This window comes from Oncorhynchus mykiss, chromosome 24 (genome assembly GCF_057628025.1).
Source record: "Oncorhynchus mykiss isolate SJ-2025 chromosome 24, ASM5762802v1, whole genome shotgun sequence".
Lineage (NCBI taxonomy): Eukaryota > Metazoa > Chordata > Actinopteri > Salmoniformes > Salmonidae > Oncorhynchus > Oncorhynchus mykiss.
Window position 1 is genome coordinate 22,271,633 of NC_143045.1, and position 106,394 is coordinate 22,378,026.

The 106,394-nt window shown below is 43.0% G+C and overlaps 7 protein-coding genes across 19 annotated transcripts; 2 read left to right on the forward strand and 5 right to left on the reverse strand.

The window, feature by feature from the left end:
* Positions 1–319: 319 nt before the first annotated feature.
* LOC110504013 (gamma-sarcoglycan) lies at positions 320–18,059 on the reverse strand. Of its 2 annotated transcripts, none has more exons than XM_036962181.2 (8): positions 17,735–18,059; positions 14,038–14,232; positions 8,461–8,565; positions 7,603–7,690; positions 6,683–6,799; positions 5,108–5,180; positions 4,842–4,965; positions 320–3,109 (listed from the first exon to the last, which is right to left on the reverse strand). In XM_036962181.2, exons 2-8 carry the CDS (start codon positions 14,230–14,232, stop codon positions 2,942–2,944), a joined length of 870 nt encoding a protein of 289 aa, XP_036818076.1. In that variant the 5' UTR covers positions 17,735–18,059; the 3' UTR covers positions 320–2,941. The 2 variants fall into 2 exon arrangements, with proteins under 2 accessions (XP_036818076.1, XP_036818077.1); XM_036962182.2 differs by having other exon boundaries at positions 14,038–14,235; positions 17,735–18,032.
* A 4,639-nt stretch (positions 18,060–22,698) lies between these two features.
* LOC110504015 (small ribosomal subunit protein eS25) lies at positions 22,699–25,163 on the reverse strand. Its single transcript, XM_021582789.3, has 5 exons — positions 25,029–25,163; positions 24,290–24,385; positions 23,990–24,173; positions 22,948–23,118; positions 22,699–22,763 (listed from the first exon to the last, which is right to left on the reverse strand). The coding sequence occupies exons 1-4, from the start codon at positions 25,029–25,031 to the stop codon at positions 22,952–22,954; spliced, it is 450 nt and encodes a 149-aa protein (XP_021438464.1). The 5' UTR covers positions 25,032–25,163; the 3' UTR covers positions 22,699–22,763; positions 22,948–22,951.
* trappc4 (trafficking protein particle complex subunit 4) lies at positions 25,087–26,762 on the forward strand. The gene is made up of 5 exons (XM_021582788.3): positions 25,087–25,509; positions 25,665–25,839; positions 25,961–26,064; positions 26,172–26,298; positions 26,401–26,762. The coding sequence occupies exons 1-5, from the start codon at positions 25,335–25,337 to the stop codon at positions 26,477–26,479; spliced, it is 660 nt and encodes a 219-aa protein (XP_021438463.1). The 5' UTR covers positions 25,087–25,334; the 3' UTR covers positions 26,480–26,762.
* Positions 26,763–26,827: 65 nt separating this feature from the next.
* Positions 26,828–42,171, reverse strand: slc37a4a (solute carrier family 37 member 4a). 4 transcript variants are annotated; one of them, XM_036962179.2, is made up of 10 exons: positions 41,916–42,171; positions 34,570–34,615; positions 34,150–34,436; positions 33,693–33,925; positions 33,249–33,495; positions 32,831–32,989; positions 29,534–29,619; positions 29,332–29,445; positions 29,092–29,230; positions 26,828–27,396 (listed from the first exon to the last, which is right to left on the reverse strand). In XM_036962179.2, the coding sequence occupies exons 3-10, from the start codon at positions 34,295–34,297 to the stop codon at positions 27,230–27,232; spliced, it is 1,293 nt and encodes a 430-aa protein (XP_036818074.1). In that variant the 5' UTR covers positions 34,298–34,436; positions 34,570–34,615; positions 41,916–42,171; the 3' UTR covers positions 26,828–27,229. The 4 variants fall into 4 exon arrangements, with proteins under 4 accessions (XP_036818074.1, XP_036818075.1, XP_036818073.1 ...); XM_036962180.2 differs by lacking the exon at positions 34,570–34,615 and having other exon boundaries at positions 42,053–42,169; XM_036962178.2 differs by lacking the exon at positions 34,570–34,615 and having other exon boundaries at positions 41,916–42,168.
* A 279-nt stretch (positions 42,172–42,450) lies between these two features.
* cfap45 (cilia and flagella associated protein 45) lies at positions 42,451–46,772 on the forward strand. Its single transcript, XM_021582794.3, has 12 exons — positions 42,451–42,678; positions 42,820–42,933; positions 43,108–43,250; positions 43,491–43,635; positions 43,786–43,956; positions 44,145–44,323; positions 44,432–44,561; positions 44,782–44,928; positions 45,171–45,284; positions 45,402–45,595; positions 45,890–46,114; positions 46,402–46,772. The coding sequence occupies exons 1-12, from the start codon at positions 42,676–42,678 to the stop codon at positions 46,475–46,477; spliced, it is 1,641 nt and encodes a 546-aa protein (XP_021438469.1). The 5' UTR covers positions 42,451–42,675; the 3' UTR covers positions 46,478–46,772.
* Positions 46,773–47,005: 233 nt separating this feature from the next.
* LOC110504016 (clathrin heavy chain 1) lies at positions 47,006–67,571 on the reverse strand. Of its 2 annotated transcripts, XM_021582791.3 has the most exons (32): positions 66,986–67,571; positions 65,937–66,144; positions 61,900–62,168; positions 61,466–61,627; positions 61,238–61,351; positions 60,934–61,107; positions 60,006–60,203; positions 59,678–59,878; positions 59,291–59,443; positions 59,029–59,151; positions 58,693–58,830; positions 58,430–58,594; positions 58,056–58,236; positions 57,730–57,893; positions 57,462–57,587; positions 57,193–57,335; positions 56,723–56,957; positions 56,487–56,609; positions 55,738–55,883; positions 55,400–55,583; positions 55,063–55,255; positions 54,229–54,386; positions 53,838–54,110; positions 53,517–53,684; positions 53,199–53,348; positions 52,879–53,010; positions 52,646–52,756; positions 51,961–52,131; positions 51,520–51,741; positions 50,822–50,842; positions 48,482–48,557; positions 47,006–48,309 (listed from the first exon to the last, which is right to left on the reverse strand). In XM_021582791.3, exons 1-32 carry the CDS (start codon positions 67,025–67,027, stop codon positions 48,173–48,175), a joined length of 5,061 nt encoding a protein of 1,686 aa, XP_021438466.1. In that variant the 5' UTR covers positions 67,028–67,571; the 3' UTR covers positions 47,006–48,172. The 2 variants fall into 2 exon arrangements, with proteins under 2 accessions (XP_021438466.1, XP_021438468.1); XM_021582793.3 differs by lacking the exon at positions 50,822–50,842.
* Positions 67,572–68,314: 743 nt separating this feature from the next.
* Positions 68,315–100,139, reverse strand: vaspb (vasodilator stimulated phosphoprotein b). Of its 8 annotated transcripts, none has more exons than XM_021582795.3 (14): positions 99,860–100,139; positions 80,408–80,579; positions 78,059–78,239; positions 77,816–77,882; positions 72,110–72,180; positions 71,769–72,013; positions 71,392–71,534; positions 71,186–71,237; positions 71,044–71,071; positions 70,889–70,934; positions 70,658–70,714; positions 70,080–70,149; positions 69,913–69,970; positions 68,315–69,740 (listed from the first exon to the last, which is right to left on the reverse strand). In XM_021582795.3, the coding sequence occupies exons 1-14, from the start codon at positions 99,862–99,864 to the stop codon at positions 69,703–69,705; spliced, it is 1,233 nt and encodes a 410-aa protein (XP_021438470.1). In that variant the 5' UTR covers positions 99,865–100,139; the 3' UTR covers positions 68,315–69,702. The 8 variants fall into 8 exon arrangements, with proteins under 8 accessions (XP_021438470.1, XP_090074851.1, XP_021438472.1 ...); XM_090218725.1 differs by having other exon boundaries at positions 71,035–71,071; XM_021582797.3 differs by lacking the exon at positions 99,860–100,139 and adding an exon at positions 89,614–89,946.
* Between the last annotated feature and the right edge of the window lie 6,255 nt (positions 100,140–106,394).

The window sequence follows — 106,394 nt, forward strand, 5'->3', positions numbered from 1 at the left end:
TGGTCAAGAACTACAGGAAACGTATGATCTCTGTAATTGCAAACAAAGGTTTCTTTACCAAATATTAAGGTCTGCTTTTCTAATGTATCAAATACTTATGTCATGCAATAAAATGCAAATTAATTACTTAAAAATCATACAATGTGATTTTCTGGATTTTGTTTTAGATTCCGTCTCTCACAGTTGAAGTGTACCTATGATAAAAAATTACAGACCTCTACATGCTTTGTAAATCGGAAAACACTGCCGATTTTGCAGGTTGTCAAATACTTGTTCTCCCCACTGTATATACATGTTATTCTGTTAAAAAGACATGAGCTTTTTTACAAGAATAGCACAAATGTTTTATTCAAACATACAAAACCTGGCAAACATGTTCCACAATTTTATCAAAACATCAACTTCACTGACAATTCTAGAATATTTACTGTATAAGGACAACAAGCAAACATGTATACAACATGGGTGAACAGTAACGCATTAGAATCTATATTACAGTCAAGGTCATGACAAGATAACTAAGAAGCTACCATTTTTTTTTCTAAAATCAAAATGTACAATAAATATTCCCTAAAATAGAACACACAGGCTACAGGGGCATATGCACAAAAAATACTCTGAACCTTGCGAGCGCTAGTTTTCCTGCAAAGACTGGTATTTATCAATTGTGAACATGACAGGAAAGTGCCTATCTCCACGCAAATCTCAAACCATATGTGTACACAACTTTTAGAAGGTTGATCAACTGCATTGCAACAAATAGGTTTATTGCTTGTTTGGGGAAAATGGGAGGAGTTTGATGTACGAGATATATAATGATGGTAGACGAATAAAAACATTAAAACGTAGGCCTAGTGATAAAACAGATGCATTTGCCATTGGTAAAGAGATTGCATACCAGCATGTCATCTAATGTGTTTATTTTACTTTTATATAGGCCTATATCATAATCACATTGCAGGACGTGTTTCCTTTTCTGACATAACTGGTTTAAATTATTCCCGCCACACAACAAATAGTAGGCTACCATTTATCAATTGCTAATTCAATAGCCAAGCATGCGCAAAAGTAAATAGACTGTTAACCTTGACAGTATGTGACAGTTGGCTATGGGTAGGCTACAGTATTGCAGTGCAATAGGATTAGAAGTGCGACATCATAGCATATTTAATGTCGTGGCCTATACCAAGGAAGGAGATGGAAACACAACCATGTATTAAAAAGAAAATATAGCAAATTTGAGAGATTGATGAAAATGCATGCTAGCAGTTCCTGTACACTTCCAGTCACCACACTAGTTAGCAATGGTTCCAGAAAGTACCTTCAACTTCCTTCATACTGCACGCAGAGACATACAAATGGTATCCATGAGTTCATCTGACTCTGGGTAAGTAGAACGAGGGGCTTAGTTGCCAAAATGTCACACTATCCATTTAATTTCCTATTCTTGCAAAGTTATTACTTACAGTATACTGATTAGTTTGACTGACTAATCTAAACTGGGTGATTCGAGCCCAGAATGCTGATTGGCTGACAGCCGTGGTATATTAGACCGTATACCACGGGTATGACAAAACATGTATTTGTACTTCTCTAATTATGTTGTTAACCAGTTTATAATAGCAATAAGGCACCTTGGGGGTTTGTGATATATGGCCATATACCACACATAAAAAAACATACAAATAAATACATTTTACACAATAAATGCATACATTTAAAAAACAACAGAAACACAGTGGCAGCTGGTGAACTGGGAGATGGAATTAAGTACTTGGGAAAACAGTCCCTTTTTAAAATCTCTAGCAACAGATGTATCAGATTGCTTAACGTTGCATAATGAATGTGTAACACAAACACACTCAACTGTACCTCTATTTTATATTATCTTTCTTAGACCATAACTAGGTTGCATTTGTATACAAAACATTAAGAACACCTGCTCTTTCCATGACATAGGCTGACCAGGTGAATCCAGGTGAAAGCTATGATCCCTTATTGATGTCACTTGCTAAATCCACCTCAATTAGTGTAGATGAAGAGGAGGAAACAGGTTAAATAAGAATTTTTAAGCCTCGAAACAAGTGAGACATGGATTGTGTGTGTGCCATTCAGATGGTGAATGGGCAAGACACAAGGTGTAAATGCCTTTGAACTGAGTATGGTAGTAGGTGCCAGGTGCACTGCAATGATGCTGGGTTTTTCATGCTCAACAGTTTCCCATGTCTATCAAGAATGACCCACCCAAAGGACATTCAGCCAATTTGACACAACTGTGGGAAACATGGAGTAATCATGGGCCAGCATCCCTGTGGAACAATTGACACCATGAGGCTGTTCTCAATATTAGGATGGTGTTCCCAATGTTTGGTATACTCAGTGTATCTACAGACTAGATCATATCATCCTTTTCTCTCCATTTGCCCAACATTAATACACTATGGGCCGGTTTCCCGGACCCAGATGAAGCCTACACTAAAAATCACTTTCATTGGGAGATTCTCCATTGTGGACTAAGCTTCACCTGGGTCCAGGAAACCGGGCCCACATAAAACATATTGCATAGGATATAATCTGTTAACCAGCTCCTCATTGCCCAGCCATAATACGGTAATTATAAAATAAACAATCATCTCAACTCAGTGTAAACATAAAATGGCATCAATAACTATTCTGCAGAAGTAAGCCACTTATTAATGTGGTATAAATTTGTCATGTCACTGTTTCAGTTACATAGTAAAATAGTCTCAAATGTAACTTCCATCAATAAAATGCACCATAGATAAATTACTTAGGAGGATATGTCTGCAGTTCAACTGGCAGTTTTGTTCAGAATTGAAAAGTTGTGATCGTTTTTTTGCTTTATATGAAAGTGTGTCCGAGTACCCAATTTAAAGGCATTTTCATTCAATATGGTATAATCTGATGGCAGAGACACTCGCTAGCACTCTTGGCTTTCGCTGCACATGGAGGTGACCCCAGCCTTGGACAGGAACAGCTTTCCGCTAGGACAGACACACACTTCGTAGAGTCCCTGAGCGTTTCCAGACACCCCTCCATGTCCCAGGGGGAGACTCGGCAGACGCAAAGACTCGGCATCCAGAATCACCTACACAGACAACAAAGGGCGGGGTCAGACGCAGAACATACCATTGCTGAAACACATACATTTACACGCCACTGCAGAAACACATACATTACACGCCACTGCAGAAACACATACATTACACGCCACTGCAGAAACACATACATTTACACGCCACTGCAGAAACACATACATTACACGCCACTGCAGAAACACATACATTACACGCCACTGCAAAAACACATACATTACACGCCACTGCAAAAACACATACATTTACACGCCACTGCAGAAACACATACATTACAAGCCACTGCAGAAACACATACATTTACACGCCACTGCAGAAACACATACATTACAAGCCACTGCAGAAACACATACATTACAAGCCACTGCAGAAACACATACATTTACATGCCACTGCAGAAACACATACATTTACACGCCACTGCAGAAACACGTACATTTACACGCCACTGCAGAAACACATACATTACAAGCCACTGCAGAAACACATACATTTATATGCCACTGCAGAAACACATACATTACACGCCACTGCAGAAACACATACATTTACACGCCACTGCAGAAACACATACATTACACGCCACTGCAGAAACACATACATTACACGCCACTGCAGAAACACATACATTACAAGCCACTGCAGAAACACATACATTACACGCCACTGCAGAAACACATACGTTACACGCCACTACAGAAACACATACATTACACGCCACTGCAGAAACACATACATTTACACGCCACTGCAGAAACACATACATTACAAGCCACTGCAGAAACACATACATTACACGCCACTGCAGAAACACATACATTACAAGCCACTGCAGAAACACATACATTACAAGCCACTGCAGAAACACATACATTTACACGCCACTGCAGAAACACATACATTTACACGCCACTGCAGAAACACATACATTACACGCCACTGCAGAAACACATACATTACACGCCACTGCAGAAACACATACATTACAAGCCACTGCAGAAACACATACATTTACACGCCACTGCAGAAACACATACATTTACACGCCACTGCAGAAACACATACATTACACGCCACTGCAGAAACACATACATTTACACGCCACTGCAGAAACACATACATTGCACGCCACTGCAGAAACACATACATTACAAGCCACTGCAGAAACACATACATTACACGCCACTGCTGAAACACATACATTACACACCACTGCTGAAACACATACATTACACGCCACTGCAGAAACAAATACATTACACGCCACTGCAGAAACACATACATTACACGCCACTGCAGAAACACATACATTTACACGCCACTGCAGAAACACATACATTTACACGCCACTGCAGAAACACATACATTTACACGCCACTGCAGAAACACATACATTTACACGCCACTGCAGAAACACATACATTACACGCCACTGCAGAAACACATACATTACAAGCCACTGCAGAAAAAACATACATTACACGCCACTGCAGAAACACATACATTACACGCCACTGCTGAAACACATACATTACACGCCACTGCTGAAACACATACATTTACACAACACTACTGAAATACATTTACATGCCACTAGGGGACAGCATCACTGCTATTTATAAATATCAAGGCCAGTGAGTAAATGTACATGTCTCTGCCACATGTAGTGTAAAATGTAAGTACAGTACTGTCAGTGAATAGCAAGTAAATCACACATTGCCTCACCAGTCCTTCACTGGAGTGCAATAGAATATCCATGTTAGATGCAGCCTCGATGTTCCCGGCCAGTGCTTTGACAAAGACTCCCTTTGGTGCATCCATGCTGAGAGAGCGGGTTGGAGACTCCAGCCTGGAACACACAGGAGAACATCAGTTTGATCAGTTCCACGTGTGACTGTGATGAAAGAATCAACAAATTGCATGGAATTAAGAGTTCATATTTCATATCGGCCTCTTCCAAGAGGTCAGTGATTATTAGATCCAACATCTACCTCAAGTCTTTGAAGGGCTCAGCTCTGAGCAGGGGCGTCTCTACAGAGTGTTCAAACAGAGCACCTTCTGGACCTAAATAAAAACAAACACAGTAAGTGGATAGTTAATTACAATGAAACATCATTGGAGATACATGTTACATATTGTAATATAATATCATATATAATAATAATAAATAATAGAAATAATAAATGCCATTTAGCAGACACTTTTTTCCAAAGCCACTTACAGTCATTAAATAGTGTTCTATTTAATTCTACTATGTAGTGTGAGTGGTTCTACAGTTTTTGACTGTCAATTGTTTCCCTAGGTGCTTGTCATCTGGTGTTAGCGAGAGGATGACATGTGCACTGGCTCAGTCACCTCCAACCCCCTGGATTGAAGGAGAGAGAATATGTTTGCAGTGCTTTAATCACTGTGGGTGACAGCTCCCTTGCCTAGCTAATTACATCTTTATCACCATCAGCCTTTGCCAATCGTATGTCACCATAGCATGCAAAGCTGCTTACTTGACATTACACTATAGAGCCTCACTAGGTCTTAGAGTGCCATTGCGACAGTATACACAACTTTAGCTTTGTTCTGTTTGTGCATGGTTTTCTGGCGAAGGTTGTATTAACTTCTGCTCTGTATTTCTGCTGTTGCATTATAGCATTCAGTGTCTTGCTAAAGTGAAATGAACGTCACCCTTCAGCAGTCAGTCCAGATGACTGAGATATAATGAAGGTATCAACGGGCACGCTCCTCAGCTAATTACCCCACACAGCAGGAGGGCACTGACCTCCCACCAATTCTAAAACTGGACACAACAAAGATATTTAAGGAATATAGGCAACTTGAGCATGTAGCATTAGTTAGCTTCGATTTACGTTATATTATAAAGATACTTTACTATAAATCATCTTCAATTAAAAAGCAGTGTTTCTGTCACCTTTTCTCTAATTTTAGATGAATGAGCTTCTGACTTTCAATACCTTTTCAAGGACAACTTGGCTGCTCCAGTCCAGTCATTATCAAAGTCATTACTTTTTATTTGACATGGTGTGTAAGAAAAATACTGAGTGATTCAGTACATTGCTCTCATTCCTTTAAATTACAAGAAAATGAATGAAAACCATGTTCGTAGGTCCTATCTGGAATGCTGTATACACATGTATGGGCTAAGTGGTGTGACACTGTCACGCCCTGACCATAGAGAGCCTTTTTATTCTCTATTTTGGTTAGGTCGGGTGTGACTAGCGGGGGGGGCAACCTATCTAGCGGGGGGGGCAACCTATCTAGGTTGTTTTATTTCTATGTTGGCCTGGTATGATTCCCAATCAGAGGCAGCTGTTTATCATTGTCTCTGATTGGGGTCATATTTAAGCAGCCATTTCCCCACTGTGTTTTGTGGGATCTTGTTTTTGTGTTGTTGACAGTGAGCACTCCAAAATGTCACGTTTTGTTTATTCTTTGTTGTTTTGTTGTGCGGTTCACTTATAATAAAAAGGGTGGAACCCATATCGCGCTACGCTTTGGTCTGACTATGCTTACAATGATCGTGACAGACACTGACACTGCAGACATGATTGTACCTGTAACACGAAGTGTGTCTGTTCCAACAACCACCTCTTTGTCATCTGCAGAAAACAGCGTCTTGGTGTTGGAGCTGATGACAAAATTCAGTGCATTTCCCTGGGCCACATCTGGACCTGAAATGACACCAGGGAGAATTATTAGAGACCAGAATCAGTCAAAGCTGTGGGAACGGGAGACACAGGCTTAAAATAATTGAGATACTATATGCTGTATCACTAAAACATCTAAATTATGCACGCAGCTTTAACATTTGAATGAATTTTTCCACTTTGTCACCTCTCTCATAGAAAAAAAAGCAACGGTTGCAGGTATACCTACTGTACAACTGCCTCTGGGCAGTGAGATATTTAAAACACTTCAATACCATCTTCTATAGAAGAACAGAGCAAGATGTTCTTTCCAAACTACTTAAGTCTGAGGGGGAATAGACCAAATAACTGGTCTTCAACGGTCTTAAACTTCCTTCACAGAGAGTCACAGATGGGTCAATGCCTTTTATGGCATAACAACCAAGAATACATAACAGCCTCGTGAAATACTATAATTAGTTAAGTCGTTTGTTACCCCTCTAATTATGGTACACTCGTCAACGAACCCCTCTGGCCAGCCATAAAAGGTGCGCAAATAATAGTCTCTGTAGGCCTGAGGGCCTTGGTGTAACAGATAGGCCATTCTGGTGCTGATGATAGAAAGCTGTGTTTTTGATTAAATGGGGTTTTAATGGCAATCTGATGGAATATGAAAGGGGATATGCGTTTTTGTCATTGCTAATGTTGTATTACATACAGTAGAGCTGCAGGACAAGTCCATTAATGACATTGCTGAATTCTCCACATATCAGTTGAATAGTTGAATCTATATGAACATCGCCAGCATGATTTATGTGAGTAGGTATGTGTGTTTTCTGTCCTCTTACCTACGGAGAGACTTCCTGTGACATCATTATTTTCATTGCGGGCATTGAGAGTGACGTTTTCAGATGAGTGCACCAGGAGAGAGGAGTCCTGGAAGAAAATAACTATTCGGTCATCAATGAGCATCCTGTCCACGTCATTATCAGATATCACTGGACAGGACTGTAATTGAACATTTTGAACGCTACAAAAAAATATATCGTTCTGCTCACAGGTTCAAGTACCTGGTCATCCCTCTTACCTTCCAGAAAACACTATTTAGTTACAATGGGCTAAACAGATGTAACCTATTTGGGGAGGTTGTGAAAATCAGGTTGTATATAATGAACTCTGAATCTCGTTAGAAACTGTAGACTTCATTGATGAATGTGTCAGTCCATAAATGGTGAATACATTTCCTTTTTAATGAAGCTCATAAAGATAGAGTGAGGAAAAACCATAACATGTAAACAACTGCTGCAAAGTGTTGCCATCTGCTGCACACCAACTGTTTTCCACCACAAATATTCAGGAGGTTAATAGGGAACTCGCTGCATTGTGCATCCACAGGGACTGCCAAAGCTCATTGAGTAAGACACATTTCCCAACTACGCAAGAGATTGATATAAAAATACGCTGAATTTAATGACTATGCCTCAGAAAAGTTGTTTTGATGTAATTGCCCAGCGTTCTTAACAGGAACCGCTCAACAAACAAACAACTTTGATCTCTATGGTTTCCTGACAGTGAGTCAGAGCTTGGCCAGCCATACCACTTTATTCCACACAAACCTATTGGACTGGGTGTGGGTGTTTGAGGAGGAGGATCAGGAGAAGGACGAAGAGAAGAAGGAAGAGGAGTGTAGGAGCCTGTTTGCTTACCACTCTGGAGTGGATCTCTTGGGCGTAGAGAGGAAAGAGGAACTCTGACTTGCCGTCCTCAAGCCTCACTCCCTCCGCTGTTACTTTTAGATGTCCCATCCCTTCCTCAAATGACAAGCAGAAAGAATGAACTCAACAATACATCAGAGAAAATACATTGTACAGGGTATAATGCAACAAATGAACTCACTAACCATGACCATAGTGTCCCCAAATGAACTCACTAACCATGACCATAGTGTCCCCAAGGATTTTTGTGACACCATGTGTTGTTTTTAATTCTGGATGGTGAGTGAATCTATTTCAGGTGACGGTCTCTGCTGGTTTAGTGTTGGGAGTTAACCATACTGCAGGGAATATATGATTCATAGCACCCCAGGCAATAGTGACTTTGATAATGATCCAATAGTGTGAAACAAAAGCAGAATCTGATTTCAATTCCATCTAATAACTACTTCTCTCAGGCTATATTCCAAAAGGACGGAGAAATCATGAAATGTGTATAAAACTAAGCTTACCCGACTAGAGGGGAAATATTGAATTTGATTCATCCCATCAGGCAGCAATTGGATGCCAAGGATAAGAGACATGTGTCTATACCCTCCAGGGCTGAGGCTAAACTCAAACTAAAGCAGCAGAGATGTGTTTGCTCTGCCAATGCAGTCACTATATTCCCAGGGTGTGTTGTGTTGTTTCAGTTACCCCAAAGCCCCCCTTATACCTGGTGCTAACATTAGTCCTTTGTTCTGATCTTGTCTACTTTCTGGTTATGCCCACATTTCCAGAAATGTGTCTACACATGATATTAAAATGTGTCTGTTATCTGTCTACTGGCTGGCCATGCTTTAAACCTGGCTACCCCTACCCTGGTCAACAGCTCTGCACCCCTCACAGAAACTTGTCCAAGCCTCCACATTTCTCCTTCACCCAAATCCACATAGCTGATGTTCTGAAAGAGCTGCAAAATCTGGACCCCTACAAATCAGCCAGGCTAGACAATCTGGACCATCTCTTTCTAAAATTATCTGCCGCAATTGTAGCAACCCCTACTACTAGCCTGTTCAACCTCTCTTTCTGAGATCCCTAAAGATTGGAAAGCTGCCGCGGTCATCCCCCTCTTCAAAGGAGGAAACACTCTAGACCCAAACTGTTACAGACTTATATCTATCCTACCCTGCCTTTCTAAAATCTTCGAAAGCCAAGTTAACAAAACAGATCACCGAACATTTCGAATCCCACCGTACCTTCTCCGCTATACAATCTGGTTTCCGAGCTGGTCATGGGTGCACCTCAACCACGCTCAAGGTCCTAAATGATATAATAACCGCAGTCGATAAAAGACAATACTGTGCAGCCGTCTTCATCGACCTGGCCAAGGCTTTCGACTAGAGGTTGACCGATTAATCGGAATGGCCGATTTCAAGTTTTCATAACAATTGGCCGATTACATTGCACTCCACGAGACTGACTACCTGTTATGCGAGTGCAGCAAGGAGACGAGGTAAGGTGCTAGCTAGCATTAAACTTATCTTATAAAAAACAATCTTAACATAATCACTAGTTAACTACACATGGTTGATGATATTACTAGTTTATCTCGCTTGTCCTGCGTTGCATATAATCGATGCAGTGCCAACAAGCGCATTCGCAAAAAAAGCACTGTCATTGCACCAATGTGTACCTAGCCATAAACATCAACGCCTTTCTTAAAATCAAAACACAAGTATATATTTTTAAACGTGCATGTTTAGTTAATATTGCCTGCTAACATGAATTTCTTTTAACTAGGGAAATTGTGTCACTTCTCTTGCGTTCTGTGCAACGGGGTCAGGGTATCAGCAGCAGTTTGGGCCGCCTGGCTTGTTGCGAACTGTGTGAAGACCATTTCTTCCTAACAAAGACAGTCAACTTCACCAAACGGACGATGATTTAACAAAAGCGCCTTTGCAAAAAAAAGCTACAATCCTTGCACGAATGTACCTAACCATAAACATCAACGACTTTCTTAAAATCACAACACAGAAGGATATTTTCTTAAACCTGCATATTTAGCTAAAATAAAATCATGTTAGCAGGCAATATTAACTAGGCAAATTGTGTCACTTCTCTTGCGTTCATTGCACGCAGAGTCAGGGTATATGCAACAGTTTGGGCCGCCTGGTTCTTTGCGAACTAATTTGCCAGAATTTTACATAATTATAACATAACATTGAAGGTTGTGCAATGTAACAGTAATATTTAGACTTATGGATGCCCCCCGTTAGATAAAATACGTAACGGTTCCGTATTTCACTGAAAGAAAAAACGTTTTGTTTTCAAAATTATAGTTTCCGGATTTGACCATTTAAATGACCTAAGGATCATATTTCTGTATGTTATTATATTAGAATTAAGTCTATGATTTGATAGAGCAGTCTGACTGAGCGGTGGAAGGAAGCAGCAGGCTCGTAAGCATTCATTCAAACAGAACTTTCCTGTGTTTGCCAGCAGCTCTTCGCCAAAGCTTCAAGGATTGCGCTGTTCATGACTTCAAGCCTATTATCTCCCGAGATTAGGCTGGCAATACTAAAGTACGTATTAGAACATCCAATAGTCAAAGGTATATGAAATACAAATCGTATAAAGAGAAATAGTCCTATAATAACTACAACCTAAAACTTCTTACCTGGGAATATTGAAGACTCATATTAAAAGGAACCACCAGCTTTCACATGTTCTGAGCAAGGAACTTAAACGTTAGCTTTTTTACATGGCACATATTGCACTTTTACTTTCTTCTCCAACACTTTGTTTTTGCATTATTTAAACCAAATTGAACATGTTTCATTATTTATTTGAGACTAAATTGATTTTATTGATGTATTATATTAAGTTAAAATAAAAGTGTTCATTGTTCATTCAGTATTGTTGTAATTGTCATTATTACAAATATATATATAAAAATTGGCTTAAAATTGGTCCTCCAATAATCAGTATCGATGTTGAAAAATGATAATCGGTTGACCTCTACTTTCGATTCCGTCAATCACCGCATTCTTATCGGTAGACTCAATGGCCTTGGTTTATCAAATGACTGCCTCGCCTGGTTCACCAACTACTTCTCAGACAGAGTTCAGTGTGTCAAATCAGAGGGCCTGTTGTCCGGACCTCTGGCAGTCTCTATGGGGATGCCCAAGCCTCCCCATTTCTCCTTCACCCAAATCCAGATAGCTGATGTTCTTAAAGGACTGCAAAACCTGGACCCCTACAAATCAGCCAGGCTAGACAATCTGGACCCCCTTTTTCTAAAATTATCTGATGAAATTTTTGCAACCCCTAATACTAGCCTATTCAACCTCTCGTATCGTCTGAGATTCCCAAAGATCGGAAAGCTGCCGCGGTCATCCCCCTCTTCAAAGGGGGAGACATTCTAGACCTAAATTGCTACAGACCTATATCTATCCTACCCTGCCTTTCTAAGGTCTTCGAAAGCCAAGTTAACAAACAGATTACCGACCACTTCGAATTCCACCGTACCTTCTCCGCTATGCAATCTGGTTTCAAAGCTGGTCATGGGCGCACCTCAGCCACACTCAGGGTCCTAAACGATATCATAACCGCCATCGATAAGAGACATTACTGTGCAGCTATATTCATCGACCTGGACAAGGCTTTCGACTCTGTCAATCACAACATTCTTAATGGCAGACTCAACATCCTTGGTTTCTCAAATGATTGACTTGCCTGGTTCACCAACTACTTCTCAGACAGAGTTCAGTGTGTCAAATCGGAGGGCCTGTTCTCCGGACCTCTTGCAGTCTCTATGGGGGTGCCACAGGGTTCAATTCTCAGGCCAACTCTCTTCTCTGTATACATCAATGATGTCGCTCTCGCTGCTGGTGATTCTCTGATCCACCTCTAAGCAGACGACACCATTCTGTATTCTTCTGGCCCTTCTTTGGACACTGTGTTAACTAACCTCCAGACGAGCTTCAATGCCATACAACTCTCCTTCCATGGCCTCAAACTGCTCTTAAATGCAAGTAAAACTAAGTGCATGCTCTTCAACCGATCTGCCCGCACCTGCCCACCCGTCCAGCATCACTACTCTGGACGGTTCTGACTTAGAATATGTGGACAACTACAAATACCTAGGTGTCTGGCTAGACTGTAAACTCTCCTTCCAGACTCACATTAAGCATCTCGAATCCAAAATAAAATATCAAATCGTCTTCGCAAAACATAGCATCCTTCACTCATACAGCCTAACATACCCTCGTAAAACTGACTATCCTACCGATCCTTCGGCGATGTCATCTATAAAATAGCCTCCAATACTCTACTCAACAAATTGGATGCAGTTCATCACAATACCATCCGTTTTGTCACCAAAGCCCCATATATTACCCACCACTGCGACCTGTACACTCTCATTGGCTGGCCCTCGCTTCATATTCGTCACCAAACCCACTGGCTCCAGGTCATCTATAAGTCTCTGCTAGGTAAAGCCCCGCCATATCTCAGCTCACTGGTCACCATAGCAGCACCCACCCGTACCACCGCTCCAGCAGGTATATTTCACTGGTCATCTCCAAAGCCAACTCCCTCCTTTGGCCACCTTTCCTTCCAGTTCTCTGCTGCCAATGACTGGAACTAATTGCAAAAATCACTGAAGCTGGAGTCTTATATCTCCCTCACTAACTTTAAGCATCAGCTGTCAGAGCAGCTTACCAATCATTGAACCTGTACACAGCCCATCTGTAAATAGCCCACCCAACTACCTCATCCCCATATTATTTATTTTTTGCTCCTTTGCACCCCAGTATCTCTACTTGCATATTTATCTTCTGCACATCCATCACTCCAGTGTTTAATTGCAAATGTTTTATTATTTCTCTACTATGGCCTATTTATTGCCTTACCTCCATAATCTTACTACATTTGCACACACTGTAAAAATACTTTTCTATTGTGTTATTGACTGTACGTGTGTTTATCCCATGTGTAACACTGTGTTGTTTGTGTCACCCTGCTTTGCTTTAACGTGGCTAAGTCGCAGTTGTAAATGAAAACTTGTTCTCAACTGGCCTACCTGGTTAGATAAAGGTGAAATAAAAAAAATAAAAAACTGTCTGCCTTGCGACCAGATTTCCTGGTCTCTTCCTTTACGCAAATGATTTCACAGCTATTCTTTTAAAATAATATGAATTTATTGTAAGACACATATTGAAGTAATCAGTTAATGGTGCCACCTGTCAAGGATTTTTGAAGGCAGAACAATGATGATTTAAATGGTTTCTGTCCAGATCTGTCTACACTTGTAAGATATCCAGACACAATGTGTCTCTGACTACTGAAGGAGGTGGGCAGGATGATCTGATCACAATGTGTCTTTTGATTGTCTACAACTGTCTAAAAATGTGGGCAGAATCAGAATGTAGACAAGGTCTCAATAACAAACATCTCACATTTTCATTGATACAGGAAAGATTATATGCCGTTTTGTCCATAAAAGCGCCAAACAATCTGTGTGTAGTCTACTGTAAAGGTCAGGCAGCATGTGTTATGAATGAATTAGAGCTAAGTGACCCCACATACTGTGTTCAACCACATGACCCGGAGGATCCATATGGTGAGGGCAAAGTTCACGGTGAGGATGATGATGAGCAGCAGGACAAACAGGTAGAGGCAGCGCTTCCTCCAACCGTAGATCCCGATCTTATAGATGGAGTCAGGGACCGGGGCAGGGACACTGCTGTCCTGGGTGGTGGTGACATACTGCTCCCTCACCATCTGCTGGGGAAAACACAGGGACATGAAAAGAGGTAGTTTAAATCAATGGACATGTTTGACATCAACTATACATCACCCTGAAGTGGCAGCTCTTTATAAATATCATCATCATCATCATCATGCTTCATCTTATGGAAATTGCCTCATAGCATAAGCAACCATGTACAGTACAAAACCTGTTCTTATTATTCTAAACACCTACGCTACTACTGATCAGCTGAATATCTGTCCAGAACAATGATGAAAAACTTGAGTATATTTCCAACATTTATTAAAGATGGCTAACAGCAAGAGAGCGAAAACTCCTCCTCATTCCACTGGCTTTCGTTTTAAGTCCAGACTAAATAGAACTGAACCGAGCGTGATTCTTGGGTTCTGTCGGAATGCATGCTAATATAAATCAACAATACCAGAGATCTAAATGGCAAAGGCATTGCTGCTTCTTCACATTCATGTCATATAAGAGCAGAGAAAACATGAGTAATATATTTCACAAGGATGCGCTGAGAATATAGGCTGTGACAGCTGAATGCATAGCCATAGCTTTTTTGCCCTACAGGAATGGAGCCAGGGCTGGTGTCACATTAAATGTATTAATCAACATTCATACTTTCATTCAAGGCAATGCCAGAAGAAAATGTATTGAGTTGCAGACAATAGCTAAATAAAATGCCTTTTACGATCAATGACAATGAAACAACCCCATTCACCAAATAATCTCCACACTGAATCCTAGAATCATGTTTAACTCTCTTTGAGTGTGTGTAAAGTATACACAGACACAATGATGAAATGTGACCGATAAAGGTGATACAAATGAATGAATCTGTTAAATTAATTTAATCTCTGTCGGCACCAGTGGAGGCTATTGAGGGGAGGGCGGCTCATAGTAATGGCTGGAACTGAGTAGATGGAATGGAACATCTACTCCATTCCAGCCATTACTATGAGCCGTCCTCCCCTCACCAGCCTCTAGTGGTCGACACCAATACTGCAAAATGCACACGTTTAATTAACAAACCATTCCAAACAACTTTGTTTCTGTATCAGCCAAGTTTCCCCAAGATCTGCTGTTTACTTCATACTAACATCTCAACTTGTTGACAAAAACGAAATAGTTGATTTGTTTCATGCAGGTCAAGAATGGAGACATAGCAGCTTGGGTGATTTACATTTGTACAGATGCTCCGCCTCATTGCAAAAGTAAACATGGTTTCCATCATGTTTAAAGATCAACTTTTCATTGTGGACTATAATTCTATCCCGACATGAGCCAGAACAGCACCTCAGTGTAATTTGGCTGGCTCCCAACCAATAATGATAAGGTTAGGCCTATCTGGAGAGGCTGGGGGAGTTAACTGGTAATGTGTGGCGCTATTATAGCTCTTTGTTTTATTATTGTAACTCATCATTTTTGTTTGTTAAGACAACATTTTGGTACACAATAAAGTTGTAATGCTTTTTGTGGAAAAGAAAACTCCAAATTTGTAACCTTCAATTCCATAAAACTTGCCAAAGGCTTTTCAGATAAATACATGATTAATGAATCAGCGGTATATCTTAGTGTCTATTTCAAAGGTAAATGGATGAATAGTATACATGCTCCCTGCTCGGGTCCGTCCTCTAGGAAGAGATATTTCAGAGAAGATGATAACGCCTAGTCATTGTGTATATAAACAGCTCGTTTCCTGCTGTTACCATAAACATGCAAACTGGCAAAGGCAGCAAGCGTGTTGGCATAAAGGATACAGAGTATCTCTCCCCACCAGGATCCACCTCTCCCTAGGACCTGTCACACTGGCTCCAGAGCCCAACAGTGATAAATAGCCCTTATTTCACTACAACACAAATGTAGCAAAAAAACCTAACCCAAGGATTACCTCCACAAGGGAATTGTAGAAGTAATCCTTGTTGTGTGAAATACCTATTTTTCATACCAATGCCCATTTGTATTATTAATTTGACTGAGTCATCAGGATGAATCATAATGACAAATTGGATTTCAACAGTTCCCAAAATGAGTTTCCTCTTGACCCGTCTTATAGTGAATACAAACTACAAACTACTCTGACTAAAAAGAACATGCACACAGGGCTTATACCCTTGCTTTAAAAAACGGCCTCATAGTATATAAATGAGAGACGTCCATGTAGTGTGTTGGCAGTAGGAATTTAAGAAAGTGCATACATGTGTTAAAACAATTACACTGTCAAAATATTCTGTGGAGTGCCTAAATGAATAATACAGGTTGAATAACTTTGAAATATTAATTGAGGTGTAACATTTATTTTCTCTGCCCAATTAATTTAAAGAGAAGCATTAGGATGTGGTTTACTGCTAAAACAGAGGGGAGCATCCTGGTGATTTTCAGACTCCAGTTTCAGAGTGCCAGCCCAGTCACATAGCAACCCAAATAAACATTCCTTAAACAACCACGCCACTGTACTGCCATGGAAAGAATCCTCCTCAGCTAATGTGCTTTAGGAAGCAAAATGCTAGTCATGTCCCTTTCACAGAACACAAGCCTAGCAGTTGAACAGTTCTTTATGAGGCCCGATCACATGAAAGGGTTTTAAAAGTAATTTCAAAATCCCAATAGTCCCATAAGATTTCACTGTCCTCCTGTGATGAAGAGTATTGAGTTCACCTCATAGACTTTTCCCGTTGCTTTTTTATCTTGGGGCCCTTGTCCATTAACCTCAAACCAGTGATGCTACTTTTACTGCCCTGTTCTGTCTTCACTCATGTGAAGCTAAAGGGCTGTAGCAGTATTGTGTATACTGCTGCCTGCCTGTCTAAATCACTAGGGTCTGACTCTAATTGAGATTCCAGGCTTCTCTTAGCACCTCACTTTGACCTGATTAGGCACCAGCAGGGGAGGGAGTTAAAAATTACTTTCTCAAATTGTTAGCTGGAGGATGTTCACTTATAAAGACTGCAGGGGAACAAACAATAATCAGAGGAGCTCAGATGTGAGCTGTCAGAAAGAAGGCAATCGAAAGCCAAGCCCTCTCCGTTCTCTGCTAAGTGTTTTGTCTGTCTAAGCTGCTGTGTCCATATCTCCCATCTGCTGTAATGCTTCCACTTCTAAACATAGGGCATAGCATTGGGTTCTACATTTTAAAAGAGCCACAGGACATAACATGAGCAAAACTAATGAACAGAATGATACAGTAACAAGGGAAATTAACATAAATTATAACTGAGTTACACTGACAACATTTTTCTGTCTTCCAATATTCTTGACCATGTATGGTGAAATTATTACCAGCACATGAAACAGGGAAAATAAATCCACTTACATTTAAATTCAATATTCTCTTTCTATAAAAATGTAAACAAAAAAGCAAAAAGGGACACCGATGTCACTAGCAGACAGGTCAAAGGTTAGACTGTAAAGACTTGAGTTGAAACACTAGAGCATTCAAAAGATGAAGATATTCACAGAGCACTACAGTAGCAACGACATTAAGTAGTTAAGAAAGCAGAGCATGTTGCCTACCTTTGTGTGCTGAGACAGAGCTTCCTCTCCGGTAGCAAACAGAGCTCCTCTGAAGCAGCAGCAGCAGTAAAAGGGGTAGCAGCGGTGGAGCCCTTGCCTCCGATGTCTGTCAGGCGTTCAACAACTGCGTGCCATAAATCTAGCCATGGAACTGCCCCAACTAATCACCACGGGACGGCGCTCCCACTTCCTGCATATCCAATGTACCTCTCTCTACCTTGGGCTTCCCTTCTTTTGATTACCCTCTCAAATCATGTCTCTCTGAGAAGCCACTGCTCATAGATACAGAAGGGTGTCTGGGATCCTTTCAAAAGTGTCAAGGAGGGAAATCACAGTTGTCTAAAATCTGATTTGAGCCCTTAGCTTCCATGAATACCAGTGTCTGGAAAAGCATGAGCTTGTCTAAATTAAGAAGCTTCACTTATAGCTTTCACTAGTGAGTTTGGCGGTGATCTTCTTGACAGCTTCAATATGACAGGTAGACATAGTTCGTCTTATGGGGGTCTGTCAGTGACAGAAGAAACAGGCAGACTACATTACAGCATGTATTAAGTACTTATGCTAAAATGCTTATTCTATTCTACCACCATTTACATTATGTTCCACAGGTGGCTGGCACCTAAATTGGGGAGGACAGGGTTGTGGTAGTGGCTGGAGCAGTATAAGTGTAATGGCATCAAATACAGTTTATATGTGTTTGATGTAATTCTATTAGCTCCGTCCTCCCCTCAACAGCCTCCACTGTGTTCGTATTCATAATTTTTATTATTGGTGTTGCAATGCCGAGAAGGAACCTGCTAGTAAGCATTTCGTTGGACAATACAGTGCATTCGGAAAGTATTCAGATCCCCTGACTTTTTCCACATTTTGTTAGTTATGGCCTTATTCTAAAATATATATATATATATATATATAACCAAAAAGACTCTTCCAAAAGTTGGCTGCCTGGCCAAACTGAGCAATCTGGGGAGAAGGGCCTTGGTCAAGGAGGTGACCAAGAACCTGATGGTCACTCTGACAGAACTCGAGTTCCTCTGTGGAGACGGGAGAACCTTCCAGATGGACAACCCCCTCTACAGCTCTCCACCCATCAGGCCTTTATGGTGGAGTGGCCAGACAGAAGCCACTCCTCAGTAAAAGGCACCTAAAGGACTCTCTGACCATGAAAAACAAGATTCTCTGGTCTGATGAAACCAAGATTGAATTCTTTGGCCTGAATGCCAAGCGTCACATCTGGAGGAAACCTGGCAGCATCATGCTGTGGGAATGTTTCAGTGGCAGGGACTGCGAGAATAATCAGGATCGAGGGAAAGATGGACAGAGCAAAGTACATAGATCTTTGACGAAAAACTGCTAGAGCGCCCAGGACCTCAAACTGGGGTGTAGGTTCACCTTCCAAAAGGACAACAACCCTAAGCACACAGCCAAGACAATGCAGGAATGGCTTCAGGAAAAGCCTCTGAATGTCGTTGAGTGGCCTAGCCAGAGCCCAGACTTGAACCTGATTGAACATCTCTGGAGAAACCTGAAAATAGCTGTGCAGCGACATTCCCCATCCAACCTGACAGAGCTTGAGAGGATCTGCAGATAATGGGAGAAACTCCAAACAGGTGTACCAAGCTTGTCGCATCATACCCAAGACTCAAGGCTGTAATCGCTGCCAAAGGTGATTCAACAAAGTACTGAGTAAAGGGTCTGAATACTTATGTAAATGTGATATAATTAATTTGATACATTTGCTTTATCATTAAGGGGTAAGTGTGTAGATTGAGGGGGGGAAAAAACGATTTAATCAATTTTAGAATAAGGCTGTAACTTAAATGTGGAAAAAGTCAAGGGGTCTGAAGTTCCCGAATGCACTGTGTATTCAAATATATTTTCACTTTAAACACTTGTCTTGTAATTTGATGCGTTTATTTTATTTGCTCCAGTCCAGAGCTGATGGAGAACAGTTTTACCCTACTCAAAACAAGTCCCATCTTATCTGGTTTATTGTTTCATAATGAACACATCTGGACAAACTAAGAAGTTAATCCGGAGTTGAGATAAAATTTTATGCAAATATTAATGTGACATTTGGCCATACGTAGTTATATAAATCAATAAGTTCTGAAAGGGAATATACAGTGCCTTGCGAAAGTATTCGGCCCCCTTGAACTTTGCGACCTTTTGCCACATTTCAGGCTTCAAACATAAAGATATAAAACTGTATTTTTTTGTGAAGAATCAACAAGTGGGACACAATCATGAAGTGGAACGACATTTATTGGATATTTCAAACTTTTTTAACAAATCAAAACTGAAAAATTGGGCGTGCAAAATTATTCAGCCCCTTTACTTTCAGTGCAGCAAACTCTCTCCAGAAGTTCAGTGAGGATCTCTGAATGATCCAATGTTGACCTAAATGACTAATGATGATAAATACAATCCACCTGTGTGTAATCAAGTCTCCGTATAAATGCACCTGCACTGTGATAGTCTCAGAGGTCCGTTAAAAGCGCAGAGAGCATCATGAAGAACAAGGAACACACCTGGCAGGTCCGAGATACTGTTGTGAAGAAGTTTAAAGCCGGATTTGGATACAAAAAGATTTCCCAAGCTTTAAACATCCCAAGGAGCACTGTGCAAGCGATAATATTGAAATGGAAGGAGTATCAGACCACTGCAAATCTACCAAGACCTGGCCGTCCCTCTAAACTTTCAGCTCATACAAGGAGAAGACTGATCAGAGATGCAGCCAAGAGGCCCATGATCACTCTGGATGAACTGCAGAGATCTACAGCTGAGGTGGGAGACTCTGTCCATAGGACAACAATCAGTCGTATTTTGCACAAATCTGGCCTTTACGGAAGAGTGGCAAGAAGAAAGCCATTTCTTAAAGACATCCATAAAAAGTGTCATTTAAAGTTTGCCACAAGCCACCTGGGAGACACACCAAACATGTGGAAAAAGGTGCTCTGGTCAGATGAAACCAAAATTGAACTTTCTGGCAACAATGCAAAACGTTATGTTTGGCGTAAAAGCAACAGCTCATCACCCTGAACACACCATCCCCACTGTCAAACATGGTGGTGGCAGCATCATGGTTTGGGCCTGCTTTTCTTCAGCAGGGACAGGGAAGATGGTTAAAATTGATGGGAAGATGGATGGAGCCAAATACAGGACCATTCTGGAAGAAACCCTAATGGAGTCTGCAAAAGACCTGAGACTGGGACGGAGATTTGTCTTCCAACAAGACAATGATCCAAAACATAAAGCAAAATCTACAATGGAATGGTTCAAAAATAAACATATCCAGGTGTTACAATGGCCAAGTCAAAGTCCAGACCTGAATCCAATCGAGAATCTGTGGAAAGAACTGAAAACTGCTGTTCACAAATGCTCTCCATCCAACCTCACTGAGCTCGAGCTGTTTTGCAAGGAGGAATGGGAAAAAATTTCAGTCTCTCGATGTGCAAAACTGATAGACATACCCCAAGCGACTTACAGCTGTAATCGCAGCAAAAGGTGGCGCTACAAAGTATTAACTTAAGGGGGCTGAATAATTTTGCACGCCCAATTTTTCAGTTTTTGATTTGTTAAAAAAAGTTTGAAATATCCAATAAATGTCGTTCCACTTCATGATTGTGTCCCACTTGTTGATTCTTCACAAAAAAATACAGTTTTATATCTTTATGTTTGAAGCCTGAAATGTGGCAAAAGGTCGCAAAGTTCAAGGGGGCCGAATACTTTCGCAAGGCACTGTATATATATTTTTTGAAGTCACTCTCTCCGAGGCAGGATGCCAGAGGAATTCATGGTGGCAGATGAGGTTGTGAATCTATCAGTGTGCATCCTGCTTTTTTCCCCATGTCACACTGCTCAATGACAAGCTACAGCATCAATCAGTAGGCTACCCTGCATCTCACACATCCCTAACTCAAGAGTTGTTTTAGTTCATGCCATTTGTCAATAAATAACTCATACCCTTCAGTTGCCTGTGGCAGCACTATACAGACATCCGTTGTAGACTCCAACATGGACGGAAGCAGAAAGTATTGGTCCCTCATTATATTGGATCCTTGGGACACCACCACCACCCCCACACTGAAGTAGACTTTTTTTGGTTGAACGGTTACAGTAGGGTTGCAAGGACCCCAGATAGCCCTACGAGAAATGTATTGGAAACAATCCACCTTATATGGAATGCAGTAACACGATCATTGCATGAACCTGGATGTCCTACTGAATTTAAAATGGGTGACAAAATTAACAAATGCCGCTCGAGTGAAAGCACAAATGTAGGGTTGGGCGAGTCCCATTGGAAAGGGAAGCATTGATACTAATTGAACACAACACATTAAATTAGGTGTAAACATGCTTGGCAGGTTGCCTCTAAGGGGACTCCTCAGCCTGCTTGTCTTCTGTCCCCAAAGCACCATTTTGACAGCGTAATACCTCAACACTTCACACCAGTTTCATGTTGCACTCCACAGCCCTGTCCTCTCCCACCAGGATTACATTTTCAAACTGATTTGATGTGAGGGGCAAGACTAAAAAAAAAAATCTGTTATTTGCAGGTCAGAAGTCCTGGATTTGATTTGCCAATGACAGTTCATAATGAAGTTCAAGTGTTTATGCAGAGGCAACATTGTTGCATGTGATATTGTAACCCCAATTTGCTCAAAGTCAAGGTTTGTAGTCCTGTGGAGATTGAATGGCATTTCCGTCTGGATTTTGCTAGATCAATTGCCGTGTACGTTACAATATATCAATTGGAGTTATCATACTGAAACTAGATGCACAGATCTCCAGCCAAATGTAACTGAATGACTCATTGCCCTATATCTGGAGTTATAAAGTCTCTTCAAAATGACGAGTCCACAGACGACAGCCATCCACTGTAGACTCCAACATGGACGGAAGCAGAAATGTATTGGTCCCTCAGAGAATATAAAAAGGAATACAAAAAAATGTAATGCAAATGTATTTTCAGAATTTTATTCACCTTACATCACACATCTGAACGCAGGAATCACAAGAGCACAACCTGAAAACAAACATGGTTTTAGATGGGATTCTTAGCAGTAGTCCTCCAACATGCCATGTTAACATGTTGTGTTTACATTTATGCTAAAACATAAAAAATCAACAGTGAATTGTAGTGAGCAATCTTCAGTGATTTTTAATAGAATGTAGGCTAGTTCCAACAGGAGTACTAGCATAACGCATACCAGTTTATGCTTTCTCTTCCTTCTCTCCCTTCTCTGCCTTCGATGCCTTCGCTGCCTTCTCAGGCTTCTCTGGCTTGTCTGGAACCACAACGCCACCCTCCTCCTCGGGACCCTTGGTGTTACGTGTGTAGATCACCTGCGATCTGTGTTTTGACACCAACTTGATCATGCCTAGAGGGGGGGGCAGAATGGAACGTGTCAGTTATTTTGTACAGATATTGAAGTTCTATGGTCCCACATTACCAACTGACCCATTCACTGCCCTGACATGTTAAGGCAATATCCACAAGACATGATCCTGAAAGAGCAGACATCAAGTTGCAGTGCCAGTCTTCGTAGTCACTGATCAGAGCCAATGTTTACCAAAACGACAGTATCTTCAAAATCAAATGTTATTGATCACATATTTAGCAGGCATTATAGTGGGTGAAGCAAAATGCTGGTATCTTCTTCCCTTGAAGGAAGACTACTGCCAACCGGGGTTAAAAGTTATTTTTTAAAGGGAACTAAAGTTTTCGCTTTGTAGTAACGCCAAAATATTTAGTGTTTCATTTGGAAGGCAAGTGAGAAGAGTTAAACATGGGTATATGTACATGAGGCTTAACAGATTTTTACATTTATTTTTTACATTGGCTCTGTGGCATACCCATATAGTCTGTGCCTTGTAGACTTACTGGGTTTCACTGTAGCAAAGCTCAAAATTTAACCAGATATACATCCTCTCAGGAGACTGCCACAGAATGTAGCCTCCCAAAAAACTACACTATTGTAGAGATATGAAGTTAAGTGAACCAGGAAGGAATCCAGTGAACCAGGAAGGAATCCATGCAAAATGGTGCCTGCCTATTCTGACAAGCAATACTATCTGCACTTCTGATATTATGGCTCCAAAATAAAGCTAAATGTTGAAATGCGAGTTCAGTAACTGCTATACATACTTTTCTTACATTAAAGTCAGATCTAGCTACCCAACTACTTCCCAATTTCACCAAATTCCCTGAGGAACACTGGTTGGGAATCAGAGTAGGGATCAGGGTTTTACCTTTGCTGAGCAGTTCCTGGAGGGCAGCCCTGGCCAGAGAGCCTCTGATCTTTAGCCTCTCGGACACGACTGCTGGTGTGATGAGCTTGTAGTTGGGCACTTCCTTGTTCAACTTTTCGTAGGTGGCCTTGTCGAAGAGGACCAGGTTGTTGAGCTTATCCCTCACCTTTCCCTTGGACCACTTCTGCTCAGGGGAAATGGAGAAGTTGATGATGTTGCGCACACTCCTGACAGTTAAACCATTAAGACCCCCAAAGGAATATCTAAACTCCCACAAAAAAAATTGATACCAGGACATACCTTCTTTTTGGCTTTGCCTCCAGATTTGTTGGCTGGATCCTTGTCCTTTTTGGACTTCCCAGAATCCTTCCCCTTCCCCTTGGCGTCCTTAGGAGGCTGGAATAATACAGATCGCAGTACCATTATCCAACTGATGCTGAATTAACCACCACACATTTCCCAAAACTAGTTAACGTTAGCTGGAAATGTTTCAGTGCACTAACAGACAACAGTAATAAGATGGTTAGCTAATAAAAAGGTAACCACGAGTCCCTCAATTGGAATTGAACCAAATATGTTAATCTTTGAACATTTTAGTGTAACAAATGTAAAACGTTAGATAAGCCTAAGCCAAATAACTAGGGCCTAGCTAACGTTACAGGTTAAAAGCTAGCCTGTTAACGTCAGTTAACAACCGGCTTCAGTTAGGCCAATAGTGGTCTGCAGAGAATTGGCGTGCAGTTTGCATAAACTCATCAATTGATACATTTTGGTGGGAAATGTCGGCTTGAGATATCTACACATGTGGCCATGGTCGTCTGATCATACAGTGCACAATCAGCACTGCCAGCCGCATGTATAACGTTAGCTAGCTACCAAGCATATCCAACTAGTATAACTGAGCCATTCCATTCACAACCACGGTCAGGACGAAGTATATTTTCCAACTACGCATCCTGATCTATTCAGACAGACATTTTCAGAGTCAAATGTTTTGTTCGCCATCGAATTTAATGAAAAACCACGCTAAAGACCTTACCATGATGTCCCACCGTCAAGATGTCGGAATGAAAGGACGTTCAACCCGTGCACCAGCCACTAAGAGAACCCGTACATGCGGATGTTGAAGTACGGTACTGGGAAATGTAGTTACTTTTTTAATATTTCTTGGTTTTAGAATTAATAATTAAAAGATCTGCGAAATAAATATAGATGCGATCTTAAACAAAAAACAATACGAATGAACACGCAGATAAAGTTACCTATGTTGAAGATTGTATTTTATTTTGTCTGAAATATTTCCTGTCACCTGACAATTTCGTCAGCTGTGCAGAAAAAGGCAAAGATGGCGATATTCAGTGTGTATGTTGTAAATAAGGCTGGGGGATTAATTTACCAGTATGACAATTATGTACCGAGAGCAGAAGCAGAGAAAACATTCAGCTATCCTTTAGATTTGGTGTTAAAGATCCACGATGAGAAAGTTGTTGTATCATTTGGTCAACGCGATGGAATCCGAGGTACAGTAAGTTGTCAGCAACAGTCAACTGATCACGTCAAGGCTTACATGTATATAGTGATAACTGGTAATATGTCATGGTTGGAACTCAAATGTTGCATTGTGCATGTTTATATTTATTGTTAACATTGTGCACTTATACTTCTATTAATTTAGTGGGCCATGCTTTACTGTCCATCAACGGAGTGGATGTCAACGGCAAGTTCACGGCGGATGGGAAGGAGATCATCGAATACTTGAAAGACTCAACAAACTATCCGGTGTCCATACGTTTCGGAAGGGCTCGCTTGAGTTCAAATGAAAAACTGATGTTGGCTTCAATGTTTCATTCGTAAGTAGTTGCAGTTCTCAAGTTATTACACCTGTCTGCTCTAACATGAATAAATAATTTATCTATGGTGACATAGGCTTTTCCATGATCTTGCTGCATGTTGTATTGTACTCTTTCCTAGGTTGTTTGCTATTGGTTCACAGCTGTCCCCTGAAGTTGGCAGTTCAGGAATTGAGATGCTGGAGACAGATATGTTTAAACTGCACTGCTTTCAGACACTCACTGGTAAAGCCATACATTCAAACACTGCTATCAGTCACTGTATGTGAGGTCTACATGCAATGCTCTTGTTTTGAAAAACGAAATCTGCCAACATCTTTTTTTTAAATCAGGTATAAAGTTCATTGTGCTGGCAGACCCCCGGCAGTCTGGCATTGACGCACTCCTCAGGAAGATTTACGAGATCTATTCAGACTTCGCCCTCAAGAACCCCTTCTACTCTCTGGAGATGCCTATCAGGTAACTGTCACATGTCAAATATCTGCCCTCTGTCTCTCACATGAGTTAGCCAAGTCATTGATGAGCAACCCTGGTGAGATATATTTTGCCCTCTTGTTACAGGTGTGAACTCTTTGATCAGAATTTGAAGGGTGCATTGGAGATAGCAGAGAAAGCTGCTAACTTTGGACCTGGATCTTGAGCAGAAACAAACCTGAAAAATGTGTACGAAGGCAAATCCAGAGTATCCATTGCTCCAGTTTCTTTTATTTTTCTGCCAATCCATTGAATTATGTTTGTTGTGACTGGGAGGCTATAGTACACTGCATATGGGTCAACATGTCTCCAAGCAGTGCTGATATTTCAGAACTAATGTTGAATAACTTGTTGTATGAGAATGTTATGCTATACTGGGATACAATGTAAATACTGAATGTTTTGTTTTTGTATATACTTTAAGAATAAACACCACTATGTAACATTTATCATCTCTAGTCTTTCTTTCCTATGTAATTATTTTTAGAATGACCTAAAACCACAACATAAGGTATTTTATTCAAGTCTTATATAGTCAAACACATTTCACCCATATGAGTACAGTGCCAATTTAAAAAGTGAGCAGTACATTTGACCATAAAGTGTCTTGGTTTCAAATGATCATATTGACACATTTTCAATACTTGAATCTTGGATCTGTTTTATGCCATGAGCATTGAAAAGAGTTAACACAACATGTATTCAGATGCAAATACATCAACCATCTTCAGTGAAAAATAAATATTCCTTCGCTAAACTCCATGTCTCACCAACTCTTAAAATAAGAATATACAGGACCATGTCTCCCGTCAATTCAATTGAGCCTTTTTCAAATCAAAAACACTTAATAAATAAGAATGTACATTCTTATCCTAAATTTCCTACATTGACAGCAGAGAGTTGGTGTAGTGATCAGTCAGTCAGTCTTCTTGGGGATGTGACCCATCTTGGTTCTGATGTTCCGCAGCAGGAAAAAGCAGATGGTAGTGATGAGACAAGTTATCTCTGCTACCCAGAAGGCCATTTCCCAGCTGTGGTGCTTGGCGATGGTGCTGAACGGCAGTCCAGAGCAGAAGCCACCAACTGAACGATACAGGAATGTCAATTAGGCTGGTTCTCATAAATAGGATATACAGATTTAGTTGTTGAACTACACTACCGGTCAAAAGTTTTAGAACACCTAATTCAAGGGTTTTATTTTCTACAATAATAAATACATCTATAATAGTGCACATTAAAACTATGAAATAACACATATGGAATCATGCAGTAACCCAAAAAGAGTTAAACAAATCCAAATATATTTTATATTTGAGATTCTTCAAATAGCCACCCTTTGCCTTGACAGCTTTGCACACTCTTGGCATTCTCTCAACCAGCTTCACCTGGAATACTTTTCCAACAGGAGTTCCCACATATGCTGAGCACTTGTTGGCTGCTTTTCCTTCAGTCTGCGGTCCGTCTCATCACAAACCCTCTCAATTTGGTTGAGGTCGGGGGATTATGGAGGCCAGGTCATCTGATGCAGCACTCCATTACTCTCCTTCTTGGTAAAATAGCCCTTACACAGCCTGGAGGTGTGTTGGGTCATTGTCCTGTTGAAAAACAAATGAAAGTCCCACTAAGTGCAAACCAGATGGGATGGCGTTTCGATGCATAATGCTGCCGTAGCCATGCTGGTTAAGTGTACCTTGAATTCGAAATAAATCACTGACCATGTCACCAGGAAAGCACCCCCACACCATCACACCTCCTCCTCCATGCTTCACGGTGGGAACTACACATCCTTTCACCTACTCTGTGTCTCACAAAGACACGGTGGTTGGAAACAAAACTCTCCAATTTGGACTCCAGACCAAAGGACAAATTTCCACCGGTCTAATGTCCATTACTTGTGTTTCTTGGCCCAAGCAAGTCTCTTCTTCTTATTGGTGTCCTTTAGTGGTTTCTTTGCAGCAATTTGACCATGAAGGCCTGATTCACAATGTCTCCTCTGAACAGTTGATGTTGAGATGTGTCTGTTACTTTAACTCTGTGAAGCATTTATTTGGGCTTGGAACTCAAACTTATCTTCTGCAGCAGAGGTAACTGGGTCTTCCATTCCTGTGGCGGTCCTCATGAGAGCCAGTTTCATCATAGCACTTGATGGTTTTAGCGACTGCACTTGAAGAAACTTTCAAAGTTCTTGAAATTTTCCAGATTGACTGAGGTTCATGTCTTATTATGGACTGTCGTTTCTCTTTGCTTACTTGAGCTGTTGCCAAAATATGAACTTGGTATTTTATCAAATAGGGCTATCTTCTGTATACCCCCTACCTTGTCCCAACACAACTGATTGGCTCAAACGCATTAAAGAGGAAAGAAATTCCACAAATTAACTTTTAACAAGGCACATCTGTTAATTGAAATGCATTCCAGGTGACTAACTCATGAAGCTGGTTGAGAGAATGCCAAGTGTGTGCAAAGCTGTCATCAAGGCAAAGGTTGGCTATTTGAAGAATCTCAAATATAATATATATTTTGATATGTTTAACACTTTTTTGGTTACTATATGATTCCATATGTGTTATTTCATAGTTTTGATGTCTATTATTGCACAATGTAGAAAATAGTAAAAAATAAAGAAAAACCCTTGAATGAGTAGGTGTTCTAAAACTTTTGACCGGTAGTGTACCTGTCTGGTAATGCTAGTAAAGCCAAGACACCAGAATACAATACAACAAAATGTGAGAAAAGCATTCATTAGAATTTGAGACAATTTGGTTGAGATAAACTTACTGTTGGCCATTAAGGCAACAATAGCATGTGACGTTCCACAATAGTTTGAAGGAGCACTCTCATTGGCTATCACGCCAAACAAGGCTATTGGTCCGTAAGATGAGAAGCCAAATGTAGCCCCCAAGAAAAGGATCCACATCTGAATTTATAACATAAAAAACAAAACATGAACTAACAAACAGACTAATAGTGTATTGGCTCTGAAAGGAGTTTTGATGGAACATGATGTGTTTACTATACCTTTGGGCTGTCTGGCGTGACAGTGATCCGGAATAGATACATGGAACCAAACATCCCAGCCATCATTGAGATCAAGAGAAAATGACGGGGGTTTCCATGGCTTTTCATGCCTTGCTGTACAAAAAGAAATACAGTACCTTACAAACACTGGCGTGATTTGAATAGAGCTCTGAATTAGTGTATGATGCCACTATAAACCCACTTGTGCCACAGCCTTGTCAGAGAAGTATCCTGCAGCTAAACTGCCCAACAGGCCTCCCACCTCTAGGGCACTCATGTAGGAACTGCCTGTGAAAAAGAGATGCATTCAAGTCAAACTTAACAAGAGGCAGTTATTATTGAGTTATCAACCGCAGTCTACTGCATACTGGTAAAACAGGCAGGTTAGCGTTTTTAGTCATGAATCTGCAGTGGTCACTAGCTGGCACTAGAGGTCGACCGATTAATTCGGAATGGCCGATTAATTAGGGCTGATTTCAAGTTTTCACAACAATCGATAATCGGTACTTTTGGACACCGATTTGCAAAAACATTTTTTTTACACCTTTATTTAACTTGGCAAGTCAGTTAAGAACACATTCTTATTTTCAATGACGGCCGAGGAACGGTGGGTTACTGCCTTGTTCAGGGGCAGAACAACATATTTTTACCTTGTCAGCTCTGGGATTCATTTTTGCAACCCTCCGGTTACTAGTCCGAAGCTCTAACCACCTGCCTTACATTGCACTCCACGAGGAGCCTGCGTGGCAGGCTGACTACCTGTTACGCGAGGGCAGCAATAAGCCAAGGTAAGTTGCTAGCTATCATTAAACTTATCTTATAAAAAACAATCCATCTAAACATAATCACTAGCTAGCTACACATATTTGATGATATTACTAGTTTCTAGCGTGTCCTGCATTGCATAAAATCGATGCGGTGCCTGTTAATTTCTCATCGAATCACAGCCTACTTCGACAAACGGGTGATTTAACAAGCGCATTTGCAAAAAAAGCACTGTCGTTGCACCAATGTGTACCTAACCATAAACATGCATTTCTTTAAAATCAATACACAAGTATATATTTTTACATCTGCATATTTAGTTAATTTTGCCTGCTAACATGAATTTATTTTAACTAGGGAAATTATGTCACTTCTCTTGCAGCAGTTTGGGCCGCCTGGCTCATTGCGAACTGTGTGAAGTCCATTTATTCCTAACAAAGGCCGTAATTCATTTGCCAGAATTGTACATAATTATGACATAATGTTGTGCAATGTGTCATGACGTTGGCCTGGGGGGTAGGTTTATGACAGTCATAAATACCTCTTCCCCCCTTTTTCCTCTCTCTACCCTACTGATGTTACATTTGCAAAGCCCTTGGTTAACATAGAGATACTGAGAACATCAGAAGGTGGGGGGAAATTAACTATATTCTGGTAATCCGACCAATTGAACATGCATGCGGTGGTACTTAATGAATATGATGCCAGTTCGGTTGTCATCTGAGACATTCTCATCAATGATAAGATGACAAACTCTCCAGTGAAAGTCTATACAGAGTTATCGGATTCACATGGAATTGTTGTTCCATTTAAATGTTTGAATACGAAATTATTCGTGATGGGATGAAATGTGATTTTAGCTTCTAAAATGTGAGATTTGGGTTTTCATGAGTGAATTAGGCCCGACTCAGTGGCCCGCCCACGTGAAGAGATATAGGTTGTAAACTATGAAACACACCCCTTTTCTCCCTTCCTATATAAAGCCTTGACGACAATATAACCTCCTGTTCCGAGGACGTGAAGACGACGGTCCTATGTCAGAATGGTTCAGATAATAACTACAGAACGAAGCCAACATCAGCGTAAGCTTTGGTTGCGAATGGTATGAACTTTGAACTCTTATTCACTATAGAAGTGATACCTCCTAGCCGTTGAGTTAGCAACAGCCACTGCAAACGAGGGTAGGAAGAAACAGACAGAGTATCCCGTCTACCACACAACGACATTACTACAACGTATTCAATTTACCAGCAGAGACATTCTTCAAAGGACAAAGGACTCGGTTGGGCAACACTGCCTTCCATCTACCAACAACCTACCGAAGCGCAGCTCAGAGTAAATATTTATTGCATTTTACTTTTCCAAATGGGCGGTAATTTAGAATGCATTAGATACTGTATTTACGATAGCACAGCTTCGCCCTTTGTTCCTCAGTCTTCCCGCTCTTTCACTTCCCACTGAAAGAATAAAAGTTTTGTTTTCAAAATGACAAGTTTCTGGATTCGACCACATTAATGACCAAAGGTTCGTATTTCTGTGTGTTATTATGTTATAATTAAGTCAATTATTTAATATTTGATAGAGCAGTCTGAGCGATGGTAGGCAGCAGCAGGCTCGTAAGCATTCATTCAGACAGCACCTTTGTGCGTTTGCCTGCAATTCTTCAAGCATTGCGCTGTTTATGACTTCAAGCCTATCAACTCCCGAGATTAGGCTGGTGTAACCGATGTGAAATGGCTAGCTAGTTAGCGGGGTGTGCGCTAATAGAGTTTCAAACGTCACTCGCTCTGAGACTTGGAGTTCCCCTTGCTCTGCATGAGTAACTCTGCTTCGAGGGTGGCTGTTGTCGATGTGTTCCAGGTTTGAGCCCAAGTAGGAGCGAGGAGTGCCTATAAGAACATCCAATAGTCAAAGGCAAGTCAGTTAAGAACAAATTCTTATTTTCAATGACGGCCTAGGAACAGTGGGCAGAACGACAGATTTGTCCTTGTCAGCTCGGGGGTTTAAATTTGCAACCTTCCGGTTACTAGTCCAACGCTCTAACCACTAGGCTAACCTGCCGCCCCATATACAAATCGTATAGAGAGAAATAGTCCTATAATAACTACAACCTAAAACTTCTTAGTTGGGAATATTGAAGACTCATGTTAAAAGGAACCACCAGCTTTCATATGTTCTCATGTTCTGAGCAAGGAAATTAAATGTTAGCTTTTTTTTTACATGGCACATATTGCACTTTTACTTTCTTCTCCAACACTTTGTTTTTGCATTACCTAAACCAAATTGAACATGTTTCATTATTTATTTGAGGCTAAATTGATATTATTGATGTATTATATTAAGTTAAAATAAGTGTTAATTCGGTATTGTTGTAATTGTCATTATTACAAATAAAAAATAAAAAAAATTGTCTGATTAATCGGTATCGGCTTTTTTTGGTCCTCCAATAATCGTTATCGGCATTGAAAAATCATAATCGGCCGACCTCTAGCTGGCACAGTCCATAAAATCTGATTTTAAACCCAACCTTAACGACACTGCTAACCCTAATGCCTAACCCTAACCTTAAATGAATAACAAAAATCATATTTTTGTTTCAATACATTTTTACCATATAGCCAATTTTTACATTGCAGCTGGCCTATCTAAGAGCAAATCACTGTTCTGCCTCCAGGATAAGACTCATGAAAAAACAGAGGGAAAACGCAGGTCTTAATGTATCAGACTTCCATACCCATGAGTGTTGACTGGCCCTTGTCCTGGATGAGGAAGAGTTGGCCCCAGTCAGTGCAGGCTGTCTTCACCCCAAACACCACCAGGTAGCCCACAGACAGCAGCCACAGGTAGGGGGACAGGATGAACTCTTTGAAGGTGGTCTCATCACTGGATGAGCCTAGTAAGGGAGAGGGGTTTCAGTCACACTAGCACATCACTTAGAGTGTGCATGATCTTGAACTTGTTCACGCTAGCGTGTGAGGGAACACTGGGTGCAGAGTCCATTAACACAGAGTTGTACTGACCTTACACACAATTGCACATGCAGACAATACACAAAAAGGCATGCGTTCAAAATAAAACCTGTGCATGTCAGTCACACATATTTTGCAATGTTTCAACCACAGGACAAGAAGAGGTTAGCTCCCAGCTCTGACCTGCTTTGCCCTTCTTGGCCCCCCCAGTGTCTATGTTGGGCAAGCCCACGTCTTTGGGCTCATTCCTGATCAACAGCAGGCAGACGAAGGAGACCACACAACAGGAGAGGCCTGAGATGGACAGGGTCGTCCTCCAGCTGTAGCTCTGGGCCATCAACGTTGCAATAATGGGGCCTAAACTCCCAGCCAGGTTCATACTGCAGGACAGAATCGCCCACCACGTCCCAAACTGAGAGGGCTCGAACCACTGAGAAGCAGAAGGGAATGACATTTCATAATATCAGACTAGTGATGTGCTTCATGGCTTGACACGACTAGTATTGAATGGACAGGGATATACAAAATGGTACTGACTGACCAGTATTTTAACAGTGCAGGCAATTGATTTATATGTGTCTGACAGCTTCATATCCCGTGGACTACAGTGTTACTTCCTGGTCCTACCTTGCGCAGCACCCTGCCACATGGGGGCCACCCCAGGCCCTGACCCAGGCCGTTGAGGAACCAGAGGCCAGAGAAAATGGCCACAGTAGAGGACCAGGAGAAGACCACATTGATGGCCCCCACCATGAACAGGCCAATGGAGAAGAGCCAGCGGGCACTGATCTGATCCGACAACACACCGCTGATGAACTTGCTTATAGCATAGGCCAGAGACTGGCTACTAGTGATCATGCCTGAGGGATAGTGCACACAATACAGAGGCAGAACACAATGTTTAATTGATTTTGGTATTAATATAAACACACACAAAGCATTAACTGATGTATCCCCATATGATCGTTCAATTAAACCAATCAGTCAGACCACTATCAACAGTATCTAAACTTTAGTTGTTAATTGTTGTTAGGGACATGCAAGACAGAAAGAGAGGAAAAGACAACAGTGAGGCCTCTCTTACCCAGGTCATCTTTGTCCAGCTTGATCTCTTGCATGAGAGAGGGCATCACAAAGGAAAAGGTCTTCCTGTTGAAGTAGTACAGCGTATAGCCCACAAACATGGCCAGGAAAATGGTGGTGCGGTAATATCCATACCCTGCGGTTGCCATGGTTTTTGCAGTGCAGAAAAAAGTGCTAAATAATAGAGGATTATAAAACAAAACTACAGAGGAGTAGTTGTTCGAGTGTGAAATACTTCTGCCACCAGTGACTGAACTTTGGTGTCAGGATCCACGGTGCAGAGCAGAGCTGGTTAGAAGAGGGAGAGAGAGCTGTAATCAATAGTTGGGGTTAATGGTCAACTTCTTTACTCTAAGACTGATTTCCCCTGCCTTATCCGAGTTCTACAAGGGCCAAAGGGAAGATAATGGAATTGACCTACTCCGATGCTGTTATCTTCTGTAATGCTGCTTGTATTGTCCAACAGTCTGTAAAAAAAAAATGAAAGACACTCCTGATTCCTATTATATACCTTTCACCCCCCTCTTGCTGATCCTGACTGTTCCTCCCTGCTGGTGTGCCTGGATGTTATTGAATGTTCTTAGTTAATGATTCATTGGAGAGTCCAATGTTGACTGCAAGCCCAGAGGGTGGATCCTCCTCAGCCCAGGGAGTGTGTGAAGAGAGATGACCATCAGCACAAAACACAACCCCATTATCACGGTGGGTTGGTTTGTGTGAAAATGCATCATTAGCTAGGTTTCCATCCAATTGGCAACATATTTTCATGCAAATAACACAAAGGAAATATGCGAATTTCCCCAACAGTGGTGTTTCCAAACTGACTTGTTGCAGATACAAATCTGTGCGCGATGACGTTGTGCACACAACATACACTTCTTCCCAACATTTGTTATGTACCTAATAAAAATCTAAAGTTCTGTGTGTTTCCATCACATTTTCGATAGCAAAATGTACCTACTCTGGTCTTGGCACGTGCGCTCTAGCCAACAGCTCGCAGATACAGTGCTGGTAAACTAGTCTACATTATGAGATTCTAGCGAGAATATTTGTATTTGTCGAACGGTAGTCAAGCATCGATCATCTGCGGGAATAGGCTACTGAGAATGTGGCCGTAACTCCAATCACTGAATTCAATATTAATTATATGTATATGAACTGAATATGCTTGTCAACAGCCAGTGATCATTAGTTATTTTTTTTTACCTGTAGCCTAATCTGATTGACTGTTACCGTCAATCTAATGATTTATAGCAATTGATCGTCAGTTGCGATAGAGCTTTGATAACTTCTAATTTAATTAATTTAACATGGCCATTAATAATTGCATAATAACAAGGCCACAACAATTTACCCAAAAGTTGTAGGCTATTTATTAAATTGGTCTGCCAGCTGCAAGTACGCTAAACAAGTGGAACAAATTGATTTGCAATGACTCCAGCGATATAGTTATTTCAACATATTTATTTTATCAAATGGTAGACTACAATGGCATAATAGAAGTTACGGAACTCCCTGGCATGCTTCTGTTATGAGGAAAAGAATGACACATTTGCATCTTTTGACCATCAAGTAGCCTACTAATTAAAAACATTTAATAAAGTTGCCAATATTGTGTTTCAATTTTGTAGTTCAGTAATTTTTGGGGTTGTCCCGCTTTACCAACCATAGCTACAGTTGAAGTCGATAGTTTACATACACTTAGGTTGGAGTCATTAAAACTCATTTTTCAACCACTCCACAAATTTCTTGTTAACAAACTATAATTTTGGCAAGTTGGTTAGAACATCTACTTTGTGCATGACACAAGTAATTTTCCCAACAATTGTTTACAGACAGATTATTTCATTTATATTTCACTGTATCACAATTCTAGTGGGTCAGAAGTTTACTACACTAAATTGACTGTGCCTTTAAACAGTTTGGAAAATCCCAGAAAATTATGTAATGGCTTTAGAAGCTTCTGATAGGCTAGTTGACGTCACTTGAGTCAGCAACAGAACAACAGCAAAGGACCTTGTGAAGATGCTGGAGGAAACAGGTACAAAAGTATATACAGTGTATATCCACAGTAAAACAAGTCCTATATCGACATAACCTGAAAGGCCGCTCAGCAAGGAAGAAGCCACTGCTCCAAAACCGCCATAAAAAAGCCAGACTATGGTTTGCAACTGCACATGGGGACAAAGATCGTACTTTTTGGAGAAATGTCCTCTGGTTTGATGAAACAAAATAGAACTCTTTGGCCATAATGACCATCATTATGTTTGGAGGAAAAAGGGGGAGGCTTGCAAGCCGAAGAACATCATCCCAACTGTGAAGCACGGGGTGGCAACATCATGTTGTGGGAGTGCTTTGCTGCAGGAGGAACTGGTGCACTTCACAAAATAGATGGCATCATGAGGTAGGACAAATGTGGATATATTGAAGCAACATCAGTCATGAAGTTAAAGCTTGGTCGCACATGAGTCTTCCAAACGGACAATGACCCAAGCATACTTCCAACGTTGTGGAAAAATGGCTTAAGGACAACAAAGTCAAGGTATTGAAGTGGCCATCATAAAGCCCTGACCTCAATCCCATAGAACATTTGTGAGCAGAACTGAAAAAGCATGTGCGAGCAAGGAGGCCTACAAACCTGACTCAGTTACACTAGCTCTGTCAGGAGGAGCAAAACCAAGCCACGAGGTCAAAGGAATTGTTCGTAGAGCTCCGAGACAGGATTGTGTTGAGGCACAGATCTGGGGAAGGGTACCAAAAAAATTCTGCAGCATTGAAGGTCCCATAAAGTACAGTGGCCTCCATCATTCTTACATGGAAGAAGTTTGGAACCACCAAGACTCTTCCTAGAGCTGGCCACCCGGCCAAAGAAGGGCCTTGGTGAGGGAGGTGACCAAGAACCCAATGGTCACTCTGACTGACCTCCAGAGTTCCTCTGTGGAGATGGGAGAACCTTCCAGAAGGACAACCATCTCTGCAACACTCCACCAATCAGGCCTTTATGGTAGAGTGGCCAGATGGAAGCCACTCCTCAGATTAAGGCAAATGACAGCACACTTGGAGTGTGCAAAAAAGGCACCTAAAGGACTCAAGTTTCTCTAGTCTGATGAAACCAAGATTGAACTCTTTGGCCTGAATGCAAAGCGTCAAGTCTGGAGGAAATCTGGCACCATCTCTACGGTGAAGCATGGTGGTGGCAGCATCATGCTGTGGGGATGTTTTTCAGCGGCAGGGATTGGGAGACTAGTCAGGATCGAGGGAAAGATGAACGGAGCAAAGTACAGAGAGATCCTTGATGAAAACCTGCTCCAGAGTGCTCAGGACCTGACTGGGGGGCGAAGGTTCACCTTCCAACAGTACAACGACCCTAAGCATACAGCCAAGAGAATGCAGGAATGGTTTTGGGACAAGTCTCTGAATGTCCTTGAGTGGCCCAGCCAGAGCCCGGACTTGAACCCGATCGAACATCTCTGGCGAGACCTGAAAATAGCTGTGCAGCGATGAGTTTGAGAGGATCTGCAGAGAATAATGGGAGAAACTCCCTAGATACAGGTGTGCCAAGCTTGTAGCGTCATACCCAAGAAGACTCAAGGCTGTAATTGCTGCCAAAGGTGCTACAACAAAGTACTAGGTAAAGGGTCTGAATACTTATTCTAAAAAGTATTAAATTGTTTTTTCCCCTTATCAACCTACACACAAAAAAAAAGAATGAAAAATGAAATATCACATTTATATAAGGCTGTAACTTAACAAAATGTGGAAAAAGTCAAGGGGTCTGAATACTTTCCGAATGCACTGTATATCTATGAGCAAAATATTTTGATATCGGTGTGTGTGCATGCATTTTGCAAAATTCTATATAAAAGTTTTACTGTGCCTTCAGAAAGTATTCATACACTTTGACTTGTTCCACATTTTGTGTACAGCCTGAATTCAACATGAATTAAATATATATTTTTGGCACCCATCTACACACAATTCCCATAATGACAAAGTGAAAACATGTTAACTTTTTGGCAAATTTATTTAAAATCAAATACATGAATATTTAATTTACCTAAGTATTCAAAATGAGTCACATGTTAGAATCACCTTTGGTAGCTATTACAGCTGTGAGTCTTTTTCAGTCATCATGTTATGGGTATGCTTGTCATCGGCAAGGACAAGGGAGTTTGTTAGGATAAAAGAAACGGAGCAGAGCTAAGCACAGGCAAAATCCTAGAGGAAAACCTTGGAGACAAATTCACCTTTCAGCAGGACAATAACCTAAAACACAATGCCAAATATACACTGGAGTTGCTTACCAAGACTACATAAATCTTCCTGAGTGGCCTAGTTACAGTTAACTTAAATAGGCTTGAAAATCTATGGCAAGACTTGAAAATGGCTGTCTAGCAATGATGATCAACAACCAAATTGACAAGAGTTTGAAGAATTTCAAAAGAAAAATGTGCAAATATTGTACAATCTAGGTGTACAACGCTTTTAGAGACTTACTAGCCACCATCATACTAGAAAGTTTGAAGAGTGGTACTCAGTGATGTGTTGTGTTGGATTTGCCAGAAACATAACACTTTTTATTCAGGACATAAAGTTAATATCTTTGCCACATTTTTTAACAGTTTTACTTTAGTGCCTTGTTGGAAACAGGATGCATGTTTTGGAATATTTGTATTCTGTACAGGCACCCTTATTTTCACTTTGTCATTTAGGTTAGTATTGTGGAGTAACTACAATGTTGTTGATTCATCCTCAGTTTTCTCCTATCACAGGCATTCAGCTCTATAACTGTTTTAACTGAGTTAGGAAGGATGCCCAGTATTGACTGGGTGTACTGATACACCATAATTAATAACTTCACCATGCTCAAAGGGATATTCAATGTCTGTTTGTTTTTTTACCCATCTACCAATAGGTGCCGTTCTTTGTGAAGCATTGGAAAACCTCCCTGGTCTTTGTGGTTGAATCTGTGTTTGAAATTCACTGCTCGACTGAAGCACCTTACAGATAATTGCATGTGTTGGGTACAGAGATGAGGTAGTCATTCAACAATTATGTTAAACACTATTATTGCACAGAGTCATTTTTAGCAACTTATTATGTGACTTGTTAAGCACATTTTTACACCTGACCTGAATTTATTTAGGCTTGACATAACAAAGGGGTTGAGTACTTGTTGAATCAAGATTTATAGTTCTTATAGCCTTTAGCTGTACCTTTATCCTACTCCTCCTCTGTTCCTCTGGTGATGTAACTATAACATTTTCCGACAAGATAGAACTGCCAAAGGGGACGGAGTTGCAATCTACTGCAGAGACAGCCTGCAGAGTTCTGTCATACTATCCAGGTCTGTGCCCAAACAATTCGAGCTTCTACTTCTAAAAATCCACCTTTCCAGAAACAAGTCTCTTACCGTTGCCGCTTGTTATAAGACCACCTTCTGCCCCTAGCTGTGCCCTGGACACCATATGTGAATTGATTGCCCCCTATCTATCTTCACCTACGCTAGATGCCCTCAATCTCACACAAATTATCAATGAACCAACCAGGTACAACCCCAAATCTGTAAACACGGGCACCCTCATAGATATCATTCTGACCAACCTGCCCTCTAAATACACCTCTGCTGTCTTCTGTAATGAATCTGCGGTCAAACAACCACCCCTCATCACTGTCAAACGCTCCCTAAAACACTTCAGCGGGCAGGCCTTTCTAATCGACCTCGCCAAGGTATCCTGGAAGGATATTGACCTAATTCCGTCAGTAGAGGTTGCCTGGTTATTCTTTAAAAGTGCTTTCCTCACCATCTTAAATAAGCATGCCCCATATTTTTTTTTAACCAGGAACAGATATAGCCGTTGGTTCACTCCAGACCTGACTGCCCTTGACCAGCACAAAAACATCCTGTGGCGTACTGCATTAGAATCGAATAGCTGCCGCAATATGCAACTTTTCAGGGAAGTTAGGAACCAATATACACAGGCAGTTAGGAAAGCAAAGGCTAGCTTTTTCAAACAGAAATGTGCATCCCGTAGCACAAAATCCAAAAGGTTCTGGGACACTGTAAAGTCCATGGAGAATAAGAGCACCTCCTCCCAGCTGCCCACTGCACTGGGGCTAGGAAACATTGTCACCACCGATAAATCCACGATAATTGAGAATTTCAACAAGCATTTTTCTATGGCTGGCCATGCTTTCCACCTGACTTCTCAGACAGAGTTCAGTGTGTCAAATCGGAGGACCTGTTGTCCGAACCTCTGGCAGTCTCTATGGGGGTGCCACAGGGTTCAATTCTCAGACTTTTTTCTCTGTATACATCAATGATGTCGCTCTTGCTGCTGGTGATTCTCTGAACCACCTCTACGCAGACGACACCATTCTGTATACTTCTGGCCCTTCTTTGGACATTGTGTTAACTAACCTCCAGACGAGCTTCAATGCCATACAACTCTTCATCTGTGGCCTCCAACTGCTCTTAAATGCAAGTAAAACTAAATGCATGCTCTTCAACCGATCGCTGCCCCACCTGCACGCCCGACTAGCATCACTACTCTGGACGGTTCTGACTTAGAATATGTGGACAACTACAAATACCTAGGTGTCTGGCTAGACTGTAAACTCTCCTTCCAGACTCACATTAAGCATCTCCAATATTAAATCTAGAATTGGGCTTCCTATTTCGCAAACAAAGCATCCTTCACTCATGCTGCCAAACATACCCTCGTAAAACTGACTATCCTACCAATCCTAGACTTCGGCGATGTCCTTTACGAAATAACCTGCAATACTCTACTCAGCAAACTGGATGTAGTCTATTACAGTGCCATCCGTTTTGTCACCAAATCCCCATATACTACCCACCACTGCGACCTGTATGCTCTCGTTGGCTGGCCATCGCTTCATATTCGTCGCCAAACCCACTGGCTCCAGGTCATCTATAAGTCTTTGCTAGGTAAAGCCCTGTCTTATCTCAGCTCACTGGTCACCATAGCAGCACTCACCCGTAGCACCCGCTCCAGTAGGTATATTTCCCTGGTCACCCCCAAAGCCTATTCCTCCTTTGGCCGCCTTTCCTTCCAGTTCTCTGCTGCCAATGACTGGACCGAATTGTAAAAATCACTGAAGCTGGAGACTCATATCTCCCTCACTAACTTTAAGCACCAGCTGTCAGAGCAGCTCACAGATCACTGCACCTGTACATTGCCCATCTGTAAATAGCCCATCCAACTACCTCATACCCATATTGTCATCTAAAATGTTTTTTTTTACTCCTTTGCACCCCAGTATCTCTACTTGCACATTCATCTTCTGCACATCCATCACTCCAGTGTTTAATTGCTAAATTGTTACTTCGCCACTACTGCCAATCTATTGCCTTACCGCCCTAATCTTCTCATTTGCACACATATAGATTTTTTTTCTATTGTGTTATTGACTGTACGTTTGTTTATTCCATGTGTAACTCTTTGTTGTTGTTTGTGTGGCACTGCTTTGCTTTATCTTGGCCAGGTCTCAGTTGTAAATGAGAACTTGTTCTCAACTGGCCTACCTGGTTAAATAAAGGTGAAATAAAATACATTTCAGCTTTTCATTTTTAAATAGTTTGTAAAACATATATATTTTTTAAATGTATCCCACTTTGACATCATGTGGTATTGTGTGTATGCCAGTGACACAAAATCTAAATGTAATCGATTTTAAATTCAGGCTGTAGCACAACAAAATGTGGAAAAAGGCAAAGGGTGTGAATACTTTTCTGCTCTTTACCTGTCTCGTTAGTCCACGTTTCTTGTTAACATAAACTGCCTTCCACTGGGCGCACACTGGTTGAATCAACGTTGTTTGCACGTCATTGCAATGACATTACTTGAAGAAACATAGGAATAGACGTTGAATCGACTTACGTCTGTGCCCAGTGGGCTATTTCTTTCCATTTCTGTACACCAAGCCTGATATTCAAGTCAATGACCATGCTACCACAAACATGAACTTTCGAAAATGCCATGAACTATGATGTGTCATCATGACGGTGTGTTACATAGTTGCTGGGTTGTCTCGTTTGCAGAGATTAGGTACTTTGGCGCCACTTAGTGAGCACAAAGTGTGATGTACCACCTCCACCATACAGCAACATGCATTGCACATTTTGTATATTATATCGAACATGCTGCATGCATGCACTGAAACCAAACATTGTATCACATTGTATCAAGGCACCTCTGATTCACCTTAATAGAAAGTATACAAGACAATAGATGACTCATCTGGCTGTGTCAAGAGGGCGGGTACAGAGGCCACGTGGACTCTTCCGTTTTAAGATCAGGGTTTCCATGGATACACAACAACAGAACATCTCATTTTCAGGGATATGCCAAGCACTTCTCCCATAATTAAGAACGAAAAATAGCTAACTAGGTGCTTCCTAACCTTGGATATTCGTTGTGTTATTATAATGGTGACTTTCCTGTCATTATTTTAGCTGTTATTTATTTTGGTTGATGATAGTGGACTATTTTTGACGATCATCATGGTAAGTAGAATCAGAGACAGGCCCACAATCTTGCTTGACATAAAAATGACATTCATGAAAGTCATAATTATTTGCTGGTCTGTACACACGTTCAATTACTGTATAACTCTACCAGTACCAACACTGTTGACTTTGTCGCAGCCGCAGAGTATAGGGTCTTCATCTAGGCTCTCTGGTAGCTCCGGTTCACGTCGCTATCGCACCCGTGCACTCACCTCTCATGTGGATGAGAGCCTCTTTGGAACCCCAAAACAGGTGGGCCATATGTCAGCCATTTCTTTGATCTGCATTGGATAAACACATAGCAATAAGACGTGACAATTGAACTGTGCAAGGTCTGTGTATGTATGTATGTATGTATGTATGTATGTGTGTGTGTGTGTGAGATAGAGAATTGGTGTAAATATATGTTGAATTTTCTTACTCAAGGCTCTGTCAGCCTGCAATGTCAAGGACACTGAGAGGGGTGGCCGGTTCGGACCCAGGGGCCAGTCCAGGTCTGCTCCAAGTCAGAAGACTCAGAACCTAGAGACAGTTCGCATCATCACGAAGGACCTCATCCGAGACCTGAAGCAAGTATCAGTCAATACCTCAACTTCTCATTCGTTTACTTGATGTGATCATCAAGTCTAATGCTTTGTGAACATAACAGTACTACACTTGGCAGTGTTTATTACTGTTTACTCATTATAAAAGAGAATGCCATCCAGTTCCATAAACCTACATTGCACCAATAAACATATCCCACAATCACATTTTACAAGTGGTGGTGAATTACAAAATAAAAACAAATCATGCTGTCATTTTGCCAGGATCCCATGTAAGGATCCGTCTGGGTTGTCTGTCATCCTCCGCCCAACTGATATTGAGCGGATCGCAACAGCTTCTCTGGTTTCAACCAAGGAGGAGCGGGAGTTCACGTTGGAATCCCAGAGGAGGGAGAGAGAAGCAGCTATGGTGAGAAAGGACAAATGTACCTGATGAATTTGTAAGCAACCTTTACCACATGAAAGCTGGGTGACTAACTGGCAGTACAGGGTCCCAGCTACAGCATTACACCCAAACTAACCTTTGCACTGTTCCAATGTTGCTGTTTTTCTTGACCAGGATGCTGCTGAGGATAGGAAGGCCCATATCCGCCAGGCTGACCTGTCTCGTCAGAAGAACCAGGCCCTAAGTGAACTGGAGGCCGAGGCCAAGGAAAGAGCTCAGTATCTGCTGGAGAGGGCTAACGCCATGAGGATGGAGCAGGAGGACGAGGTCAAGAAACTCAATGAGGTACAGCAAGAGAATCAACCGTTCACTCTCTCTTCGCTACTCTTTGTTATTTGTTTTATCTCAACTTCAGTCCCAACATCACTGCAATATCACACTTTTCCCCAGTTTTTTTACCCATGCCCTATCCAGACTCTTCCATCTTCGTGTCCTTGTGTGTGTCGTGTATGGTACCCTTTTGTTGTGGCCAGTTGATCCTGGGTGCCCGGTGCCACGCGGTGAGGGATGCCCAGATCCTGGAGAGGCAGCAGATCCTGGCTGAGCTACAGGAGGAGGAGAGGCGTCTGGATGCCATGATGGAGGTGGACCGCAGGAGAGCCCTGGAGGCCCAGGAGCAGATCGACGAGCTGCGCAAACACCAGAGGATCCAGTGAGGACACACACACACACACACACACAATGGCCCATTTAAAAGCAAATACACTACATCTCTTCCAAACTGTAATGCCTCAGCTGTCTTCCCTGTGTGTGTCTATAGGGGAAAGCAGCTGATTATAAACCAGATTGAGGAGCGTCTGGAGGACAGGATGCTGCAGAATGAGATGAAGGAGCAGGAGGGCCAGCAGATGCTGGAGAACCTGGAGAAGATGCAGATGGAGGAGCTGGAGGTATTATTAGTTAGAGACAAGTCTCCTTGTGCAGTACAACAGTTTTATCGCCAGGGTAATGTATTACCACTTTGAATTTCAGTTAGAAATTCCTCATGAATTAGCCTGGTCCCAGATCTGTTTGTACTCTTGCAACTAATGATTATCATTGATGAATGGATCGCAATGCAGTTAGGCATAAGGAATAATAAACAACAGAATGGTGTGGTGTGTCTCCCAGGCTCTGGAGAGGAAGAAGGAGGAGCAGCAGCGTCTGCAGCAGGAGATCCTCCGTATCAACGAGGACAGCCTGCTGGCCAAGGAGCGCAACAAAGAGGAGGAGAGACTGGCCGACCTCCGGGCTATGGAGTACACCCACAAGAAAATGGTAAGAGTTACTCCATTATGGACTTTATTATAGGTTTGGCCTTCTTGTTTTGGGTCAGAAAGCAAAAGGACAAAAAAGGTGTCTAAGGCTACGTTTACACTGGCAGCCTAAGTGTAATATTTTTCCACAAATTGGTATTTTGAGCAATCAGATCAGTTCTTTTACCAATAATTAGAGAAAAAAATCTGAATTAGAATGCCCGTGTTAACGCAGCCAAATATACTTTTGTGTGACCCCTACAGGAGCGGGAGGCTGAGTACGAGGCTGAACAGAGACGCATCAAGAGAGAGAAGGAGAAGGACGTGGCCAGACTGCGAGCCCTACAGGAGAGAGAAAAAGACCACAAGGCAGAGCAGGTGAGCAGCACCAAAGTTCCATTTGTTTTACAGTGGCTCACACTGACCTGTTGTTGTCGTAATTGATCATAAAAGGTATGGAGGAATGGTTACAGTGGTTTTGTGTATGACTGTAAGGATGAGCTTCGAGCCAGGAGGAACCAGGAGGGAGCAGAGAGAGATTGGAGGAGAAAAGAGAAGGAGCAGCTCAAGAAGAAGGTGGATGTTGAGGAGAGGTTGAAGGCAGCTCGCTTGGAGCAGGTCACACATAAGGAGCACCTCCTATCCATCGAGGCTGGGCGAGAGAGGGCTGAGTTTGACAGGGTTTTGAGGTACACCATGACACCAAGTAGATGTACCCACTGAGCATACACTGCTCAGTGACGTTGTTTCCACGTCATATCAATGCAATTACGTTGTACCAACATGGAATAGATGTTGAATTGATCTGTGCCCAGTGGGTAGTTACTACTGTACTAACCCGATAACTGTACTTGTATTATAGGCGGTTTCATAAATCAGAGCATAACACTATGCTATGCCTTGGACAACCACACTTTAAAATGTTAGTAAAGGTCTCTGTATTAGCAGTTGCGTTTTACAGCCAGTTTTTTTTCTCACCCCAGGGCCCAGCAGGTATCCATCTGTAAGGAGAAGGACAAGGAGGAGAAACACAGGATCAAGGTGTTGCGTCACGCTGACGGGGTGCGCCAGCAGGTGAGGGAGCGGGAGATGCAGGCCATCGCCCTGCGCAGGGAGGTCTACAAAGAGGGAGACCGGCTGGACGAGGAGGCCCGCCATCGCCGCATCCGCCTTGATGAGATCAAGGAGAAGAAGCTCAGGGAGCTCAAGTAAGTACAGGGACTGGGTAGGGACTAACTATGTACAGGGACTGGGTAGGGACTAACTATGTACAGAGTCTGGGTGGGTACTAACTATGTACAGGGACTGGGTGGGGACTAACTCAATGTACAGGGACTGGGTGGGGACTAACTATGTAAAGGGACAAAGTGGTATGTAGAATTGAGGGGAACTGAGAGGATATGTGAAAGCAACAGCACTGTGTGTAAACCAAGTGTTTTTGGGGGGGATGGTCAGGTTTAGTTTTGTAATTCATGTTTGTTCATTTTACTTGTAGGGCTGCTGGACTTCCAGAGAAGTATTGCAATGAAGTGGAGAGAAGGGTGCATGCTCTCCCTGCTCTGGCTCACTAGCATGACTGACAGACTGCAACACAAACCCTGATCTTTATCAAAGATTTCACAATAGAGATAAATTGGCACTGCCATCACACTTTGACAGGGTAGAGAGAAAATAATTAGTACAGGGTATACATCTAGTGCAGCACCTTTGTGTTAGTGATCAATAGATCATTTCTGAATAAAGATGACTATTACAAACTATGAATATTTATAATTGTACTGTAGGCGTGACCTTAAGTAGTGCACATTAACTATTCAACTGATCAAAGCAAAAATAAAATATATTGACTTAAATGTGATTTTAAAATGTATACTGTTTTGTTAGATCAATTAATTGGACTGTGCCTAACAGATTCCAGTCATACAGGACCCAATATTATTTTATCTACAGGATATCATTTTTATTTAGTCTTTTAAATGTCCCTTTCAGCATGGCTTTTATGACAATGTTTATTGTTAATATGCATGATAATAGAAAGGTATGTTCAGAGATTAGGATGACACTTTACACACACAGCTCAAAAGCACTTTGGGAATACATCAAGGTAAATACAGGCTTTTATTTCAGACCATTCTCAACAAATCACTATGCTGTAGTACTGAGATCTAATTCTTCATAATAACCATTGAAATACATAACCTACAGGAGTGTTACTGATCTAAACAAGTTGACATTAGGACACCAAAAGGAGCCTGTCCTCCCATTCCTCTATTTGTTCTCAGAGCCAATCGCACTGACCGAACCAAACGGGACAGCGCTGTGGAGGACGACGAGTAGGATCGCCACTTTTTTTTAAATGATCCTTCTTATGTACACACAAAAATATGGTGACCTAGAACACCACAACACCTGGCATACACAGACCTCAGCACAAGGAGGGTGATGAGTAAATACACATGTACGGGTCTGCAGTCAGCCTTCGATCGCCCCTGCATATACACAGACACAGTCTCACACACAAGCACTGTACACAGCAAAACAGGTCACCTAGATTAAAAACACACTGAGTCAACAAAGGAGGACTAACATCTACTGGGGTTGACTGAAGAGCCAGTATAGGCCGAGGGGGATTCAAATTCTTATTTAGATCATTAGAACACACACACACACACACACTCAGATACATACGTCTATGCATTTAAAACTCCATAAAGCTACACGCCTGTGCAGAATATACTATTGTTACTTAGTGTTGCTAGCTATAGTCATTGAAGTGGCAATATATGTTCAAATATTATGTAACCTTTTTTCAGAATATACAATAATGAAATGCATTATACAGACAATAGACAATGTAAACTGTTCACACGTTCAGTACATCAAAATTAAGAGTTTCTATTAGTTTCTTCTCACGACAGTGCAAATCAGATGTTCCAACTACTTCAAAAAGGCTAACTGCTTCTTTCTAAGGTCCACTTAAATACATAACATAAACCGGTTTTAAAAAATCATTAAAGGAAGTGTTCAGTAGTCATAAATATGGAATGTGGAAAACCAAGAAAAAAAGTTGTCCAATTTCTGTTCAAAAACAATACAAATAAAAAAAGTCATTCATTGCAGTTAAGGGAGAACAGAATCAAAATAATTGAATGAGCACAGGTTTGCTTGATGTTTGTCTATTCTGTGAGTAGAAGAGCATGGTAGGCTGGTGAGGAACATAAGGAGAGAAACAGATGACTTAGGGGTTGGGGTGGTGGGGTGGGCATTCACATGCCGTAGCCAAAGCCAGGCTGGGGAGGCTGGCCGTAACCAGCGGGTGCTGCTGGGTAGCCGTAACCTCCGTAGCCAGGCTGGGGGGGCACAGCCTGACCAGGGCCTGAAGTGAGCATGAGCTGGGGCGTGCCTGCAACACAAATAGAGGGCACTAGCATGAGATCATGCCAAAACTGATAACACAAACACACTCTAAAGGGTTAACACTGGCTAGGTGCTAAAACTACAAAGCAAAGCATAATAGTTCCCCGTTTAACATATTCAACCAATAGAGGGGCAGGGTTATGTAGAGGTCGTCGTACCATAAACAATGGGCTGGGACTCGGTGTTCTGCTCCTCCTGTTTCCTTAGTGACTCTGAGGCGTCAAGCTTGTCGACCTGAGAGGCAAGCAGAGAAGTGAGCATGTTAACCAGCAAGGGGAGCTCTAATGAGACGCCCTTATAACTGACCTCTGGGTTATTTCACTGGCTAGCCGATGGGACCATTCCTGACAGGCAGAGACGAATAAAGTCAAGATTAAAACAGGCTGCAAGAGGCAGGCCATGCTACGGGTGTGGGAGTTTGTTGTTATCAGGCATTGTCACTAGTGGCTACTGGTGTTATTAGCTACCAATCTTGACAAGCATTAGGGTTGTAAATAAGTCTAACGTCAGATTAGACACACAGCTAGGCCTAAACAAAAACAATGGTCCCACCATCCAGCCACCAGATGAATCTATTTCCATGTGTTTGGACTGTATGTAGAGAACCAAACCCATTTCAACAGCTCTAATATGGTCCAACGTCACAGAAACTGAACTACCAGGGATTACAAGCACTACCACAAATGCTAACAAGAAAACTTTCCCTACCATGAAGTAGAACAGATCCAACGAATCAACTGGAAACCACAATAATAATAAAAAAAAGCTCTAAATGGTAAGATTATATTTACATTAAATTGTCGACCAGCAAATATGGCAAATCTTTATCCTGTCGGTCCTCTTGATAAGTTGTTAAGCAGCTCAGAGCAGGAATTGAAAGACATGATAAGACAATTCACAAGAAAAAGCGAGCAGCGTCTTGAATGTAAGTGAAACAACCTATTCCTCCTGAAAATCCACAATATCACTTCTGGAAAACCATGATAAGGCAACTTGAGACAGTTACTTCTCTCCTGTCAGATCACAACGTAGGGTTCAGTTCTCTACATACTTGCTATCTGGCAAAACAAAGTCGTTGTTTTAAGATACAGGTAAACAGGCTGTAGGCTCATTGAAGGGGAACGAGACATGCTGAAGCGACAGTTAGGTTAATTTGTCTGTTTAGAAGAGTGCATGAGAGGCAGAGAGCCACAGTGGGGGGAGTGAGAGGATGGAGGGATGGTTTGTACGGCCAGTCAAGGCGTCGCGAAGCAGGCACAGCCAACAACGATGTCTCCTAGCCGGTCCAAAGTGCTGCAAATGCTATGGAGGGTGAAATGCATGCTTGCCCTGAACACACTACAAGTTTGTAACACGCGTTCCACACCCTAAGCACACACACAGTACCCCACACTTAAGTTCTGGAATAGCAAAGACACTACAATGCAACTAATAACAAATCAAAGGAACAAAATTATAATAACATACAAAAAACATCTACATACATGTTCCAATTTTGATTTGATTTAACATTTATTTAACTAGGCAAGTCAGTTAAGAACAATTTATTTACAATGACGGCCTACCCCGGACGACGCTGGGCCAATTGTGCGCCGCCCCGTTGGGGCTCCCAATCACAGCCGGATGTGATTCAGCCTGGATCCGAACCAGGGACTGTAGTGACGCCTCTTGCACTGAGATGCAGTGCCTTAGACCATTGTGCCACTCAGAAGCAGGATATTTAACATTAAAAAGTTCAATTTCTTTACGAGTTAATTCCGTAAACAGTTATATAAGAAGGAACTCTGAAAGAATGGTCACTTCATCAATTTCCATACAGAGTATGTTCTACACTCCCACTTTACAGCAGTCTACAGCTGTGCATAGCCAAATGTGAGGCTACATAACTTCACTATAAGGACAACATTGAACAATTCAAATGTGGTCCCAGGGCTGTCTTAACATACATTTCAGTACAAATCAAACCTCATTACCCTACCAAGGTTGATCACTAAATGGCAAGTGGTACAGACTCAAGCCAACAGCAGCTCAGTGATATTACAGACAGTGGTAGTTTTTCATTAGTATCTACAGGTCTAAGGGAGAGGATTGTCTGACTACAGTAGGTTATACTTTCCTATTCCTGGACAGTTACTGAGTTTGCTGGTTTATGTGGACAGCCTCAAAGGAATGGAACTAAACATCCCTCTGTTTGGGTGTTGCTGGGGTGAATGAGTTCCTGAATCCTGATTGGTCAGTCACTGATTCAACCCTGGAACAAAGAGCAATAGCTAACAGAGCCATTCCAAACCCCAGCATGCCCAGCAGCTCACCAAAGGCAGGGTGGGAGAGCCCCACTCCAGACGACTCTGGGTGGGTTGTCTAGTCAAGGTGTGGAGTCAGAAGCAGCAGTGACATGGGGAGGGGACAGACTCATGCAGTTTCCTCTAGTTTTACTCCTCCAAACTACAGACTACAGAGGGTCAAAAAGAATGACTGGAAATGGACTGGACTTTCACCTTTTCCTTAATCGCATCAACCTGAAAGGGAATTCAGAGAGGCAACTTAAGGAGAAAAACAAACACTGAAACTCTCCCCCAACAGAGAGAACAACTGTGGAATCATCAGATCAACAAAGAAAACAGAAGAAAAATCACAGCGAGAGATGGAAATGAGCCCCTTTTGATACAAATGCAAGCTCTAGTACAATTGTTGATGTGGTACTTTTAAGTTAGAATTACAATATTTACCAGATATATTTTATAAATCAGCAGACTTGTTTCTAAAATATCATTATATTAAGCTTAACATAACATGCATAATTTTTTACAAGAGCCCACCCAGTAGACTCTACTACCATTTTGTTCCATCACAAGAACTGAGTGTTCTGGTATTTCTTGCCATATGACAAATATGTGGCATGGAGAATACTAAGCAGTATGAATCTCCTGAACTTTTGTATGGAAAAGTAGCAGAGATAAAATCAAAAAGAAACATGATTACCGGTATCATGATCGAGATAAACAGAACAGGATGAGATCGGCTGAAGTTGTGGTTGTTTAAAATCTCCTAAAAGAAGGTGAACTCAAATTGCATCACCATGTTAACAGTACCTACTTTTCACTGGAGACACTGGTAGTCTGGTAAGGGTTTAAGGTCATGTATAAAATACCGTATGGGGTGAACTGCCACCCGAGGAGTGGCCAACCTAACCCACCTTGGAGAGGTACTCCCTCATGACCTGGATGAAGTAGGGCATGGAGAAGTCCATGATGTTGTGCCTCCAGGCCGTCTCCAGCACCACGTCAGGCCTCAGCAGGTCGTAGCAGGTGAAGAGGCAGGCGGCAAAGCACTCCTTCTTATCCTCCTCCAGGAACCAGGCCAACAACTCCTCAGCCAGCTCTACGTCTTTTGACTCAGACGCATACTGCATGGCATCCTACACATCAAAACACCACAGACAGGCACATCAAAACAGGGGAGGCACATCAAAACAGGGGAGACACAAGGGGAGAGAATTCAGACAGTGACATATCTAAAAGCAATGATATGACCCACACATTTTACAAAAACAACAGCATCATGGGTATCTGTGTGAGCTGATGGTCACTGGTCTGTAGACAACATATGAGTTAATATAAATTTGGAGAAGCTGGACCTTGTAGAGTTTGTCCTTCTTGCAGAGTTCCACGCTCTGCTTCCAGCGGTTGTTGCCTTTGAAGAGGTAGGCAGCGATCCTCCTGAACTCAATCAGCTCGTGCTTCTCCAGGCCCTGGGCCAGGGTGATGTTGTCAAAATTGTCATAGGCATCGATGGAGGCACGCAGGGCCTGGACAGGACAGAGTAGTAACAAGAGAGAAAGTCATTTGCATTTCGCACCAAAGAACGTTCATCTCTAGGAGACAGAACGAGTCTCCTTCTCGAGCGGTATGATGGGCCTTAAAATAAATTCACAGGTACACCTCTAATTGACTCAAATAATGTCAATTAGCTCATCAGAAGCTTTTAAATCCATGACATAATTTTCTGGAATTTTCCAAGCTGTTCAAAGGCAGTCAACTTAAGTGTATGTAAACTTATGAACCACAGGAATTGTGATAGTGAATTAGAAGTGAAATAATCTGTCTGAAAACAATTGTTGGAAAAATTACTTGTGTCATGCACAAAGTAGATGTCCTAACCGACTTGCCAAAACTATAGTTTGTTAATAAGAAATGTGTGGAGTGGTTGAAAAACGTGTTTTTGGAAAACGAGTGGTTGAAAAACAACTCCAACCTAAGTGTGTAAACTTCCAACTTCAACTGTACTTTTTCTTGCCACTGTATGTTAAAAGATCTTAGTACCGCATAGTCTTCCTCTGTGATGAAGAGGTTGTTAAGTGCTTCGTTGACACCCTTGTTGTTGTGGTTCTGCACTGACCGCAGGTATGGCTTGACCAGTGACAGCTGCTTGGTCTGGAGGTGGACAGAGAAAAGTTCAGTCAGTGGACAGTCAAGCAGGTCGTTCTGAATGCCAAATATTGACATACAAGATAGCTTTCAATCTATCAAGTATGGACACAGTAGCGTCCCAGTACCTTCATGAAGAAGTTGACAGCGCGGGTGTGGTCGAGTCGTGGTGATAACACTATGAGCAGGTCGTTCAGTAACAATGGTTTGAACTCCAGGTAGAACTGGATAGCCTTGTAGTATAACTCCACATTGGCCACCTAGTACGACAAAGCAACATACGTTCAGCTGCGGGATGTGGATTTCTATTCAGTGACAAATACTTGGTCTAATACAATGACCATGGAATACATCTTAACCTTGAGTGACGAACATGAAATGTTTGCAAATCTAAAACATGAGATCCAGTCAATGCTGAGATTGGCTGTTGTTGCAGTCAGTCAGTTACCTTGGTGACGATGTCTTTGAACTGTCCTTCCTTCCAGGCATCGGATGGGTGGCTCATCATGGTGATGATGGCATTGTCAAACTCCTCATACTTGTCATAGAGGAAGACCAGCTCCGCCCACAGGTGGGCCTGCTCTGCAGCCCTCAGGACCTGCAGACACGCATTAACATTATCTTCACCCAGCCCAAAACAGCACACTGAGATAGTCACTGAATCTCTCACACACAAATAACATATGAACAAATAAAATAGGAAGACTATGCAGATCATTTGAATCCCTTTGCATATAGACATCTGGCAGTGTTCTTCCTCTCCCACCTTTGGAATGTTGACTCTGGACCAGAAGAGCTCCAGGTGCTCCCTCATCTTCTGGGGTTTGAACTTGGAGTAGAGGATGGCCAGCTCGGTGAACATGCCCATGTGAGCCCGTTCCAGGCCCAGGGCTGCCTCCAGCATGGTGATCAGCTCCTCAAAGTAAGCACGGTCCTAGAGACAAACACAACCATGGCATCTTCAATCAACCCAGGACCATTAAAAACACATTTATCACATGCTAAAACTCTTAAACTCTTGCCTGGATAAGGCAATTGCTTTGAGAGTGACTATTGGTAGTAATTGAACCAAATGGTAGTACCTTACCTGGTAGTAATTGATGAGCTCCTCCAGTTCATCAGCATGGACAACGATGTGCAGGCCACACATCTGGGCCAGGCGGAACTCTTTCCCATCCACACAGGCAAAGCACACCTCTTTCCAGGTGCGGGTGCTGTTGGCCTTGCGGGCTCCGTCCACGGCGGCCTGATACTCTCCCAGGTGGACCAGGGTGGACGCTAGCCGCCCGAAGTTGGACACATTGTTGTAGAGCAGCTTAGCCGCATCATACATCCTCTCATCATAACACCTGTCACCCACCTGGTATAGAGAAAGACAATAAGAAAACATATGATACTGGTCAGCAGTGATGGAGAGGGATGTGTCAGGTAAACCTGTGTGTGTGTGGCAGTGTGTGTATATCGTGTTTGGAGAGTACCTGTTGGATGTGGGCGTTGTTGGGTCCATTGATGAACTCCTCCAGTTCAGCCAGGCGGTTGGTCTTGGCCAGGGCGAAGATGAGCTCGGTCTCCACGTAGGACTCACGGGACTTCTTACGGGCCATCTGAAGGAACTTCACTAGGTCCTCCCAGTTACCTGAGGATAGTAGGGGAACACTAAGCCCATTTCCCCCTCGCCTGGTTGCCATCTCTGTTCAGCTATTACATTCTACTCCTTGTACTCTGTCATTTGCCAGATACTGGTCTTTCTTCAATTCTGAACATTCTATAATTTGAATCATGATTTGATCGTGATTCGATAACCCTCACAGCTATCCTTACGCAAATATTGAAACTAACACCTTTTTTCTCTCTCAGATTGTGTTGGTGTCTGGTTGCTCGGCAACCATTTTGTTTCTCCAGACTAAACCAGTTGGTCAAAAGTTTAGCTCACACCAAAATTCTCAACCTAAAAACATACTGCAATTCCAGCCACAAGACATCTTAGCTTTGATTTTATGCCTCAAAATAAAACTTTCCTAGCTAACAGCTAAATGTTTGTTTCGAGGCTACATATGTTGTCATGGGAAATATTAATTGATTTCCTACAACCAATTCGCCAGAAATTCAGCTGCATACTGAACGTTGAGATTGGAGAAAGGCCAGTCTCTTTGGCATATGACACAAAGAGTGGAACCAGAGACTGGTACCCAGACTACGTTACCCCCATTTAGATACAGCATGTGAATACCTTCACCTCAAATGGTAAGCCTACATTGAAAAATGTTGTTGCTCGTATGCTGGACATTACGTGGAGCAATAATGTCTCTTACCGCTCTGGGCTGCAGCTTGGCCCACCTCCATGTAGGCAGAGGGGTCATCAGCCTTGATGTAGGAGTCGATGGCCTCCTTCACCAGACCCTTCTGGAGCTGAGCCTTGGCCAGCTGGCTCCACACTGGAGGCTCATTGCAGCGCTCAGCAAACTCATAGGCCCGGTCCAGGTTCCCAATGTGCTCAATCAGAACCTAAAAACATAGAGAAAAATTGTCAAGTTCACCTCTTGATCTGTAGAATTCAAGCAGAACAGTAGCATTGTCCACAATGTGAATTGAACCGGCAACTGTTCGGTCAATGGTCCATTTCCCAGAGCGAAAGACTTGATCACTGACCTGCACGGCAGAGGTGTTGACGTCAAACTTCCTGAAGATGGCGAATGCCTCCTCAAAGAGCTCGTTGCTGATGGCGATGTTTGCGATGTCAGGGGCGTCGTAGTTGTCCAGGCGGTTGATGTACTCCATCACACGAGTACGGTCTGCCTTGATGGCTGTTAGAATCAGCAGGTTCTGAAGGTTTCTGAATAAAAACACAGATGAATTCTGCTCAGCATTGACAAAGTAAAACAAAAGTTTAACATTCCAAAGCTTCAAAGTATTGAAAGAGCAGACACACAATGGACAGCTCAGTCTGCCAGTGAGCACAGATAGTAGAGCCTCAGTAGCCCTAGTACCTGTGTTCACTGAAGACTGAGTTATCCAGAACGATCTTCTCCAGCAGCTCAATGAGTTCGTTAGGGAGGTCTGCAGTCATGAAGGCCTTGACTGTGACTGAAACCTCCTCTGGGTCCTGGGTCTCAGACAGGGCAGTCTGAACAACCTGATAAAAGATAGAGACATAATCAACATCAATCATTACTCCAGAATGGAGGAAATATAGCCACTTAGAGAGCCAAAATGGGTCACAAATAACAATTTAACCATCATGAGAAATATGAGGAAAGTGTGGGTGGGGCATCGCAGTAGAGGTTGGGACAATGGTTTTCGTGAGGATGATGTTCTCGCCCCAATTTGGTGGTATCCAATTGGTAGTTACAGTCTTGTCTCATCACTGCAACTCCCGTACGGACTTGGGAGAGGCGAAGGTCGAGAGTCGTGATTCCTCCGAAACACAACCCAACCCGGAAGCCAGCCGCACCAATGGGTAGGAGGAAACATTGTACACCTGGCAACTGTGTCAGCATGCACTGTGCACGGCCCGCCACTGGAGTCGCTAGTGTGCGATGGGACAAGGACATCCCAGCACCATCCCAGGCCAAACCTTCCCCTAACCCGGACGAAGCTGGGCCAAATTGTGCGCCGCCCCATGGATCTCCCAGTCGCAGCCGACTGAGCCTGGACTCGAACCCAGAATCTCTAGTGGCACTGCGCCATTCGGGAGCCCCGATGTTTGCATTTCTAACATGCAGGAACAGGTCCATACCTGGTCGATGAGGGGTCTTCTGAATGGGTTAGTCTCCAGCAGCACACTGGCCCACAGCTCAGGGTCTTTACGGCGAACCAGGTAGCGAGACAGACTCTTGAACAGGGAGTTCTCATTGCACACCTTTACAGGAAATGTAAGATGATCAGTATGAGGCCAAACATATGCAAACACTGCTAAATTACCATTTCAATGTACTAGTCAAGTTAATAAATACGTTTTATTTCCCCACTCACATTAATGAGCTCCTGATCACACTGTCCTCTCTCGTAGGCCACGCAAGCCAGGTGGGGGTCCCTCTTCTCACAGTACTTGCCCACCACGCGGCTGTCGTAGAAGGTGTTCTCACGCAGGAAGCGCTCTGGGTTGTTGTTGCTGTCGATGTAGATCTTGGCCAGGGCATTGTGTGTAGCTGGCTCCTCACAGCCATCGTGGATACGGGCCTCCAGCCAGGGTAGGAGCAGTTTCAGTCTGGAGACAACACACAGATACATTTTCCAAGTTTCAGGCGCTCATAAACTAGACATATTTCCACTTTTAACTGGGTCAAACAGCACCACTTCATCCTACTTTCTCTTTCAGAAGTAATGTCACAATTAAATGCACTACAGCTGCAGTTGGTGACAAAAACAAGCCCTCGCAAGACAGGTCCCTTTAATATAAAGCCAGTCTGGGCTGAGACAAATCATGTCCCCATGCTCCTTACCTGTTCCTCTTCTCCACCTCAGCCACCAGTTCATCAGTGGAGAACTGTCCTTTCACCACCAGGATCAGGTTCTTAATCACATCCTCAGCACAGTCCACATCCAGCAGCCCTCCAATCACCACCGGCAGACGGCTGGGGTTCACCTGACATACACAAATATATATTTTAGTTACAGAACATTTATAAATCATACAATGGTAGTGACCCTTTAATTCCGTGTGAATAAAGAAGCTGTAAAGTCCTACACAGGTTAATAGGAGGTTGTATACCTTCTGCACATAGATCTCAATGTATTTCTGCAGGGTGTTGCGGTACAAGTAGAGGACCAGGTCGTGGACAAAGTCGAAGCGGTCACACACGATGATCAGGGGGAGCTGATCAGTCAGCTTAGCTTCCTGTGAAGAGAGGCAAGATTCATATCAGCTCACAGAATCAAACTAACATCCAGACCTGGCTTTCAGGGTAATTAACCAAATAAAGATCAAAGTATGCGGAGCTGTGATGTCATGTTGCAGAATGCCTCCTTTTCTCCCTTACCTTGAGGAAGTTCTTGACTCGTTCGGGGTCGTAGCAGTTGCTCTCTCTGCAGATCCTCTCCACCTCTTTGATCTGTCCCGTCTTACAGGCGGCCTGGATGTACTTGAAGTGGACCTCTGGGTCCTGGCTGAAGTTAACGATGGAACCCAGGAAGTAGAACAGACCTGGAATGAACAGAGACAGAACTTAGTCCCTATACAGATAGAGCGAAAGGAAGAACAACTGTGGTTGTTGAGACACTCATGACCATGTTCCATGCAGGTGAGGACAAGACTAGGTGGTTTGCGTCAGGTAGGTGGTTTGCGTCAGGTGTATGGTCTGCTTACCTTCGAAGCTCTTGAAGGACTCAAAGAGCTCGGTGAGGGAGTTGGTGGAGAGCTGCTCGTGGTACTTAGAGGCCACCTGGACACAGATCTGCAGGTTCTGACGGATGTTGGCCGACAGCATGGCCCGAAGACACTCCAGAGAGTCCTCCACTGATAGGGAGCCAAAAAAGTTCACCAGCCACTGTAGGACAGAGTCAATATATATACACAGAGTCAGTGCACAGACAGAAGATGCACACATTAGTCAAGGTCACATTTCTTAAGAGCAAAAAACAACAAGCGCACACACACCGCTCTCCAAGACTATGAACATTCTGGTCAAGGACATTCTATTCCATGCAGTGTGTGATTGTGTGTTAGATAGAGTCCTATACCTCAGGGTTGAGCAGGTGTGTGTGCACCACAGCCCGTTTGATGTCGTACAGGTCGGTGTAATGCTCCAGAGCCCTCTGCAGCAGGCCAGCCTTCTCACACAGCTGGGCAACGTGGGCACGGTCGTAGTGGGTGAACATCTGGTTGCCCAGGATGGCATCAGCCACCTGAAGTGGGGAAAAAAACAGCATTCATTTAAAATTGAGTCTACGAGTCAGTGGAACAAAAAACATTAAATTGCTGTGGGTGTGGTATGCATGTGTACCTGTGGGGCGTGGACCAGATTCATCTCCAGCAGGCGTGTCTGCAGAGGCCCCTCAGCAGGCCTGTTGTTCTTCAGGGCATCCAGGAGGAAGGAGGTACACTGCTGGATCAGGTTATACTCCATAAACACGTCAACGATCTGAACAGGGAGACAGACAATACATCAGCTACCACACATCATTCATGTTACTGTATACAGCCATCATTTGATACAGCCACCTCACAAAAAAGCAATGAACCAGGTTTTTTTCCATTCATCAAATTTAAATATAAAAAGAAATAGGACGATAAATGAATTCTTGAGGTGGGGAAGACGTTTGGCCCTTTGCCCTCTGACCTGTGTGATGTCAGCCAGCGGCTCCTCGTCCTGCACCAGCATCTGGGAGAACTGCAGGCCTTGTTCTGGACTGATTCTCATCACGTTCCTCAGCAGGAACATCCAGTCTGGGGTGTAGCCCACCTAGAGTGAAAATACGGAAAACATATTGTATAGTTAAATTTAACACAATCTAATTTGACCATATTACAGAAATCCATTGTGTCAAGTCAAAATGTTATATTGGACAGGTCTAGTAGATAAAAATAGAAACACCACTAACCTTTTTGGCATAGAGGACAATTTTCTGGAACTGTCCGGTCTCAGCGAAGCACTGGATGACCTTGTTGGGCACGTTGGCCCTGAGGTAGACGCTGAGGGCCAGAGTGGGATCCACTGACTTCACCAGGTCCCCCAGCTCCTCAGAACACTCCAGCTGTAGAAGAATACATGCAATGTTCATTCATTGAGACAACTCACAACAAGCTGTGAATTCCTAACCGAGTCCTAGCCAGCCCAATAGTTACAGGCATATTTGAACAGACCAGTGCTAAATGTTGAGCAACACATAATTGGATCATAAAACTGTAAAGCTCAATGTTGAACATCCGCACTTACCAGTGAACAAAGCTATAGTATCAGTTTATTATGATAACTATGGTTTCCTTGCCTTGTCCTCTTTCAGCCATTTCTCCAGCAGCTGCTTGCGTCCCTGCTGTAAGACGGGCCTGCACAGCTCCAGGGACTCAAACTTGTTGAGCTGGCCCTGGTCCAGCAGGATGCCAAAGTACTGCAGCAGGGGAGAGGTCTGGCCCGGCTGGGCCGGCACACTCTGGAATTTACGGATGGTGTCTGGGGTACGCAGGATACCCTGGGGAGGAGGAAAGGTGCGAAAAATACAAGATGACATTTTAAAAAGTGTGATAACGATAAAAGACAGAACGAGTATCAGATAGCGATTATGTCATTGTTCGGGTGTTCTGGTGCATTGGCAGTACCTTGGGAGCATTGGCGGCCACCTTGGCAGCCTCAGAGTAGTTCCCTGCAGCGAACAGGGTGTTGAACTTGCGGGCGAACAGCTCCTCGGCCCCAGCCAGGTTGTTGCGCACAGCCATACGAAGGGCCAGGTCTGGGTTCTGGAGCACGTTGGTGATGTAGGGGATGATGTTCTCCTCCTCCACACACACGGACAACACCTGGACAAACACATTAACACACAGACAGGGTTAGAGTCCACTCCTATACAGACATGAAGATATGTGTACTATTACATTAGTTTATAAGTGGAGACAATTGTAACAAAATTGGTATATCATTCCTTTGTTAAACTCATATTTATTCCAAATTGAATTGACTGTGTAAAAAAAAAACATTTGCTGCTGGAATAGAGAATGGTATTTGTGAATTAGGCTTGGTAGATTCATGAAGTACACAGATGGCCATCCCCATGGAGCAGTGTGTGTGTGTGTGTATGTATGTGTTTGATACATAAAGATGTAAAGGAGCAGCAGACTTGGAGGGTTAGCGAGCCAGGAGCTTTAAGGAGATTAGGACGCCTGAGGGGACTTCCAACTGTGTTTCACATGGTGCTCACTGCTGAGGCTTCCCTCAGCCAAGGTCACCAAGTGACACACACATCAATCATACTCTTAAGAGACAAAAGCACACTGCCACACAATTTCTAACACACACAGTTTAATAAATGGGACTCTCAAGCCATCACACAGGTATAGTATTTGTGATTTCTGAGGAGAGCTGGAGCAGTGGGCTCTACAGACTTGAATCAGCTTTCCATCCTCCTGAATATTTAATGGTTGTGTGTGTTTTGGATAGGAAACTCATTGATCAGCTCACTGGTATTTGGTTACTCCTGATAAAAGGACTAACACACTCCCCTTCACTCCTGGCTACCCAGTGGAGACTTACCTGTCCTTTCCTGTTGACTCCAATGATGCCAGCGGTTGGTTCATGTGGGGCTGTAACAAAGATGGTCTCCCCGCTGATCCTGTTCATGTAAATACAGGTGCCAGTCTCCAGGTCATACAGGTGGATGTAGCCATATTTGGTGATGAGAAAGACAACATCCTGCTTAGAGCTGATCTAGAGGAGAGAGAGCAGGGACACACGGCTTCAGTAGCTGTATCATAGCGGGTATTAATGCTGAGGCCCTGCATGTCTGTATGGAATAGGTATGAGTGCTTGTCAGTCTACCGTGAAGTGGTTCCAGTACCTGCATAGCTACAGGGAAGTCATTCTGGGCCTCAGGAGGGAAGAACACATCCACTGCCTTCTTTGGAAACGGCTGATTGCCTGTTGGTGGGGTCCCCACTTCAATTATGTGTAACTAGAAAAGCAAAAACATATTCAGAAGAAAAACAACATCTCCCTTTCTTCTCTCCTACCCCCCATTAAATTACAGCACTTGCTGACTACTCCATGTCCATGCTGAGAGTCCTACCTTTCCTCCAGCTTGCCCTCGGACAGCGAAGCAGAACAGTGTGGATTCCTCTGTGTTGCCCTCCATTTTGAACTGGGCAAAGCCTGCGGCGTGGCCCTCAATGGGCTGGGACACCTTCCTGTCCACAGAGTACAGCTGCATGGCTCCCACCACACGGTTTTGCTAAAATCAGGGAAAACACAGAGCTTGTCTTACAGCAGTCTGTTCCAGTGGTAAATAAGCCTTCAGGGCAGAACATTTCATGACGACGTTCAAGCTTCAATACAGTTAAAAAGCAAGAGATTAGCCTCTATCAGGTCAGTGTATTGCTGTACAGAAGAGTGGACACTCACACGGGTTAACTGATTAATAAAAAAAAAAAATGCAAGTCACTTTACAGTAGATTACAGCTAGTGTCAACCAGAAATACAATATAATTCCTTCTATTTCAGTACCTGTGCTGAAATCCCAATGAGAAGCAGCCATTTCTGTTTGGCGTCGGTGCGGTAGTTGATGATTTGACAGCCTGCAAGGCTGGAGTGTCGGTCAAAGACTTTGGCTGGCTGGGAGTCTCCCTCCATGCTCCAATGGTAGACGGCATTGTCTGTGACAAGTGCTACAGTGTTGAGGGAGATCCACTTCCAGAAAGTGACATCATCAGTCATGGTGTGAGCCTTCATCTTGCTCTTCATCTCAATGTTGAAAATCTGGAGGGTTTTTGCAGCTGAAAATTCATACAGAAAAAGGTATGATGATATAGCACTTGCCTAGTTAAATAAAGGTTAAATAAAATAAATAAAACACCATCACCACTAACTAATGTCAACTACTAATCCCCACACAAACATTAGACTATAGGGAAAATTTAAATATTGTAATAGCAAATTCGGCTTGATTTAGAAATATTGGTAGTCATGGTTCGGTGCGAGCACCACTAAATGACCATACAAAACAGCACTTGCAATGTAGAAAGCAAGACCACAGCGGACAACCAATAACATGGTCAGATCTGCATTCAGTTATGAAAACACTCAATACAAAAAGGCAGAAGACACTGACCAATCCAGATGAGGCTTATAAGCAACAACCTCTTGGGAGTGGGTGAATTGACAACTTACAAACAAGTGCCTTCAGAAAGTTCATACCCCATGACTTATTCCAACATTTTGTTGTGATACAATCTGAATAATTCAAAATGGGTTAAATAGATTTATCAACCATCTACGCACAAAACCACATAATAACGAAGTGAAAACATGGGTTATTGAAATGTTGCAAATTTACTGAAAATGAAATACAGAAATGTCTCTTTTACATAAGCATTCACACTCCTGAGTCCATACTTTGTAGAAGTGCCTTTGGCAGCAATTACAGCTTTGAGTAGTCTTGGGTATGTCTATCAGCTTTGGACATCTGGATTTGGGGATTTTCTCCCATTCTTCCTTGCAGATTTTCTCAAGCTGTTAAGTTAGATGGGGATCAGTGGTGAAGTCAAGTCTTTCCACAGAGTTTCAATGGGATTCAAGTCTGGGCATTGGCTGGGCCACTCAAGACCTTTTACATTCGTGTTCTGAAGCCATTCCAGCGTTGCTTTGGTTGTATGCTTGGGGTCATTGTCCTGTTGGAACATAAATCCTGTCACAAGTCATTTTTACTCTGAAGCAGGTTCTCATCAAGGACTTGCCTGTATTTTGCTTCATTCATTGTTCCCCCTTTACCAGTCTCCCAGTCCACTGAAAAGCATCCCCATAGCATGATGCTGCCACCACCATGCTTCAGGTAGGGATGGTGTTAGACAGGTGATGAGCTGTGCCTGGTTTTCTCCAGACATAGCGCTCTGCATTCAGGCCAGAGTATCTCATTAGACCACAGAATCTTTTTCCTTATGCTCTGTCTTTCACGTGCCTTTTTGCAAACTCCAAGTGTGAGGTCATGTGCATTTTTCTCAGGAGTGGCTTCTGTCCGGTCACACTCCCTTAAAGCCTAGATTGGTGAAGTGCTGTAGACTTGTCCGCCTAGATTGGTGAAGTGCTGTAGACTTGTCCTTCTGGCAGCTTCTCCCATCTCAGCCAAGGAACTATGTAGTTCTGTCAGTGGTCATTGGGTTCTTAGTCACCTCCCCGACCAAGGTCCTTCTTTCCCGGTTGCTCAGTTTGGTCAGACGGCCAGCTCTAGGCAGTGTGGGTAGTTCCATATTTTTTTCCATTTCCCAATGATGGAGACCACTGTGCTCTTGGAAACTTTAAACATTCTAGAAATGGTTTTATACCTTTCCCCAGATATATTCCTCATCACAATTCTCTCAGACTTCATGATATAGTTTCTGCTCTGACATGCACAGTCAACTGTGGGACCTTACATAGACAGGTGTGTTTCTTTCTAAATCATGCCAAAACAATTGAATTTGCCAAAAGTGGACTCCAATCAAGTTGTAGTGACATCAAAGATGATCAAAATAAGTTGGATGCACCCGAGCTCAATTTCGAGTGTCACAGCAAAGGGGTGTGAATACTTATGTAAATTAGATGAGTATTTTATTTTCAATCAATTTGTAAGCATTTCTAAAAAACATGTTTTCACTTTGTAATTATGGGGTATCAACACATTTTTTAAATCAATTTTGAATTCAGGCTTTAATAACAAAAGCCAGAGGCTGTATAAGGCCCTTCTACTCAAGTTCTAACGTATCTGCTTAGTCATAAGTCAACTTCAGGGGTGTGAATCTGAAGTTCAAGCAGCTCTACAGGATTCCTAACCCACTATTAATCCTGAGATGAATGAAGGAGTTTGGGTTGGGTCTGAATGCAGATTAACGCAAGACCACAAAGCACAAACAGATGTGATGAGGTACGAGAAGTGTCTTGGGATGCACCGACTGACACCAATTTAATTTCAGGCTTTCCAATCACTGGCTTATTATTGGAGCAACGAAAGAGTTTCCTAGTCATTCATTTCTTGTGGCTGTAGCCTGTGATGAACCTGCTATAGTTCTCACATTTTACCATCGAAAAGCACAGCCCACAGTACAGTCAAAGGTTTGTGCAAAGCTGTCGTCAAAGCAAAGGGTGGCTACTTTGAAGAATCTCAAATATATTTTGATTTGTTTAACACTTTTGGTTACTACATGATTCCATGTGTGTCATTTCATAGTTTTGATGTCTTCACTATAATTTTACAATGTAGAAAATAGTCAAAATAAATTAAAACCCTTGAATGAGTAGCTGGTACTGTTGACTGGTACTGTACGTCTATAGGCCTACATTTCCTGTTGTAGTCCAGGTGTTTTAAGATTACACAAGTCACAGAGATTAAAAAATATATAAAAACAACAGGTTAGCCTATCTAATGCAGAGATATGACACATTTGATCACTTATCTTGCCTGACAAGTAAAATATAATACATTATAGGCTACATAAAGACCAATATACAGGGGTGGGGTGTCAAATCAACATTAATCAATCAACACAAAAATACAAATGAATTTGGCTACCATAGTCTAGCATTGAAATAAATATTGCATTGCATATCTGATTTTCCTGTAGTCTAATAATATGCAGGATCTGCAATACATTTGGTCTCTGAATGCAAGTCTCTCTCTTACACTGCAGTCAAGGACACACTGACAAAATCATGCAAACCATGACTACTTCGGCCTATAGGCCAAGACCAGCTCTCAAACTGGATATAGTTATAATAGGTGCATGAATAACAAATTATCCCAATGATCTTGCTTCAGAGGAATATTTCACCATCTCAGCCTGTGCAAGCCTTGATCTTTAGGCCATTGAGACAGTAGTGTGCAATGTGCCATAATGGGGACTTGTCGATATAAAAAGGTGGCACACTCACAGACGTTTTTACTTCAGGGATTTTTTTCCTCTACCCTAGAGGTCTTGATGAACTTCCTTGTATTTCCATATTCTGTTTGTCATTTATCCTATATTCTCCCGCTCTTTAAATCATCCCCCTTGTGCTTCCATTCTACTTTCTAACACTCCTTCTTATGTAAAAAGTACATACACAGTACTGGACAGACATTCCAACACAGTGCAAACATGATTACAACTTCCACAACTCATGATATATAAAATCCAACTCACCGTCTGCAAACATATAAGAAAGCATTAAGAAACGAAAAGAGCAAAAACAAGCAAAAATAGACAAGCATTCATGATTGTATGACAATTTTATCAGTGTACAATAGAGTTACTTTATTTCAAATTAGACTATAAATTGCAAATTACAAGCAGTTTTACTACAGGCCTGTATATGGTCATTAAAACGCAAAGCAGAATGTGACAGGTCTAGATCAATAACTTGCTGGCAAACATTAAGACAGCAACACACAGGGAAATTATGGTCAACAGCAATCAAAGTCGTAGTTAACCACTTAGTTTGGGTGAATTCAATTGTTAAAAACACAGCCTCTGTACATATTAGTTGAGTCAAAGGAAACAGTTCAGGGGGTTGGGGTAAGTGGAAGTACTTACCTTTGAGGGCAATAACTTTGCTAGCAGGGTTCATGATGGCGCTATCTGCAGAGATGGGTCTACGGATGGGAGTGTTGGGGTCGGCCATATCAATGATGACCACCTGTGCCTGCTCGCCCACCTTCTCTCTTATACAGATGAACTTATCAGACTCCATAGTCAGGGTGCTGAATCCAATGTTAGCTGGGTTGATCCCCAGGTTCTGGAGCTAAAGGAAATATAATGACATTTTTTGAATGGTTTATTGAAAAAACAATTGCTAGCATGACTGTGTTGCAGAGGTGGCTCTGTGAACAATGCTTGCATGATGAGTGAGTAATCTTGTCTGAGACCTGAACGTGTTGGCTCCTGTCCTGGAACTAATGCCTTAGCTTTAGTTCAGTGGGCTAACAGGCCTCAAGGCCCATGCACAGGCTCATTGATTAAGATGTTATGTTGATGATTCGTGATGTAGTTAGCCATTTGTAAAGACTCAAACACATTACCCTTTTATCATCCTATAGCCATATAATTAGCTACAGCCAAATAAATAATAATAGTACTAACTAGTTAGCTGTGCTGTTTTGACCAGCATAGAACTACTGTCTGTTGATTAAGCCAATTTAACTCAACACCTGCCTTACCTGAATGAAGGTCCAAGGTAATCTAAGATCAGTGTCAGACTAGCAGACATAGATAAATACATCTAGCGGTTATTGAATGGACTTTCACGCAGAAACATCGTTCTAGTTAAGTAGCTAGCCATTAAATATATTTGAGTTAAATAGTAGCGGTCATACGAAAGCAGTTTGTTAACGTTACGTTTGATGGCAACCCTAAAGTTAACTAGCTAGCTGACACACTGTGGTAGTCTTTTCGCTAGCAGGTTAACATTGCATGGAAACGGGGGAAGAGAGGTCATTCATTTCGCTGCAGGTGTTGGACAGCTAGCTACAGTTAGCTAGCTTGTTAGCGAAAATCATTAAGCAGTCGAGAAAAATCTGGAGGTGTGTAGCGCGATGGCTACGCTACCTGGTCACGACTAGTATTTAACTATATTGTTTTCATACCTGCAAGTGCTCCTGGAATCGGATAGGTAGTATTTGTGCCATTGCGGGTTTTTCTTTGCTTTTACGGTGTCCTGAAATTCTAGCTAAGCAGCTACGGTAGCTGGCTAGGTTAGCACTGTGCTAGCTACGACCTCCTCACTCACTGATTCTTAAATCGTAGTCAGACAGTGAATCTTTACGTCCAATCAATGTGTTATTTTGTATATTTTCTTAGTCGTGATTCCAAAATCGTATGTCAAGTGTAGCCGCCGGATGTTTGTGCGTTTTCTCCACTGCCTGAATGGATGGCAGTGGCTTTAGCACTGATCTCAGTCCAAACCTGCAATGGCGGCGGAAACGACTCAGAATCAGAGATGGAAGAGGAAGCGAGATATCCCACTCCAAGTGTTTTGTTTATACAGTCAATGAACTAAACCGACAAGACCAAGCTGCTGTCGCATTGAGAACCACCCCTTAAGTAAACCGGAATTGTGAAACATATTCAGAGTTAAACGGCCTGAGTAAAACATCTTAATTTGCCACCAGCTTTGTCAGAATGTTTTCAATCCGGAAGCAGCTGGGGATATCTCGGGAAGGACATCCCAACATGATCGTTCCATCTGTGATTTCATCTTTGCTTTCGACATGGAACGGTCAAAAACACACTTTAATGTGTATAATTGGCCAAACACTTATTGACTCTTATTTTACAATGAGTTCCAATTTTTGTCACGTCATTCGATCTTTTACATCAGTTCCGGATTAATCACGCTTCAGACAGGCAGCTGATTTTGAACGTTGATATGTTTCAATATCGTGTCTGTCACAGGGTCTCAGCTCTAGAATGACTGATTTGTCATTAAATAAATTCGAAAAATAGAACAGCACCTGTCATGCATGCTACTGTCCATAATGTCCTGTAGTACTGTCCCATGCAGATCCTTTCTGAATTATTGTATAATTTTGTGGATAGCCTACCATTTGATCCCAGTAAATGCAAAGTGGGATCCTACCCTAACCATAGATCTAACCCTGACCAACGTTTTAGTTGGGTTGTCCCAAGCATCCCACTTTAATAGCAAAAACAGTTTGATCCAGCACTCTAGAATGAACATCAACCAGAAAAACGTTCTTAAACCCCCAAGCCCTATCCTGTTGAGTCATATTGAAATACAGTTTCAAAATTAATACATACTTTGTTAATTATTCAAAATGTTCATAAATGCATTTGAGCAATTTTTTTTACTAAATAATCCCATTCAATGCCTTGACAGCCAGAATATCCTAAAAAATATTTAAGGTTTAAAAAGAGCAATGGAAAAACCAAAAAAAGGAGACTCAAGAAGCTGATGCATTACAAGAAGCGGCTGTATTTGACTATAAAAGGCATCTCTAATCCAGTGTCTCTACGCTGTTTTATTTATATTTCAGTGTAAAAAGCCTATTCTCTATTAGAAAAACAAAACAAAAACAGTAACCCAATTACATCTCTTAAAAAGAAAGCAATCCAAAAATGTCCCATTCACCTCAATTAAAATAGAAACATCATTTCAATTTTGCTAGCCACCCCCCAATTCTTTTTTTAATATATATTCTCCAAGACAGTTGGTCATGGCCAATTAATTGACTTAGTCATGGCCGAATTCTTATATTTCAATGTTGTTAAAAAAAACATTTTTCAAACAAAACAAACAGTACAGTTTAGGACCACTGCACTGGCTAATTATTAGTGTCTCATTTTGAGCAGAAGGGAAAGATGAGTGTTTTGTCGATTCTGAGTGGCACACAAAATACACACTTTCTCCAGGCCAAGTGCAATGCAGAAAGAACTAGGATTCCCTCCATAGCACAGAACCACAGTACTCTCCTCTCTCAGTACTCCGGGAGGTCGTCCATCACAATCCCTTTGCATGTCTCCTCTGACTTCTCCTCAAAGTCTGTAGAACTGAAGTTTGTGTAGGGTCTCTTTTTTGGCCATTGACAGAGCAGTACACTTGGGAGCAGTAGCGCTGACTTCAAGGCAGTGGTGCAGTACAAGCTCTTGTGCACCAGGCCTGAAGGGAGCAGTGTGTGCTGTGGATGAAAGCCCTCCACCATGGGGTCCCTGTACAATCTGTTAGTTTCCTCCCATCACCACACATTCTCAAGATAGGCCTATGTCGTCTTGGCCCATATAAAATGTTTTTATTTGAAGGCCGTGTTTGAAGTCGAAGCTGTGCCAAGTTAAAGAGGATTCTTACAAAAGCCAACCAACCACTCTGCCATTACAGTAACAAGAATTAATGATATGATCTTCCCTGAATACTGAAGACCCCAGTAAAAACACTGGTCTGTCTGACAAAGAGAGTGAATAGGAGCAGGATTTCTATGGGGCAGATACATGGGGGGAGAGAAACAATTGTACATGACAAGGAGTAAGAGTAACAGCAGCCGTGATTATGTGCTCTACAGTGGTTCTCATGAAATGAAGGAAGAGTTGGATACAAGAAGGGATGAGTGAGGAGAGGTTGTGTCATCACAGATGGGGTGGTAGTAGGTGATCTAGTCCTGTATTTGTGAATCGGTTCCCTGGGTTAACGTGTACATGTCGTGTGCAAGTATGTAGGTGTGTGTGAATGTGAGAATGTGTGAAGGGGAGAAAGAAAAATCCCTGGGCTACACTGGAGGGGGTGATATGGGAGAGGTCCACAAAGGGCCATAACCTCCATCCATCGCATCCCCCTGTTCCTCTAGTAGAACTATGTGGAACCCCTCTTCTGTAGCTCCTCAATAAAGGCTGTGGAACAGGAGAGAGACAAGAAACAATCAATACAACACCTGACAAAGAAAAGTACTGCCTTTGGCCCCCCCCCCCCCCCACTTAATTTGGACTTTTATACAAATGTCATTGAAGCGGTTTCCGTGTGAAAAATAGTTGTGGCCCAAAACAAATATCTGTATAGTCTCACCTCCGATTATCTCCTCCTTGACTTTTTGTAACTCCTTCCGCATCTCGTCAAGAATCTCCTACAGGAAGCAACCAAAACATTCTATAAATTTGCAGTCTTAGTATTGCATATGATTATATGTCTATACTAGTCTTGGCATTAGAGGTGCTTCAGAAAATAATATTTACCTGTTTAATCCTCTCCATATCCGTCTCTTCACCACCTCCAGCATCATTACTACCACCTGCATGCTTCACCCTGGATACGGTGTGGAAAGAAAGCGAGTGGGTAGGGGAGGCAGAGAGAAAGGGAGAGACTGATTAAGATCGAACATAGTCCCATCACTGACAACCCACGCTGCTAATCCAACCCATCACCATAGCACCCCCAAAGAGGGCTCAGGAAGCACCACACATACACCAGACAACCCAAGGCTAGCTTTCAAAGTTTCAATGACATTTGACTGTTGACCACAGAACCAAATGTCCAGAAATGCCAGACAAAACACACAAAATTCCATTCTATACTACATCAAGGGATATCAATTCACATATCAGAATGGAATGATGCAGATGAGAAAGGCTGTCACAGTAGTCATAGCTTTCTGAAGTCCACTAGGTGGTGCTGTCAACAGTACAATAGCCCAGCACCACGATCTGAAGCTGTGCCCCTGTTGACCTGACAGAGAGAAGGGAGATGGGACGGTATGCTAGAGAGAACAGGAAAGCATTAGTCCTGTTGTCTTGTCAGGGGAGGGACTTTGTACCTGGGACCCTGGGGCAAGGGAGAGGTGGAGTCCATGCTCTTGGAGATGGAGTTATTCCTGTTTGTGAGAGACACACACTCTGCTCTTACAATGTGAAGCAACCAATTCATCAACACACACACCCCTCTTTGAATTCTGAGACTGACATACGTCCACACAGGCTGCTCTTACTACAGACAGAGAGAGAGAGAGAGAGAGAGAGAGAGAGAGCATAGGAAGCTGAAAACTTACCTGGGCATAGTGGCTGATTTCTCCCATGGTCTTCTTCCAAGAGTGTCTAAAAAGGAGAGAGGGATATTTTACATCAAAATTGTATAAAAGTCTAATATTAAGCACATTTGTCTTCCTAGGTACAAACAAAACAGACTGACACACACAGTTCTCACCACTTTGGCCTTGAGACTCTGAGTCATCCTGTAGGGAGAAAGGAAACAGAGACCAGACAAACGTGAGTGTTTTTTGACTACATGAGAATTGCTCAGTTATGTACTCACGACATAGTTGGCCAATAAATGAACAAATACTTACATTATCTGCTGTCTTAGCAGGTGGCTTAGCCCCACCGTCTGCCATTTTTTTCCTGAACAAGATAGACAAAAGGAGAGTAATAGTGTGGTACAACACTTAAAGATTCACTAAGCCGGATCAGATCCATAGAGGTGCATACACAGCGCTCTTGACTGGGGTGTATGAATCTGTTCATTTATAGCAGTGCTCTCTTCAGTACCACCTACCTCCGTGCCAGGATGGATGCCATCTCACCCATCAGGCCTCCTCCACCACCACCACCACCGATGGACCCACTGGTGCGGCTTTGATCAGGCTTGGCAGCCGGTGCTGCAGCAGAAGAAGCAGCAGCAACACTACCACTATCGTCCTACAGAGAGCAGTAGAAGACACAGGAGCGGTTAGAGTATCAATACAACACCACCTTTAGCTCTAGTTAGCACTGCAAAACAGAGAGGCTCGGCATTCAAAATGATTTGCATTGAAGTCCAAATCAAAAATAATTGGTGGTTGCATAAAATGTGGAGATCGATACAACAGATACAAAACAACTGTTACGCTAATTCTTATCCTGAGGCCACTATTTCTCCTTTCTGTCTCTCACCTTGGCCACTCTGCGGAGCTTGGCCGCAGCTAAGGCTGTCGCCAGGCCCCCTGCACCTCCCCCTAGGCCCCCATCTCCTCCTGGGGAGGGCAGCGGTGGGGCGGGTGGGGGTCCTGATCCTGCGGCCGGGGGTCCTGGGGGAGGAGGTCCAGGGGGAGGAGGGGGCCCAGACGGAGGAGGTCCTGGGGGTGGAGGAGGCCCCGGAGGTGCTGGGGGGGCCAACGGTGGGACTGGAGGAGTGGGCACTAAAAATAAAAAAGGTAAGAGACTGTCACAGTGTTGAAAAAGGCAAACTGTATTGCTGTCAGTGTGGCTGTTTGACACAAGATGGTGCCTCTGACCTGCTGCAGCTTGTTGTCTCTCTCTCTCCAGTCTCTCCCACTCCTGCCGCTCTCTCTCTTGCTGCTCCAGCCTACAGGGACAAAACTCATGGGGATTAACACAGAGACAAACAAACATACACTAATACACCCAAACAGATTTAGAAAGGCACAAATAATATAACAATGTTGTATATGGTGAAGGGATGAATGGGAAGGCACCACATCCTCCATGAAAATAAGGTATCTAGCCAGAGGTGGCATAGCAGAGAAATTACATTTTGTTTTTCATCTTTCGACAATAATAACATGGCAAGTGAACTGTACCAGCAATCCTTTCATTAAAGCAACAACCATGTTCAAACAATCACAGTGGGCACTGTCTAATTGTGACAGATGGCTCTGGAGCAGTGTTAGACTGAAGAGCATATTCGTGAATAAATTGTGCTGACTATGCGGCCATGCTGGGTCTGTGAAGGGGCATTTCACAGCTTCTGATTAGCCCAGCACTGAAATTAAACTCCACATCTGGCCAGAAGCCCTAATCCGGGTCGCTCCAGGTCCCCTACCCCAACACATCTGTCACCCATAGGAGCTGCTGTCGCCACACACACTTTAAAGCACTGTTGGTTGACTGAGGGCTGGTGTAGACTTTGCCATGATAATTACTTACGAGCGCATCCCAATGATGCAGAGTTTAAAATAAAACACACAAAGAATGGAGATATACTGTATATAGGGAGTAACAGTACCAGATCAATGTGCAGAGGTACAAGGTATTTGAGGTAGATACACTACATGACCAAAAGTATATGGACACCTACTTGTCGAACATCTCATTCCAAAATCATGGGCATTAATATGGTGTTGGTCCCCCCTTTGCTGCTATAACAGCCTCCAATCTTCTGGGAAGGCTTTCCACTAGATGTTAGAACATTGCTGCGGGGGCTCGCTTCCATTCAGCCACAAGAGCATTAGTGAGGTTGGGCGGTTAGGCCTGGCTCGCAGTCGCCCTTCCAATTCATGCCAAAGGTGTTCGATGGGGTTGTCAGGGCTCTGTACAGGCCAATCAAGTTCTTTCACACTGATCTTGACAAACAATTTCTGTATGGGCCTCGCTTTGTGCATGGGGAATTATGCTGAAACAGGAAAGAACCTTCCCCAAACTGTTGGAAGCATGGAATTGTCTAGAATGTCATTGTATGCTGTAGCATTAATATTTCCCTTCACTGGAACTAAGGGACCCCGCCTGAACCATGAAAAACAGCCCCAGACCATTATTCATTCTCCACCAAACTTTACAGTTGCCACTATGCATTGGGGCAGATAACGTTCTCCTGGCATCCGCCAAACCCAGATTAGTCTGTCCTCATTCTTCACCCCAGAGAACCTGAAGCTTGTTGGTCCGAGACCGATGCTCCGGTACCGTTTGCTGTACGGTAGCAGAGTGAACAGTCTATGGCTAGGGTGGCTGGAGTGTTTTTTCAGGCCTTCCTCTAACACCTCCTGATATAGAGGTTCTGGATGGCAGGGAGCTCGACCCCAGTGATGTATTGGGCTGTCCGCACCCCCCTTTGTAGTGCTTTGCGGTCAAGGACGGTGCAATTTCCATATCAAGCGGAGATGCAACCAGTCAAGATGCACTCGATGGTGCAGCTGTAGAACTTTTTGAGTATCCAAGGGCCCATGCCAAATCTGTTCAGCCTCCTGAGGGGGAAGAGGTGCTGCTGTGCCCACTTCATGACTGTGCGGGTGGACAATCTTAGGTCCTTAGTGGATGTTGGCGCAAAGGAACTTGAAGCTCTCAACCCGCTCCACAACAGCCCTGTCGATGTGGATGGCGGGGCGTGCTCTCCCCGCAGTCCACAATCAGCTCCTTTGTCTTGCTGACATTGAGGGAATAGGTTGTCCTGGCACCACACTGCTATGTCTCTGGCCACCTCTCTGTAAGCAGACTCATCGCCGTTGGTGATCAGGGTTACCGCTGTCGTATATTCAGCAAACTTGATAAGCAGTCGTGGGTGGAAAGGGAGTACAGGAGGGGACTAAGTACACACCCCTGTGTTGAGGGTCAGTGTGGCGGAGGTGTTGTTGCCTACCCTCACCACCTAGGGCTGGCCAGTCAGGAAGTCCAGGATCCAGTTGCAAAGGGAGGGGTTCAGTCTCAGGGTCTCTAGCTTGGTGATGAGCTTGGAGGGGACTATCATGTTGAAGGCTGCGCTGTAGTATATATATATATATATATATATATATATATATATATAGTATAGTATATATATACACACAGTGCCTTGCGAAAGTATTCGGCCCCCTTGAACTTTGCGACCTTTTGCCACATTCCAGGCTTCAAACATAAATATATAAAACTGTATTTTTTTGTGAAGAATCAACAACAAGTGGGACACAATCATAAAGTGGAACGACATTTCTTGGATATTTCAAACTTTTTTAACAAATCAAAAACTGAAAAATTGGGCGTGCAAAATGAATCAGCCCCTTTACTTTCAGTGCAGCAAACTCTCTCCAGAAGTTCAGTGAGGATCTCTGAATGATCCAATGTTGACCTAAATGACTAATGATGATAAATACAATCCACCTGTGTGTAATCAAGTCTCCGTATAAATGCACCTTCACTGTGATAGTCTCAGAGGTCCGTTAAAAGCGCTGAGAGCATCATGAAGAACAAGGAACACACCAGGCAGGTCCGAGATACTGTTGTGAAGAAGTTTAAAGCCGGATTTGGATACAAAAAGATTTCCCAAGCTTTAAACATCCCAAGGAGCACTGTGCAAGCGATAATGTTGAAATAGAAGGAGTATCAGACCACTGCAAATCTAACAAGACCTGGCCGTCCCTCTAAACTTTCAGCTCATACAAGGAGAAGACTGATCAGAGATGCAGCCAAGAGGCCCATGATCACTCTGGATGAACTGCAGAGATCTACAGCTGAGGTGGGAGACTCTGTCCATAGGACAACAATCAGTCAGTATATTGCACAAATCTGGCCTTTATGGAAGAGTGGCAAGAAGAAAGCCATTTCTTAAAGATATCCATAAAAAGTGTTGTTTAAAGTTTGCCACAAGCCACCTGGGAGACACACCAAACATGTGGAAGAAGGTGCTCTGGTCAGATGAAACCAAAATTGAACTTTTTGGCAACAATGCAAAACGTTATGTTTGGCGTAAAAGCAACACAGCTCATCACCATGAACACACCATCCCCACTGTCAAACATGGTGTTGGCAGGATCATGGTTTGGGCCTGCTTTTCTTCAGCAGGGACAAGGAAGATGGTTAAAATTGATGGGAAGATGGATGGAGCCAAATACAGGACCATTCTGGAAGAAAACCTGATGGAGTCTGCAAAAGACCTGAGACTGGGACGGAGATTTGTCTTCCAACAAGACAATGATCCAAAACATAAAGCAAAATCTACAATGGAATGGTTCAAAAATAAACATATCCAGGTGTTAGAATGGCCAAGTCAAAGTCCAGACCTGAATCCAATCGAGAATCTGTGGAAAGAACTGAAAACTGCTGTTCACAAATGCTCTCCATCCAACCTCACTGAGCTCGAGCTGTTTTGCAAGGAGGAATGGGAAAAAATTTCAGTCTCTCGATGTGCAAAACTGATAGAGACATACCCCAAGCGACTTACAGCTGTAATCGCAGCAAAAGGTGGCGCTACAAAGTATTAACTTAAGGGGGCTGAATCATTTTGCACACCCAATTTTTCAGTTTTTGATTTGTTAAAAAAGTTTGAAATATCCAATAAATGTCGTTCCACTTCATGATTGCGTCCCACTTGTTGTTGATTCTTCACAAAAAAATACAGTTTTATATCTTTATGTTTGAAGCCTGAAATGTGGCAAAAGGTCGCAAAGTTCAAGGGGGCCGAATACTTTCGCAAGGCACTGTATATATATATATTTTTTTTACAGAATGTATTTAACCAGGCAAGTCAGTTAAGAACAAATTCGTATTTAAAATGGGTTAACTGTCTCTCTCAGGGGCAGAACGACAGATTTTGACCTTGTCAGCTCAGGGATTCGATCTAGCAACCTTTCGGTTATAGTTCCAACGCTCTTGTTATTTCCCCTCTTGTCCAGATGGGAGAGGGCAGTGTGAAGTGCAATTGAGATCGTCAATGCTATCGAATGAATCCCAGAACACATCCCAGTCTGTACTAGCAAAACAGTCTTGTATCCTCGCGTCTGCTTCATCCGACTACTTCCGTATTGAGTGAATCACTGGTACTTCCTGTTTGAGTTTGCTTGTAAACAGGAAGCAGGAGAATGGAGTCATGCTAAGATTTTCCCGAAGGGAGGACGGGGGAGGGCCTTGTAAGCACTTATGTGGGTAGAATAAAAGTAGTCTAGAGTTCTAGCACTCCTACTGGAGCAGCAGACGTGTTGGTAGAAGTCAGGTAGGACGGTTTTATGTCCCCCTGTGTTGAAGCCCCATACAGTTCAGTGTTAGCTTGTGGAGGGATGTAGACTGCCATGATAATTACAGATAAACTCTTGTTAGATAAAAGGGTCTGCAATTTACCATGAGGTATTCTATACTGAACAAAAATATAAAAACACAGCATGCATCAATTTAAAAGATTTTACTGAGTTACTGTTCATATATTGGACGTACTGCCAAAATCTCTAAAACAATGTTGGGAGGCAGCTTATGGTAGAGAAATGAATATTAAATTCTCTGGCAACAGCTCTGGTGGGAGTTGCAGAGATAGGACAAGACTGTAACTACCAATTGGGGAGAAAAATAAAAATTGCTTGAGATTTCATCACACTTGAAGCAGTACAGTTGTTATTTATGAAGAAAAAAAACACTCCATTTCCTTTCGACTTCCCCGAAGCCACCGGCCGATCCTGCCGCTGCATGGAGAATCCACCGAGTACTACGTGCATAGTGTTTCAGTAAGACATAATATTGCAGCTTTCAAGCTTTCAAGCTTTTTCTCAAGTGACTGAACATTTGCTAATAGAATCGACTCCACCTCGTCTCCACTTCGTCTCGCATCTAGGCCTGCAGATTCTTGGTAGCCCATGGAACATAGGTAATAGGGTTCGGTATGAACAGTGGAACAGCTGAGTTGGAGTTGAAGTCAAAATCGAGGTTAGTAACTGTCAATCTGGTTTCCAGAAGTGCATATGTGATAATACTATGAACTTTCTGTACAAGAAAAGTAAAGAAATACAATAAGAGTCACTATATAGCAAACGACTTGGAACTTGTAAGATGTCGCCCTTCTCTGTCGGCGCCATCGTGACAATCATATCTGTGACCATTACTACCACCATTTGACGGACAACCTTGCCAGCCTATCCCAGAGTCTCCACAGTGTGTCATATTGCCCATTAGACTAAATGAGATTAGGGGTAAAGCTGAACATATCCTTGGTGAGTGTGGGGTCCACAGGAAGAGGTAGGAAAGGATGGATTTTGATGTCAAAGAGGAGTTGACCTTCTTTAGCTTTTCAACCTCCGACCTCAAGAGGCTGGCTGAGGGCTAAGCGGCGTAAGGCTAATGCTGACAAATCCTCTGAGTCAGTGTGGTTATGTCAAATCGTGTCAGTGGGACTGGTCATATGAAACTGTCTTGTCTTGATACCTGTACTGACCCTTAATTACAACTCAATGTGGAACTAAAAGTGAGTGTATTGTACTCTTCCCCCCCCCCCCCCCCCCCCCCCCCCCCGGATATCCCACACTTGGTACCTCCGCTGCTGTTCCAGCTCCTCTGGGGAAGGTCCATTTGACACTGGGCGGGGGAGGGTAGCGTAACCTGGAGATAAAGCGATTTTCTTAGTATAACTTTAAAAAGCTGTGAGATGCAAGTCATGCTCATGTTTCCACACATGCATCTCTCAATTATTTCTCAGACTGTGCTGTGCCTTTAGGTATTGTAAAGCATGTTGTCATGTATGTTGAGGCTACATGTAAAATCCATTCTAATAGTACCTGCGTCTGCCAGGGAGTTGAGCACCTCCAGTGCATGGGCCATTCCGCTGGCGAAGAGGGCGGCATCCTCCTTACTGCCGAAGTTGAGCCCCCACACCTGCCGCGCGTCTCGCCACTGGTGGAAGTTGGGCGTGGCCTCATTGTACTTCAGGCCCTTCACAATCGGACAGTTAATCACCACCTTAGAGAGAAAGGGGTCGGAGTCAAGACACGAGTCATGACACTCCCAACATTGGCATATCATGGATAAGGGAAAGGGGACACCTAGTCAGTTGTACAACTGAATGCATTCAACTCAAATGTGTCTTCTGCATTTATCCCAACCCCTCTGAATCAGAGAGGTGCGGGGGGCTGTCTTAAATCGACATCCACGTCATATCCCACTTCTTTATCAAGAAACAAGGTGATGCTCTGTATAGTTCAAATGGACAAACTGCAGATTTTAGAGAAGTGAACGGTCCTTACTCAGGTTGTATGGAAGGAACTACATGTGTAATGGCAATATTAGACCTTAATACAAACACTGTGATAAAAATCCATACCGGTATGTGGATCCGTACCAGTAATCATGATATATCACCCAACCCTAAGTGTTAGTGTTTAGGGTGCATCTCAGTCTAATGTGGCATGGTATCCTCTCTTCCATCTTCCTAATTGAAAGCTTTTTCCACATTGCACTCAGCCTGTGCTTTCAGATCAAGGACAGGAAACCAGTTATGACAAGAGAAATGCACTCTAGGTCTATATCAGTCCAGCAGGTGGCACCAGCCTGGTGATTCAATACAGGCCATGGTGCTCTGGGTTTGAGTGACTCAGTTTGAATGTGCTGATGCATCATTTCTCTATTTGTTTTAAAACCCCTGAATTCCACAGAGCGGAGGAGCGAGCGAGCACCTAAACTCCCCGCGCCAAAAGAGTCAGGAAGAGATAGAAGCAGAAGCAGACACAGAGGGAGGGGACAGATATACTCAGAGAGAGGGGGAAGGCTTCCTTAATTGTCACAGGAAATGGTTGAGCTGGCCAAATACCTCTCAGGAAACATAATCCACTTTAAGATACGTCTATGGGAAACACTTAGGCGACTGGATGTTTAAAGAAAGAATTGTACGGAGAGAGAGCAGGAGAGGCGGAAGAGAGAGGGGGATGGGATGGTCAGATACTATATCTATACTGAACAAAAATATAAATGCAGCATGCAACAATTTCAACTATTTTACTGAGTTACAGTTCATAAGGAAATCAGTCAATTTAAATAAATTCATTAGACCCTGATCCATGCATTTCACATGACAGACCAGGGGTGCAGTCATGGTTCGGCTTTGGAGTGCATGCTGCCAATAGGAATTCGTTTTTTTCCCACAAAAGGGCTTTATTACAGACAGAAATACTCAGTTTCATCAGCTGTCCAGGTGACTGGTCTCAGATGATCCCACAAGTGAAGAAGCAGGACGTGGAGGTCATAGGCTGTTGTGGTTACACGTGGTCTGTGGTTATGAGGCTGGTTGGACGTACTGCCAATTTCTCTAAAACAACGGGGCGGCTTATGGTAGAGAAATTAACAAAATTATCTTGCAACAGCTCTGATGGACATTCCTGCAGTCAGCATACCAATTGTCTCAAAACTTGAGACAACTGTGGCATTGTGTTGCGTGACAAAACTGCACATTTTAGAATGGCCTTTTATTGTCCCGAGCACAAGGTGCACCTGTGTAATGATCATACTGTTTAATCAGCTTCTTGATTTACCACTCCACAGGTGGATGGATTATCTTGGCAAAGGAGACATGCTCACTAGCAGGGATGTAAAAATATTTGTGCACAGAATTGGAGAGAAAAAAGCTTTTTTGTGAATGTGGAAAATGTCTGGGATCTTTTATTTCAGCTCATGAAACATGGGACCAAGACTTTATATGTTGTGTTCATACATTTGTTCAGTATATATAGTGCTGTTTGTCTTGTTCCATTGTTAAAGCTGTGACAGTACAGGAGATGTAAGTATTGATAGGTCTCACCCAGGACTGTACTAGCCTGTTGGCCCTGATGGGGGAACTACAGGAGACAGAACACAGCTCTTTGAACCACCACATAGAACCTGGGGTAGGGTGTTTGTGCTTGCGTCACAGAGGTGGTTAGTGGGCGTTAGCCTGCCTGCGCATGGCCATAGGTGGATAAAGGGCTGATTCACAGTTCTCCAGCTGGCCGGGCTTGTTGGTACTAGAGGTTTGAAGCTGTTGATGATGTACAGCATCACACAAGACCAAACACACACACAATCAGTGAAACAAGCATGCACACAGACTAAAACCCATTGTCATAGATACTGTACATATAGACACACACGCACTCTACCTGTTGATCTGTCTGCATCTTGCGTCCCACCACTCTGAAGGCGTTAGTGGAGGGGTTGTGGTAGATCTGGACCCTGCTGAAGGTCTGAGGCCCTGTTCCTGCCGGGAGCCACATCTTATTTCCATCATCATAGATCATCACCGTGGCCCGAGCCTGACAGATACTGGACTCACTAAAGGAGAGACAGTGGAATAATTTATTATGCAAAAAAAGCTTAAAAGTTTAATAGATAGAGAGCTAGAGAGAGAAAGGGGGGCCAGGAGTAAGGGATGGTGTTGGGAGAGGGGCTAATAATGGAGAAGGAGGGAACCAGGGGAAAGTATAGTGGAGGACAGCAGGGTAGGAAGAGAGGGGGCGGAGAAGAGAGGGAGAAAGAATCATAAAAATGAGCTAGGTCACATGCTGCCATAAACAAGACATGCTTGAGAGTTGAGCCAGTCCATACAGGCAATCGTCCAGTTAATCTGTTCAAACTCACCCAGCCACTGTCACACTATGGCTGTCAATGGACCCCCGAGCACTGATGCAAGCCAACTCAATACACTCTCAATGAAGGGAGGGAGCAACAGGTAATACAACATAATGAATGGTGTCTCTTCAGCACAATCAACAGGCCATTTATACACCTGTGAGTGTATAGTCTAAGTTTAGGTCCTCCCTTGACATGTATATTGTGAGAATATGCAGATGCATTTACCAGATGTTAGTGCATGTATGAAAGAGAGAGACATTGTGAGGGAAGCGATGGAGGAAGAGTAGGAGAGACAGACGAGAGAGACACGGGGCAGCAGGTAGCCTAGTGGTTAGAGTGTTAGACTAGTAGCCGAAAGGTCGCAAGATCGAATCCCCGAGCTGAAAAGGTAAAACAAAAAAATCTGCCCCTGAACAAGGCAGTTAACCCTAGGCTGTCATTGAAAATAAGAATTTGTTCTTAACTGACTTGCCTAGTTAAATAAATATAAAAAGAGAGAGCAGGAATGCAGTAGGATCATTCCACCAAGTCAGCGCCTTTTGATAAGTTCTAAATTGGTCAAAAAAATGTTACTTTAGATTTCAACATGATACAAAGGTAGTAAGTGCCAAATAAAGTAACAGGGTTGACAATTTCATCTTAAATCAGCCCTGAATCTTCTTGTGACGGGGGAATGGAAACTTGTGTGCAACAGGGAGTGGCAATCGAATGCAAGCTTCACAAAAATGTATAAATTGCTAAAATATTTTTAGCCCGTCTATCTATGGGTAATAGGGTTGACGTGTTACACGCGACCCACTTATTTTCCCACCACAAAACACCAGAAAAATGGCCAAAAAGAGTCGAACCAGCTGAAGTAAATAATAATCTTCGTCAAAACAACAAAATAACTAGGGCTTTACAATGCTGAAAATGTTGGGGTTAAGTGGGTTAAAATCTTCACAGATGTCAAAGACGGACATGTCAAAATGAAGAATTTTGGCACTTTAACAAGTCTTTACTCATATCTATTGAATTCACCATGTGGTCTTTATTAAAATGCACTTTAACAAATATATATATAACAGGCTTTTAAAATTCAATATTGGTTCCCAATTTCTACTTAAAATATCAGCAGTGGGGCCTCCTGGGTGGCGCAGTGGTCTAGCTGTGCCACCAGAGATTCTGGGTTTGCGCCCAGGCTCCTTCACAGCCGGCCGCGTCCGGGAGGTCCGTGGGGCGAGGCACATTTGGCCTAGCGTCGTCCGGTTTGGCCGGTAGGGATATCCTTGGCTCATCGCGCACTAGCGACTTCTGTGTCGTGCCGGGTGCAGTACACACTAACCAGGTCGCCAGGTGCACGGTGTTTCCTCCGTCACATTGTTGCGGCTGGCTTTCGGGTTGAATGCGCGCTGTGTTAAGAAGCAGTGCGGCTTGGTTGGGTTGTGTTTCGGAGGACGCATGGCTTTCGACGTTCGTCTCTCCCGAGCCCGTACGGGAGTTGTAGCGATGAGACAAGATAGTAACTACTAACAATTGGGGAGAAAAGGGGGTAAAATTAGAAATTTTTAAAAATCAACAGGGTGCAAAACGCACTCTTTTTGCGTAACAAAAAAATTAAATGGCTAATTTAAGGAGTCGAACCAGCTTAGACCACTACCGCCACTTAGAAATGTCCTTGTTTTTGAAAGAGAAGCACATTTTGTTTCTATTAAAATAACCTCAAATTGATCAGAAATACAGTGTAGACATTGTTAATGTTGTAAATTACTATTGTAGCTGGAAACGGCAGATTTTTTATGGAATATCTATATAGGAGTAGAGGCCCATTATCAGCCACCATCACTCCTGTGTTCCATTGCTTTAGCTAATCCAAGTTTATCATTTTAAAAGGCTAATTGATCATTAGAAAACCCTTTTGCAATCATGTTAGCACAGCTGAAAACTGTTGTACTGATTAAAGAAGCAATACAACTGGCCAACCTGTTCTTAGGGAAATGTACCAGCTAATAGAAACCTTGGCATTTCGCAGCCCCTGGTCTTTAAGAGAAAGTAAACACATTTTTAGAGACTACTGGAAATTCAAACCAATCTATAGGAGAGGACTGCAGTGTTATGCAAGTAGGCTTATGTGCAGTGGCACTGACAGACAAGTGTTACTGACTAGAGCCAGACATGGTGACAATGACAGACAAGTGTTACTGACTAGAGCCAGACATGGTGACAATGACAGACAGATAGTGAGGGCCACCCCGATACTCTGGCTCATATCAAGGTCCACACACTCCACTAGTCACACATAAAGGAAGTCCCTGACCTTCAGACGGGCTGAGTGAGTGAGTGACAGAGTCCCTATTCCAACTACGAGAGATGAGTCTGAGGAGCGGTGTGTGTGTGTTGGTCGTGGTGAGTAAGTGTGTAGAATGTGCATAGAGACAGTATAAAAATTAAATAGGAGGGTCAATGCAGATAGTCTATGTAGTCATTTTATTAGTTATATAGCAGTCTTATGGCTTGGGGATAGAAGCTGTTTAGGAGCTTGTTGGTGTCAGACTTGACGCTCCGGTACCGCTTGCCGTGCGGAAGCAGAGAGAACAGTCTAAAGCTAACAACATGCTTCGTGATCAAGTAATGTACATTACTGATATGCTAACATTTACCTTTCCAAAACAAATATAAATGTACAGTAATGTTATTGAACAATGTCACTCATGTTATAATATAGGCTACACAGCTAGGAAACGTTAGCTAGAAAGCTAGCTAGCTAAATAAAATAGAGTGAATAAAAAGTGCCACAGATGTCTCAAGTTGAAGGAGCGTGCAATTGGCATGCTAACTTCAGGAAACGGCTGTGCAAAGTTGCTTGATATTGGCAATAACTGGAACACACTGTCGTACACGTTGATCCAGAGCATCCCAAACATGCTCAACGGGTGACATGTCTGGTGAGTATGGCCATGGGAAAACTGGGCAATTTTCAGCTTCCAGGAACTGTGTACAGATCCTTGAAACATGGAGCCGTGCATTATGCTGAAACATGTGCTTCAGGTGTTGGCAGCGGATGAATGGCACGACATTGGGCCCCAAAGAAGAGAAGTGGGACAACATTCCACAGACCACAATCAAGTCTGATCAACTCTATGTGAAGAAGACATGTCGTGCTGCATGAGGCAAATGGTGGTCAGACCAGATACAGATTTTTTTTTAAATGTTAAGGTACCTGTGACCAACAGATTCCCGGTCATGTGAAAAAAAATGTAATTGACTGATTTCCTTATATGAAGTGTAACTCAGTAAAATCTTTGAAATTGTTACATTTATATTTTTGTTCAGTATAATTTCTGAATACTTAAGTAAAACGTGCTGGCTGTAGCTGAATGCTGATGTTTAGCTGAACAATAACTATTTGGAGCTCTTAGGCTGACACTAGGTACCATATTAAAAGATACCTTAGAACAAACCAGGCTTCATTTGATCTATATCATGGAAGTCACTGAGGTAAAAGCAATTGAAACAATTTCAGATGTAACTGGCTGTTACTACAATATCAGGTAAAACCTAAAGAAAAATAAGTGAAACGTCTATACGTTTCAAAAACATTGCTATGCTATAACAATTTGTCCGGTACGAGTTTTGTGTCAAGGAGATAGTTGTGTTTACAGTGCCCTGCACTACCTCCGGAGGTATCGGTCCAGACATGATACGTTCACATTGCAGTACGTGTAGCCAATGGTCTTTTTGCCAAAGTGGAGTCTAGTCGAGAGAGAACCAGGAAGAGCAGACTCATTTTCTTTATCAATCTCTTTTCCCCACTCCTCCTCTCCTCTCCTCTCCCTCCATCCATGCATCCATCCCATGATACAATCTCCCACTTCCTGTGACACATCTCTGTAGCCACAGCCCACCTCTTGCTCCCAGCAATTCCTAATAAGGGTTGACTCAGCCTGACTAGTGAACACACACACACAAACGCACACCCTTTCAAGTTTACACACTGATGTGCTCACTGTTGACCCAAATGCTTGTTAGGTAAGGTAGGTGAAGAAAGAAGTTAATAGATGGAAAAATAAAATAAAGATGTCCCTGGCTGGGGACATAATGGTATGAGGAAAGAGAGACATGGATTGTGGTCAGTAAGCACAGAAACAGAGGTGCCAGCTGAACTTATCCAGCAAGTATGCCAATATTCTATTTCAAAAGGTTTTCTCACACTTGTTTTCAGTGAATGTGACCCACCCAGGTATAGAGTGGTGAGGGCTGCTGCTAACTGGGAAGGTACAGAGAAAAGGACTGGGAAACAAATGCATTTTTAATATGAGAGAAAGCATAGGCTCAGGAGGACAGAGTGAGGAGTGAATTATTGATACATCTACAGATATTGAGACTACATGTGTGTGCATACGTCGACAGAGTCCGAGAGGTTGGCAGGATGCTACATGGACACACGTTTTTCACACGTTAGCTTCTGAATGAACCATGAAAAATACATGCCATAAACAACCTGTTCCTGTGACAGTGTCCAAAAAAACACATATAATGCTGTCCGCGAAAGTTAGCTAAGAGTCTAGACTAGTAGTTTAGCTAAGTGTTAACTAGCTGACTAGTTCATTTAACCTGTAAGAGTGGACTGTGAGAGTCAATAGGTCACTGGCTGAACCTTAAAATAACTCAACCAGGCAATGGTCATTTTCAGTCTTAATCTGAGGAATTTTCACATACCCTTGAAACATTAGCTGTGGCTACTGCACATGTTAAAATCATAACCAAGTGCTCTTGCATGCAAAGGTTAGGAAAATATCCTGTCTGTCAAGATGACAAATTATAGGCTCCTAGCAACCTAACTGATAACATTATGATAATAACATTAAGATAAGTTTATGGCCTGAATACAGACAGACAACGCCTACAGGAGAACCAATAAACCAAACTCAAAGGCCAAGTTTAGCTGAGAATTAAAATAAAAAGACAGAAACTCCAAGTTAGCCAACACTGACATTTGGAGCTGGAATGGGAGCCTATAGTTTCTCAGTCAGTGAGGGGTTAACAGGAAACTGCAGCGCACGACTGGGGCACACGCTCTAAGAAATGTCTGTATAAGGCTTTGCTCAGAGCTTGTACTGACAAGTACAGTCAGGTCCAGTGGCTCTCTCCCTCTGTTTACCAGGCCATCCCACCATGCTTCTCCACACTCCTTATTTCTTCCTCCCCCTCTCTGTCTCCACATCTGGCCCCCATCGTCCCTCTTAATCCCTCAATCCTCTTCTTCATCACTGCGTTCATACTTAGGCTACCAGTTAAATCAGTCTACGTTTTTTTGGGCTCAAGCCCCCTCCGCTAAACAATTTCCCTCCACTTGTTCCACTTTGGCCTTCTATCTCTCTGTTAATCTGGCAGAAGATGTTGGACACTTATACACTACATGACCAAAAGTATGTGGACACTCGAACATCTCATTCTAAAATCATGGTCATTAATATGGAGTTGGTCCTCCCTTTGCTGCTACAACAGCCTCCACTCAGCCTCCACTTGTCAAATGCGCCAAATAAAACAGGTGTAGACCTTGCCGTGAAATGCTTACTTACAAGCCCTTAACCAACAATGGAGTCAAGAAAATATTTACTAAATAAACAATAAGGAGGCTATATATTGCGCATGGTGATCTTAGGCTTGTGTGAGGCTGCTCAGCCATGGAAACCCATTTTACGAAGCTCCCGAAGAAACAGTTATTGTGCTGACATTGCTTCCAGAGGCAGAACTCAGTACTGACTGTTGCAACTAGAGGTCGACCGATTATGATTTTTCAATGGCGATACCGATTATTGGAGGGCCAAAAAAAGCCGATACCGATTAAATCGGCCAATTTATTTATTTATAATAATGACAATTACAACAATACTGAATGAACACTTATTTTAACTTAATTTAATACATCAATAAAATTAATTTAGCCTCAAATAAATAATGAAACATGTTCCATTTGGTTTAAATAATGCAAAAACAAAGTGTTGGAGAAGAAAGTAAAAGTGCAATATGTGCCATGTTAAAAAGCTAACGTTTAAGTTTCTTGCTCAGAACATGAGAACCTATGAAAGCTGGTGGTTCCTTTTAACATGAGTCTTCAATATTCCCAGGTAAGAAGTTTTAGGTTGTAGTTATTTTGGAATTATAGGACTATTTCTCTCTATTCCATTTGTATTTCATATACCTTTGACTATTGGATGTTCTTATAGGCACTTTAGTATTGCCAGTGTAACAGTATAGCTTCTGTCCCTCTCCTCGCCTCGAACCAGGAACACATTGACAACAGCCACCCTCGAAGCATCGTTACCTATCGCTCCACAAAAGCCGCTACTTCAAGGTCTCAGAGCGAGTAATGTCACCGATTGAAACGCTATTAGTGCGCAACCCACTAACTAGCTAGCCATTTCACATCGCTTACACCAGCCTAATCGCGGGAGTTGATAGGCTTGAAGGCATAAACAGCCCAATGCTTGAAGCACGCGAAGAGCTGCTGGCAAACGCACGAAAGTGTGTTTAAATGAATGCTTACGAGCCTGCTGCTGCCTACCACCGCTCAGTCAGACTGCTCTATCAAATATCAAATCATTGACTTAATTATAACATAATAACACACAGAAATACAAGCCTTATGTCATTAATATGGTCAAATCCATAAACTATCATTCCGAAAACAAAACGTTTATTCTTTCAGTGAAATACGGAACCGTTACGTATTTTATCTAACGGGTGGCATCCATAAGTCTAAATATTGCTGTTACATTGAACAACCTTCAATGTTATGTCATAATTATGTACAATTCTGGCAAATGAACTACGGTCTTTGTTTGGAAAAAATTGACTTCACACAGTTCGCAACGAGCCAGGTGGCCCAAACTGCTGCATATACCCTGACTGCTTGCACGGAACGCAAGAGAAGTGACACAATTTCCCTAGTTAAAATAAATTCCTGTTAGCAGGTAATATTAACTAAATATGCAGATGTAAAAATATATATTTGTGTATTGATTTTAAAGAAAGGTATTGATGTTTATGGTTAGGTACATTGGTGCAACGACAGTGCTTTTTTCGCGAATGTCCTTGTTAAATCATCACCCGTTTGTCGAAGTAGGCTGTGATTCAATGAGAAATTAACAGGCACCGCATCGATTAGATACAATGCAGGACAAGCTAGATAAACTAGTAATATCAACCACGTGTAGTTAAGATTCATTGTTTTTTTACAAGATAAGTTTAATGCTAGCTGGCAATTTACCTTGGCTTCTTGCTGCACTCGCGTAACAGGTAGTCAGCCTGCCATGCAGGCTCCTCGTGGAGTGCAATGTAGTCGGCCACAATCGTGTCCAAAAATGCAGATTACCGGTTGTTATGAAAGCTTGAAATCGGCCCTAATTAAATCGGCCATTACGATTAATCGGTCGACCTCTAGTTGCAACCAAGGCCAGATGGTTTTTACACGCTACGCGTTTCAGCACTCTGCGGTCCCGTTTTGTGAGCTTGTGTGGACTACCACTTCTCGGCTGAGCCGTTGTTGCTCCTAGACGTTTCCATTTCACAATAACAGCACATACAGTAGACCGGGGCAGCTCTTGCAGGGCAAAAATTGACAAACTGACTTGTTGGAAAGGTGGCATTCTATGACAGTACCATGTTGAAAGTCACTGAGCTCTTCAGTAAGGCCATTCTACTGCCAATGTTTGTCTATGGAGATTGCATGGCTGTGTACCTGACTTTATACACCTGTTAGCAACGGGTGTGGCTGAAATAGCTGAATCCACTAATTTGAAGGGGTGTCCACATACACTATCTATACAAAAGTATGTTATGTGCTTGCCATGTCCTGCCATTGTGCCTTGTGGTCATTCATGCCAGACAAACTGTCCAGTGTAGCACATCACATCAACAGATCAATACAAAAATCGGTATTGCGCTATACAAATCAATAACTGTGCTCTACTCCAAAAGCATTTTATGTTTCCAAAGATAAGAGTTTGAGTCGTAAATCATCAGTCATATTGAACATGACTAAAGGGAATGAATAAAAGGCATCACAGTTCAGTTTATTCAGATCTCAGGAGGACTTCGCCCCTATTGGAAATGCGAACAAATGTTATTTCACTCATAGGTCCTCTTCCCTCTCAGCCCACTTTAAAACATCTACTTTGAAGTGAGAGCTAAAACAATGAAAAGTAAAGCAACGCTAACTCCCCCTCTCAGCCTTGATAAAAATATAGACCACAGTTCCATGTTGTGGATGATGATGCAGATACCGATATCACACATTCTTAAAAGCAGAGTAGAAATAACCTGGTCCTGTCTCTCTAGGATACAGCGCACAACCTGGGACTCTCTCTAGCACCACCAGGTGAGTACACACACACAAACGACAGGGGCATAGGTGACCAACCGTGTGACCTCTTATCCAGTTTATGTACAAAAACATAAAAACAATTGCATTAGTTTTGAGGCAAAAATTGAAGTTACCAGTGTCATCTGACAGTATTGTCCTCAATGAACTTTCCCTCCAGCCAAGTACAGGGCTGTCAGTGACATCACAGACTCAGTGATACCTCTGGCCCAAGTGACACTGACACACAGTGGGACACAGACAGTAACTTCACTGAATAACAAGTAGTGTTAATCTCTCACATACAAAAACACAGAGCATCCTCTTCAGCGTACAGTCAAAGTAATTTAATGCTGTCCAAATAAACAGTTGTAAAGATGGATTGCATACCTCAGCCCCTTGAAGTACAGGTATTTATAAGAGGCTAACCATATGGAGCGACTGGCTGACTACTGAAGCCCCAGACTAAAGATTGAGGAGGACCAGGGCCCCTGTGGTAATCCTTGGCCTACTGCTGATAACTTTCCTAACTCTATCCTTCTCTCCGTCTCCCTCCCTTCCGCGTGCCTGCTCCCTCACACAGGTCCTAGCATGCTGCGACACAGACTTTAGGATACTGCCTTTAGTCTCTCCCCCGTCAGCCACACACGCTGGTCATCTTTTTTTCCCTGTCTCTCTCTCAGAAGGTGTCGGACTCTCTTATGCACCAACTCTCTCACTTTCTCTTTCTCAGTCAAGTTCAAACCACTCAGCATTCTTTGCATCAGCATTCTTTGTGTGCTGACTCATCGGTGCCTGAGTTTCTCTGGAATAGGTCTCTCCAACGTTGCGGAAACGTTCCCTGGCTGTCTGGGCCAGGCCTCTGACCACTTGAAAGAGGCCGAGGAGCAAAAGCAGCATTCCAGCTCCTGAAGCGCTGTGGGGAAGGGGGGGGGGGGGGGGGGGGGGAATTGTGACTGGCACTCACTATGCCCTTATTTGGACCATCGAATCATCGCTCTCCTCTCTGTGTTCGCTTAATTCCTTTTACATGTCGAAGCGTATCCGCCCTGACAAGCTAAGGAGGCAGAGGAGGAGGCAAACCCCCTCGGGGAAGATCCCCCTCATTAGGGGGTGAGAGATGAAGAGAAACTCCCCACCCTCTCCCTATCTGTTGTCCAGACATGTAACTATGTCCACATCTCCAGAGAATATGCTATGGGTATGAAACTGTGCCCACCGTGCACAAAAAAGAGGGAGCGAGGAAGGATAATCTATATTGAGTTGATAACTCACTGTTATGGAGGTCTGTGAGTGCTGCATGCCTCTGGCTTGACACTTAGCATTAGCTATACATTTCACTGAACAAAAATATAACATTTAAAGTGTTTCATGACCTGAAATAAAAGATCCCTGAAATGTTCCATACGCACAAAAAGCTTCTCAAATATTGTGGAAGTCCCTGTCAGTGAGAATTTCTCCTTTGCCGAGATAATCCATCCACCTGACAGGTGTGGTAAATCAATAAGCTGATTAAACAGCATGGTAATTACACAGGTGCACCTTGTGCTGGGGACAATAAAACAGCACTCCAAATGTCCCGTTTTGTCAAACAACACAATGCGAGAGATGTCTCAAGTTGAGGGAGTGTGCCATTGGCATGCTGACTGCAGGAATGTCCACCAAAGCTGTTGCCAGAGATTTTAATGTTCATTTCTCTACCATAAGCCGACTCCCAACATCATTTTAGAGAATTTGGCAGTACATCCAGCCCAAGACCTCCACATACGGCATCGTCACCTGATGGATCGTCTGAGACCGGCCACCTGGACAGCTGAAGAATCGGAGGAGTATTCCTGTCTGTAATAAAGCCCTTTTGCTGGTAAAAAATATATATTTCAGATTGGCTGGGCTTGGCTCCCCAGTGGGTGTGCCTGGCCCGCAAGTGGGGTGGCAGGTAGTCGCGGTTAGAGCGTTGGGACTAGTAGCCGAAAGGTTGCAAGATCGACTCCCCGAGCTGACAAGGTAAAAATGTGTCGTTCTGCCCCTGAACAGGCAGTTAACCCACTGTTCCTAGGCCGTCATTGAAAATAAGAATTTGTTCTTAACCGACTTGCCTAGTTAAATAAAGATAAAATAAAAATTTAAAAAGTGGGTAGGACTGGCCCGCAAGTGGGCCACTACACGCTCCCAGGCCCACCCATGGCTGCGCCCCTGCCCATTCATGTGAAATACATAGATTAGGGCCTAAAATGTTTTTCAATTGACTGATTTCCTTTTATGAACTGTAACTCAGTAAAATCTTTGAAATTGTTGCATTCATATTTTTGCTCAGTAGAGATGCTGAGTAGTAGTAGTGGAAATGCCTTTATCACGATCCTCAAAACAGGTCAACGTTGGTCAAGACACAGGAAGTCTCATTTTCATCTTTGGTACACAATCAAATCATGTATCTATCAAATGTTGCTGTCCTACTCTTTGATGGTATGCACAGTGTCTTCAAAACGGTTCAACTTGCCTCGTGGTCACTAAAGTTCATGCATGAACATGCTTATAACTTGAAAATGAAGCAATGGATCGAGGATCAGTAAGTCTACCTTTTGAATGAGGTGGTCATTTCTACAGTTACAGCCCATTGAGACGATACCTTTTCAATGGGTAGTGAATTCATGCATCCAAATTACTAAAACCTAGAATTATTCAACATAGATATTATCAGACAGAGAGACCCAACTGGGAGCTCTGAAGAGGCAACCAGTCCCGCGATATCACAAAAGCTGATAGTTTCGGTAAACAAGATTAGTCGCTACGCTAATCATTCACAAAAATGTCACCCATGCAGGAAATAGTTTTTGATGCCCAATCTATTTAACCCACAGTGGCATCGCTTGAGCCTCAATATACATTTTCCAACCAAAACATAGCTTTTATCCAGTCAATGCACTCTCAGCATCCTCATGTATGGCTGTAGGGGAAAGTCAGTAGACATGACAGAGAGAGTGCGATGGCTGTCACTATAAAACCGTTCTCCACAGATGCCCATTATGCCACATTATGGAGTGGCACTCTTCTGAACCTACTCTGTGTGTGTGTGTGTGCCCATTAGCAATCAGATTCAGAACAACAGTGAATCACTAGACATTAATATTTGCCTAGGGAGGAAGAGAGAGTTATGAATGGAGAGAAAGAGAAGAGGAGGAAGGAGAAATGGCAGCCGTTGCTGACCATGCATTAAATCATTACAGCATGGCTACTGCAACAAGACCCAGCCTGTCTCAGCCTTGGCCAGCAACCACTTTTAGAGTATCCAACATAGAGATCCTATTAAATGACTATTCTAGGTCCTAATTCTATGGTATCCAATGCCTAGTGGTTAGTCGCTCACCTACAGCTCCACAGTGACGGTGCAATTTGTACCCTGTGTAGCTATGCTGATGCCCTGGGCTTGTTGGGACGAAGCCAACCAAGGCCTGGAGCTGCCCAGGGAACCAGAAGGAGAATATGATGACCGTTGTTCCAGAGACAACAGTGGCTCTGTGAAAGCACAGTTTCCTCCTGACCTACAGCATCTATATGGATCAGCTGCAGCACTACATGGGATATAAAAGGAGAAACTGGGAGCGTTGGGAATGAGGGATATGGGTGTGTGGAAAGATACTAGCTAGGGTGGAAGGAAGGAACTTAAATGGTAAATATGGGAGTGTCAGGCTGAATCCCAAATCACCCCTTACCCTCGACCCTCCATTTGCTCATTCACGCGCGCCTCCACTATATGCACAAGTGTCCCAAATCTGAGTAGTGGCTAATTAGACCCGCCGTTAGCCACTAGGACAGAGCCAGCAAGGCTGCAGGCTCCAGAGCTAAGTGCTATCCCAACACACTGCGATATGTTTGGCGTTGAGAGGTGTACCTAATTATATGACTCGTGCGTTTGATTCACCGTCAGTATACCATGCTATAGGAGGGTGTAGAGGATTCTTTTGTCAGTGGCAATGAACAAAGCCCTATTGTTGCTTCCGGTTTACCATGCCCTACCCACCATTCTACAGACGCCTAGACTGTATACGTTTGAGTAACACCTCTGAACAAGGAGGGGGGATATTGTAATCTAGATGCTTAGTAATAGAACCCACAACAACCACCAAGGAAACTGGATTTGGCACTATTGAGACAATAGAAGGTTTTGTACATTGTGCACTGCTTCTAATCCCAAGGCAGGCCCCCACATAAAGGCCTATTTATTTGCCCTAGAACAAGGAGCACCGATGGGGGTAAATTGTTATGGGGCAGTGGTGATCAGGTGTTGACATAAAAGGCCAGCAGCGTTAAATGGAAAAGCTTGTGATAATGCATGGCACAGATTGCACGGCCACAGCGACATTCAGTGTTAATGTATAAATGATGCGCAAACAATTTTTGGGTGAATACTAATCACACACATCTCATTGTGGTGAGGGAGAATCCCAATGATTTTTGTACAGGGAACCCACCTGAATGTACTTCCATGAACAAAGGAATTATGGAAATAGTTTACATTAAAATCACCATACTGACATACACCAAATGATTAGTGATGACAAATACACAACAACGTTGTGCCATAAAATTCTTAACTACATGATTAAGGCAATGAATGTTACTAATGACTGTCAAACGGAGACAAAGTTAGACAAACACCTAAACATCAGGCATAATAGCTCCTGACTCTTCAACCAGGGGTGACAGGGTCAAAATATCACTGATGATGGTAGAGGGGGACGGGAGGGTAGCAAGTGGAATACCCTCCCTGTGAGTCTGCACTAGCCACCGGCTTCCAGTCAGGCCTCTCCATAGCCCTTCCAGTCAGGCCTCTCCATAGCCCTTCCAGTCAGGCCTCTCCATAGCCCTTCCAGTCAGGCCTCTCCATAGCCCTTCCAGTCAGGCCTCTCCATAGCCTTTCCAGTCAGGCCTCTCCATAGCCTTTCCAGTCAGGCCTCTCCATAGCCTTTCCAGTCAGGCCTCTCCATAGCCCTTCCAGTCAGGCCTCTCCATAGCCCTTCCAGTCAGGCCTCTCCATAGCCCTTCCAGTCAGGCCTCTCCATAGCCCTTCCAGTCAGGCCTCTCCATAGCCCTTCCAGTCAGGCCTCTCCATAGCCCTTCCAGTCAGGCCTCTCCAAAGCCCTTCCAGTCAGGCCTCTCCATAGCTCTTCCAGTCAGGCCTCCATAGCTCTTCCAGTCAGGCCTCCATAGCTCTTCCAGTCAGGCCTCCATAGCTCATTTCAATACAGTCAGGCCTAAATAGCTCATTTCAATACAGTCAAGCCTCCATAGCCCTTCCAGTCAGGCCTCCATAGCCCTTCCAGTCAGGCCTCCATAGCCCTTCCAGTCAGGCCTCCATAGCCCTTCCAGTCAGGCCTCCATAGCCCTTCCAGTCAGGCCTCCATAGCTCTTCCAGTCAGGCCTCCATAGCTCATTTCAATACAGTCAGGCAGACAAAGAATGATGTGAGAGAAATAAAAGGAGACTGTAGGTGAGTCAGAAATCGGTGTTCTTGCTTTTAAGTAGATCAATACTACATGTGCTCAGCATGGAGAGTGAAAGGGGAACATTTTAAAAACTGATGAGAGCAGCCTTTTATTACTCTAAACACACAAGGCGCCAGGTAGCCTAGAGGTTAAGAGAGTTGGGCCAGTAATCGAGCAAGACATTTAACCCTAATTGCTCCTGTAAGTCGCTCTGGAGAAGAGTGACTAAAATGTTGAAGAAAAAAATACGTTTTTTTTGCTCAGTGTGGAGAGAATGAAAGCATACAGTATATATTTTACCTTTATTTAACTAGGCAAGTCAGCTAAGAACAAACTATTACTTTCACTAACAGCTGGTTAACTGCCTTCAGGGGCAGACTGACAGATTTTTACCTTGTCAGCTCGGGGATTTGATCTTGCAACCTTTCGGTTACTAGTCCAACGCTCTAACCACCTGCCAGCCCAGTGTAGTATATCCTGTTGCCTAGTCACTTAAAGCCAACACTGCCTTTGGCCGCCTTTCCTTCTAGTTCTCTGCTGCCAATGACTGGAACAAATTGCAACAAAAAAAAAAATCACTGAAGCTGGAGTCATATCTCTCTCTCTAACTTTAAGCATCAGCTGTCAGAGCAGCTTACCGATAACTGTACCTGTAAATATCACACCCAACTACCTCATCCCCATATTGTTACTTATCCTCTTTCTATTTTGCACCCCAGTATCTCTACTTGCACATCATCTGCACAGCTATCACTCCGGTGTTAATGTTAAATTGTAATTATTTTGCCTCTATGGCCTATTTATTGCCTTACCTCCCTACATTTGCACACACTGTACATAGATGTTTCTATTGTGTTATTGACTGTACGTTTGTTTATGTGTAACTCTGTTGTTTTTGTCGCACTTCTTTGCTTTATCTTGGCCAGGTCGTAGTTGTACATGAGAACTTGTTCTCAACTGGCCTACTTGGTTTAATAAAGGTGAAATAAATAAACCCCTGCCTATTGATATTGTCTATTCTTCTTTAACTCTGCATCATTGGGAAAGAGCTTGTACCTTACATGACCAAAGGTATGTGGACACCTGCTCACTGAACATCACATTCCAAAATCATGGCCATTAATATGGAGTTCGTCCTCCCCTTGCATGCAACAAGAGCCTCCACTCTATTGGGAAGGCTTTCCACTAGATGTTGGAACATTGCTGCGGGGACTTGCTTCCATTCAGCCACAAGAGCATTAGTGAGTGTCTCGTAGTCTGCGTTCCAATACATCCCAAAGGAGTTCGATGGGGTTGAGGTCAGGACTCTGTGCAGGCCAATCAAGTTCTTCCACACAGATCTCGACAAACCATTTCTGTGTGGACCTCACTTTGTGCACAGGGACATTGTCATGCTGAAAGTTGGGAGCACAGAATCATCTAGAATGTCAGTGTATGCTGAGAGTTAAGATGATTTCCCTTCACTGGAACTAAGGGGCCTAGCCCGAACCATGAAAAACAGCCCCATTATTCCTCATCCACCAAACTTTACAGTTGCCACTATGCTTTGGGGCAGGTAGCGTTCTCCTGGCATCGGCTCAGCGTTCAAGACCATAATGCCCTCGAAGCTCATCACTAAACTAAGGACCCTTGGATTTAACACCTCCCTCTGCAACTGGATCCTGGACTTCCTGACGGGCCGCTCCCAGGTGGTAAGGGTAGGTAACAACACATCCGCCATACTGATCCTTAACACAGGGGCCCCTCAGGGGTACGTGCTCAGTCCCCTCCTGTACACCCTGTTCACTCATGACTGCAAGGCCAGGCACGACTCCAACACAATCAAGTTTGCCAACGACACAACAGTGGTAGGCCTGATTACCGACAACAATGAGACAGCCTATAGGGAGGAGGTCAGAGACCTGGTCATGTGGTGCCAGGACAACAACCTCTCCCTCAATGTGATCAAGACAAAGGAGACGATTGTGGACTACAGGAAAAGGAGGACCGAGCACGCCCCCATCCTCATCAACGGGGCTGTAGTGGAACAGGTTGAGAGCTTCAAATTCCTTGGTGTCCACGTCACCAACAAAACTAACATGGTCCAAACACACTAAGACAGTCGTGAAGAGGGCACAACAAAGTATTTTCCCCCTCAGGAGACTGAAAATATTTGGCATAGGTCCTCAGATCGGCAAAAGGTTCTACATCTGCACCATCAAGAGCATCCTGACTGGTTGCATCACTGCCTGGTATGGCAACTACTCGGCTTCGGACAGCAAGGCACTACAGAGGGTAGTGCATACGGCCCAGTACTACACTGGGGCCAAGCTTCCTGCCATCCAGGACCTATATACTCGGCGGTGTCAGAGGAAGGCCCAAAAAATTAAAAGACTCCAGCCACCCTAGTCATAGACTGTTCTCTCTGCTACTGCATGGCAAGCGGTAAAGGTGCACCAATTCGAGGTCCAAAAGGCTTCTTAACAGCTTCTACCCCCAAGCAATAAGACTCCTCAACAGCTAATCAAAGGACTACCCAGAACCCTCTTTTACACTGCTGCTGCTCTCTGTTTATAATCTTTGCATAGTCACTAACTCTACCTACATGTACATATTACCTCAACTGACCCAAGCACATGTTTCCACTGAGTCCAATGGTGGCTAGCTTTACACCACTCCAGCTGACATTTTGCATTGTACACGGTGATCTGAGGCTTGTGAGCAGCTGCTCAGCCATGGAAACCTATTTTATGCAGCTCCCGACAAACAGTTCTTCAAGAGGCAGTTTGGAACTTGGTAGTGAGTGTTGCAACCGAGGACAGACAATTTTTACACGTTATGCGCTTCAGCACTCTGCGATCCCGTTCTGTGAGCTTGTGTGGACTACCACTTCTCGGTTGAGCCGTTGTTGCTCCTAGATGTTTCCATTTCACAATAACAGCACTTACAGTTGACCGGGGCATCTTTAGCAGGGCAGAAATTAACAAACTGACTTGTTGGAAAGGTAGCATCCTATGACGGTGCCACGTTGAACATCACTGAGCTCTTCAGTAAGGCCATTCTACTGCCAATGTTTGTCTCTGGAGATTGCATGGCTGTGTGCTCAATCTTATACACCTGTCAGCAACGGTTGTGGCTGAAATAGCCAAATCCACTAATTTGAAGACGTGTCCATATACTTTTTTTATATATGGTGTAAGTAACCGTGTTGAGCTTAACTCAAATGGAAGGCAGTCAATTCAGGAAGTGATTTGAATTTAAAATTCTGAAATGTTTAAACTTCTGAAATAAAAAGTTTGACTTCTCAAGAAACTGAAAAGTACATTGAAAACTAATTCCCTTTTTTTTTTAAATTGTTGAATTGTAATTTCTGTTTACTTTCAAAATTGACTGTCTTCAATTCAAATTGACTCCAACCATGGTAAGTAAGCATTTCACCATAACGTCTACCTACACCTGTTGTATTTGGCACATGTGACATAAAATTTGATTTGGTTTCAACACAGCGCATGGAATGACTTGTTAGATCAAATGTGGCATGTTTCACAACCACCTTACACTTGAAGGGTGTCCTGTGTAGGTCTACTGTATGCTAGCCCAGCCCAAGGGGGAGTCAGTTAGTACCAGACACCTGGAGCGAGTCACAGCAGGCGTCACTTTGATAACAATGAATCCTCCAGCTGCCATTAATGAAGACTAATTTATTTCCTGTGTGTCAGTGTGCATACAGTCAGAGAGAAACATGGAGGAAACTGGCCAGAAAGGCTCAGCTGATTATGTTTATAGGGAGAATGTATGCAAAGCCAGGGTGGACAGAGAACATGTAACAAACTGCCTTGGATGTATTGACTGAGGTTTCTATGTATTAGATTTGGGTCAGCTCAGGATCTAGGGCTAGGCCTACCTATATTGGGAGAAACCATGGAACATTTAACCAGTTGGTTGCATTTCTGTGTCAACATTCAAATACGGTAGATTATGCTGGAGGACAATGAACTGGATGTGACCGACAACATTACATTATGTAAGCAAGGTAAATGACATGACCTCTTTAGGTGGGGCCGGAGCCCATGAATTTAGTAGGCTTAGAGGTCAGTGTTGGTTTTAACAAAGTAAACCGAAGTGATCAGCAACAGGTTAAAAACAATAAGGCCTTACTTGCCCAACTAGATTTTACAAAAGCAGTGAGTGATTCAAGATTGGTTAAAGATAAAGAACTTGTTGCACAGGTTATGGAAACACTGCAAATATACATTGTGGATAGAGTAAGAGTATACAAATGTACATGTGCCCAGGTCATATGCGAGGGGCCTTTGTGTTTGAATAAAAAAATATTTAAAAATTAAACATTCCAGAAAAGCCTAACCAGTGTCTGCTTCAAAGCATGTAATTGCCAACTGCACAAGCTTCAACAGGATGTGGAATGTGTAGACTAGAGTGTTCCATGCTCGGTGCAATTTGGTTCCGTGTACAACCCTGGTTGGCCAACTACCAGAGGGAAAAAAAATAGAGACCTTGCATGGATACGTGGTGTTATACCGCAAGCCAGCTGACCAGACAGCTCCATGCCTAGCTTACACAGAGTGCTCAACCACAGGGCACCATTACAGATAGCAGCGTCCCATTTCCCAAATAGGCCACAATAAATCTTGATTCCATGATAAACCTAAATCACTATGGGACACAAATTGCCATTCAAGTAAAGTACAAATGACCCGCTCTAATGCCCTCTGGGCCTAATGTACTGGAATTAGGCCACTAAACAATATGTTCAACTATGACAGAGCAACAGGCTACTACTGTATGACAAGAGGACAGAGTCATATACATTTTTGACTGACACCAGACAGACACCGCGCTCTAGCTTGCACTTATCTGGGCTATCTGGGCTCAACTGGGCTACAAAGTGAAACATTGTATTAGGTATTCTACATTGAAACAAGTTGGTCTAGTCTGGCGGTCACTTTAATAATGACATGTCTATCTTGAGTCCAAACTAGACTACCGAAACAGTTCGAGATCTATCGGTGTTACATGATAAATCATGTGATAGACTCCAAACAAAAACTCGCACCGTCCATGCGCGAGCACTACAAGCGCACAAAACTGTTGTATTGTAGTTCCAAAACAAAATAAACACAATGAACAGACCGATCCGATTTGACCCGCTTTACCTCATTGTTAGGCGAGAAGAGAGATCCACTCCGATGCAGTTTTTTCGGCTTCAGATCTGAGCCCGGGTTCAAAAGCAAAACAATTAAATAAAAAACGACGATATCGGCGAGATACACATGGATCTACCCGCAAAGGGGTAGCCTACGATCCACAAGCAAGATAAAGATAAGCACACCTCGACGATTTCCTGGTTTCGGAGAGGGGTTGAAAGGCTGGATACAGTAGTGGAGCGCGCTTGTCAACTCCAATCAGGATCCGAGACTCATCTCTCCTTTCTAAACAGGCTACCATAAACCGTGCCAGGACAAACTAAAGTCTCTTTCTTATTTTTCTCAAAGTGGGAACTCCTCTTGATCGGTAATGCTGTGAACCTTCGTCCTGGTCTACGTAATTGCGTTGGTGTTTAACTCGAAGTAGGTTTTCATTCCATGTTCACCGGCCCCTCCTCTCTGTAGTTAGAAAATAGGTCCTTGCTATCTGGGATCAGTGGTACGTCCCAATGAAGTGGACATTTTAAAACGGCTTTTGGGAGTGATGTCCATGTCCCAAGGATGCCGGATTGCACTAACCTTTGAAAAAAATCCACACCACGCCATTCCCTAGTGGTTGAAAGGCATAACTCTAATTCGGATATTCAAGGTTGATAGAAAGTTGGGAACAAACTGTATTTATCATTATTTAAGCAACATAGGCCTGTTGGACTGAACAAGACTGCCCTATAATCAACGTTGTGCACATAACGTGAATAGTGGTGAGACAACAAATAGTTTAAGAAACTAGTTGTAGACTGTATGTAGGCAAAAACAAATATGTATATTGCCACATAGGTGCAGTGAACTGTGTAGGTCAGGCATAGTAGTGCTGTGCCCCTGGAGCAAATTATGGTTATGTGGCTTGCTCAAGGGCACATTGACAAATTTTTCACCCTGCCAGCTCAGGTATTCAAACTGGCAACATTTTGTTTACTGGCTCTAACCGCTAGGCTACCTGCCACCACCACAGGCCTTCTAACTTCATACACAATGAAGGAGGAAGATAATGGGAAAGAATATAGCGAATTATACAGTGCTGTCACCACCATGATATCTTGCACTGCATTCCTAAAACTTCTTGAGCAATACTGTAGCATTTTTCTCCTTATGGGGGAGAGGGAACTGGAGCAGAAGAGGAAGGACTGCATTATGTCTCAATGGCATGTGTAAACATCTGAAGCACTGGTAGGCCTGAACACACACGGCAGCTGTCTACAGAGCAACTGTCAGCCTGTCACACAATTTGAGCTCCCTCCATTCAATCTGCTGTCTGCTGGCCACTACTGAAACTGCACCCAAAAATAGAGTACACATTTTCAAGAAATTATATAAACTCATGTTAATTATATAATCACATTTTCCCCATCCAAGCATGTCATTTTGTGGGAAACTGGTGAGAAAATGAAAATGTGTGTGTCAAAGACGGTCCCTCTACTCCCAGAAAGTGGTTCACCTAGAAGTTGGGGCGGCAGGGTAGCTTAGTGGTTAGAGCGTTGGACTAGTAACCAGAAGGTTGCAAGTTCAAATCCTCCAAGCTGACAAAGTACAAATCTGTCATTCTGTCCCTGAACAGGCACTTAACCAACTGTTCCTAGGCTGTCATTGAAAATAAGAATTTGTTCTTAACTTGCCTAGTTAAATAAAGGTAAAAAAAATAAAAGTAGACTGTGCTGTATTGTTAGGATTCTTTGCACTTTTGCACAGTTTCACATGGGACCTGTTGGACTTGGACAAGTGATTAGATAATATGAGAGTTAGATTAAGGTAGCAACAAATATAGTTTATATATACTGACTGGAATTTTCTCAAACAAAATAGTATTTACCTAGTAAACTCAGTTTAGAGAGAGAGAGAGAGCGTTTGTGCCCTCTTTTTAGGGGTTATGTAAACAGGAATCTAGTTTACTGCATTATAAGACAGTAGCAAAAAATGAGAGGAGAAGAGATTGAAACTTAGTCTGGAAAACAATGTGAATGGTGGTGGAGGCAAGGGGTTGAGTACTAATCAATTTAATAAGGATTAATATGGGTCATGGATTTCACTGTGCATAATAGATAACATTCTCTTATGAAAAATAGTGTGTGTGTTTGGAGGACAGGAGAGCGGGAGAGAGAGAGGGGGGGGGGGGGGGGGGGGTAGAGAGATCTGGGCCAGTCGCCAGGCTGAGGGAAGCTAAAGAAATGTAGCCCAAATGAGCCGACTAGGTCTCTGACCTCTACTAGAGGAAATGGGGAGGAAGACCTAAGGCACAAATATGTAAGTCACAGCACAGTGGAAGAAGATAGGTCTATGTTAAGGAGGATTTAGAGCTGAAACTCGTAATTTTTTCTTTTTTCTTTCTTTATCAAACCTTAGCGGTTTGTCCCTCTTCAACTGTTTGCTCGGTCTGTAGACTGGTGGTGTTTGACAGGTATTGAGTGTTGCTCAGCATTTTGCACTCATGTAGCCTGCAGTAGTTAAAGTTTAAGCACGCCCTCTACTGGCCGGTCAAACAAAATACAGTACTAATATACGCCGTTAGATGGCGGAAGATACTACCTGTTTTTATTAAGAGAATGATTTTATGTTTTAATATTGATAAGTGTAGCCTACAATTTTGTTTGAGAAAATTCCAGTCAGTTTGTATACGTAAACCATATTTGTTGCTATGTAGTCTATAGTTGCGCCCTTATCTGATTTATCAGGAAAAAGAACACATAGCAAGCAGCTCAACATAACTGGCATGTCCATGTACCAGTACACATTGTATATCCACATTTCCCTTTAGTCTGCCAATAACATACAGTATGTGATGTATTTGTATTAAAACTCCTATATGTAGGCCTAATTAAATAAAAAAATATTAAATGATGTGTGGGGTAGCAGCATATTTTCTTTCACTGGGATGAGGTGACCTCAAGTGTGTTTGTGTATGTCACAGTAGGTTGGTGGCACCTTTATTGGGGAGGACTGGCTCGTGGTAATGGCTGGAGCAGAATATGTGGTATCAAATATTCCTTTTGCTCCGTTCCAACCATTATGTTGAGCCGTCCTCCCCTCAGCAGCCTCCACTGCTGTTTACAGAGTTTATACTCTGTCACTCTTTCTCCACATGCCTCGTGGCACTGATACCCCGACCATGGATCTGCTTGGAAACAAACTGCAGCGGTTCGGGTTACCAGGCAAGATCGATGGCGAGTGTGAGCCGCACGCTGGATGAGGGTGTCGCGTTGCGCGGAGGGGAGAGTATCGATGCATGGCCGATCGCTATCATAATCACACTTCCCCTCTTATCGCGCCTTCTGCTCCAGCTGCCTACTGAATAAAACATCCTCCTTCCTGTTGAAGAGTCACACCCCAAAATCTGGAGGGAAATAGACTCAAGAAGTCTCACTCATGCGTAAAGACACATGGCACCCTTTTATATAACTCATTAGGAATGAATGAATAGGTGTGTGTAACAGTATAACTTTAGTCCGTCCCCGCGACCAAACCAGGGACCCTCTGCACACATCAACTGACACCCACGAAGCATCATTACCCATCCCTCCACAAAAGCCGCAGCCCTTGCAGAGGAAGGGGAACCACTACTTCAAGGTCTCAAAGCGAGTGACGTCACCGATTGAAACGCTGGTAGCGCGCAACACCGCTAACTAAGCTAGCCATTTCACATGCTTTTCACGAAACAGAACACTCAAGAGATTGAAAATACTGTATTATTGGTGCTAACACGAACTGCTGCAGACAGAGACCAAAAAAAGAGAAATAGGAATGTTTCTCCCATCTCTGATCAGGAAAATAATGAGTTGGCCTACAGATTACAAAGACAAGGATGAGGGGGGTTAGTTTGAGTTTTATCCAAGTTCGTTTTAAGTTCCTTCTTCCTCTCTCTCTGACACACACATCCCAGAAGGCTTCACCTGAGGGCTGTAAATCAGTTACAGAGAACTGCCCCCCACACAAAGAGATACCACAGGTGCAGTGGCCCTTAGGGCGAGCAATTTAACAGGGAGAGGGGGTGGGGGGCATGAAGAGGATGTATTTGCCCAAGATATGTTCCCTCATATGTGGGAGACCTGGAGGACAGCCCCAGGGTTGGAAAGACTGGGTGGGCCAAAAAGAGCATGGGAAAACTCTCAAAAGAACATGTGTGATGCAGTGCCATGAGTAAGACTGAAGTAGCTATGGGACTAGAGAAGCACAACAATAGTTATAGTCATCTATAAGAGGACTCGCCTCAATGGAAAATATGGAATAGGAATCAACACAAGACAGTGAGATATAGACTAAGATGCATATAGGTAACTGTGAGATTCCCATCTGGCTTCTGACTGCTCTGCAAACATATTTAAATTCCAAAGCACATTCAATTAAACTTAAATTAAAATGGTATCAACATCACAACATTCAGGATGGGAAAAGCAAACAAATAGCTTCCAGAAAATTACCTGGTTATTTTGGGGAAGAGGAAGCATTTGGCAAAATTCCTCAACAATGTTCATGTCCCTCCTCCTCTGGGACTCAAGTTTAGGGGATGTCAATCAATAAGACATAATGAGATTTATGTATAACTAACTGCTACTCTTTATGCCCAGCAGGGAATACTTTGTGACCTTTGAACAAACCTAAAGAACCATGCACAGTCTTAATTCAGACAACAGATTATTTAAAAGAGTCCTGCAAAATGAGAATGATTGTGCTCTTGCACATACATTGCATTTGGAAAGTATTCAGACCCATTGACTTTTTCCACACTTTGTTACATTACAGCCTTATTCTAAAATCCTCATCAACACACACACAATACCCCTTAATGACAAAGAGAAAAAAGGTTTAGACATTTTTGCAAATGTATTAAAAATAACAGAAATACCTTATTTACGTAAGTATTCGAAATTGAGCTCAGATGCATCCGGTTTCCATTGACCATCCTTGAGATGTTTTTACAATTTGATGAGACTCCCCCTGTGGTAAAATTAAATTGATTAGACATGTTTTGGAAAGGCACACACTGGTCTTTATATGGTCCCACAGCTGACAGTGCAAAGTCGGAGCAAAAACCAAGCCATGAGGTCGAAGGAATTGTCCATAGAGCTCCGAGACAGAAAACTAGCTCTGTGGAAGGGTACCAAACATTTCTGCAGCATTTAAGATCTTAAATGGAAGAAGTTTGGAACCGTTAAGACTCTTCCTAGAGCTGGCCGCCCAGCCAAACTGAGCAATCGGGGGAGAAGGGCCTTTGTCATGGAGGTGACCAAGGACCCGATGGTCACTGACAGTGCTCCAGAGTTCCTCTGTGGAGATGAGAGAACCTTCCAGAAGGACAACCATCTCTGCAGCACTCCACTAATCAGGCCTTTATGGTAGTGGCCAGACAGAAGCCACTCCTTTATTTTTATTTATCTGTTATTTTACCAGGTAAGTTGACTGAGAACACATTCTCATTTGCAGCAACGACCTGGGGAATAGTTACAGGGGAGAGGAGGGGGATGAATGAGCCAATTGTATACTGGGGATTATTAGGTGACCATGATGGTTTGATAGCCAGATTGGGAATTTAGCCAGGACACCAGGGTTAACACCCCTAAATGCCATGGGATCTTTAATGACCTCAGAGAGTCAGGACACCCGTTTAACTTCCCATCCGAAAGACAGAACCCTACACAGGGCAGTGTCCCCAATTACTGCCCTGAGGCATTGGGATCTTTTTTTACACCAGAGGAAAGAGTGCCTCCTACTGGCCCTACAACACCACTTCCAGCAGCATCTGGTCTCCTATCCAGGAACTGACCAGGACCAACCCTGCTTAGCTTCAGAAGCAAGCCAGCAGTGGTATGCAGGGTGGTATGCTGCTGCCAGTAAAAGGCACATGACAGCCCACTTGGAGTTTGCCAAAAGGCACCTAAAGGACTCTCAGGCCATGAGAAACAAGATTCTCTGGTCTGATGAAATCAAGATTGAACTCTTTGTCCTGAATGCCGAGCTTCACGTCTGGAGGAAACCTGGCACCATCCCGCCGGTGAAGCATGGTGGTGGCAGCATCATGCTGTGGGGATGTTTTTCAGCAGCAGGGACTGGGAGACTAGTCAGAATTGAGGGAAAGATTAACAGAGCAAAGTACAGAGAGATCCTTGTTGAAAACCTGCTCCAGAGTGCTCAGGACCTCAGACTGGGGCAAAGTTTCACCTCCCAACAGCACAACGACCTTTAGCATACAGCCAAGACAATGCAGGAGTGGCTTCGGGACAAGTCTCTGAATGCCCTTGAGTGGCCCAGCCAGAGTCCGGACTTGAACCCGATCAAACATCCCTGGAGAGACCTGAAAATAGCTGTATAGCGTCGCTCCCCATCCAACCTGACAGAGCTTGAGAGGATCTGCAGAGAAGAATGGGAGAAACTCCCCAAATACAGGTGTACCAAGCTTGTTGCATCATACCCAAGAAGACTGTAATCACTACCAAAGGTGCTTCAACAAAGTACTGAGTAAAGGGTCTGAGGGTCTGTAAATGTGATGTTTTTTCTT

Bases quoted from the DNA above. Each gene is read 5' to 3' on its own strand.
- LOC110504015 (XM_021582789.3), bottom strand. The intron at 24,174-24,289 runs GTATGTCCTGGT...TCCCCTGAGCAG, and splicing joins GAGGCAAAGCCAAAAAGAAG to AAGTGGTCCAAGGGAAAGGT. The intron at 23,119-23,989 runs GTAAAACCCTGA...CCCCCCCTCTAG, and splicing joins CCAGGAACTGCTCAGCAAAG to GCATGATCAAGTTGGTGTCA.
- LOC110504016 (XM_021582791.3), bottom strand. From the start codon at position 67,027: ATGGCACAAATACTACCTATCCGATTCCAGGAGCACTTGCAG. The intron at 59,879-60,005 runs GTACTGCCAATG...CCTCCTCCCCAG, and splicing joins TGGCCGCCAATGCTCCCAAG to GGTATCCTGCGTACCCCAGA. The intron at 53,685-53,837 runs GTAAGGTACTAC...GTTTGTCTCTAG, and splicing joins AGCTCATCAATTACTACCAG to GACCGTGCTTACTTTGAGGA.
- slc37a4a (XM_036962179.2), bottom strand. From the start codon at position 34,297: ATGGCAACCGCAGGGTATGGATATTACCGCACCACCATTTTCCTGGCC. The intron at 33,496-33,692 runs GTAGGACCAGGA...TCTGCTTCTCAG, and splicing joins GTGGCAGGGTGCTGCGCAAG to TGGTTCGAGCCCTCTCAGTT. The intron at 29,446-29,533 runs GTGGGTTTATAG...CTTTTTGTACAG, and splicing joins CTGACAAGGCTGTGGCACAA to CAAGGCATGAAAAGCCATGG.
- LOC110504013 (XM_036962181.2), bottom strand. From the start codon at position 14,232: ATGGTGAGGGAGCAGTATGTCACCACCACCCAGGACAGCAGTGTCCCT. The intron at 6,800-7,602 runs GTAAGAGGACAG...GTGTCATTTCAG, and splicing joins CACAGGAAGTCTCTCCGTAG to GTCCAGATGTGGCCCAGGGA. The intron at 3,110-4,841 runs GTGAGGCAATGT...TTGTCTGTGTAG, and splicing joins TGCACTCCAGTGAAGGACTG to GTGATTCTGGATGCCGAGTC.
- cfap45 (XM_021582794.3), top strand. The intron at 44,929-45,170 runs GTAAGAGTTACT...TGACCCCTACAG, and splicing joins AGTACACCCACAAGAAAATG to GAGCGGGAGGCTGAGTACGA. The intron at 45,285-45,401 runs GTGAGCAGCACC...TATGACTGTAAG, and splicing joins AAGACCACAAGGCAGAGCAG to GATGAGCTTCGAGCCAGGAG.
- vaspb (XM_090218725.1), bottom strand. The intron at 77,883-78,058 runs GTACTATTAGAA...CTTTATCTCCAG, and splicing joins CAACTCCCTGGCAGACGCAG to GTTACGCTACCCTCCCCCGC. The intron at 72,181-77,815 runs GTACCAAGTGTG...TTGTCCCTGTAG, and splicing joins GAGCTGGAACAGCAGCGGAG to GCTGGAGCAGCAAGAGAGAG.
- trappc4 (XM_021582788.3), top strand. From the start codon at position 25,335: ATGGCGATATTCAGTGTGTATGTTGTAAATAAGGCTGGGGGATTAATT. The intron at 25,840-25,960 runs GTAAGTAGTTGC...ACTCTTTCCTAG, and splicing joins TTGGCTTCAATGTTTCATTC to GTTGTTTGCTATTGGTTCAC. The intron at 26,065-26,171 runs GTAAAGCCATAC...TTTTTAAATCAG, and splicing joins CTGCTTTCAGACACTCACTG to GTATAAAGTTCATTGTGCTG.